This window comes from Orbicella faveolata, unplaced genomic scaffold (assembly GCF_042242905.1).
Source record: "Orbicella faveolata isolate gen_17 unplaced genomic scaffold, um_ofav_v1 contig_24, whole genome shotgun sequence".
Classification (NCBI taxonomy): Eukaryota; Metazoa; Cnidaria; class Anthozoa; order Scleractinia; family Merulinidae; genus Orbicella; species Orbicella faveolata.
In genome coordinates, this window is record NW_028301552.1 from 14924536 (window position 1) to 15042371 (window position 117836).

General features: G+C 39.2%; 4 protein-coding genes and 8 pseudogenes across 6 annotated transcripts; 8 read left to right on the plus strand and 4 right to left on the minus strand.

Moving 5' to 3' along the window:
• Positions 1-10326: 10326 nt before the first annotated feature.
• LOC149110556 (uncharacterized) lies at positions 10327-81764 on the plus strand (annotated as a pseudogene).
• Positions 27983-30116, plus strand: LOC110047330 (uncharacterized). Its single transcript, XM_089291455.1, has 2 exons — positions 27983-28815; positions 28902-30116. Exons 1-2 carry the CDS (start codon positions 28243-28245, stop codon positions 30114-30116), a joined length of 1788 nt encoding a protein of 595 aa, XP_089147581.1. The 5' UTR covers positions 27983-28242.
• On the minus strand, positions 35572-36955 carry LOC149110557 (uncharacterized; annotated as a pseudogene).
• Positions 41454-42171, plus strand: LOC149110558 (uncharacterized). Its single transcript, XM_089291090.1, has 2 exons — positions 41454-41698; positions 41916-42171. Exons 1-2 carry the CDS (start codon positions 41454-41456, stop codon positions 42169-42171), a joined length of 501 nt encoding a protein of 166 aa, XP_089147216.1.
• LOC149110559 (uncharacterized) lies at positions 46255-49234 on the plus strand. The gene is made up of 2 exons (XM_089291089.1): positions 46255-46284; positions 47985-49234. The coding sequence occupies exons 1-2, from the start codon at positions 46255-46257 to the stop codon at positions 49176-49178; spliced, it is 1224 nt and encodes a 407-aa protein (XP_089147215.1). The 3' UTR covers positions 49179-49234.
• LOC110047333 (uncharacterized) lies at positions 55521-56735 on the minus strand (annotated as a pseudogene).
• LOC149110560 (uncharacterized) lies at positions 76007-77595 on the plus strand (annotated as a pseudogene). The gene is made up of 3 exons (XR_016207730.1): positions 76007-76317; positions 76814-77165; positions 77428-77595. The product of XR_016207730.1 is annotated as an uncharacterized LOC149110560 (transcript).
• Positions 81765-82581: 817 nt separating the features above from the next.
• LOC110047337 (uncharacterized) lies at positions 82582-84503 on the minus strand (annotated as a pseudogene).
• Positions 84504-85727: 1224 nt separating this feature from the next.
• On the plus strand, positions 85728-86934 carry LOC149110561 (uncharacterized; annotated as a pseudogene).
• A 7207-nt stretch (positions 86935-94141) lies between these two features.
• LOC149110562 (uncharacterized) lies at positions 94142-96023 on the minus strand. Its single transcript, XM_089292626.1, has one exon. The coding sequence runs from the start codon at positions 94541-94543 to the stop codon at positions 94157-94159; it is 387 nt and encodes a 128-aa protein (XP_089148752.1). The 5' UTR covers positions 94544-96023; the 3' UTR covers positions 94142-94156.
• A 2566-nt stretch (positions 96024-98589) lies between these two features.
• LOC149110563 (uncharacterized) lies at positions 98590-101051 on the plus strand (annotated as a pseudogene).
• Positions 101052-104409: 3358 nt separating this feature from the next.
• On the plus strand, positions 104410-110408 carry LOC149110564 (uncharacterized; annotated as a pseudogene). Its single transcript, XR_016207957.1, has 4 exons — positions 104410-105140; positions 105412-106570; position 107658; positions 109378-110408. The product of XR_016207957.1 is annotated as an uncharacterized LOC149110564 (transcript).
• Positions 110409-117836: the final 7428 nt, after the last annotated feature.

Genomic DNA, 117836 nt, shown 5'->3' on the forward strand with positions numbered 1-117836 from the left:
TACTCATTGAGTACGAGATAGCAATTGAGTTAATGTTCAGCGTAATTCTCGATGTTCGGTAGCCTTGCTACTAGTTTTACTTAAAGAGTATAATTTGTACTCATTGAGTATGAGATAGCAATTGAGTTAATGTTCAGCATAATTCTCGATCTTCAGTAGCCTTGCTACTAGTTTTACTTAAAGAGTATAATTTGTACTCATTGAGTACGAGACAGCGATTGACTTAATGTTAAGCGTAATTCTCGATCTTCAGTCAAGCTGTCGATGTTTGGTAGTCTTCTTCTGGATTTACTTAAAAAGTATCATTTGCACTCACTGTACTGAGCATCACAACAGCGGCATAGACACACATAGCTGTGGTCCTGTATTGTGAACTATTATATTCTTGCAATAAAATACTAGCACTGCACTGCACTAGATGCTTTGAGCTGTTTCATGGACCTTTCGAAGAACATTGCCATCACTTGCTCTTTCACACCAAGATTACCAAGCAGAAAGTATCAGTGGTAACAAACAAAGAGTGCATCTTAGGAGTGTGTCGAGAAGTGTTGGGACGAATTGTTGTCTGTGAAATATGATAACTTGTTTACTATATTCTTGGTTCTTCCCCTCAAAACGATTATAGAAGCGACTTAACCATTACTTGCAACATCACTTTTAGTCCCAGAAGTATTTCATCAAGTGGAAATTTAGGCAATTCATACTAAGGTGAGAGTTTTCGGGCACTAAATTAAGTCATATGACACCTTCACATCCATTCCTGAAGAGTGATGTACTGTTGAGTGACGTACTCTATTGCGTGAACAGTCTCGAATTTCATCGCGTGTCATGTGTTCAATGTTGTGCAAAGGCTGAACAATCAAAAACTTACATGTACCTGTGCTCGACTACTTGTGTTTCTCCAGTGTATCAATATTATTGATAATCCAACGAAAGTGAGGGGAAATATATCATATACATCGAGGGAAAACTAATGCTTCGAGTCATGAGGATGGATGTTAAAACCTTGAATTCGATGCGCCAGTGGTGGCACAGTTTTCCGACTTTCCAAGGTAAGCGTGAATAATACAGAGCTCTGGTAAATTAGAATGAGAATTGATACCGTAATTTATTTACTAGTTGTAAATTCCGACTTAAATGCGAGGTTAAACTAAGCTAGAAATAACGGGTTTCCATTAATTGAGATATTTGTTTCTGCCGGATTGTAGGATGTCTTGGGAGGTTGTTGATAACCCAAGGTGATCGAGGCCGCATTTATCCTAATTTAAAAATACATCAACGGACAGCACAATTTTCGCCGAAAATGCTGCCATCGACACGACTTAAATGCTATATTATTTAATTTCTTGACATCTGCGACATTTTAGGATATAATATATAGGACAACTTTTCGCACTACAATTTATCAACGCGCTTTTATTAAGGAAAACGATGATTGACAACTAATACCTTTGCCATATTTTGGTGAGCAAAGCTGAACACGAACGTTTCATTCTGAATGTTAGCTTTTGATTGGCTGTTGACAGACTTTTTAAGTTCACAATAGTACTGACTGGGTTTATTTTGTACTAAAGAAGTCGTACTTCTACTCATTGAGTTCAAACTTGGTGACCTGTCTTCATCCTACTTCCTGATTGGTTGGTAAATACTTATTCAGTACAGTGAAGTCAACTTAATGAGTTAGCGATCTGTGATTGGTTTATCGCATACTTATGAGTTCATTCCAGAGTCTTTTTGTGTGTTCCGGAATAGTTTTAGCCTGTGTTGTTTATTTCTCATGGAAGGAATCGTACGGCGACAAATTCCGCGTCATTACGGCGTATCCGTTCTCCAGAGCTCATCACGTCTTCTTGAAGCAGAGAAAGCAAGTTATGGCGACCTTTTAAAATCCTACAGACTTTATGTAGGTAAGAACCAAACGGCTCTTTTAGGAGCCACCACATTAATAAAAGTCAATGGTCCAACATGCTTTCCCCAGTTCTTTTAATTTTGTGCTCGACCACGTGGAGACGCGCACTTATTATTCACAAAATCGATTATCGATTATCAAAACTGCAGCGTCATAAAATTCAGTTTGACAACGTCCTCAAAACCAGCAATGAATTTGATTGATGAACCACTCTTGGCGGCTGTCTGTTCTATTGAGAACGCAGACCAAGACAACGATTCTCAAGAGGTAATAAATATAACTTGAAATTAGAGTACATGTCGGGCGAATACAAATCCGTACCGTTATTTTGAAATGGGTCGTTGAAATTGAATGGAAAAGATAACTTCATACTTTGAAGAGAAATTATTTTGATTTTGACTTAGGTCACTGAAATTGAATGGAAAGGATAAGCCTTTGTGCTTTTCAATACCACTACATGATTTAATCACAACCTGGAATTTCAAGGAGGGTATAAGCATTTCAATAGAAATTCTTTTGATTTTGAATAGTCACTGATAATGAATGGAAACAATAATGAACCTTTGTGTTTTTTATATCAATACGTGATTCAATCAGACCTGGAGGTTGTAGGTGGTTACGGTTTTTGAAAAGAAGTTCTTTTGATTTTGAATAGCTCGCTGTAATCCTTTATATCAGGTCTGGAATTTGAAGGCGGTTACGGTTTTTGAAAAGAAGTTCTTTTGATTTTGAATAGCTCGCTGTAATCCTTTATATTGGGCCTGGAATTTGAAGGCGGCTATGGTTTTTGAAAAGAATTTCTTTTGATTTTGAATAGCTCGCTGTAATCCTTTATATCAGGTCTGGAATTTGAAGGCGGTTACGGTTTTGGAAAAGAAGTTCTTTTGATTTTGAATAGCTCGCTGTAATCCTTTATATCAGGTCTGGAATTTGAAGACGGTTACAGTTTTTGAAAAGAAGTTCTTTTGATTTTGAATAGCTCGCTGATGGACTTGGAAACGTTCTACCAGTATAACACAAGTAACAGTGGACGGATTTAGGATAAGCAAAGCTATAGCGTTCGTCCGATCGTATTTTATAAACCTTAAAGTTACAATTGAACTGTTACTCCTAAATTTAAGTTTAGCGCGCGATGCAAATAATTTGTCCCATTGGCCGCGGGGATAACGAAATTTGCATATGAGTTGAAGACTTAACGCAAGAATATGACAATGGACTATTATCTTAAACGTTGAATGATTAGACTCTGTTAGCTTAACTAAATAGGCTATTATCTTTTAAGGCAAATTGAACGGACGCTAAAAGACTAATGAAGGCATTTGTTTTCATGCAAGTTGTGTAACTGTTATTCATTTACAGGAAAATTAAATTAACAAACTAAGTAAACTTTTCGGGTGGCCTGCGTGTGTGAATGTAATTATGATAGATCAATAATGTCATGTTACTTGATTGGTGGTTGAAAATATGATGTCGTTTTTGTGTAATATGATAGGATGTTGGAAATGTGCTGACATTTCCTGTAATATGATTAGTTAACGACACCAATAAAGTTGGGACTCGCTAGATAGAAATCATTTGCAGATGGTGGACTGTTGACTAAACTTTTGCTTCTCCGGATAAGATTTTCGCCCCATGTCAAGCCACTTTGAGGATATAAGCGATGAAGAATTGTTGGAGGCCATTATTGCTATTGAGAATGGACCAGAAAACAGTTATTTCCAACAGGTAAATTAAATATGTTGTAACAAAAATACATTTTGTGTACTTAATGTGTGATGAACCGGGTTATTTATTTTATTTTATATTTTCTCTTAGATTCTTGACGACTCTTTCGATGATACGATTTTGTCAAATGTCGCCGAGGCTACAGAACGTCAACTCACTAATCAAGAACAAATGGGGGGAAGTCTTGCTATCACAGAACCTGGACGCTTCCAATTTGTACTCAACCTGTACGTAGATAGTCACAGCAAAAAAATGGACGTTAGAGAGCGTCACTACACCTCCAACATTCGTCAGGTGGGACAATTTATACCTCAACAAAACTTCGCAGCAGCAATTGCTGATGGATTACATAGAATCCAAAATTTGATTCTCCAAGACAGGATACCAGCCGCTGATCGTGTCTGCTTCAATTTAGCCAGCAATCGCTTAGTCAACAGCTATGCTTATCGAGGGTTACCAGCGGGGGAATGGTTAAATGGTAGCGATCATGTCGACAGTCTGCTGCAGCAAATGTCACAGGTGTTAAACTCAAACGAGAACTTTGAAATGAATGATTCGTTTCAATTATCTTTTACACACGTTTGTACATCTCCTCGCGGTAGCGGTCAGAAACGAAAATTGAAACCTGGACATTCTAATCCAGAAACTTTCAAACGTTTGAAAGGTTCAGTCATCAGCATCGATAACAAAGATGAACTATGCTGCGCCCGCGCCATTGTGACGGCTAAAGCTAGAGTGGATGATCACCCTAAATGGAACAGCTTCAGAAGAGGTGTCTCTATCCAGAGAGATGAAGCAATCAAGCTGCATATAGAAGCTAATGTAGAAATGGGAAAATGCAGTTATGAGGAACTCACTAGATTTGCATTGATGCCGTCCTTGAACAATTATCAGCTCTTACTTGTGGATGCTACCCGAGGTTATAGCGTGACTTCTTTTGGAAAGCCTCAGGAAAAACAATTGGTACTGTTGTATGATAATGAACACTACAATGTGATCACTACATTACCTGGGTTCTTTGGTAACAGTTATTTCTGCGCAAGGTGTCTCAAACCCTACAATAATGAAGGTCAACACGCCTGTGAAAGCAACCCTGATCATTGTTCTTCCTGCTTACAAATGGGATGTGAGGAGTTTACAGAGGCCAGGTGTTGTAATCAACCACCAGCTACACCCTGTGGATCCTGTAAGTAGATGTTTTATGGTGATGTTTGTTTTCAAAATCTGACGAAATCCTACAAGAGAAAAACCGCTGACTCCAAAAACATCAGTGTTTGCAGTCAACGCCACAAATGTCGTAGCTGTAAAGTTGTTGGTGGGTCTCAAGAAGCAACAAGAACATGAATGTGGTTACATAGACTGTCCCTCTTGCCACGAGTACATAGAGGCCACAAGCCACCGATGCTTTATTCAGATACCTAAAACACTGGAAGAGCTAACCGAAGAGAAAAAAGAAAAAACGCAAGCAATGAACTGAAGCCGAAGCCGAGGATAATGGTAATGATGATGATGATGATGATGATGAAAAGCCTCCCATTCTCGTTTTCTTCAATATTGAGGCGATGCAAGACACTGGCAAACACATCCCTAATCTTTTAATAGCGGAAACTGAGGATAATAATTGTCCACTCCACTTCAAAGGTGAAGATTGCATTCGCGATTTCCTGGAATGGCTGGATACGATAACTGAAGAAGACAAGTGCAATGTAACTGTTTGGGCCCATAACTTTTCCGGCTACGACTCCTATTTGGCCGTGGAGGAATATCATTGCCAACACAGGGTCCTCAATCAAATCAGAAATGGAGCTAAACTTCTCCAATTAACCTTTGACAATATTAACTTTATTGACTCTGTCATTTTTTCAAATGCTGCTTTCTGCATTTCCAAAGACATTCGGATTGACAGAGTTAAAGAGGGGCTATTTTCTTCACCTGTTTAACACGCCTGAAAATCAAGACTACGTGGGACCAATTCCCGAGAAAGAATTTTACACTCCTGAATCAATGTCTGTCAATGGCTGTAAAGACTTTGAGAAATGGCATGATAAAGAAAGAGCTGAGAATGTAGTGTTCGATTTCCAGAAAGAATTGCTCGAATATTGCGAGTCAGACGTGAAATTACTGAAGGAGGGATGCCTTACTTTCAAACAGCTTTTTGAAAAAGAGACAAAGTTTGACTCCTTCAGTCATATTACTATAGCTTAAACATGCAATCGAGACCTGCGACAAAACCGAATGGAAGCCAACACAATTGCTTCCAAGCCTCTCCATGGTTGGCGACTAAAAACAAATCAGTCGAAAGTTGCCATGGAATATCTACTGTGGCAACAAAGTCAGATCAGTGGGAGAATTCAACATGTTGGAAATGATGGGGAATACCATATCCCCAACAGTCGCTACACCGTGGACGGCTACGATGCAACTACGAACACCGTCTACGAATTTCAAGGTTGCTTTTGGCATGGCTGTTGTAAATGCCATCCCAACAGATCTGAAACACACCTTAGATTAGAGCACCGCTGCACTGCCGACGTGTATCTCTGCACCCAGAAAAAACTACAATTCTTGCGTGAGAAAGATTACGTCATCGAAATGTGGGAGTGTGATTGGTGGAAAATGAAAGAAGAAAGGCAGGATGTCAGGAACTTTGTAGCCAGCCTCGATTTGGTGAAGCCACTAAATCCCTGTGATGCCTTCTGCGGCGGACGAACAAATGCTGTCAAACTTTATCATCTGGCTGACATCGCCTCAGGCGAGAGGATTCAATACTATGATTTTACATCTCTATCCGTTCATCAATAAGAATGCTAAGTATCCTGTTGGCCACCCTGAAATTATATTTCAGCCGGAAGACACAGACATCCAAAATTACTTCGGGATTGCCAAGGTCACAATCTTACCTCCAGAAAAACTGTTTCATCCAGTATTTCCGCTGCGTGAAAATGGTAAACTGACATTCCCACTATGTAGAGCCTGTGTACAAGAAGAGATGGAAAAACCAATGCTACAACGGTCCTGGGTTTGCAGTCACAGTGACAGTGAAAGACAAATAACAGGTACACGGTGTACCCCCGAACTGAACAAAGCTGTTGAGAAGGGCTACAAAATAACTTACATTCACGAAGTGTAGCATTTTTCTGAAACGAGGAAAGGTCTATTTAAAGACTATGTGAATACATGGTTAAAGATTAAAGAGGAGGCAAGCGGCTGGCCAGCTCATGTAGGCAATGATCCCGTCAAACAGCAAGAACATCTGAGATCCTACAAAGCGAAAGAGGGCATTGAACTCAACCGCAACAACATTGAAAACAATCCCGGCAAACGTAGCCTTGCAAAAATGATGTTAAATTCCATGTGGGGGAAGTTTGGCCAGCGCACCAACAAAACTCAAATCAAAGAGTTCGGGGATCCTATGAGGTTCAGTGCATTCCATGAAAGTGATGCAAATGACATTTGCTACGTGAGTGTATTGTCTGAAGACATCGTTGAAGTTCACTATAAACTGAAATCGAATGACGAACCTGTCTCACCAAACCTCAACATTTTCATTGCTTGTTTCACGACATGTTGGGCTCGACTTCGTTTGTATGCAGCTCTGGACATGCTACAAGAACGAGTACAGTACACAAACACCGACAGCGTTATTTTTTCCAGTTTACCTCATGAAAACAATCCTCCCCTTGATGACTTTCGCGGTGATTTCAAGGACGAGTTGGGAGAAGACGACTTCATCACTGAATTTGCATCCACGGGACCGAAAAATTATGGCTACCTCACGAAGAAAGGAAAAGAAGAATGCAAAGTGAGGGGAATCTCTTTAAACAGTGAAGGTAGCAAGCAGTTAAATTATCAAGTGTTGCGGCAAAATCTTTTAGACGAAATTCAACACCCTCTCGAGAAAACGCAACAAACTGATATTTACAAGCCTTATCACATCGTCCGAAACTCCAAAGAGTACTCACTGACCAGTCTCTCAGACGAAAAGTACCAGCTTGTGTACGAAAAACGAGTGATAGATTCCTACACCTTCAAAACATATCCCTATGGCTATGAAAGAATAACAAATGAGGACGTGGACATGATTGAACTGTTGTGTCATTTGTAAACACTTTTGTAAATAGTTTCATTCATAAGGAGCGCAATCCACTAGGGAGTTGCACACGGCTCTGTCCTGTAATTTTAGGGAAACATTTGATATTAAAGTTAATGGTTAACTTTAAAATTGCATGATTTCTTTGTTTATGTTAGAAACCAGGCTTTTCACTCGGTCAACACAGAAACAAGATTAATGACGTCAAAGGGGCAGGGCTTCTGATTGCCATGGATACATCAAACTTGAGAAAACAATAGAACTCCTTTCCATAACAATACTTTTTCATTTGCATCACAATACCTGTCAAATCTGTACTGGACTAGCCCATACCACTACTCATGTGAAATATGTTTTTCTACGCTAGAAATATTTCACATGTGTTTCACATGTTTCATTATTTCACATCATCAATTTCACATGGTAAATTTCACATGTTTTGCATTTCACATCCAGTTCACATGGTATTTCACATGTTGCTGCACAGTAGTGATAGTTATATCGGGAGTCTCAATATAACGATACCTCGATATAACGATATAATTTCACTGCTCCCTTGGCATATCGCTATATCAGGGTTGCACTGTACATTGATGTCGCAGTCTTCTTAAACAGAAGTTATGATCCAGAATAGATAGTAGCATTAGTGGGAACTTCATGGTTGCATTGAGTAATTTAGTTCGTGTACATATTGGAATATTAAGCCAACATTTTTAAAACTGCACATGGTAGCATGATGCAAAAAGACTGCTAAAAATTTTATAACTTTTTTTAGCAAGGAGTGCAATTGAACATATAATAACAGCCTATGCAGTTGTTTTGGTCTACATGATGAGCAGTTGTCACCAGTAAATTGTGAACATCATTTAATATCAAACCCTTCCTTGCATGGAAGTAGTTACTATATTGTGATAGGAATGTTAACCCAATTACAGTCAGCTTAATTTAATGGTCATTTGTCAAATATTCTTGCTTGCTGTACCTACCAAGAGTTGTAAGTCAGCAAGTTTCCCTTATTTTTAAAATTATTTTGAAACAGGTGATGAAGAAATGCCTGTAATCCCAGCCGTGCCTTAGTCTGTAAAGGGCCCTTGTAGAGCCACCTGCAGGAACCCCTCCAATGGCACCCACTGTGCCACCTGCTGCCATGCCACTAGACCTGCTGCTATGCTACCAGCTGTGCCACCTGCTGTTGCTTGTTCTACCTACCAGATGCTATTATTTAGTGAGTGAGATAACATTATTCAAATTATTTTGAAATAGGCGATGAAGAAATGGTTATAGGAAGAGGAGAAGGGGCCCAGAAGAAGCCCCTCCAGGGGTAGCAGCTGATCCAAAAGCAGCAGCTGTGCCCCCTGCAAGAGCCCCTCCAGGGGCAGTGGCTGTGCTGCCACAGGAAGGAGCCCCACAAGGAGCAGGTGTAGTGGCCCCTAGGCCTGCTGCTAGACCTGAGCGGCCAAGGATGACACCACAAAGGAGTCAGTGATAACTGAAACAATAGAGTGTGTGCATTGTCATGCAATGAAAAATAAAATAAAAAACCATGCAGTGGATAAAGTCAAGAAATTGTGATATTGTAGATGATAAATAGAAAAGACAGTTCTCCAAGTTTCAGGTGTGTGCGTTGTCCCAAATTTGAGATATTCGTCAAAATGTTCCACCCAAAATGATAGAGCCTAGTATGGAGCCATGTTGGAGGACCTTCCTAGTCCTCCAATATGGCGGCCAGAAAATAGTGTGAACATCTGGAACTTACTTTGGCTATCTAGTTGACGGATTATCTGAACCAAACCAAAACATATTTACAAAAGCACTTTTCCTAATAGTTAAACTCCTAGAATAGCTAAAAATCACGAGATAAGTATATTTTTCAACAAAACTTGATCTTAGCTTTATGTAATGCACGGCCATAACTTTGAAATTCAAAATGTGCTGGTTTCCAAACGAAAGACACTATCGAGCTGGAAAGTTGTAAACAGATTCTAAGTTTAGTACATCTTATGCCTGAAGAAAGGAGGACGAATCACGTAGTCCATGATGCTTTGCGCGAAAATATTACCTAATTTAGTCACCTCCAAGAAGCTTTTCACATTGGGAAGCAGCATTTTCTAACATCGATTTCAAACAGATCAAAGTACTTTAACGTAAGTTTTTTTGAACTGTCTGAATATTTATTGTCTCTTTACATTGTTAAGCTTGCCAATTGATTCAGTACTAACCTTTTTTTAGATCAATGTTCTCGATTTCATTTCACTTGCAAACGACGTGATGGCCGAATGACCCCAAACAATCGCGGCAAGTGACAGTTGTTATGGCAATGTTCTATCCAATAAGCGATGGGATTAACAAAATAAGATATTACCGAAGTCGATTTGATTCTGGAACCTCGAAGAACCTCGCAGTTTCAGCAGTATTTTGTTGTAGAATTTCACGTTTTTCGCCTGTTTACTTCAACAAAATGTGTTCGCAAGGCGTCAGGTTACTCAAATTGCAGAAAAGTGAGTTTCGTGTTGGTTTCTTCCACTTTGTTGTTATTGAAGCTCAATAACTGATATTTCTCAAACTTTTTAACTTCCCGTGTCTTTTCTATTTTTTTATCTAGATGGATGGTTAGGAAAAACGTCCACATGTTGTGACCGGCAATACGCCTAACAAACCTAATGAAAAGAGACCTCGTGAACAAGAAGTCGATGGTGCATCGGAGGAAAGACCTGCCAGGCAAACGTTGGCTTTTCAAGAAAAGATAAGCCCTTTCGAAAAGGTGCTTGTTTATTTCCTTGGCCTCTGATTTGTTCATTTTCTGATTTTATTTTCCCTGAGCATACTACGTTACAGCAACAGCAATTCGAAAATCAACTGAGTGAACTTGTAAGTCGTATCTCTTTTTATCGTTGAAGGTCAGTCGCGGAATACTCAGAAAAGCCAAGTTGGTTTGATCTCCTAAAAGCCCAAAGCAGTTAATTTCGCCCCAGAAAAGGAAGATGGTGGCAATTTTGTGGGGAAGAGTGAAGAGATCGCCTTGGTACAATTTATAGCCCTATTCGGTGAACTAAAGAAAGGAGAATGGCCGTCATTCGGCACTCAACTTGAATACTGGGATAAAGCTGCAGAGTTTACCCAGGATATGGCGAAGACAACACACAGGAGAACCAGTAAGACATATTAAAAATTGCTGTTGTCTTATATTCACAATAATTTATACCTCTCTGTTGAAGCAGTATACTTTGTGAATGATCTCATAAGACCAGAAAATTGATGCTTGGAGAACTTTCTTGGACTTGTAAATACATATGGGTTATTGACCAAGTGTGACATCAAGATGGCTGGATATTGGCCAAGTTCTTTTTTTGCCAAAAGAGGATGAGGCCAATATCCAGCCATCTTGACCGAACAAGCTTGGTCAATAAAGGATTTATTATATAGCTTTCGGGGAAATTTTTCTTGCGGGACACGGCCAGTGGTCTCAAGCGGGCAAAATAGCTCCATCTTGCCTGCTCGGGTAGCCAATCACAGTGCAGGATTTGATTCATCTTGCCCGCTCATGGAGCTGGCCATATAATAGCAAGTATTTGTAGAACAATATACCTTGCTCTACAAATACTCTAATCTTTACTTATGTCCTCGTTGATAATTTGTGATATCATAATCAATGCTCAGCATTAAAATACATTGTTTTTATACTTAGTTGATATTGTTTTAGGAAAATTTTGTTTTACATTTTCTCTGCAGTATTTGAATAAACCACCTGTGTGTTTTGGTTATGTAAATTTGTCATAAAATGGCAAATATTTCAATCATTGCAAATTCTTTGTCTTCAGAACCAAGCGTGTGGCGTCATGTGCTTGTGGATTTGAAAAGAAAGTATGGAACTGTGGATGCAGCTGAAGCTGCTTTTGGCCTTACTGTGATGGTTCACCGTACCAGTCTTCAGCAAGTCCAAATACAGATAACCTGAATTTGTCACCATCTCTTGCTAGCAAATTAAGCTGCCTTACTCCTACTCAGCTTATGGATTTGATTACGGAAGGTCTACTACTGTTAGGACCAAATGTGAACTTGATGCAGCTGTTATTAAGTTTGTTCAATGAAGTAAAAGACCTGAACACTTTAAGCATAGTTGAACAGCTGTACTCATGACTTACAGCAAAGAACGCCCTAGCATCAAACGTACTTGGCTTTGTTCAGCTATCGTTAGCAGCGATGAAGAGGTTGGAGACAAGTAACAAAGTCAACTGGGTTATTAAATTTTGTCAGATGCTTGCTAATGATCGCCCAGACAAGTCAGGACCACTCATCCCACTTAACAGAATGCCATTTGGGCTACTGCAGTATTGCATTGAGTTCTTCACCTGCACTAATGTTATGCAAGTAAGTTACCTTTTCTGGGCAGTTTTTAACTGTTGTGGGAAAATATATGATTTGTCTGTGCTGTCTACAGTTTTAGTTTGTTAACATTGATGACTATGTCATGCCTTGTTGCTGATCGATGTGAATCAAATTTGGTGTTAATTGGGATTGCTGAAATGCCACACTGACTGCACAATTGAACATTGATGGCTGAGTTAAAAATGCTCTGATAATACACCTCATATTTAGTAAAAACAAGACATATTAATTGTCCGTTGTTAGGATTTAAACCCAATTTAATACTTTTTCCTTTCAAACTAGATTAAGGAACCTGAGGATTTTAAGTAAATGTGGCAGGAGACAATGCTTATGGAATTTCCAGAGAGATTCCAGAGACTTTTGGCAGGCCCTATGTGGAGTGGCATGGATCCAAAAGACATAAGAGATCCCATGAAGGTAAATAGGACAATTTTTAATTAATTATCAATTGACTTGTACAGTGTTTGAATGAGTTTGTTCAATTTTTTGAGCTATGATGTAATATCAAGTATCCAGTTTCCCTTATTGCCTAAACAGCATTTCAATTTGAACTTACTTTATGTTTTAGGCACAAGTAAATGTACCTTGCACCAGCAAATCCACCCAACAAAGAAGGAACCAAAAGTCACTGTTTACCTCAAGTACAGATGTGCAGGTAATGCATTATTCTGCCTAATAGATTGTTTCCATTCAAATAGACACCCCTTCTATTCTAGATGCAGTATATCAAATCAGCACCCCTAGTGAAAAATTAAGTTTGTATTTTTAATACCTTTCAATGATGTTTGTAGGGAGGTAATGTTTATTCAAGTTATTCAGTTATTGCAAGATTATGTTGTTTCCCCAGTTTAGTTTCACTATTTGTCCATTGTAAAATATTTCTAGTACAGAGGATTTAAATTAAATTAAATTAAATTATCTAAGTAGCCCTATTAGAGCTGTATTTATTTGTGTATTTTATACCTGGCGGCATTTGATGAACTCAAAGAGGCTAATCCCAGTGGGCGATTCTGGTTAAAATTAGATGCCACAGACATCAACAAAGCATTAACGGAATCAATGAAAGGTGTATGGAATGGAGATGTAGATCTCGGTGACGGAAAGTTACAGGAGCTGAGGGAGGAGTATGACAATAGAGTTCATCAGGTGGGCAGTTTGGCGGGCCTTGAGAGTTGTGTAGAGCTTGAAGCAGGGTTGAAACAGTGGATTGATGAGTTGGACGTTGATGGAGTTCCTAGATAGTGGTTTCAAGGAAGCTGTTGAGGAGTACAGGAAGAAGTTCACAAATGCATCTACTGCAGAGGAAACTCTTTTTTTTAAAAAAATTTTTTTAAACAATTTTTTTTAAACAATCTTTTTTAAACAATTTTTTTAAAATAATACTAGTGAGCAGCACTTCAGCAAAAGATCTTGTCAACTTGCTTTATTTTCTCCGACCGGTTTCGTCTGATCATACAGACTTCATCAGGGAGTTTGAACAAGATACATAAAGGAACTTATTTTATACCTATTCTTTAGAGTACAAATCACGTTCCGACTAGGGTGTGAACAGCAAAAAACACCTACAAAATTGCGTGCAGGATATGACTAAAATCCTGCGAATGTGCAATGTTTAATTTTGGGGCTCACGGATTTAACGTTAAATCCGTGAGCCCCAAAAACGTTTACTTACATAGATGTGCTAACGTATTGGTAGATTTATAACTAACAATAGAACTAAGGTTTGGTAAATGCTTAAGAGTAACTTTTTTGATTCCAACATGACTGCAGTTAAACGTGGATTTGAACACCACTGTCCTATGTCTAGATAACCGACCAGGCTTAGAGAACCATTTACTCCTTTCACTATAGTTTATCTCCCTGAAAACGGGTAGTAAAAACCTAGCTGGATAACCCCGAAGGCGTAAGCACTTCCAGAATAGTTGACGTGTCTCATCGAATGAGCGAAAAGTCGAGCTATTTCTGGCGTAACGCATGAGCTCGCCTTTGATAAAAGCTTTCTTGTTGCTAGTGGGGTGAAATGACTCATATGGTATATACAGATACTTGTTAAGCAGTTTCTGAAAAGTAGAGTATTGCAGTTTGTTTATGACAGAATCTTTGAAAAGTAGCAAGTCTAGAAAGGAAATCTTAGAATCGCTAATTTCGTAAGTTATCTTAATGCGTTCATCCTTAGTATTAATGGCACTGAGAAATTCAAGGAGGGTCTCCCGAGGGCCTTCCCAGATGACAAAAATATCATCGATAAAACGCTTGTAGAGGGTTAAATTTTGAGAATACAATTCAATAATATCCCTCTCATGATAATACATAAAAGCGTTTGCGGCTGTAACCGCGAAGGGAGTACCCATGGCGATACCAAATGTTTGATGGTATATATCGCTACTAAATTCAGATTTAAGGAAATTATTTTCAAAGATTACACGAGTTAACTGAACCAAGAGAGGTGTTTGCGCTACCTTGCCCTCTCTAAGCAAGAGGTCAAGAGCAATAATTGCTTTCTTTGTGTCAATGTTTGGATAGAGTGATGACACATCCACCGTAACAAGAAGGCAATTTGCGGGTAGCTCAACTTTCTCTAAACATTGGATCAGTTCACCCGAGTCACGCAAAACCGTAGGCATAGTAATGTTTGGTTTGACTAATTCGTCAACAAAAATACTAATGGGCCTAGTGATATAAGAGTGAGAAGCTGCGATAGGCCTCCCAGCTATAGGTGACTTATGAATCTTAGGAATAATATAAAATTTAGCAGGATCGATACTCCTAGGACTGTCGTCTAGGCTACGGAGGAACTTGACAGAGTTGGGTGGTAAAAATCTAGAGTAACTATTTACAAGTTTATCTCTGGTCTCAATTACCTTTTGACGTCTAAATGTCCAGTCATCTTTTGTGACTTTAGCATATGATTTAGTGTCATTGAGGTGTTTAAGAGTCGCTTTTTCTATCCAGTCTGTGGATATGAGAGCAGGTCCGAGGTTTTTGTCTGTGGCTAAGACGCGAACTGTGGGGTTTTCCTTGAGCTCACGTAATCCTCTCCGTTCGCCAAACGTCAGATTGTTTGTCCAACGCGGGTCTGGTTAAAGGTCTCCAGTAGCTCTAGACGGATTTTATACAGGTTTTCTTTGAGGTCAGGATCTTCCCGAGGCGGATTCCATCCTGTTTTAACGTACAGTTTAGGATTGAAGTCCGGGTCATCAGGTTGATCAGCAAATTTGTAATGCAGATGGACGCTACGACAGAAATCCTGTATTTGATTGTCAAAAACACAAATGGCAGGCAGTCTAAGCGTAGGTCTAAATTTAAGACCTAAGCCAAGAGTTTGTGACTGCTCTGGGGTGAGAGTGACATTTGAAAGATTGTGAAATTCCAAATTCCGTGGTAAAAGGTCCAAAATCGGTTTTTTTTTGCCATTTTGTCAAGCCATTTAGAGTAACTGTCTCTCACATCTATTTTACGACGCCGTTTCCGCAGCCTTTCCCGTTTTCTTATTTCTGGCGACGAGAAACAGAGGGAGAGCGGCTATCAGAAAACCTGACATTGGGTTTTTTGGGCTGTCTCCGCTGTTTAGATCGACTTCGTCTCCCTTGTGCACTTTTGGCTGCGGGCGAGGGGTTACACGGGTTTCGGGGCATCCTGGCTCGAATCTTGACGGCGTTGTTGTTTCCGATTTCTGGAGCTTGATCTATTTTTACCACGGCTTTTGGAATTTTTTTGGGGCGGTGGAGCTGTATTTCCAGGCGGAGAAGCTGGGTTGAGCTTAGAAACTTCCTGTCGCACGGCACGTTGCACCATGTCGCGGACAGACTGTTCGTTAATGGTAAATTGGGTATCCATTTGCTCTGTTCTTTTGGCCTCTTTAGAAGCTTTTTTAATGTTCTCCGCTACCCGTTTAGAAGCTCGTGTTGCGGCACACTCGAAATAGAAGCTGTCGGCAAAACATTTTGCCGACTTGACATATTCGTCCGCTTCGGTGTTAAGAGAAGAATCACTAGATTGAAAGGAATTCCTCCAGGTCTCAATGGCAGTGAAGACGCTCTTCTTCTCTTCAGCGCACCGTACTTTTGGTTGCTGTTCTTCAGTTTTTAGGGAGTTGATAGTGGCGTCTAGAAGCTTTAATTCAGCTTCTTTGGTGATGTTGTTGAATATTTCTTGAAGAAGCTGGGTATTACAGCCTTTAGCGGTTACAGAGCGAATCTTCAAACCACTGGGTACCTTCCTGTTGCTCTTGTTGGATTCAAGTCTCTGTATGCGTTCCTGTAGACCATAAAGCTGATTTTCAGCCTCGATGAAGCTACGGACAAGATTTTTTAGCACGCGTTGAAAGTGGTCATCGATCCATATTTCGGATTCAGGTGATTCTTCGGTTGTTGTCGCTCGATGATCTTCTACGACCTCCTCACGCGCCCGACTTTGTCTATCTGTAGATTCTTGCCGTTTTTTAAGTTTTAAAGCACTTTTGGTCATCTTGAATCCAGAGCGATCTGAAGTGTTGCGGAACATATTGTGGCTTCTGCTAGCTGTGACTTAGACAATTTTTTTAAAAATAATACTGGTGAGCAGCACTTCAGCAACAGATCCCTGGTTTCGTCTGATCATACAGACTTCATCAGGGAGTTTCATCAGGGATTTAACGTTAAATCCGTGAGCCCCAAAATTAAACATTGCACATTCGCAGGATTTTAGTCATATCCTGCATGCAATTTTGTAGGTGTTTTTTGCTGTTCACACCCTAGTCGGAACGTGATTTGTACTCTAAAGAATAGGTATAAAATAAGTTCCTTTATGTATCTTGTTCAAACTCCCTGATGAAGTCTGTATGATCAGACGAAACCGGTCAGAGAAAATAAAGCAAGTTGACAAGATCTGTTGCTGAAGTGCTGCTCACTAGTATTATTTTAAAAAAATTGTTTAAAAAAATTGAAAAATGCAAATTGGAATGTGGTCGAATTTCAGACACTTCGGCAACAAGCACAACTCTTAAAGCAAGTCTATGAAGCAGAATTGAGTCAACTTAATCCTGCTGTGGTTAGACCACAGGATTTAATGGTTGTGAAGACATTTCTCAGAGGCATGGCTAGTGATACAAAAAGCTACCCTCGGAACCTATTCAAGAAGAAGAGAACAGCAGCCACCCATGTCTTGGTCTTAATGCTCTCGGATGAAAGATGGTAAAAGAAGCCTTATGCCTTACCAGTGAGATTCATTCCATACAAAAACCTGCATGAGCGGTATGTTTGTGACTTCACAACAGAAGTGAAGAAACATATGACAGAGAGAGGACTGTCTGTTGTGGGTAAGCAGGGTTAAAACTTCGCAGTCGCACGGTCGCCAGTGGCGATTAAAAAGAGCCCAGGGCCACTAAGAATTGAGGTTTGATCGCCCAAAGGGCGACTACGATTTGAGAAGTATGCAAAGGATAACAATAAAGATGAAATGAAATGCTCTTTCCTTGGAGTACCTTTCTTTCCTTTCTGTTCTTTCCTGAACTCTAAGTTCATCAATCTGTAGTAAAAGTTAGTTCTAAAGTGCAAAATTTAAAGCCGTTGGTGATCGAGTTTTTAGATCGCTCCGATATGTAGATGCCATTTTGATTTTATTGACACCTGACTCCAGACTTACCCAGAGGTCTGTGCGGTACATTTGGAAACACGAATATCGGCAAACTGCTTGAGTTTGGAATACAAAATGTGGAAATACCTCTCTGGATGTGAACAGCCGCCGCCGAAAAAAGCCAAAAGCAAGGACGATGTTATGGAGAGTAACCAACTGTACGAGAAAATTTGAGGGCCACTTCATTTTGGCCTGGGCCACTAAGAGTTCAGGGATACTGGCCCGAGTGGCAACCAAGCACTGAAGTTAATTTTTAGCCCTGGGTGAGTGGCCCTAATGTATCACACACTCCCTCTCCCTCTGCCTCTCACTTTCTCTCTCTCTCTTTCTGTGTGACTCTTTGTGGGTTTATTCATGATTGGCAAACTGTACAATTTTTGTAAAAAGACTATAATGTTTCCAATTTCTCCTGCCTGGTTTGTCTGACTATGTGTCCCTGGAAATACCTTTTCAGGCACTACTACAGATGGCGAGTTTTGCTCCCTACGATCACATGGTGAAACAAGGGCTATCCACATTTAGCAGCTCATCCATGATGCTAAAGAGAGTGTCAAGAGAAAAAGCAAGGACACTTTGTTGAAAATGCTGCGTGTAATTGACAGTAAGTGCTGATCATGTGAATTGCTATTAGTCTCCATCTCAGTGTATGCAGGGCTCTCAGTGATGTTCCAATTAGGCAACTGCTTCAGCAAAGTACCTGATGGAGAAAACTATAGATTAAGTGCCATAATGTAACATCAGTGCACTGACTGCATGAATTATAGCTGGCTGTTTACATCAAAATACTCAACAGGTTGTGTAGTTCAACTGATTAATTGAGTAACCTTTTACAGCTTTGTCCTCACAATTTTTTAATTTAGCTGCTCCAGATGGTAGACCAATTGTCAAAAGTCCCAACAGCGATATTCCAGTTCCAGTCATCCTTGAACTGAATCAGATACTGGCCAGCGGTCTAAACCTGGAGGATGCCATTACTAACCTTAATAATAATAATAAAAGCTTTATTTAAAACTGAAAGACTGATCGGTGAAGTCCGGGAGGAAGACGCTGGTATAAACCGATGATTAGTATCTATAAATTACTTGGTAAAAAACGATAATCGATCAAACAATACTAAAAAAAAAATCTAAACGCTACATTTATGAGCAGTCTTGTCTAAATAACTAAAAAATTTAAAAAAGTTTAGTTTTAAAAATTTTCAGACTACTGCAGTTTAGATGGTCGTTTGGGAGGTCATTCCATTTCTTGGCAGCAGCATACATGAATGTGGACTGGCCCATAGTAGGTTAAGTTCTAGGGAGATGAAGTTCTCTGTTGTCTCTGAAGACCTTACCATGAAGTTCGGATCGTAATACAAAATAGCCTTGTAGTTGGCTGGGACAGTTATAATCGTTCACGATTCTATAAACTAACTGTAGACGCATATAACGCCGCGTATTGAATGAGGTTTTACAGACCAAGCTTCTCTCTCATAAACTGTGTGCACGTTCAGTGATTTGTTCTCAAAATTATTCTCGTCTTATTTTGCAGCCCTTGTAAAAAATCAGAGTTCTTCTTGCTGCAAAATCCCCATACGGTGCAACCATAGTCTAAAATAGGTAGAATTGTTACTTTATAAATCTTCAATAAAATAGCAGAGGGCTAGGAAAAGATGAAATTCTGTTTAAAAGTTTCAGTTTGGGATAAACCCTGAAGGCAACATAAGACACATGATTGTTCCATGATAACGACTCGTCTACCACTACGCCAAGATACTTAAAATGCTTCTGTTGTTTTAAGATTGAATTTCCATAGAATATGTTAATGTCCCTGGTGGTTTTAACTGCATTCTGTGATGCAATAACCATGGTTTCCGTCTTTTTTATGTTACAAAAAAGGCCATTTCTGCAGAACCAGTGTCGTACGTTCCTGAGGTCCTCATTGACATTGTGCTCAGCTAAATCAATGTCCTTAGAACTGGAATGCATCTTGGTGTCCTCTGCATATAACGAGACATTGGAAGTATGGCATGCCTTCAATATATTATTAATGTGGATGTTAAATAACATTGGTCCTAAAACCGACCCCTGCGGGACACCAAAAGAGAGAAGCAACAGAGCCGAAATAGCGTCCTTGAAGACGACACACTGTGATCTCTCAGAGAGGTAACTGTTGAACCATTGAAGTTCGGACTCTTTGACACCATGATATTGAAGCTTGGTGAGCAAAACGTCATGTCTGATATCCTCAAAGGCTTTTCTTAAGTCAAGGTCAATACCTCCATCTGTAAGGGACGCTAACGCTCTTTTAACTTTTAAATGATTACTAGGTAATTATTTTAGGTTTAAATAACTTATTTCTTATTATATTTGTACATAACTATTTTTAGGCATCTATTGTACATTACATATTTACATAGATTATATAATCCTATTTCTTCTTTTTCTTCTTTTACACAATTCTGAGTTCACGCACACATTTTAACGAGCACTTGCGCTCCTTGGTGTTGCGTGGTTAAATAAAGTATTGTATTGTATTGAAAAACACTGAGTTGAGACCTTTATCAATTGCCATCTTCCATGAATCTACCTTAAGTAGACCCACAGTAGTTGAAGAGAACTTGGAGTAGGCAAACTGATGCTGTTCTATGAGACCAGACTTGTAAACAAAGTTCTGTCAGTCCAAATTTGCAAAGGATTCCAGGATTTTTGAAACAAAGGGTAGCACTGAAATAGGTTGGTAATTATCACAGTCAGTTGCTGTGCCTCCTTTGAAAAGTGGTGTTACTCTTGCTTTTTTCCAGGCAGAAGGGAATTGACCAGCTTGAAGCGATTCATTGAAAAGATGAGTTAGGCTTTGAGAGACACTCGGTTCCACCATTTTTAGGACTTTCACGGAAATCCCATCTGATCCTGTTGCCTTTGTCTGGTTAAGATCCTTGATAGCTTTAGAAACCTCATTCACATTTTGCAGGGTAAATTTAAAGGATTTGATGTTTGATGGCGCCGTGTCTGGAACAAATTCAGATTTGACTTCATTTGAGTTGGCTAAGAGAGAGGATGCTATTGACGTAAAATATAAGTTCAACGCATCGGCAATGTCATTGTGAGCAGTCACCTCTTTGCCATCAATAATCAGAACCTGCTTGAAAGTTTTCCAGAAGTTATGCGGATTGGATCTACTTTCCGCTAATTTCTCAGTAAAATAATTCTTTCTGGCTTTTTTGAGTAATGAGGTGACTAGATTTCGCAGGTGCCTATATTACAACCAATCTGATGGCCGATTGAATTTCCTAGCTTTTTTGTGGAACTGATCACGCCTTCTCATTGTGGACAGTATCGATTTATCTAGCCAGGGATAAGTTGACTAGCGAATGCATTTGCGGCAGATATCAAAGTGCTCATTCATAGCATTAAGAAACAAGGATTGCCAGACGTAACATTTGTTGATGTGAGAAAAAATTTCCACAGTATTCCACGACACAAATTGTAAGTCTGTGATAAACTTTGCAATGCATTGTGAGGTAAACGAACGGGTTTCAATGTAGCGTTGTTTAATAGGTTTGATGGATGACCCATGCAGAACTCCAATTAAAGGAGACCTGTGGCCAAACTTGTGGATTAGGTAATCTAGAGAAGAAACATATTGGTGAACTTGCAATTACTGGTGTATTATTAAATGCTGTTAAAACAAGCCGGTTTGTACCATGCAAGGTCGCACTTAACTCACAAAGTGTAGGCTTTTTTCGTTGGCTTTCTTTTGCACACATATTACAAAGACATATGGCCAGAATAGCTAGGGTGGCAAAATTGCAGCAGAACATGGAATGGTAAAGGCTAAGGGTTCTTGGGTCACAGAGGGCACTCCTTCCCAACAAATCATAGAATACTCTCCCCCCTTCCCCCCCCCCCTTCCCTCACACCCAGATCTTGATGTTGATCTGCCTGCTGGAAAAATTTATATGCATTAAAGTCGTACGAGCTCAAACCTTTTTCATTGCATTTCATTCAAGATTATAGGTAAGGTTTCTTATGAAACAGCACTTCTTTTCCAATGTGGAACCACTTGTCTCTATATATTGTATGTAAAATACATAAAAATAAGCACTTTTTTGCAAGCATTTTCAGTGTTGATCTGACAAATCTGTTGACCATAAATATGTGTTCCAACAATAATAATAACAGCTTTACTGAATGTCAATGTATTTAGTATTAACTAATAATTGGGGACAAGCTCAAGGAAGTTTCTTTCCCTTTGTTTTCTTTTCAATCAGGAAGCAAAAGTGTAAACAAAAGACAGGGTAAAAATCATTTAAGCTTATCAAAATCAAGTATTTGGGAGTTTCTTTCCAAGTTTACGTGCATTTCACATGCCACTTAGAGTTCTGATCAATGTACTAAAATAAACAACACAAATATAAAGAACACAACTTTAATCTAAACTTAAAGTGCCACTAACCCCCCAAAATTTTTTCCTTTAATAAAATCTACTAGTTTCCCTGATTACTTCAGCGAAAAAATTATCTCGATTGATAAAATCCCTGCGTTTCTACAAGCGTTTCAACATGTAATTTCTATGTTCACGACCGCGCAAGTGGGATCTGGGTCGGGCTACTAGTCACGTCACTTCGGGAACCGGGCTAAAACACTGAAGAGACTTTTGACTGAGCTTTGAGGGCAGTCAGAAAATTTTTGGGGTATTTGTGATTCATGTTTTATCAAAACGGGACAAGAACTTAAAGTGAAAGAACTGTATCATCTAGCATTACAATTCGGAGTCTAGCTACGATTTGGACGGCTGCGAGGTACATAGTTTTTTTTCCTTTTCGAAGTGCGGGTTGCCAGTCGAGATCGCCGTGTTGTATAATTATATTAAGGCCGGGATCAACAATTTGCCGGTCCATTTGGGTTATAAAGGTACAAACAATGACTGAAGAGTTAGCTTACAGCTCTTAAAGGGTTATAAAGATGTCAATGAACACAAAGAGTTGGTAATTTGACTTTACAGAACGTGCAAATTTCTGAGTGACAAAACACTTTTATATTCAAATATTAATTTCCCCCGAAATACAAGTTAAAATGCGATGCAGTCGTAATCCACTCCTGCCTACTTCTCCAGATCATTGATTGAAACTAGTTTTTACATAAGAGATAAGCAGAGATGTCAGCAAACAATATTCGAAGGTGAGGTAACTTTTCGCTTCGTTATTGTCGCCCGACCGTAGAATATGCACATTCAATTACTGTGTACGAACATGAGCTACACAAATTTGCATATTCCGTACTAGTGAAATCATGGAAAATCCTTCGACAAGATCTTGAAAAGAGGTTCAGTGTACTTCCATTAAATAAATACATTTCTACTTCACTGTTATTTTGAATGAAATGTCCATTTTACGCACGGTAATAACCTGGGAGTCCTCAACTTCTCAGTTTGCGTTTCGGTTGACTGATAAGCGCATTCTTCTTTCAGCACAACAATCCCCGTCGGTAGCCATAGGGTCGAATCTTAATCGTTTGTTTCACTTTCCTCGTATATTTATAAATGCTTGATCCATTCTAAGTTTGTAATTTAGATGTATTTCGTTCCTCGAAGACAAAACTCCAAGAGAAAAACAATTTTGTATTCGGAATGGCCATTGAGAAACACGGCCAGATTACAGACGACCTCCAGCGTGCATGTGTTTTTATTAAAATCCACAAATACATAGCTAGTTCACCAGTTTGAAGCCTCAACAATCTTCTTCGCGTCGTTGTAGAATGTGGGTTTAGTTTACTATTCGTTTAGACAAGTCAAGTCTCTATTTCAAAATGCGATGCGTTTAATTTACCATGTAATTTTGTCACCTATAGTTTTGTCTGGGACTCGCGATGGAGGATTGTTTGCGCTCGAAATAGTCAGATGGCTCGCAGCTTATCCCAAATTCGTGTCTTATGCAGTACCTTGACAATTTCAAGTTTTCCACTAGAGATAGAGAAGAATATACAGGCCATGAAAATCTCTAGGTTTTTACAGTAGTGGCGAACCCGAGATCGAAGAAATCCTAAATGGCTACCCGGCATTAGCTTCACACAGACCAGCCCACTTCTTTGGTCTTTTTCTCATTTCTGGCCGAGTTTCATCGAGATAGAGGTATTGAATGAAGAGGAATACTCTATTCTACGCATCCTGTATTGCTACAGCCTCCAACAACATATCTTCCTTGCATTCTGCAACGATTTTGACACACTATCGCATGTTTGCATACATTCTTCTCAGAAACAAAATATTGTTATTCCCGAAGTGACGTCAAAAGCCAACTTGTCCCATTCTCCGCTATTCCTCGGTCGTGAACATGGAAAAGGGGAAATTTGCAAACTTTAAAATTTCATAGAAAATTAACGAAAATAGCTAAAACGATAATTTTTTCGCAGTGGTGATCAGGAGATAAAGGAAATTTATATTAGCAAAAAAAATTTTTCGGGTTAGTGGCACTTTAACTCGATGCCGGTTGAACATGGACAACTCAACATGAAAAACTTAAGTGTTTAAACTGCAGAGTGGTGAACGAAGGTCCTGCTTGATTGAACGTTGGATCTCACAGCAGATCTAATCAGCCAAACTTGAAAAGTAAAACAATACGTCACTACTGCAAGGCTGACACAATGTTGTAGGGCTAAAACAATATTTCACCTGGCCTCAGGTTTAGATGTTACTAAATTATAAAAATGAAATTACAATATTATACAACAGTGCCAATGTTTGTCTTGCATTCAATACCTGTTTCGTTCATTAAAAGCTGTTTGTTTCGCTCATAGAAGCTCATTAAGGTCGAGGAATAAGACACATTCTCATCAAAGCTTACCAGATTAGCTTTTCAGGTCACTTTCCAGCAAACAAATGCACATCTCGTGGTCATTTTGAACACCTGGATGACTCAAATGCTCCTAAAATTCAGCCTTCAAGTTGGCCATAGTACTAATTCGAACATTCGAAGTCAACTCCACTTCAATTTAGCGAAACACCTAATATTAATGGTCATGTAAAAGCTACAAAATCATCAATATTCGGGCTGGCATGATGCACACATTGGGTAGTAGGCCTGCACTGACTGCACGGTTACTATTCCAATATGGCATTGGACTCAGGCACTCTTGTTCGGGCCGACTAATTACAAGCAGTGTCTACACCTGAGTGAGTGAGTGAGTGAGTGAGTGACACATTTGCATATTGGAGTCCCCACAACAAACACATTTCTACGCTTCGCGTATCCACGAGTTTAAAAATCGGTAGGTGGTTACTAAAGGAGGCTGATAGAACACCAGTAGATTCAAATGAGTTAGGTGTCAATGTAATAAGTACATCAACAAGTGAAGATGTACTCGTTACTCTGGTGGATTCTGTTATCATTTGTCTAAGTTCATTTGCCATTAAGAACTCCTCTATTCTTTCTGTTTGATGTAGTGCACTCTTTAAACAATCGCAATTCAAGTCGCCTAGAATAATTACCCCCATATTGTGCCTAGTGGCTTTATGTAAAACATCTGCCAAGTAATTAAAAATCTCGAGGGACTCGTTTGGTGCTCGGTAAGCACAGCAAAGTAAATAATTTTTGTGATTTATCTCAAATTGCAGCCAGAGAGTTTTGTATCCATGCTCAAGATCACATCATCGAGAAAACTTAAGTCCATTCTGATTGAGCAAATAGATAGCAGTAGCACTGCCTTTACGGCCATGGGAGCGATCTAAGTGAAACATTTGATAGCCAGAGGTATGTACTTCTGAGTCTATAAGAGTGTCGTTCAGTCAGGTTTCAGCAATTGCGATCACCAAAGGATGGTTTCTAGTGAATATAAGGCATAACTCATTGATGTGGCGAAGAAGACTTCTGCAATTGAAATGGATTATCCAAGGTTTCTGTTGAGTATCTTTTCTAAGTAGACTTTGTTGGTTATGCATGTGCACTGGAGTCGACGCCGTTGGCCGTGAGCTGGAAGAAGTCTTCTTGTTGTTGCCTCTTGCTTGATAAGGTCTGGGATTAAGCTTGATGTCATGAATAAGGTTAATATAATAAGACGCAAAGTTGCCACTGAATTGCAGTAGTAGGACACTGATGCTTGAGTGCGATGCATTTGATAGTAGCTTCAAAGAGCGCCTCGAACCCAAGATGGCGTTTATACCACGAATGCAGCCCTTGCCTTTAAACCCCTAACCACTTTCACTTTTGCAAAAGTTATCGTTTGATTGACAGGTAACTCTAAGACAGTTATGTAACATTTTTATCCAGTTAGATAGTCCAAGCCTTTAGCTCTAAAAAACAAAAATTCAACTCAAAATCATAAAACCTAAATTTTTATTAATCTTTTAAAAAACATACTATTGCAGCTTACACAAGGTTGGTACCATTCTCCCCTCGGCCATTCTCCCTTCAAGCCTTCATTGGGTAAGTACATGCTTTTTTTGCTCCGTTTTTTGATGGATTTTGCACCCTTAGGAGACCAGATAGAAGCCATCCAACTATCAGGGAAGGTACATAAGGTGTTCTCGACACTACCTGATGCATTTTCCCTAAGATAGAAACAAAGGCTTGTGTGTGGTAACCATAACAAAGTCAAGGGTGCTCTGTTACGTATTTATGTTATTAAGGGACCTTGTAGATATGTTTGGAGGACCCTGATTGATGTTTTATGCTATCCATGTGTTAGTTAGCATTGTTTGGAACCGTTTGCTACCAGTTTTATGCAAATCGGTTCAATATTGCATGAATAATGAATGAGTTTGATGTGTTATTTGATTGGCTTATATCATGGCCATTACGTAAGTAGATCGTGAAACTTATATACTGTTATATAGGCCTAAGTGTCCTCTATCTACCCTGTAAATATCATGGAAAATGGTTAAAACCTCTAGGAGTTATAAGTGATTTAAGTTTTGTCCAATATGGCGGATGTGTAAACTAGTATCCAATACTCTCTCGAAATATCCACATAAAAACGAGACAAAAATTTAACTGCTAATATCTCAAAGGGGTTTTAACCATTTGCCTTCAGATTTGGAAGGTATATAGAAGCATTCAAGGCCTACCTGCACATTGTCTTAAATTACTTGTACCCATTCCCTAATGGAAACCCTTACCCTAAATACAAACATACCCTGCTCCCTTAATTTTGAAGGTGATTTTAAGAGTTTCACGGTCTACAAACGATTGATTTGATTGATTTATTGTGGACCTCTATGTGAGGACCCATGTTTGTGATATCTTATGATTACACTGATATCTAACTGATTCCCAGTGAATCGGTGGTGATGTCTAATGATGGAATTGTGTCAACAGCTACAACGGCTTTTCCCAAAGCAAAGATAGTTCTTCAAAATGTAGCGGAAGGGGATGAAGAGTTGGCCGATGCTGTACGCATGAGTGACCAGACCATTGAACCACTGGAAGTTAAAACACATAGATCTGAATTGCGAGCTGACGCCTACACTTTAAGCACCATAGCTGCCTCGTCCAATGTGCTTAGTCTCTATACTGTTGAAAGAGCACTAAGGACTGCACTGGGCTTCGTACAGCTGGTTAGCTGAATGACGCACAAGGAACACCTGGTGATGCCAACCATTGACGGTTCGGATGTGGCCGAGTGTGCCAGTACTCTTATTACAGAATTGGATCAAGGGATAGGTGCCCAAGAATGGAACATTGACCTAAAAGCTCTCTTGGGGGACATTGATGAGCAAAATTCCCAGCAGATGGGAGATGGAAAGGAAGAAATACTGGAGTATGGAGATGAAGTACTGGTGGAAGAAAAGATGGACGTGCAAGGTCTCGTCTCTTCGGAGGATGAAGCTGAAAAAGATGAAGAGGGAGAACATGACAATGATTCCATTGCTAACCCTAGAGATGGAGATGATGGTGGCACCGTGGAGAGCAAAGGAGACCCAAAAGAAAAGACAGAAGATGTTGTTTCCAGTGCTAATCCTAGAGATGAAGGTGAAGGTGGCACTGCAGAGAAGAAAGGAGACCAAGAAAAGGAGACGGAAGCAGCAAAGAAGGCTCCTAAGAGGAACCACAACAAGAAGAGGAAATGCCCTCTCTGCCCTCACACTAGCACTCTCCTGCTCACACACCTCCTGAAGAATCATCCTGTAGAATTGCCAGACACCAAAACTGCCAAAGTGTGGGTAGCAAAGGCTGATCTTCTGGCAAAGTGTCAATCCAAAGAGAAGAGTAATAAAAGGCCTACTTCATGGTATCAATGTGGCTACAGAGGATGTGAAAAAGAAGTTACGCGGATATCGCAACACTTGCATCGAGTCCACCAGCTTGGAGACCCTGACACCATTGTGACTGCCAAGAAGACTTTTGTTCGTATATCAGGCCCATCTCAGAAGAAGAAAAACACGCCATCATTGTCATCGGTCAAATCCAGTGTCAGTATCAAGAAACCCTCTGGCTCCAAACACCCACTTCCATCTCCCAGTATCAAGAACAAGTCTTCGTCAGTTGTACCTGCGCCAAAAAAGAAAACTGCAGCTGTTCCCATCAAAAAGGCCAAGTTACTTGATGAGAGCAAGGATGAAGAGACAGACATCAACCACCACTGAAGAGAGTGACTACTCCCTTCATGACGACTCCGCTGAAGACGACACTCCAACTGAGGAGGACAGGGAGGACGGGGATGGCTCAGATGTTCCCAGCCAACTATCGGAGACCGCCAGGTGCTGGAAGGAGTACTACCGCATGACTTCAGACCAAAACAAAACCCAGAGGGGACATTTTCTAAGCCAGTTCTATTTCTTTCTCATGCATGGTGTCGGAGGCAGCATTCGTGAAGAGCAAACACTGTTACACGTCCGGCAAGTGCACATGATCCTGAAGGCCATGGACCCAGATGGCAAAGACCTCTGCTGTCTAATTCGCAACGACAGCATGGACATTTGGACAGAGTTTCTTAAGCCAAACCTTGACGATGGAACTTTGAAGGGGAACACATTGAAAGCATACTTGAAATCTCTAGAACTCTTCAGGCAGTTCATCGAGAGAGGCGTCTTTTACAAAAACACGTACTTGACTGACAAGGGAAAAAAGTCTCATCACCTTGCCAAATGTTGTCAGACTATAGCAAATCCATTCGTCGTCTGACAGCCACCCAAACAACCACTAGGAAAGTCGAAGAATCATTTACGGCAGTGGAAACAGCTGATGTGTGCAAATTCGCCCAGACTGAATATGCGCGAACGGCAGTAAGGCTGATTGGGGAGGTGTCGGATGGATTCAGAAGTCTAAGCAAAAACGAGTTCGTGCAAGTGCGTGATTACCTAATGGTCACTACCTTATTTGAGAATACAGCTCGCCCTGGCCCATTAGAGTATTGCTTGCTAGACAGGTTTTGCCGTGCCACGTACGTGAAAGACAATGACCAGTACATAGTGATAGTTGACGAGCACAAGACCACCAAGCATCAGGGACCTGCCGAGCTGGTTGTTAATGCGCAACTCTACCATATGGTGAAAGTATACGCAGATGTTATACGGCCAGAGTTTGCTGTCAAAAGTGAAAAACATCTTTTCGTCAAAGAAAATGGCGAACAATTTCCACATGGCACCATCGGGCGTCGGGTAGCTGAAACGTTTCAGCACGCTGGAGTATGTACAGAGCATCGTGTAACAGCCACAAGTATACTCAAACTGTTCAGCTCAGCAGCAGACAAGCTTTCGGTGCATGCTAAGCGAGTTGTCGCATCTCACATGAAGCACAAAACAACTGCTGATAGAAATTACGTCCTCAGTCTTAATGCTAGAAAGGCCACTTCAGCACACATCATGAAAAGCATTATACAAGGAGCTACAGACTCTCCCAAAGGCAGTCCAACCAAAGCATCCACTTCTGCAACTAAGGCTGTACAGTCTGATGATGAAGACGATGATGTCCCCCTTAAGGACCTCAAACTTAAGAAGCAACAGTCTACTGTTCCTGACAAGTCAGGTGAGGCATCGACCTCCAAGTCCACTTCCAAACCTGCAAGCCTGACTGCAGAAGACCGTCTTGTGGCGAGGAGCATATTCAAGAAAGAGATCAAGCGAGGAGAGTTTCTGTCTGAGCAAGAAATGCTGGCACAAATGCAAAATGACAATCATCTCAAGAGTCTGGTGGTGCAGCCGCGTAAAGTGAAGAAAGTGTACGACTTTGTGCAGTATCGCACAAAGCTTGCCAGGACTCTCAAAGACGTAGTTGATCAACCAGATGATGACGGCGTTAAAACCCTACCTGACACTGGTTCAGTGTCCTCAAAGTCATGTAGGCAATGGGATGCTGATGCCGTGGAGGTCTTAGAAAACTTCTTTCACCCAATTAAGACTATGCCTCTGAGAAGAGAAATAATGCATCTATTTGAAACCGACAATGTTCTCAAACACATCTCTGCCACGAGAAAATAAAGACATTGTACAAGAAGTGTTCTCAGAAACAGTAAAATGTAATTGTAAAATTACTCTATCGTTCCTGTACTATCGTTAAGTTTTGAAAACAAAACACAACATTGTACAAGAAGCCTTCTCAGAAGTAGTGAAATGTAATTGTTAAATTACTCTATCATTACTTTGCTATTGTTTAGTTCTGAAAAGAAGACACAAGATTGTACAACTAGTGTTCTCAGAAGTAGTGAAACCTAATTGTGACATTACTCTATCGTTATTTTACTATCGTTTAGTTCTTAAAAGAAGACACATTGTGCAAGACGCATTCTAAGAAATAGTGAAACGTAATTTTGAAATTACCTTATTGTTGTTGTACTATCGTTTTGTTCTGAAAAGTAAACAAAAAAAATATTATAAAACAAATGTCATTGTTGTTAAAATAAGAATATTAAAAATAAAATAACTGTTGCGTTTTTAACTCCACAATTGCCTGGTCCCAAGTCCAGGATGACACAGGAGGAGGGTTGGGTGTTGGCTATATTGATGCCACCCCATAAAAAACAACAGCAAGAAAGGGAGCCATTCTTCGGGTGTCAAAGATCAACAAAAATATAGGCTGAGCTGCGCATAGGCGGCAGAGAAGTAGCGAGACATACCCAATGAAAGCCTGTCCAACATCTCCTTCACTTCCCTGCTCCTTACATTTGAGGTCCTTTTTCTTCCATAATACTGTTTAAGAATAAAATATTAATAACTCATCCTGAAGGCCTGTCGTTCTTGTGTCCTAACAAAAACAAAAATAGGCTTTGAAAGTGCATGCGTGCCCAAAAAATCAACTAGCAAAACAGAAGTGGACGCAAAAAGCGCACTTTTTAAGAATTCATAAAAAATTCAGATTACATAGGAATGGAATTAAATTAAAACCATAACAAGTCACACAACAAGCACTACATAAACCCTAAAAACCAAGCCATTCCACAAAGGATTATGGGTTGTTAGGCAAAGCGCACTTAGGCACGGTGCAGTAAATGATTAGGCAAATCGCACAACTTAGGCAAAGCGCACAACTCAGGCAAAGTGCACTTTGGAATATTAGGCAAAGTGCACAGATGTAGGCAAAGCGCACCTGACACTAAGGCAAAGCGCACCAGGAACATGGCCAATTTCCTGAGAATGGTAGAGTTCCAAGCAGCTTGTCCTAGTGTTTGATACCGAAAGTAGCCCAGAAGGACGCAAAATTATTAAAATTATCAAAATTAAAGCGAAGTATAAGTGAAGTTTGGTAGAGCACAATAATGGCTGTCTGCCCACCATGAGCACGTGGACACCTTAGGGGCAGTCTAGTACCTGCTGGATACACCCCCTATCCCTTCCGGAGTAACACAACCGAGTCGCTTCTTGACAAGCTCCGGTCAATTGTGTCTACATACACTTTCTGCATGAGGGTTGCAGAGCTCAAGCTACAGGGTGTAGATTTCACATCTCACCTTTATGTCACGGACGTTGATCCTGTCACGGGCCTGGTACACCATGATAGAGCTGACCACAACCACCTTCTCAAAAGGATTGCACAGCATTTAAGGAATGGGACTTACAGTGCACTCAACTATAAATCATTTTCAGATGTTCTGGCTGATCCCGAGTGGCCTGACGCATGCTGCTTTGGTTGGTAAGCGAAAGCAAAGTGTGAAGGATGCAGAGAGGCTCTTGTCATACCATGTGGTAAATTCTCTTGAGAGGCATGGTCATAACTCAGAAGCTTGTTATGTGCAGACCATTGCACAATGGCATGAGGCATCAGATGGCAGACACTCGAGCCAGCTGCAGAGGTCCCGATATAACTACCAGATGCTCAACTTCATTCTAGATGAGTGGATGCCTTGGCATAGTGAGAATTACCATTTCTCTACCATTGACATTAACAGGTATCTTGAGAGTTTGGAATTTAAAAAAAACACTGAACAATAACAATAACAGAAATCTAATGAGACAAACATTTTCGTCTTTGTTATTATACCCTTACATTTGCCTTAAGTTTTTAAAACCAACTGGGCAATGATGGTGAACAAGTGTCATTCAGCAATGCACACATTCAGTTTTTATTAATAAAGAAAGCGAAATACAAATGATTGCAATGACATTGCAGTTTTATTTTTTTCCATTTTATATATATGTATATACACTGTATGTGGAAGAACCCCTGACCCTGTACACCCCAGATAATCATATTTTAAATTCTATGGCCACTAAAATTCATCAGTTGTCATCGCAGTAATTTTGTTCCCGTAAATTTTTATTTTGTTTTCTTTCACATCTCAGTCAATTTCAATATATATTTTTCTTATCATTTTACCTTTAACCACATACTACTTCTTGTTTGGGTTTGGTGTTGGAGTTATATTGTCATCAGCTCTTGTATCTTAGTTTTTAGTCTGACAATAAACTCTTTGTTCCAAACTAGTGGTCTGTGGTTAAATGTAAACAATTGTGTCAATCGTCATCTTAGGAGGATGGTTCATTGTTAAATGTTATGACGTCATAAGCATTATATTATCTTTGTACAAGTAACGTGTAATCAGTCATAATCTCTTGTAATCGCGGTCAAGCTAATTTTGTTACCCTAATTCCCTCCCACCCTAAGGTGTTGGAGTTATATTGTCGTCAGCTCTTGTATCATAGTTTTTAGTCTGACAATAAACTCTTTGTTCCAAACTAGTGGTCTGCAGTTAAATGTAAACAATTCTGTTAAAAGCACAACAAGAAGTGATCACGAAATTGGAAGAAAAAGACCAGAAAATTATGGAAGCAATGCTTAAGTTTCAAGGGGAATCCGAACAACGCCATCAGCAACTCTTTGTTTCCGTTCTCGGGAAGATTGGAGACATTTTTGCCACTAAAAAATAAACCCATCCTTATGAGTGCTGTCTACAAATTTTAATTGTTTATTGTCCGTGCACTACATGGGATTTGTGAACTTGTTACTAATATCTTGATGATGTAACCATCCTTTATATTTACATGATGATATATACGACACGAGAACATTCATTTCAAACATAACCAGTTACAAGTTAATAGTAAAAAAACGACAGTTCGTTTCGATTTTAGAGACATATTTTTTGAAAATTAGTATCAAAGCATTGATATTTTTGGATGAAATATGTACTACTCAGTGCATTAAAAATATAAAACACTTTTAAAATGTTTCTATTTCTTGGGGTATTGTATTTTACCACTAAAGTGTGTTCCTTGTCTAAAGATTAGCTAAGTAGTCTACCAGTGCTCTTCTAATGCCTTGAGCTCCTCACGAGGGTACTCCATTATCATCATTGTCGTCATCATCATCGTCGTCATCATCGTTGTCGATTTCATAGCGATCCCCTCTTATAATGCAAATGTTATGAAGAATACAGCAAGCAATTATAGTGTCTGGAATTCAGTCACTGTCTTTGTTTAACCATTTTTGTAGGACTCTCTATCTCCCCTTTGTTAAGCCATATGCGTGCTTGGAAACAATTCTAGCTTTTGACAACTCCTCGTTAAATTTCTTTTGTTCTCTATTAAGTGCTCCGTTATCTTTAAAGGGACAAAGCAGCCATGGTTTTAACAGATATGCAGAGTCGCCAACAATGTGTGGATGTATAATAGTACCATTAACATCTACTGTTGGTTCAGTTAAAATCAAGTCATTTTCTGCAGTGTCAAACAGCTGACTTAGTCTGAGGACCCTTCCATCATGTTACCTCCCGGGATACCCGGTTGAAACAGATAAAAATAGTCCTGTAGAATCGACAACACCTTGCAAAACATAACTGTAGTAATATTTACGGTTAAAATAGTCCTCATGGTTTGTTTTGGGAGCTTTTATAGGAACATGAGTGCCACCATCTGCCCCCGTTATATTTGGAATCTTGCTCCGTTCAGAGAATCCATTTACTTTGGCTTGCACTTCAGCCCTAGTAGTTGGAAACTTAATGTAATTGCCCTTCAACAGACAAAGCTGCTGAACAAATTTATGACAGCAGTTAACAGCTGATTTGGAAAGTCCAATCATCAATCTACATGAGCGGTAACATTCACCAGTCGCCAATCTCCATAAACTTGCTCCCAATCTTTTCTCGACAGGGATGGCATTTCTCATATGGGTATCTTGTCGTTGAAGTGCTGGTCCAACAAGCTGGCATATGTACTCAAAAGTTCCCCTAGTAACTCTGAAATTTTCTTTCCACCAATGATCCAGTGCATGATAGTTCAGCAGCTGCTGAAACCACATGTGTGGATGTGGAAGAACCCAAACACTTCTGGGAGCGTGTGCACATGCTTGATTATTTCGCTGCGCTATTAGGTAGTTGATACTGGGCGCTATGGCATTAATAAAGCGCAAACAGAGTCTTCGCCTTCTAATTCTTCACTGTGTAAAAAGCTGATAAGGCAAGGCATTAGAGGACTGTCAAAACAGTATACGTAACAGTAGCGAGACAATGCTTGCAAGCTCCCTTGAATTATCCATTTTCGTATTTTGCGCCAAAACCAGTCAAGTGTGTAAGATTGACCTTGGTAAAGTATTTCGTGTGACCACAAACACCTCGGTAACATAATTCCTGCAGTAAGTTTACCTTGGTGTTATTTACCTTGGGAATGCTATTTACCTTGGTATGCGTAACCACAACTATTGTACATCCACTTGATGACAGGAGATTTGTTAATACCAGATTCCAAATGGCATTGGGTCTGGTCTGGGTTACCTGGGATGGCCTCTGTTAAGTAACAATTACCCTGGAAATTTGATTGCATTAGAGTATATCTATTTAAAGTGGACAAAGTCCAGGATTTTTTGGGTAAAAATACAGATACCTTTCAAAGAGAAGACAGAATTCATACTTTGGATAAATACACGTAGGAAATGTTCTTTTATTTAACTCATGTTCTTTTATTTAACTCATCAACCAGCTCATCAGCTAACATTCATCAACCCTAATTTTCGATCATCACTACACGAAAAATGAAGGCAGTATAAATTGAACAAATTACCACTGAAAATTTCACACATTCTTAATCTCTCAGATACAAGAAATATATGGCGGTTACTGCTAGGAGCCCACGTGACTGATGGTAAAAGTTTAGGGTTTCGGTTGTGGAATAGCAGTTCTTTATCTCTGCATATGTCATACATGTATTTATTCGCTCGCGCAACCAAGTGGGTCCCCTAAAAGAAGTGAAAGCCACTTTTACTTGCATTTTGTACTTCCAGAAAATATTCATACCTCCCCCACAGAAGGGATTTTTTCCAAGACCCCTCCACCCCTCTGGAAATTCAGATTAAACTTGATACATTTCTTTAAATTGTTGGTCTTAGAGAACCCCCTACCCCCCCAGGAAATTCCTATCCCTTCTGTGGGGGGAGTATGCATATTTTCTGGTGCTGCACATTGCAAGTTGGACCTACTATGCTGGTGAAAACCAGAACTAGAAAACTAGAACCAACATCACATGAATGATAGGAAGTCAAATATCCTCATTATATTTATAGTCATCCCTGTTTTTCATCCATTATCCTATCTTGGTTATTGTCACTGTAGCAAAGTACTTGAAACTAGCTATAGGAAAAATGTACTGATATTTGATGGAATTAATTGACATGTTTGTAATTTCCTTGTTCTTGATGGCCTGGGTGGCTTTGGCAACTTTTATGCCAGGAACATAACCAATTGGTTTTCACGAATCTTCAGTAGAAGCACGCACAAGTATGGCATTCTCCTCTCTTCTGTTCACTGGTTCAAAACTTAACTTGACTGGCACTGGCTCCTTGTTAATCATTTTTTGTTTGCAAATTTTAAGGGCATTTTGAAAATGTTCATGAAATGAGCTGCCTTTCAAAGTAAATGTTTCTGTGAATAATGTTTCTCCACAATCACAAACAGTGTTTTCAGGAGCCAATAATTCAGCGGCTTCACTGTCATTGACACGATCGGATACAAGGTCGAATTCTTCATCAACATACTGTAGTTCTAATTCTTCTGCTTCTTCTCCTTCTTCTTCTAAGCCGTCTTCTTCGTTTATATGAGATAAGTCAAATAACAACAGCCTTTGTAATCTGGAAGCAGCTGTTGTAGCTGAAGTAGCAGCACATGACGACAAAACTTTTCCCTGCTTTGAAGACTTGGCACAGTTGCAATTCACTCTGTTCAGGTCTAAATAAGGCATAGAATAGATCTTGTTATCAGAAGATGGAATCTTGACTTTAACTGAACACTGTGAGGCAAAGAAAGAAAGATTAATTTTATTAAAATCCCAAATCAGGATCACTTTGCCATCATCTTCAACTTCATCTGGGTGAATCTGCAAATCGGTCAAAAAATTGCACATGAACTCACCAACAATATTTTCCTAAACAGGCAGTAAATTTTTTATTATATTTTGAAATTCTTACTGGGTACCTGGAATTTAACACTGGATATAACCTTTATAATGCAATGTAAGACAACATCTTTTACTTTATCAAGCACTCGTTTGCACTCGGGGGAAACAACCATGCGCCGTTCCGACAGAGATTCAGGGAAACTCACATGCCCAAACAAACATTTTAGCTTCAGAAAAGGTAAGTTAGGTATTGTAAGTTCAGAAACATATCCGGGATCGACACAATACAAATACAATAACTTAGATTTCTGGAACATTACCACTTGCCACATATCCTCCTCGATTGCGTCCATCTTGAAATGACAGAATCACGTGACCTCGGACCGTTGATAATATGGTTAGAAGTGATGCATTCTGGGATATATGGTTTATCCTCCTTTTGCCTGAAGAGGATAAAACCTTTAGTGGCTCTTCAGTTTTGAATTTGAGAATTTGATGATGTCACGTGCACACACACTGACTTTATCAATATTTGCAAATGGTCATACAAGAGTTTTTTAAATGAAAAAAATTTTGCGTTAATAAACGTCATTGTCTTTTTTTCAGTAAAATGCTTCACATGCAGTGGACGGGGGCACTCCTACAGGGAGTGCCCCTCAGAGATGGCCAAATTTATCATGTCTTGGGGCCTCAAGTTCAACTCCCCTTTCCAGTTCTCAAAGACTTTTAGATTGAGGTTTGAGAAATGTACACATCACTGGTTTTCATTCTCCAAACCATACACCAGTCAACAGCATGTTTTCCTTGGCCATTCACTTCCTGTAAGGAAGCTCATGTATAATTATAAAGACTGGCCAAATGGATACTTGGGATGATTTAAATGCAGAGACACCATCAGTATTCATTATGAATGAAATACTGTCTTTACAATTCAAAATCCCCTTGTCGCAAAGTTCTTTATAGAGAACACCATCACAGACATCAGTTATCGTATCATCTGAACTTTTTCTCCTTGAAAAACAATGTTGAATTTCTTCATAAAAGATTTCCCTTGAGAAAAATGTACATAGCTGATGAATAATAGGGATTTCAATAAAATATGATAAAGCTCCTTTTGTGGTCAAGTCCTTGAGACAGCCGCCATTTGGACAAACAGTCTCAGTGTGCTTGTTTTTACTTACATAAGTTAAACAGAATGAACAATAATAATGAAAGTTATACTTAATAGTGAACAAAACCAATAAAACAATGGTGCTTCCAATTGTAATTTTTGCCAAAGGATAAAGGGGAGCTTTGTCGTCGTCACTGGACTCACGGGCTTCTTGGTGCGGAGGAAGAGAATTTGAACTCACTTCTCTTAAAGTTTCAGTTTCGTGCAGTTCAAAAGCTAGGTTTTCCTTCACATCAACATAGACATCTTCTCTGTTGTACTCTCCACTCAGGCCACATTCACTGCATGAATCACAGTGGCTTGCCTCCTCTTCATTGACATCATTTACGATGATGAGATAATAGATGGGGAACATTGCTCCCATGTTGAAACGTTTCTAAACAAAGTTTCCAAGACTTTGTCGGAGGTTTCCATAAATTGATCGTGACTTGTGGAGGTTTCCAGTTCACGCAATCTAAACTCGTCACGACAGCCTCCAGTGTCGTCAAGCTTTGGCATTTTGCGCAAAGGCTCTTGTATCTGTTGAAATATTTCTTTGTGGTGATATGAGGATGAAACCCCAGCAATATGACCACTATCTAATTGACTGTCACCGTCAAAGACACCTGCACTGCTGTTAATACTCTTTTCTCTGAAAATAGGAACAGAAACATCTTGAAACAAAGACGGTAAGGTGCCACCGTTACATGTGCCTTACGTAAGATCATTTCCCGCTCATGTAGAGTGTGTAGGCTCAGTATTACTTGCATCCTCAGTACTTTTCAGACCTGAAGCAACAGCCATAAGGGGTATTTTTGATCTCTTTAAATCCTGACGACATTTCAAACTGGAATAATTAAACTCTTCGCATCAGTTCAGCTCAGGACAGAAGTCTAGATAACTTGGTTAAGCAAGAATGAGCATGGTCTCAATCAACACCTTCTATGAAAGAATGTGTGCTTTGCAGGTGTCGACTTACCTTGCATTCCTTTTGTTGGTTGCATCAAATTGCTGCCATTACAAAAAACTTCTGGCGCTTATTTTATAGTTCACTTTATAGTGCACGCATACGGAGGATCACAGCTAGGCTTTAGTCTCACTTCAGGTCCTTCAGAAGGTCGCTCTGCAGCATAATGTACACTAGTCTCTATTTCGATTCGGACAAAAGCATTAGTGTCTTGCCAGAGCAAATGTTAAGTAAGAATTGACTCGACATTTGAGGCAAGAAATGAGGTGGATGTACATTGGTGTGATGGAAGGGAAAAAAGGAACAGCTCATAGCCACCATATTAAAAGTTGGGGACAAAGGTAACCATTTTGTTTGCAGTAAAATATAGAAGTCATCTAGCACTCAGGTAGCTTGCTTTGAGTCACTATATTTGTTAGATCAAATTTGAAGCAATCTAAAACCGGCTGCAATATATTTTCACTGATATCAACTGCCCCAGTTTCGCATTTATTTCATGTGCTCTCACTGTCAAGTGGACCCAAGTGACCTGTACACAAAATTACATCAGGTGTTCAACTTTTTCTATCTAGTCTTATTGAGAACATTTTACATTTGTTTTCAAATCAGCTTTACAATTTTTTCCCGTTTTGAAAAGTGTTCTTGCAGACGCGCGCTCTTCAGTATTCACACTTAATTCTGTAATTATGCTAATTAAGTTCAACAGCTTTGTTTGAGGTCACTTAGGGTCGCACTATCATGCTAATATGACAACCTTTTCACAAAAATAAACGAGACTAGAACACTGTAACAGTAAATTCCGCTTTACTTTATTTCTTGAGCCGAAGGCTGGCATGTACACAGCATCTACGTGGCAAATGAAATAGATTCTCAAATACACCAATTAAATTGCAATTAAAGGAATACATGGGTAGCTAAAGGTAATTGAAGTTTTCCTTTTTTACATTTTTCAGACCAAAAAAAAGCACTAGAAGAGTATGCAGACCTTGTCGACAAGAATATTTGGATATTGTTGAATGATATAAAAGCCCCCAATGATAATCTTGACCAACTTAGCAACATTTCAATTCCCTGACAAGTCTTGACAGCTCTAAGTGTAAAGGAACAATTACCCAACAGCGGCTCAAAATCAAAGCGGCCTCACAAGCAAACAGCTCTGATGACAGAAAGTCTACACCAAGAAGAGGAGCCCTCGCCAAAGAAAACACAAAAGAGAAAAGAGCTGACTTCAAAAGATGGTAAAAGACAATCGAAAAAAGGTTTAGCCAAGAAAGCTGAAGAAGGATCTGCTATCCTAGGTGGCATAGAGATACTAAACAGCTTACTAGTACTTCAGACGAATTTTCCTTCCAGGAGCCAGGAATCCACAGCTTTGCAAAATAGTCAGCTATCCTTAGTACGATCATCCCCAAATCTGAGTCAGCTACCATCAATACATACTACTCCACAACAGAGTCAGTTCCCCTTAGTGTTGCCCTCAGTGCAATGGCCTCAACAGAGTCAGTTGTCTGTGTACAATTTAGTGTTCTACAACAGAGAGAGCTGCCTGTAAAATCTGCTCAACCCTCAAACCAGCTGCCTGTACATTCTGTACCACAATACAAGCCAATTCAATCAGTTCTGCAAAACCAGCTTCCTGTTCAGTCTACTCCACATCCTAACCAGCTGTCCGTACCATATACTTCACCCTCAAACCAGCTGCCCGTATACTCTGTACCACCAAACCAGCCAATTTAATCAGTTCTCCAAAACCAGCTTCCTGTTCAGTCTCCTCGACATACTAACCAGATGTCCGTACCATCTACTTTACTCTCAAACCAGCTACCTGTGCATTCTGTACCACCAAACCAGCCTCCCGTTCACTCTACTCCAGTACATCCTAACCAGCTGTCAGCACAATTGACTCTGCCTCTTAACCAGCTGCCCTTGCAATTTCCTAATCCCCAAATCCAGTTGCTATCTCCTAACCCACCATCAAGACGGTCATCGACGCGATTACATAATGACTATCCGCACATTTCCAGTAGGCACGACACAATCCACAGAGACTGTGGCAGATCAAGTCAACGATGCTTCCCCTCAAGCTATAGTGGCATTGAAACAAGAGTACAACAAGTTGATAAAAGAAAATGAAGACTGCATGAAAAAGTGGCATCTACGTGTTATCCTGCTAAGTCGACACCTAATAGCGATTATTGTGATCTATAGCTGCAGTATAAATTAAGCCAGACATTATGGGACAAATATCTGAACAACAAACATCTATTTCCTGAAGACCTAAAACAATTATTTTCATAATAGTTTTCATAATTATTTGAAAGTTGCAACAGTGAAGGAGTTGTAACTCAGTTAGATAAATGATTTATCTGTCCAGCGACAACATATATAGTTTATAGTTAAGATTTTAAGGAAAACAACCAATTTTTTAAGTTTAAAAGACATGTTTCGACATTTTTAAACTTAAAAAATTGGTCGTTTTCCTTAAAATCTTTACATGTCTGCTGCTATCTAGACCTTATAGTTAGTTATGTTTACTTGTCTTCCAGGGTACATGGTCTTTGATTACCAAAATTTGATGTGCCCCTGAGATGAAAATCAATACTTCCCTTTTGCGCATGTTTCCTCATACAATATCTATTTATGTTAAGTAGTAACTATATTTGCCAAAAAACACGAACATCAAACCTTCTATCCTCAAAATTTTCGGCTCTAAAAGTCGCCTAAAGGGCGTCCGCCATCATGAAAACTTGTTCCAGATGAGCATGCAATTTTCCAGCGGACTCGTTGGTTGTGACGTCAAAGGTTTCACATTCATTTGCAATTGGTCGCTGTTTTAGCAGCTTTTGTATCGCTGTTGTCTGTTTTGTGGTGTTTTTGTGAAATGGCTTGTGTCTCCAGAGACAAAATTTTGGATCATTCCTTTGAAAGTGCTGAGGAACAGTCTTCTGAAGCCTCCAAGGATAGCTTCCATTCAACAACTGATGACTTTTTGCCGTACGATGAAAACTTGGAGCCGATGGCAAACGAACAAGAAGCAGCCGCTTATGTTGAGCAAGTTGCCTGGGAAGAAGAGGAAGAAGAGATTCTTTGGAGCAGGTTTTCCGGGGAAGAGGGGGTAGAAAGTTGGTCTGCATAACTATTTGTTATATTTTTGTCACTGATAGATGGAAATCTTACTTATGTACCGTTCATTTAATTTTATAGAAGAAAGTGCTTACTTGGTGATTTTATGCAGAAATTAATTTGCTCATAACGCTTGGCTGCACATGGCTGTATATATTCAAGCGGCATAAACGGATCTTTTTCAAACCATCACTCTAAATTTTTCCTGCCTCTGTTTTAGGTGCAAATGTTCAAATTGTTCGATAGAGTTTGTGGTGAAGCACGAAGAGTGTAGATGCTGCATGGAAGTGATCAGATGTGTTGAAAGGATGGAGGAGTTAGAGAGGCAAGGCGACTGCATCACTTCGCTTCGCGGCTTCTCTGATGTTTGTTTAAATTGCTGGGTGCTACACACTGCGGGCATAGGCATTAAAACCAAGAATAAGAAGTCCTACACAACCATGTTGGCTCAGGGCAACCCTGCTGAGCACGAGTAAGTTCTGTCTCAAACGAACTTTAAAAGTTTATTATCTGTAGCGTCAAATCTTCTTATTTAAAATTCACACTGAAGCTGTTAGTTAATCCAGTACTTCCTACACTATCATCGTAACAATTTATATAGTACAGTGGAATCCCGATTTCTCAATCCTTTGATTGAAACTCCCAATAACTTGAGCCAAAAATCATTTCACATCCCTCAGTCTTTAATCCCTGATTTCTCGCACTATGACTAATCATCCGCTTGCTACATGATTCAGATAGCGTTCAGTTTGTTTGTGTATGCCAAACTATTTGAGGTCATTCCGTGGTGTCATTTAACAAAAACGTTGACATTTTAACATGTTACCTTCGGGTAGTTTTAGAACCAATCCCATATGCCATCTGTTGGGGTCATAGAGGTTTTTAGAAGGTACGTTATAATTTCTTGGCTTTGGATGGCGTTCACTTAAACAGCAGGGGGCAATATAAACTTTATTGCAGCCTTGGGGGAACAATACTCAAGTCGTTGAGGTTTTTTGCTAGTAATGGGACACGGTAGTGTTTTCTTTTAAATCAGAGCTGTTTTGTTTTGCCAGTTCCTTTGATGTCATTGCCTTTTGCGCAAGACACTGGCTGCACTCTATTTTTATATTACACTGAGTATGTGTTAGCATCTACAATGTCTTCAGCTGTTGTAAAGCTTTAATTTACATGACATTGGCAGCAAATTCTTTCATATGACCGATGGGCTTCGGCATTATTTCACTTATTTTGCAGTCAGATGCCATTTGAGTGTACAACCCATATCCGGCTCCCCTTTTTTGGGCGTGCCCATTGCACTCGGCTTTCTGTACTTGCCCTATTATACTGAAACTTGGCTTAACCTACCTTTTGTTATAGACCTGAGAATCCTTGCTAGGTATATTTGAATAATGTTTATATTGATTTTGCTCAGTGTTTTATCTGCCATCGCATGATTCATAGTTCCCCAGCTAAGCTCCCAAGTTAATGAAATATTGTAAGATCATTCGAGACATGTCAACCAAACTGGGTAACTGGTATTTTTATGAACAGTTTTGTTACACAAGACCGTCCACCCCTTATCTGTATCCTTGGGATGTTATTCATTGGGAACTATGGCTAAAGGCAGTCTTGAATTTTCGACCCAAACCACAATTTCCCATGCTGCTGGTCAAATTGTTGGTCCCTCCAACGCTTTACCTTTAAACTTTTAACTTTATTGAATTTGTTGCATGTAAAAATAGAAGAAAAGAACATAGCATCAGCAACTGGAGCAGAAAACAGGACGATGTCCCAATTGATATTCAACCCCAATAAATATTAACAGAATATTTCGTTGTTCCCCTTTAGGCATAGTTCCCAAGAGGGGAACTATGCCTTATACATCATTTATCATACCCCCATGGCTCATTAGTAAATGATTGTATTCCCACCGATTGCTCCTCAGTCCATTACGCGTCGATTAACGATGCCATATCTCTCATCAAAAAGACAGGGGCTGGTTGTTTTATGGCAAAACAGATGTCAAATTAGCCTTCCGAATAAGACAATTCATCCCAGTAATGACTACTTATTGTTAGGCATGGAATGGCAAAATCTCTATTATTTTGATTACTGCTTATCGATGGGCTGTTCTTCTTCATGCGCTATTTTTGAAGCTTTTAGCACTGCTCTTTAATGACTTGCCATGAATCATTTCGGTGCTTCCGGCATGCTACATATTTTAGACGACTTTTTGTTCATCGCCAACAGCAAACAGAAATGTGAAATTGACTTAGCTAATTTTCTTAAAATGTACGAGTACCTTGACGTCCTGTAGCACAGGAAAAAACGGTCCGTCCTGAAACCGTTTTAAAATTCAAGGGTATCATCCTTGACTCACTGACACAGGAGGCCAGGCTGCTAGACAATAAACTTCAGAAATGCTGAATGTTGTTACACACCTTTTATAAATGGTGCAAAGTCTCTCTTACAGACGTGCAATCCTTATTGCCAACGAACCAGCTGAGCGAAGATGCGAGGCTGGCAGGGCGGCAGCATTATAGAGCTATGCAAAAGTACTGTGCAGGCAGAAAAAATCTCAAGTGATCAAGAGACATGCTTGTCAGGCAAGATTCCTGAGATTCCAATGACGTAATGGAAAAGAAGTTGATTGTCTTACAACAGACCAATGGCAGTGCGCAGAGATTGTGACGTCAAGCCTGTATGGTTGTGATTGTCAATGCTCAGCAGCTTTAACATTCATTGAGTGGAGTTGTGATCAAGTTTAAGGTAAGAAAAACATAATTTTGACCTGCTTTTGTAAGTTTTATTTGTTTTTATTTCAATTCTACCTGAGTGTACTTTAGTTAGGTGCCACTGTGGTATATTTATTGAGCTAGCAAGCTCAACAATCGGCGAGCAAGCCAAAAGAGTACTCGGCCACCGTGCCAAACTCGGCCAGTGTGCCAAATTCGGCCAGCGCGCCAAATCTAGACACTTGTTTGAACTAATATTCGAATTAATCTAGAAAGCATTCGCCAAAACACGCTTTAAGGTGCTACTGGAGGCTAAAGTGACCTTATTGGATTAAAGTAATTTTTTCTTATATGAAAGATCACTGAAAATGAAATCTACATGTGAAATTTCAGATCTCTGGAGCGATTCATTTGCGAGATATAAGCAAGAGAACTTTTGTTTCTATGAGCTGTTTAGCAGGAAAAAAGGACAACATGTTGGGATAATTATGGTTCTACCCTGTCATCAGTCTACGTCACTACGGAGTCACATGAGAAGCGCATGCGCGTTGCTGATCAGTGTGCTTTGCGTTTCGCTGGCAGTTTCACGCTGTGAGTATTTTTAATCCTTTAATCTTTGCAAATCTAAACCATCGCCGGGTTTTTCCACCTTTTACATACCTGGAGAGGAAGGTAAGGCTAAAATTGGATACTTATTGTACTTTTTCTTCTACAGCTCGAGCGATTCCTTTCCAAAATGTCTAATGAAAACACAGAAGCGTCGGGCACCTCCGACGGCTCTCCAAGCATGGTAGATTCACCTAATCTCAATAACCGAGATCTTGCGTTATCTCTAGATAACACAAACAGCAACATGGGGAAAATGGCTAGTCTTTTAGCTAAATTGTGTGAAAAGCCAGTCCCTGACGAACGCCCACAGGGCTTAAAGCGACAGTCAACATCCGCCGTATCGGATAATTCAGACTCTGAGTCTGAAGAAAACTCCCACAAACGACGGCGTCATACTAGTCTCTCGGATGATAATATTAGTCTTCACGCTAGTGATGATCTGGACGACGCAGATGACATTAAAATGCTCACCGAGTGTTCAAAGGCCACCGGCCAAAAAGAGCGGGAAATTCCCGCCAAGGAGACAAAGCTCCTTCAAGACTTTGCTAACAGCCTTGACGAGGATGACGCCACCGGCGACAAAATCCAGCAAGAGCTGGCTGATATTGCACTAAAACGATGGGGCAAGAAGCTGTCTTCTGACAAAATTAAAAGTTTCTCAGACAAATATAAACAGCCTCAGAACTGCTCTGACATAAAGGGTATAAAAGTCAACCCCGAAATATGGAGCCAATTAAATGCCAAGAAAAAGAAAACAGACCTGAAGATCTCAAATTTGCAGCAGGTTATCCGCAAAATCACTTTTGCGACGTTACAAATGACCAATGTGCTTATTCAAAATCCCTCTGGTTTAGAAAACAACAAAATAATGGCTAAACAAGTTGACACCATTGCAATGCTGGGACATGTAAATACGCAGTTGGCCCAGCTGCGAAGAGATGAAATCAAACCATCAATGAAAGCGGAGTACTCTGCTATTTGCTCGGCTGAAGTGCCCATCACTAGCCAATACCTTTTTGGGGACGACTTGGCGAAGCAATTGCGAGATGCCAAAGAAGCGAGCAAAATTAGCCATTCCTTTACATCCTCATCTAAGAATGGTCTCTTCAAAGGCAAACAGCAAAGTTCAAAACAACATGCCCATCATTCTAAAGGTCCTAGAAGAGATTTTTTATGGAAAGGCCAAAACCGGCACTACAACAAGAAAAAATCACCAACCACCGACAAGAAATAATGGAACAATTGCTTCAAATAAAGAACAGGGTAAGTGGCTTTGGAAATTTCTTGCCCAACCTGGTGAATTATTTACAAATGTTATGCAATACATTTCAGGCTGGGCAGGTGGCTGCTCATTTTGCAGCTTGGAGGACCCTTACTAATGACAAAATCCTATTATCGGATGTGTTGGGAGCAGCAATTGAGTGTACTGCCACCCCTGTTCAACACAAGTTACCTAAGCAAATCTTCTCAGAACATGAATATCCCATTGTTTGTCAAGAAGTGCATAAATTACTTGAGAAACGTGTCATCACAAAGGTGTCACCTGTATCTGGGCAAATTTTGTCCAATGTATTCCTTCGTCCGAAGAAGGATGAGACTTATCGACTCATACTAAATCTCAAAAGGTTTAATGAGTCAGTTAGTCATTATCATTTTAAAATGGATTCACTTTCTACCATAACAAAACTAGTTACCCAAAATTGTTATATGGCTTCTGTTGACATGAAAGATGCCTATTACTCTGTCCCCATTCGATCTTCAGATCGAAAGTTTTTACGCTTTATCTGGGAGGGGGAGTTATATGAATTTACCTGCCTTCCTAATGGATTGTCGTGTGCTCCCCGTATATTCACTAAAATTCTTAAGCCCCCTCTGTCTACTCTGCACAAACAAGGACACATAGCTGTGGCACATCTTGATGACCTTTACCTGCAAGGGCAAACCTATGAGAAATGTGTCCAAAATGTTATAGACACTACCGTCTTGCTGGACAAATTAGGCTTGGTTGTGCATCCAGAGAAGTCTACTTTCATACCCACACAAGTGCTTACTATCCTAGGGTTTGTAATAGACTCAGTAGAAATGACAATACAACTGACCAGTGAGAAAGCCACTAGTTTACAAAATGTCTGTACTGAGTTATTAGAAAACTCTTCCCCTTCTATTAGGGAAGTAGCAAGTGTTATTGGGAAAATAGTTGCTAGCTTCCCTGGGGTGATGTATGGAGCTCTTTACTACCGATACCTGGAAAAAGATAAATCCCAGGCCCTTATTAGAACAAAGGGTAACTTTGATGACTTGATGTCTTTGTCCCCTCATGCTAAATCTGAATTACAGTGGTGGATTCAACATGTGGGAGACATGTACAATGTAATCAACCACCCACAACCCCAGCATCAAATAACAACAGATGCTTCCCTTAGGGTTGGGGGGCAGAATCTGCAGGGGTGTCCTCGGGAGGAAATTGGTCCCATGCAGAGTCTAAACACCACATCAACTATCTGGAAATGTTGGCTATTTTGTTGGGGCTCCAAACCTTTGCTAAAGACAAGAGCAACACACATATCAGAATAATGTGTGACAACACTACAGCAGTTAATGTGATTAATCACATGGGAACAAGCCACTCAGATTCTTGCAATTCGGTCGCTAAGGAGATCTGGGAGTGGTGTATAGATCGCAAGATCTGGCTTAGTGCTGCACATATTCCTGGAAAACAAAATCTTATTGCAGATTTTGAATCCAGAAGAAACCAAAGAGAATCTGAATGGAGGCTTGACAAGGCATCACTAATTTGTGCTCTTGAGAGGTTAGACTTCAAACCTGATATAGATTTGTTTGCCTCTCGTATAAATCACCAGTTCCCAGATTGTGTCTTACAGACCAGACCCCGAGGCTATTGCCATCGATGCGTTTAGCCTGAGTTGGTCCAACCTTAATTTTTATGCTTTTCCTCCGTTTAGTGTTATTCCAACAGTGCTGAACAAGTTGATGACCGAGGGAGCACAGGGGATTTGTGTGTTGCCAGATTGGCCCACACAACCATGGTACCCAACAGCTCTCCAGCTACTCAAACAGAAACCAGTGTATCTAAAAGCCAGGAAAGACCTACTCCAGCTGCCAAGCCATCCCAAGGAAAATCATCCAATCTGGCACAAGCTGAATCTCCTCGTGTGTCACTTATCAGGGAGGGACTAAACAAGTATGCTTTATCACCTGCGGCAAAAGATGTGCTAATGGCTTCATGGAGGGAAGGCACCTCCAAGCAATACCACACTTACCTTAGCAAATGGAATCAATACTGTCAGGACAATAGCATCAATGTTTTTCAGCCTGGAGTAACAAATGGCATTGAATTTCTCGTTTTTCTTTACAAATCAGGCTTAGGATACAGTGCTGTAAACACCGCACGTTCTGCGCTCTCTTCAATATTTGTTTTGGAAGACAGAGTAAAATTCGGAGAGCACCCGTTAGTAGCTCGCTGCATGAAAGGGATTTTTGAGTTAAAACCAGCTTTGCCCAAATATACTGAAATTTGGGACGTTAATATTGTGTTAGATTATTTGAGAGCTGCTGCACCCTTGAGATCCTTATCTCTTAAGCAGCTTACTCTAAATTTGACTATGTTACTCTGTCTCACTACGGGACAGCGTGGACAGACTATACATAAGTTTGATGTTAATTACATCCAAGAAATGGATGACCGCTACAGAATAACTATTTGTGAGAAACTGAAACAGAGTAAGCCTGGGCGACATCTAGCACCCATTGATTTAATTTCTTTCCAAAGTGACAAGAAACTTTGTGTGGTTGAGCATCTTAAGGAATACTTACAGCGCACAAAACAGTTGCGAGAGGAGCACTCACAGTTACTGATAAGTTATGTTAAACCATTTAAACCGGTATCCAAAGATACCATCTCCAGATGGGTTAAGCAAGTGTTAGAGTCAGCCGGGATTGACATTAACAAATACTCTGCTCATAGCAGCAGAGCTGCATCAACGTCCAGTTGTAAGGCCAAAGGTTTAAGCCTAGCAGACATCATGAAGAGTGCAGGGTGGTCTAATTCTAGTACTTTTGCGAAGTTTTATGATAAGCCTGTCGTCACTGCCTCAGCTAATTTTGGCTCCGTGCTGCTGAATCCAGACACACTTTGATCTGTGAAACTGTATTTTCTTTTTCCTTGTTTGGGAATAAAGTTTGTTCACTGTTATGAGTTGCTCGTGATGCAGGACTTTGAAGTCTCATGTGACTCCGTAGTGACGTAGACTGATGACAGGGTAGAATTATCAGATTAAACGAGACTTACCTGTAAGTTGAAGTTTGATCAAGATTCTATCTTGTCATCAGTCCGGAACGAAGGAGTCACATGAGAAGCGCATGCGCGTTGCTGATCAGTATTCAACGTGAGTGGTGCAGGAGAAAATAGGAACGAAGGACATGGGAGGGGGGGTACATAAGGGCATGTGACCCCTTCGTTCCGGACTGATGACAAGATAGAATCTTGATCAAACTTCAACTTACAGGTAAGTCTCGTTTAATCTGATAATTTCATGCTCGCATGGAATTTCCCAGAGAGTATAATGTTGACAGATCTGTTAATAATTCTTGCTTTCATTTGAAAGCTGAGACCGCTCTTTTAGAATGGAAATAAAACTTTGGAGCTGAGTATTGACATCCTCTTTCATGCTCTACCGTCCATGTGAACATGGAAGCCCTAGAAGCTGCCTTTTGAGAACACAAGTAAATATGGAAATTTTTCACATGATTTTGACTGAACTAGTTGTGTTTGTGCTATTTTGAATGAAAAGAACCAAGATTTCTATATTTTCATTTTAGTTTTAATTGCACACTGATAGGCCTTCACCAAATTTTGAACAGAAGGCAAAATGTTGACAAAATGCCAGAGGCATGCTGCTGGCGAGTGTGCCGCCGCTTGTTTAGCATTCTTTGGGTAGGTGGAAGGAAACCTTTGTTACCTTACGTAAAAACACTCCCTTACTAATATTTCCTCATGCTGATTAATTTGCCTATAGTTGTTTCTTTTTTCTGCTTGAATTTCTGATGTGGTCCAAGGTCCAGCCACGAGGCATTTTTGTTTGAAAACTGAAGCGCAATTTAGTTTCCCCCATCCTGCATCGATAGATAACTAATTCTATGCCAAAAAGTTCGTCGCTGTAGCAAAATGCGTAATATTGTTGAGCTTTGTGCCAGATTCAAACCAATCACGATTTGCAAATGAAGGACAATTATTTCTTTTCTCGGCGTCACAATGCGTTTATGTTTTGCATTGATCTTGTTCACTCTTTGCTAATTTTCCTTTTTTGTCCCTTATGACGGAAATCACATCGGCGGGGGGAGTTTCGGGGACGCGCAAGCTCCACCTATGTTTTCCCCACATCCCTAAAGGAAGCAGTGAGGGAACTTATTGACGAAAACCTGAGGGACTACCAGGACCCTGAGGGAGCGGTGGTAAGGATCATTTGTATTTGCTTTGTCATGCAACCTTTCGACTCTAACAGAGTTCAGTAGTATAATTTGAAAAGGGAAATGGGAAGGGGGTTGAGTGTGATAGCTGGTCATGTTAGATTTTGTAGTAATGTGATTCTCAACATTTTCTTCCTTCGGTTTACCATGTCACCTTTGATGACTTGTTTCATGCAACCTGGTCTAAGCGATAAAATAAACAAATAAATAAATAAACAAAATAACAATTCTAGAAAACTAATATTTTTTATTATTATTTACAGATGTACTTGTATTTCCTAGTTTTTTTATTAACCTGTTTGCCAGTAAATAAAAAAATTGAATCATATCAGATGTGTTTGTCAACTTTTTAAGCAAAAACCCATTTAATAATGATTAGTATCTGTTGTTTGTGATATTTTGAAATTAGAAAATGATAACTGACATGAGCAAAGGTGGGAAAAAACATTTGAAATTGGCACCACAAAAAGAAATAAAATACAAGTTCAAATTCTGCACCCCTCCCAGCAAAATTAAAATTCGACAGAGGGAGTCAATTGTTGTAAGTTTCATTTTGGGAACACTGGTTATGAGCCCATCAAGCTGAGAAAAACATTTATTTGCCAGTAAGAGTTTCTCAAGATGGACAGCTTTCAAAAGAGGCAACTAGCATTTGTTCCTTGACACCTTTCTATGATGGATATGTAGTGCTTGTCACAATGATAGAGGTGTGGATTTCAGAGATAATTTTTTTTTCAGTGTACAGTGTGCACACTAGAATTCATGGTATTATTACTGTCTTTTTCTCAGAGGGAAAATCCAGCATTCAGTATTGATGAAAATACAACACGGTAACAGTGTTCTTTTGCTCTTGACCACTACACTCTTTTGTTGAATGGGCAGTCTTTATGGCTCTTTCTCAGATGGGTTCTGCTGCCACACCATTTGCATTTTTCCCCCCAACTTCCAGGTCAACTCCTTTGGGGGAGGAACTGGTGCCAACATAGGAGGAGGTCCTGCAGTTCCATCTGCAATAGCTGTTTCTGTTAGCAGCGGGACTTCTTCCTCATTACAAGTTTCCTCTCCATCTTCATCACCATTTGTGTGTCTGATTTGGCAGTTTTTTACGTGCTTCTTTCTAAAATAGCAAAGTCAATAAAAGTATATTTTGTTTCCATTTGTTCCAACTAAATGTGGTGAACATCTAGTCATCTTTACTTCACTTTTGGCAAATAACCCATATATATCACTGCACATTTTAACATAAGTTTTGCTTTCTTTCACAAGCTCACAGGATCAGTCAAAGTACAAACAACAAGTAGAAATATACAGTAATAATATAAATTGAAGCATCTAAAAAGAGAAAAATGGACATATGTTTCCTGCAAGAGTAGTTTTTGGCTGTTGGAATAAATACAAAATATTATTACTTCTGTAAAAATTACTATACAAATATTTTAGACATTAATTTTGTGTTTGTATTTTGCATGTTTTTTTGGTACAATAGTTTATGCAGTTTGATTTGTGATATGAAAGTTTTTCTTTACCTTAGTGCTTGTTCTTCTGTCCTGTTGATTTTCAATTGGACCCGCTTCTTTTTTCCCTCTGTAGTCCTTTTTCTTTCCAAACGTTTCATTCTATCTTGATTATCATTTGTACACTGCCAAGAAATAAAAGACAAATTTGTCACTGTTATGTAATAATTTAGTGTATGTGTAATAGAGCAGAACAAAATGTCTGAGATGATTCACTGATTTATTTATTTAGCATTATATCACACATTCATGAAATATATAAGGCACTAATATTTTGCCTGTACAAGTAAACGAATCAGAACACTTACCATTTCTTGGATGCCATCAAGCAATGGCAAGCCCAGTCTTGAATACAAATCCACTATCCACTATTTCAGCCCACAAATATGTTAAATTCAGCCCAAAACAAAGCTCACCAATACGTAAATTTAATGTAGAACCTTGACCTATCACGTCTCCCACACACATAAGTTCAGTTCAGATATTTCAGTGCTCATACAATGCTCACGGTGCTTATTTACTACCTCTCAGACTGTATTTCCCTTCCACACAGCGGCAAATCGTGCGCGACATAAGTGCAGCGCGACAAAAGCTCTATGCTGCCTATCCAAAAGAATGCAATGCATGCCAACATATAAGCTCTGACTACATCATCGCTTAAAACTAGTTGAACTTCTGTTGTGTTGCAATAACGCAATACATTTTCTTGCTCAGGAATTAAAACAGTTAACATATTGTGTTAAAATTGTGAAACCTCATTTTCTTGTAGCCAAGCCTGGCGATGCTTTGACAAACCATCCTCCTTCAGGTAAGGCAAATGTTTACACGGGAGCGGCAATTAGCGTGTTTCCGGCTGGACAATCAGATCGTTTCAAGAAAGGCGACGTCACATTACGAGCTGCGAATAACTCTTTCATTAACACTTACGGTTCTCAACAGTTAATCCTTGATTTCGGGCTCCCACGCCCCCTAACCTGGCGATTTCTGGTAGCTGATGTGACTCAACCTATTATTGGCGCTGATTTTCTGTTACAACACAAATTGTTAGTGGATCTGGACAGACGACACCTTATTGACACGAGAAATGGGACGAGTCGAAGCAGAACCTTCACCGTGCCCCACTCCTCACCTTAATTTTCTTTCTACTCAGCCATCCACTGGTGATCCTTTCACATGACTCCTGAATGACTTCCCGTCATTGACAAGCCCTTGCACCAGCGATACTCCTATTAAACATGGTGTTGCCCATCACATTGTCACCGAAGGCCGACCTGTCTTCGCACGACCACGGTGTCTTTCTCCTGAGAAATTGGTTGCTGCTAAGGCTGAGTTCAACAAGCTACTTGAGATGGGAATCGTGCGCCCATCCTCCAGCACATGGGCCTCTCCACTCCACATGGTCCCAAAAGGAAATGGCAAATGGCGCCCATGCGGGGACTACCGCAGGTTGAATGACATCACAACTCCTGATCGCTACCCCATTCCACATATCCAAGATTTTGCGTCCAATTTGGCTGGTAAAACCATCTTTTCCAAGATCGACTTGGTTCGTGCCTACCATCAGATTCCTGTTACCATGGACGACATCGCTAAGACGGCCATTATCACTCCATTTGGTCTGTTCGAGTTCTGCCATATGCCTTTTGGCTTAAGAAATGCTGCCCAGACCCTCCAGCGGTTCATTGACGATGTATGTCGTGACCTGGACTTTGTTTTTGTCTACCTGGATGACATCTTGGTTGCTAGCTCCTCCCTCGCTGAACACCTCCAACATCCTCAGACCCTCTTTCAGCGCTTATCGGACCACAAGCCTCTTACCTTTGCACTTCATTCCAGTGCTGAACGACATTCACCACGACAAGCGCGGCACCTGGCCTTTATTTCCGAGTTCATGTCAGACATCCGCCATATCGAAGGTCAAGCTAATCGTGTCGCTGATGCACTGTCACGCAACGTCCTTGCCCTGGAACAATCCCCAATCGACCTTGAAGCCCTTGCTTCTGCTCAAGAACTAGATGGGGAGCTCCTCAAGCTTTCAACCTCCTCCACTTCATTGCAGCTTGCACAGGTTCCTCTTTTGCACACCGGACGAACTCTCCTTTGTGATATCTCCCAAGGTCGTCCCCGTCCTCTGGTGCCCTTAACGATGCGTTGAGCCATCTTTGACAACCTGCACTCTTTGTCTCATCCGGGCATCAAAGCCTCTCGTCGCCTCATATCCGAATGGTACATCTGGCCAAATATGAAGCGGGACATCGCCTGCTGGACCCGTACCTGCCATGATTGTCAGCAATCCAAGGTGCAACGGCATGTCAAAGCCCCGCTGAAGGCCTTCACCCCACCCAACTGCCGTTTTGAAAGTATTCATGTGGACATTGTCGGTCCCTTACCTCTATCCAAGGGCTACACTTACCTGTTCACTTGCATTGATCGCTACACTCGCTGGCCTGAGGCAATTCCGATGGCTGATGCCACTGCTGAGTCCTGCGCTTCTGCTCTTCTGACGGGCTGGATCTCGCGCTTTGGTGTACCGACAACGATAACCTCTGATCGGGGACAGCAGTTTGAATCGGATCTTTGGCATTCCCTAATGAACCTTCCTGGTGCCACATGTCTCTGCATCACAGCGTACCACCCACAGGCGAATGGTCTTGTCGAGAGGTTCCACAGGCACTTTAAAACCGGCCTGAAAGCACGATTGGCAGGTAGTAATTGGGTTGACGACCTCCCTATGGTCCTTCTTGGAATTCGTGCCACCCTCAAAGAGGACCTGTCATGTACGTCCGCAGAATTGGTTTATGGCACAACACTCTGTCTGCCAGGCGACTTCTTCTCTGCCCCTACTATCGAGGACCCATCCTCATTCGTGTCAAGACTGCATTCTTCCATGCAGCACCTCCAGTTTGTTCCTATGAGATGGCATGGTCGTCGTGATGTTTATCTCCCTCCTGACCTCCATACAGCTACCCACATGTATGTGCAGCGTGACAGCCACAAACCTCCACTAACGCGCCCTTATGATGGTCCCTTTCGGGTTCTCCGCCGTTTTGACAAACACTTTACCCTGGACATTAATGGCAAGACCAAGGAAATCACAGTTGAGCATTTAAAGCCTGCTAAGCTGATGGATGATGCTGATCCTATTGAGCATCCAGTTGAAGTTTCTGCTCCACATTCTCCAACACTTCCAGATCCTCGAGAGAACACTAGCACTCCAACTCAAGTTCATTCTCACCCACCCACCTTGACCCAAGCAGGCCGCCCAAGTCGTCGACCAGTACATTTCTCGGATTATCTCTCAGACTGGTAAGGGGGTACTGTGGTGCTCCCAACATTCCTTGCGTGACAGTTCTAGAACATTCTTGCGTTACCATAAGACATTTAGGTCTTAGAGGGGGATTTAGCAATACCCTCAATTGTAAACACGTGCCCTTGTTGAGAAAGTCGTTGTTGTTCGAGTGCTGAGTTGTTAGCAGAATAAACGGAGTTTAGTTGTTATTAGTGTTCGTCTGTCTTGAACGCTAAAATGTCAACTGGTGCAAGGGGAATTTTGTCCTGATGTCCTTTGTAAACACAAGCTGGCAATGGTCTGGAGTTCTCCCATCCTAGAAACCCGCAAGTCCATCTTATATGCCATCTGTAGGCAACTGCTCTGAAGAATCTAAAGAATTAATAAACAAGAACTGCAAATCAATAAACGCTAAGAGCCAGACATGCTATTCATACCAGGAATTTTCAATTTTCAGAGTTGATACTCTCTAAAATGTTCAGAGAAATTAGAAAGATATGATATTGAGACTGAAATTGTAAACAAAGAGTGCCACTACATACAAATAGGCTTTTAAGTGCCTCTACTTGTGGGAAAAAAATCAGAATACAATAAAATTGAGCATATCTCTGTTGAGCCACTGAGCATGTTCCAGTCAGATGTTTTGCAATCCAGAGCCAATCTCTGAAAAAACTTCGAAAAACAGTACAGCAATATAATACTTTGTTTCGCTGCCAGAATTGCAACGATAGGCGAAAAAATGCTTCAAAGCAGGATAACGGAAATGATGTATGAATCACACTAAAAAAACTTTCAACTTACTCGTTCTCCAATTGCCTAGCCTAGCAGCAGCAAGTTTTCTTGTTCTTATCACGCAGAACAGGGCCGTCTTGCTTAAGAACTGCCATGTTGGTCATCGCCAGGTAATCTTTGCGCTGGGTAACACATTTAATTCTCTCCATGCTGCCATCAAAGACTAATTGTTGAGGAGCCTGAAGTACTTCCCAACAACATCTGTATTCCAGAGCACTCGACAAATGCTCTGTAGTGCATTGGCCACACTGGCACCTACAAAATGTCACAACTTTGTTGAGTATAAAGCTTGTACTAAGTTGCAAGGTGAGAAATTTGCATGCGAAAACTCTTTGATCAGTTCACAATGAAACTTGTAATCTGTAGTATATTTAAGAAAGTATCCTACCATTCATTGATGGGAATTTCTCCTTCGAATCTAGCCCGAGGGATTGCTGGAGAAAGTACATCTTTATCCTCTTCCTTGTCATCTTCCTCATCACTCGAATGAGCATGAGGTTCGTTCTGATATGGCTGTGCGATTTGATTGACCCATGCTTATTAGACGGCATTTTGTTTGGCATATGCTAATTAGGCGGCATCCCTTTGTGCCCCATACCGACCTCCTTAACTACTCACATTGTCAAACACATCAACCCCAGGGGCAGTGTAAGTGAATCCTATGAAATTAATTGCGTTGTAACATTCCTCTTACACTACTGATCTACTTGTGTCACAAAGCCTACTGGGAAGTGAGATGCCAAGAGCATGAGGAACCATGGTGTATCAAAGTGGGCATCAAATATACATTTTTCCTTAAGAAAGTAGTCATGACATTTTTGTGCGGTGTCTTTGCCATTCTCCTTCCGTAGCTGCCTAGTGGTTATCTCCTTTTGGGGTATGTCATGAATGGGTCACACGGATCAATGTCGCGCCTTTTTATGATGTCAGCCACACAGGAGGGGAGGAGGGGTATCCCCTTTTTCTGGTTATAAAAAGAGCCTCCGAATCTTTATAACCTAGGGTTTTCTCAAATCCAGCAATGCCCCTGGTACCCCTTGTTGAAACTAGTTGACATTTATGTGATTCAGGCATCCCCCACTTCGTAAACTAAAGATTTGCACAAAAAATTGTTGTAAGTCAGAGAATTGTTATGATTCCCATATTTTCTCTTTTCATTACGCTTAGTTTTTTCAAGTCCAGCATCGCCCTCGGCACCATTGTTGAAAATAGTTTAAAAATTTTTTAATCAATAGCTATGATTCCATTAATAAAAAACTAAGGATTTTATGAAAAAAACATTAAAACATTAAAACATTGGTTCATGACATCCAAAAAAAAAGGAGTATCTCTAGAACATCAACCCCCACGATGTTACCAATGTAGTCCATCTGACTACCATCCCATCCTGCTCTCTGTTCAGGAATCTGTCGGCTACCCGAGTTGGGCCCAAACCGATGAAGAAAAAGCTCAATACATTTTGGGACCCTCATGAGCTGACGTCATTGGCATGTGACCAGCAAAAAGAAGGGGATATCCCCATTGACTGATGTCCAAGTTGACATAGTGCCACGTATCAAACGGTACAGTCTTGTCTTTGACAAGCGTGTGGTCAACCCCAACACCTTCCAGTCCTATCCGTATGGCTATGAGAAAAAAATCACTATTTTAGATGAAGATCTAAGTCAAGCCCAGGCAGCCGAAGAAGATGGATTTCCCACTTTGTAAAACTAAAGATTTGCAAAAATAGTCTTTTCCCACTTTGTAAAAAAATTTTTGTTGAAAAAAGGCCTCTTGAATCGCAAATGATGACAACAATGAGGGGCCCTCTCATGACGTCACCATTCATTTCCATTTGGGCCGTGTGAAAGCAGGTACCCAAAAGAACGTGGTCAGGTCCCATGTCTGCCATTTTGAATATTAGATTTCCCACAAACCCTCTAATTTTTACCTCATTATCTCTTACTATTTTAAAAGCAATGTTTGGTAAAGTCTCCTATAAGTGATTGCCCCTCATGACATCACACTCATCTAGTAGTCCACTATGACGTCCTCCCCATCCCAGACAGTGTTTGGTCCAAATCCCTTGACTGAGAGGAACCTGGACAAATTTCTGAGCATCTGCCATTTCAAATATTAGATTCCCAACAAACTCTCTAATTTTTACCTCATTATCCTTGCACCTCTTTTCCATTGCCCCACCAGTGCACCACTTTATGCAACTCAATTCTGTGCACTTTGTGATTTTCTCAAACTTTTATTTGCAGCCTGTGTCCTTGCTCACCTGAGGCCATCATGCTGGAAGTCTAGTGAGTCTACTAACCAAAAACAAAATATTGCATCCGCTTTTTATATGCTCACTAGAGAGGGTATCCCTCCTTTCGTGATACCAGGGCCCAGTGAGGAGGGAGGAGGGGGTATGGGGTATGGGCGGCAGCCATCTTGAATGGGGATAGCATCACCTTCAGCAGTGGCAGCGTTGCTGCCAATGCCTGTGAGGGTTTTTTGGTTTGTTTGTTTCTTAGCCCCTGAACCCTTCCCCCATTTGGTGACACTTCTCTCAATTTTTTATTGGCGGCCATCTTGAATCCATTCATTCACCACCCACTGAGACTAACCTATGCGACCCACCCACCAGGTTGGCTGCCTGACCCACCTGGCTGACGTCACAGAAAAGTCACGTTTTATTGAACTCATGTTGGCGGCCATCTTGAATAAATTAAAAAGTAGGGCTTAACGGGTTAATTTGGCACCTATACTACTACTATAAATGAAACAATTTTTACTGAAGTAGATGTTAGCAATTCTATCTTGGAAGTGGTATGCTGGTGTCTTTTGTACATAGACAACAATCTTAGAAAAATCACACTATGATGAATTCTTGTCCCTGACACTGTGATCCTCAATTTTCAGCTCAACTTTCACTATGTAACATTACTAGGGAAAAGAGGTGTGGCCTAGCCTCTACATCCTCTGTCAAATGTGTGGCATGCGGTAAGGAGAATGAGGTGAAGACATCATCTGATCACAGGAGTGGCCAGTGCCACTGTGGAAGCAATCCTTAAAAGAGTTGAGGTAATGGACATCCCCTCCTCTGTACCTCATATGTCTCTCCTCTGTGGCACTAATAACTTATCTTCACATTCTCCTGCCACTATTTCTTCCACACTAACTAAACTTTTATTTTTACTGCAACAATAGTGTCTAACTGCACATATTTATTTCCAATTTTACTATGATTCAATCACCATACAGACGTGGCTTCTACTAACTCTTGTGTTTATTTTCATGTTCAAGAATTCTTTTCAGAATTTGTTTATTTCCATGAACTTCCATCTACCCTGTATAATCAAAACTTGCACAGGGCAGATAAACTTCATGTCACCACAAAAGGCAATGACATCCTTATCAGGTGGTTTCCCCACTGCCCGCCCACCTCTACCCCAACCAATCCAGAACCAATAAACCCTTCATGCACCACCCTCCAAGATGTTCCCTTTCCTCTCGTGATCACAGACACAGATTGGCCTCCCCTACCTGCACCTTCCCACTCCTCCAACCCAGCTATGCCATCTCGATGCAGATACAGCAATGTAGTACGACTTTCCCTGCATGTAACCCTATCAGTCCCAAGCCAGTTCCTAATCCCATTTCAGTACTAAGCCCTACCCAGCTGACTCCAAAATGCAGCCCTACTCAATCAGTCTCCAACCTTCTCCCAAAACCCAGCCCTGGACAATGCAGCTTGAGACCCACCTGTACCCAACTGAGCTCTAATCCAGCTCTGGCCAACCCAGATCCATGACCAGCCTAAAATCTAAACCTACCCCACCAAGAGGTAAACTCAACCCTACCCAGCAGAAGCCAAAAACCAACCCTACCCAACTCAATCAAAAACCTAGCCATACCCAACCCAATCAAAACCTTTAACCTAACCAAACCAGGTCAAATCCTTACCACACCTAAAAAGGTAAAAAGCCTTGCCCTACCAGGCCCAGCAAGAAACCAAACCCTAGCCAACCCAGGCAAAACCCCAGCCATACTCAGCCCAGTGAAAAACCTAACTGTACCTAACCTGAACAAATGCCCACTCAATTCCACTCTGAAAGTGAGCCTGATGCTTCTCTGCCAAAAGCAGATGAAGGGCCTGAAGTCAGATCATCAGATACCAGGTTGTCTTCCAAACGAACTATTCTGCAATTACCCGGTGGTGCAACACTGTTCTACTTATATTTGCAGCTGTGCTTTTCTTTTTTTCTTCTGGTTACTCTGGCACAGTGAGTGTGACATTGTCTTCCTTGAAATGATATTCTCTTTTCCAATCCTAATAACTAAAGGCCTTTTTCAGTTTGTTTTATAGACGTCATACTGCAAATGATGGTCAAAACAACAACTACTAATGTCAAACAAAATAAGGGCTGTAGTAACACCTCAGCACTTTACAACATGACAACCTAATTTTCTACTAGCTCATTTAAAGATGCAATCCATAACTGTTATGTCACTTTCTTTTTGCATTCTGATTTGCAACTGCCTTAAATCTTCTGCAAATGCTTGATTACTCTCTGAATGAAATCTGTCTCACTGTCACTGTCAAATCAAGCCGTTCTGTCATACCCACTAAACAACTTTGCTCTTATCTTTTCCACAGACACTACTTCTCATTCAACGAGGACCATGTATTGAGTCATTACTTTTTCTTAAACTCCTGTACATGTATCAAAAAATCTATATTTACAAGATGTTCTATTTGTATCATTATGGTTATATTTGCTAGTCATTTCTATGGCAGAGTGTCAGCTAGATTAACTATTGATCAATGCTAAATGCCAGTTAAGGTATCTACAAAGTTTAATTATGTTTGTAAAACCTTTACAAGACCACACAAGATTTGTACAGGAAGAAATCGAAGATAGAATGTCACAACACCCAGAAACCTTCTCCTTACCTAATGTTTGAAATCATTTTAATAGTTTTCATATCAGTTTCAATCTTATCTTGTCCCCACACTTAATGACAATCACAGCCATCAACTTCAACTATAGGCATACACTGCAAGTACTTGTTGTTTTCCCTTGACCATTTTTGCACAACTGTCTCTAATTAACAATTTATATGTCTACCCTTATGGCTATCTGTCAGTTTGTGTCCATAGCAAACTAGAAGACAAATGGTTCTTACTAAGAACACCTTTCAACTTATCCCCATTCCAGACAACCACTCCAATGAGAATCGGTCCCACATTCTCTTTAATAGTGATCAAGAACAAAGCAAGTATTTTGGCTTTTTATCATGAGTATTTTTGCTCTTACCTAGTCTGCAGGTACTACCACTTATCCAGTAGAAGTTTACCGTAAGTCTTAACTTAAATTCTTTGATTGAACTTATTATAAAAAGCAGGAAAATCAACATCTTTAGAATTCTCAAATTCAAGATGATGTCCGTGGAGAGAGGTTTGTACCTTTTACGATCATCAACATCAGTTTATTTTTTCAACTGGTGCCCGTTTTATAAAGCTTGATTTGGCGTAGAAATTTTCCTAGAGCAATCATTTGCTAAATGAGTAAAATGATTGTTCTAAACAATTTGTGCACTGTTAGTTTGATGTAAAAAATAAGAAAAGCTCAACTGTGCTCTGTTCTGTTGTATAGGAAGGATCGGTAGACCACGAAAGGGGGAAATAATAACACAAGACATAGTGTAGAGTTTCTTCCCGTCTTCTTGTGCTGTCCTGTTTCCTAAGTTCCTTACAACAGAAGGTTATCTATTGGGATGTTGATAGTAAATTAAAATAATCCAATATATCAATATATAAGGCAAAAATTTTGGGATATTTTGTAGTGAAAAGACCAAAATTGCATCATTTCCACCATGTTAGATTGCATTGTAAAATTGAGCTGAGCTGAATTGCATGAATTAAAATAAATCTGCATGTGAAAAAGACTTGAATGGCCAATTTTCAGTGGAATCAATGAGACTGTTTCTTCCCACTTCTCTCCCTACTCCACCGTATTTACGTGGATTGTTCTTTTTAGGCAGTGACGTAAATCAATTAGCTGGTGCAGGACAAGCATTCTCTTAAAAACTTCGTTCCGCTGTTATGCAGTGTCTCTCTCCAGGGGGCGGGAAGGTGGGAGACCTTGAATCCAGGGATTGTTTTTTGTATGGTCCTGTGCCTGCACTCACACAGCTCAGCAGACTCCCTCCACCGGAAAAAACCACTGAGAATGGGTGAGGACTGGGAACTAGACAACTGTCTACCATCCTGCTGTTGCAATTTCGTTGGCCTGTATTCAGGCTGTAGAACTTTTTGTTGAAAAATTTTGCATTTCCTTCTGTCTTCATTTTTGGGAAGTAGAAGTGCTGAGTACTTACCATGCCAAATTTATTTGAAATTTGCACGGGAAGTCAGATTATTTTGACCTTATTTCTTGGTTTCAGCTGTCTGCCATTACTTGATTCAGAAATGACCGAGTGTATCACAAACTAGTTGGCACCAGTCAAGCAGAGAGGAAGTGACATCATATACACAATGTAGCAAAACATCATGGCCAATTTTTCATGCAATCTAAGATAAGTGAGACACCTTTGAAGAGCTTTTCTGGTGTTTACAATCTCTAAAATAAGAATAATATAATAATTTAATAACTTCTATGACAATATTTACATTTACTGATCAACAGCGCTTTACAACTTAAAATACTACAATGAAATTCAAATTTGCAAAACTAATTACGGTGTATGTACATTAATAAACTAGAATATTTATAATTGTGATAATAAACTTAATAAGTAATACTAAAATGAGTGCATATCAAGCAAGATGCACTTTAAAAGCTATAAAAAAAAATGAGTGCCTCCAAGACTTTGTGTAGTATAAGATTGCAGCCGAGTCTCCGATAAAGAATTGGGCATTTCAGTGCATACTTCTCCATCAACAATAACATCTGTACAAAGTGGGAAAGATTTGTTTGTCAACAGCGAAAAAACTTCAACCTTGGCCTATGTTCACTGCATTTCAAAACTGATTGTTTTACCCATGCAGTCCATGTAAAGGGAACTGAGAGATGAACAAGGCCAGGATCAGTTCCAACCATTTGGAAGATAACCTCAGATTCTACAAGGGAATGAAGTAAGTTCTCTATAGTGGTAAATAAGGTGAATTTTAACCAGTGTTTTCAAGTGACACACACAGTCACTTTCAAGTCTTTCTCACAGCTTATCTTAGCATATTTTTGTTAGTTACTGTCGGTTTTACATTACTCTAGAGACAATTGAATTTCTGTAGCAGGGCTTTGAGTGGCCTACTGGAAAAATAAAGGGTTAAATATAGGGTCTTTTTTTAATTATAGGGTTAATACAGGGAGTCAAAAATAATTATAGGGACAATATAAGGATATTTTGAAGCACTTACAAGAGACAATTCACAAAACTACAAATATTTATTCTGCTATTTGCCAAGAAAGTTTCTAACATCAATTTCATCCTGTTATTTGTGCAAGTTTACATGAACTTTTAAATATCAACATGCTACTCATCAATGCATTTGACTGTTCTTCCTTCAGCGTTCTAACAGTCTAATTGAGTAACAACATGAGTTTACTCTGATATTTTCACTTCTGGGTTCATACTCACCTTGAAAACCCTTTAAATTCAGCAGTTCAATTTCAAGGGCCTTGAAAGTACTTGAAATTGGTTTTTCGTCCTTGAAAGTACTTGAGTTTTATTGAACGAGATCAAAAGATCGAAACGCTTAATAGTTTTAAAGTAAATGAAAGCCAGTGAAAACAAATGGTATACACTTCTCAAAATGCTTACAAAATGTGGAAAAACACTCGTTTTGTGTTCCTAGTGCTCTCTCCTTACTCTCACGCATATCCATTGAGCCACAAAATACACAGCAAATGTCTGGTTTGCAGGTGCTTTCAAGCTCTTGTTGTCTGGCATTTCTGCATGTGCATGTGTTTATGCCCAAAACATAGCTTTCAACACTAAAGAAAAGCCCTTGAAATTTCAAAGTAGGGTCCTGGAAAGTCCTTAAATTTTTGGCCTGAAAAAGTGTGCAAAACCTGTCATTTACTCTCAGGCAAACAAAGTGCTGCTAACCATTTGTACAATTGCTACTAAAGGCAATATATATGAGAATTTTGATTCTGTTTGTTTTTTTATTAATCATCATATTGAAAAGTGTTCATCTCTGGAGATATATTGTAACTCCATACTTGCCCTCTGAGCAATATCCAGACAGTTACTTCTTCTAATGTCCAGAATTAAGTTTTCAATGCAAGTTACGTAACTTTAATCCAAACAGACTTATTATCACCTACTTTCAGCTCATATGTTCCCCTTCAGTTTAACTTCCACAACATGTTACAAGTGGACTCGTAAGTCACACATGTACACACCGCAGACCTATTATGCTTCCCACAAAAATTCTTATGCCAATCAACATTTGCCACATTCATTTCCATAGAAGGTCAAACACATGTATAATGGCTGGTGACCAAGTTCTAGTGAACCAATCAGAAAGCTAGAATTACACTATCCAAGGTTTTTCTCTTTAATAATTATTATTCATTTTTATTTCTACTAGTATTTATTATGAGTATGTGTGTACATGAGTCTAAGAGGGGTGTGGAAATGAGGTGGTGGTGGTGTTTATATTTAAAATCAGTGCAATTCTCTTACTCTTTCAGATTTTCCCCCATCTCTTTGGAGAACATGTGAGGGATGTGGTTGATAAATCCATCTTTGAACTCCCTGAATGGCTGCAGATTCTTGGAGACAATCCTAGATACCAACATTGAGCAATCTACCTTAAAAGTCTGTACTGCCTTTGCTGGAAGTAGCAGAGGGATGGGCAAATCAGTGAGGTATGCCTGAGGAAAATGGTCATTCAGTAAAGGATCACCAGTCACCCTGCCCTTAGTGGCATACTGATCTGTCCCATGCACGGATTGGTTTGAACTTGTCTTTGTTTGAATTCTTGATTTGATCATGGCTGGAGTGTTAGGCTTGATTCTCTCAAATAGCAAAGGGCGTTTTGCAGGCAGTAAACGCGCAGGGTTTTCCTGCGAAAGGGATGACTGTGTTAAAGTAGATGGTGAGCTATAGGCATGAGGTTTTTTATGTTTCTCTGCGGCGAAAAGATGTTCATTCATCTCAAACAATGCTCTCTGTGGCTTTCCTCCTCAGAAATTAGCACGATGACCAGTGTTGCTCTAGTTGGATTTACAATGAACATGGCCACCACCTTGCCGACTTAAACCTCTTCCGTACCTCTCTGTGAACATATGCAGATGCAATCCATCAAAAGTGTGCAGCATTGAATAACTGCTGGGGTGTTGTTGATGGGACTGTCCGCCTTATTTGCTGCGCACTCCAAAATCAGCAAATCATCTGCAATGAAACAAACGGATAAATGCCTTGAAGTTCCAATCTATTGTAACTCCAAATGGTCTTACTGCCAACTTATATGGCCAGTTAGGTCAGTGGAAAATTCCATTTAAATGGTAAAAACCAAAGGTAGTTTTATTTCCTGGGTTATCACAGTTCTAACCTAAAGGAAACACTGTTATTTTTGTACCATACTCTGTATTTGTAGGTAAATTATGTGCTTGTTATCTGTTAAACGATAATTGAAATTATAATTTTTCTTAATAAGAGTACTGCGTAGGGTAAGTAAAGTGTGAGTGAGGTGGTGGTTTTGGAAGGGGCTATTTTGATACATTTTAGGAGATCTTTGAGAGGGAAAGGGCGGATCTTGAGAGAAAAAGACAGGAGCTTAACATAATTGCAATGTTGTTGTTTTATAATATCCTTTATTTTTTGTCTTTCAACAGGGCAGGAAGCATGACAGCGTGATGCTTGCCAATTCTGGGGTGTACATCATGTTGGCTAGGAACTCTTTTGACCTGGCAGGGCACCCTTTGTCCCTGTACAGAGACCCTGCATGCCCACTGACAGCCCATCCATTGAATTTGCTGATCGTTTTCTTTTTCAGTAGAAATAAAATTTTATTATTACTATTATTATCTCCAAGCTCCCTTCAGAAGTACCATTCTTACCCAGCAGATGGGAGATTTTAATAATTCAATGAGTGCTGTTCATTCTTCACTAGAGCGGCTTTTCAGTGCCATTGTCAACAATTTTAAGTTTCTTGATTAACAAAAACTTAAAGATAGGTTTGAGCTCGGCAAGAAAAAGTTTGTAATTTCTGCTTTGCTCAGGAATGCTAACATGCTTGCATGGAAACACCACATCCTTTTTCTTTAATCTCAACCCGCCAAATATCTATGATTATTTCTCTTAAAATATATGTTACTAACAAGCTGTGTCAGTTTGGGACACCCTTAATGTTATCTTGTGAAATAAACAGTTGACAAACGTTTTACATTGACATAATTGAAAAATATAAAATATCTAGTCACAGAAAATGCCAAACCAAAGCTACCACACCCAAATCATTTTATCCCTGTAGAACTGGTCAGGTCAATCTCCAAACTCCCCTTTGGGGATTCTGTTATTTTCGTACTAGCTGGGTCATTCAAAGGCTCCCTGTTGGGAAATTATTACTTATTGTTTAGTGGCCCTTCTTGGGTATTTTGTTACAATACTGATGTGTAGTGATTCAGAGGCCCCTGTTGGAGAACCTGTTGTGCTGTGGCAATTACATAAGTTTTGTCACTAGTTTAATTGTTTCCAGTCTAACTTGCTGTAGCTGATTTACAGTTTTGTACACCTATTGTTTTCTTTCCATCTGTTACGTAACCTGTTTACCATTCATTGTTGTGAAAATCGTATTAAGTTGAGAGTTGTTTATGCACTTTTTGTAACTGACGAAGGTTGAGAGCCCGAAACGTTTCATAAAGTTTTACATATTTTTCATCTTTTTAAATCAAAAGTTGTCCATTTCTGGTCTCTTTTTAACCAGTTTTTACATACATATATACATGTACATATTCCTTTTGATAAGACAGGTCTCCATGTGGCAATCCAAGAGCATAAACTTAACAAACATAATCAAACTGTGTTAATTAATTCATTTTTAAACTGTACATTTCTCGTAAAGATGGTTGAAAAGGATTTGTTGAAAAAACTTGATTGTATTCTCCAAAGTTCGGTGGTCCTCTCATGTAAGCATCTTGAATTCATGAAATCACCCCTTTTCTGATGCATTGATAATAATTGGGTAAAATAACTGAACAATAAATGTAAATTATTCCCTTCACAGCACAGTCACAGGCAAAGAGTGCTCAATCATTTGCAAAAGAAATTTAAAACTGTTCATGAGGCAGAGGATGCTCATGGCATTAACAGCGATTCGTGCCTGGCAGACCCAGAAATGCAAAAAGAAAACCAAGTCCCTCTTGCTGGTATTCCAGAAAAAGTCATAGATATGGTTAAAAAGTTAACAGGTTGTCACCTGCCAATGCTTGCTACCCACATCTTGAAAATCTGGCAGTGCCAATTCTTCAGTCCACTTTACTGAAACTGTTGCCAAATGTTCTTCCCAGCCTGTGTGTGTCTGATGTGACTGAGTTGCTGTCCTCATTGTCCCATAAATCATCTCGTGATGCTCTGCTCAGTGTCGCTGACAGTCTTGTGAGCAGTGTTGCATCCAAGAGTGGCCTTTCTTGGAATGTGAAGGGGTTCCTTGACACTGCTTGCAGGGCTATGTGTGAACAGGAGCCTCATGAGAAACCAAATGTGGTGTATTTTTTGTGCGGATGCATTGCTGACAAGAAAGAGGATAGAAAAACAATCAATTTTGCCTCTGGATCTTATGCCCTTTGGACTGATTCAATATCAGCTGGATTTCTTTAACGGAACACAAATTTGTCAGGTCATTTTTTACTCTGAGGTTTTTTGTTTACACTTTTTTTATGTGAACATGTTTAATATTGACACAATGGTAATATGATATCATAAAATCCCACATTAAAGCCCCCCCCCCAGATATAAGACCTTCTATTTGCCAACAAAGACATTATTCCGGGTATAAGCCCCTCTAATGCATGAGTGCATTCCTTTTGCGTTTCTTCATACTGCAAACATCAAAATTTTTAATTGAAAGTTACAGGGTAATAGAGCAATAGAGTAATAGCTCTAAATGTAATACCACGTTATCTTTAATTTGCTTCTCAAATACATTTGACCTCGCCACTCTGAAATTTTTCTTTTATTCCGCTAATATGCCCTGCTTGATATAAGAACCCACCCAAAACTCCGTGTGAAGTTATATAAGCCCAGCCCTTTAACATGGGATTTTACGCTATTGCTTTGCTCCCAGTTAAACTACGGGTCAACACATTTCAGATAAACACCTGACCTCAATTCATTGTTATGCTCTCATCTTTTTACTTTTTATTTCATATCAGATTTCGGAGCCTGAAGATTTTAGGATGTGGAGAGAAACCATGGAGTCGGAGTTTGGAGGCAAGTTTAAGTGCCTTTTTAGGGGGCAATGTGGAGTTCATGTGAAGTGACTGATATTGGTGTTCCTCAAAAAGTATAGAAAAGAAATAAAATGAAAATGATTTCATGTTCCTTTTCTGTCTGGCTGTTACAACAAGTATTGCAATTATTATAATAGTACCAGATGCAACAACTGCAATTATAATTACTGTGTTATCAGTGTTATTTAATGGAGACTGTCACAAAAAAATTGTTTAGTTTTTATACCATTAATTTACTTTGTGATTTAGTGGGAAAATTACACCGATTGATGTTCATAACAAGGGACTCTGGATTCTAGCATATTTGTAGTCCTATTTGGGGATCATTTCCGGTCTTGGGATGATTTGCGGTTGGGAATCATTTGCAGTGCTGTACATATCAAATGCTATCGATTGGCAAAATTTGATGACAATTCAAAATAGAAAATAGAAAATAGACCTGAATAGGCGAAAGAGGAAGGGTCTGGGTTGTCGAAAGGTCTGTCTCCTTCAAACTCTTTGATCCCTCTCTTTCTATGCTACTGCGGAAAGATAACATAAACAAATTTAGTCAAATTTTGCTCTTTGTTCTCACGAAATTTGTCGTAAACTTCTACCAATACAAAGTAGACTGGAAGGGAGGTTTCCGGTCTTTTGGTCTTCAGTTTTGTTAGTCCTAGTGAAACTGAGTAAGTATAAAACAAGTGGAGGGTAAACACCTTTTCTGTGTACTAACATGTATCATACACATTGGTTTTACCTTTAGAGTAAGCAAGAAAATGCAGCTGAATTGAAGGCGACTAAACATCCTGCTTCCAAAAACCAAAACCGGAAACAGAAGTTTAAAAAAAAGGTATAGTCAGACACTTTTCAGTCGTTATACACAGAACAACCTCTGGCTACAAAAAGTTACAAAAACTTGTCACTCTGAAAATGCCCTGTTTTTTTTGTGTGTTTTTTAATTTTTTTTTTTAAAAAATCAAAATGCTTGTCTTCTCTCTCTCACTCTGACTGTGTACTTTAAAACAGGACCCAACTTGTGGCACCGCCCAAGGCTTAGCAAATCATAATTTGACTGGCATACAAAGTTTTCCCAAATTCACTTTGCAGATGACAGAATATTACATGACACGCATTTGATTTGTTGATAAGAGGAATCACGTTTCCTATCTGGTGCTAATTAACTGGCAGTCATTGATTGAACAGTATGAGACTGTCAGGCAGGCAGTTTTGATTTCTATTTCCTAGATGCCCTGAATCACGCAAAATGGGATAAACTGTCACACTATGTATGGAACTTTCACAACAACAAAAAGTTTATAGCAGAAGTGCACTTGTTTCAATACTTGAAGATTTTGCATTAATTTATGAACTACTGATTTTGTTTTAGGTTTCAAGTTCCACTAAAGATCTGACTGGTACATTTTCCAAATAGCCAGTCACAACTGACTTGACGACTTCATCACCTGAAAAAAAAAAAGGTATGTACTGGAACATAATCTCACAATAGTGGAAAATATGGCCTCAGCAATGCCATAAGATTTGCTGTTGGTAAATCATTTTACTTCTTAGAAGGAAGCATACTAACAGAAGATATAATAAGCACGCTTCCGGATATTATCGAACGTGAAAGACCATGTTTGAACATATTTCCAAACACCAAGAAGAGAGTTCAAAAAAAAGAATTTACACAATGGTAGTTGCGTCATCCAGAACGGAAATATTGTCTTAATGATAAGAGCAATTTTGGTGATGACTGGTGACCAGGGTATAGATTTTGACTATTTTGGCATGGAATAGGGTAAGGTTTTCAAGATGTGGGATGCATAAACTGGCCCAAATTTTTGGAGCATACCCCCTCCAATCAAAGGGATTCTGTGGTCAACGTCACTCTGAATTTTCCCCAGAAAGCAGATTCTCTGTAATTTGTTTTATTTATAAATTAGTTCTATTCCGTTTTTGTCCAACCAGGGACAACTCCAGCAGAAGCAAAAGCAACGAAGAAATGCAAAACACCAAGAAAAAATAACGGAAGTATGATCCAGGTATGTGGGAAAGCGCCCCGGTACACATCATCACCCAGTTGCCAAAGGGCATTGATGGTTGAGTTGTTTACAACATAACCAATATCAGTTATGGTTGTTACAATATGGACACAATAGATTGTTTATTGACATTGATATGATTCACATGACATTTGATCATAGTATGATTGGCATCACTTATATATTTAATACTTTCGATAGCTCACGGAACGTGTAAGATCACGAAAGTTAGAGACTTGATTAGAAGCACTTTCGATTGACTACTGAAGAGCCGTTTGTACGTCTCCTGATAGTAGACCAAACCGAGCATGTTACAATGGTCAAAGTAAAAGGGCAGCACTTGCTACAAATGGAAGGAAATGAAAGAAAAGCAGCCTCACTGAATGGAAAAAATATGGTCCTATGCGAACACTCTATAAGATATATGGGTCCAAACTTGTGGTCAAGACTTTCAAGAGATGAAAAGAACAGTGATACCTTAAATTCCTTCATATCAACTATAAGAAGAAGAGACATAGCATCTTTAGTTGGGGATAATTGTGAAAACTGTCCCTTATGTTTATCCTGACCTGACTTTCCTATTTACTTATTAATGTTTTAATAATTACTAATTAACTTTTTAATATATACTTATTTATTTTTACATTCATAACTTCTTTTTTTGTGTCCCCAATTAGCAGCAATGCTAAATACCCCTGACACGTTAATAAAGGTTTTTGTTGTTATTGTTGTTGTTGTTGTTGATATTCTATCTGTAATGGATCATATAAATGCACAAACGAGACATGCCCATTTAGAATGGAATATGGAGTTGTAAACAGAACTCAGTTCAAGCATAATCCAAATGGCGAGGAAAGCGTGGGTGAATATGTACCCTGCAGTGCAAGGCAATCCATAAAGGAAGGCAAAAAGAGCATCAGGGTATTCCACCTGGGTGCCCACACTTGTCCACTGTTGTCAAAGCCAGAAAAACCAAAACAAAAAGTGAATGAAATGTTCAAGAAAAATCCCAATTTAACACCAAGTGAAATGCAGTCTTCTTTAGTGTCGGCATTACGAAAAGGGGAAGACTGGAAAACAGTGGAGAGCACAGCGGCAAACATAGTGGACAGAAAGTGATCTCAAACCAAAAACAAAATGCCAAGAAAGAGATTCATCCCAGCAGCAAAAACTTTGAGGCTGTTGTAACTTTTAAATCATATTGTGATGAGAAATATAATCTTCTAGTGTGCAGGTCAATGACAGTCGTGGTAACCTGGATATGCCTTCCTTTGTTTTTAAGACAAACCGCAAAAGAATGGATATTGCCATCAAAATGAACAAGGATGGAGACCACTTTCTACAGGAAGAGTATTGTTACTTTGATGGAAAAGTAAAGTGATGCAAAAATTATGTCACCTTAGCAGCAAGCACATATCATCCACTTCTAAAGAAGCAAAGTCCCTTAGCTACAGTACTGTGCAAAAAGAATCCAAACGAAATTCGCTACTTTTCGCGACTTTTCAGTGCTTTTCGATGAAATTTAAAGAAATTTCAAGTGAAACGATTTTTCGTATGAAGTTCGACGAATTTTTGAAAGGTCTATTGTTTTAATCAAAACGATAATTCGGGCTCTTCTTCGCAAGACCGCGCGAATATTCATGCGAAATATCGTTGAGAGTAACGAACTTTCGAGAGTAAGAGTTCGCAGTGCAGCGAAAAGTCGCACAAAAATTCGCTCTATGAACAATGTTCAAAAACAGATGTAAACATCCCTCTGTATTTAAAAATTCAAACTTACCCAGTTCATTAACTCTCCTGAGACTTCATCTCCATGCTCACAGTGTGATGCAAATGGTCGCGTAAACATGGCAACCATTGTTTATATCCATACATTCAAAGATCGATCGTCAGTTACTCCTGAGCAATCATGCCCACCGTATCAAACTACACGCATACTCGAATTGAGTCTCTTTATCGACAAAGTCTTCATCCAGTGGAGATGTTTAAGGTGTTAAAAGGAGATTTGAAAGTCAGTTTCGCAACGGTCACGCGTATAATCAAGAAACTGAAACTCACGGGATCCACGAAGAGAGGAACGAGTACTGGAAGACCCAGAAAGTTAAATGCTGAAGCCAGAGCATTTATAGAAGATCAGATGCGGAAGGATGATGAAACAACCAGCCGCACGATCCAAAAGAAGTTAGCCAGACGTGGAGTCGTGGTCCATCCATCAACAGTGCGGAGATCCCAAAAACAGCAGGGCTGGACTCTTCAACGATCGAGATACTGTCAGCTGATTAGAGATGCGAACAAAGTCAAACGCTTAGAGTTCGCCCAGAAAGTTTTAGAGACCGGCGATACTTTTGACAACGTCATTTTTACTGATGAATGCTCAGTCTCCCTTGAACAATTTCGCCGTCCATGTTACAGGAAAGTCGGCGAACCTGCAAGAAGAAAGCCTAAACCAAAGCACCCGCTGAAATTACACGTTTGGGCTGGAATAAGCAGACAAGGTGGGACGAAAATTTGCATCTTCGAAGGAATCATGGCCGCTGACCTTTACTGCGATATCCTTAAAAGCCATCTGGTGCCTTTCATCAACGCACAGCTCCCGGATCACCGCTTCATGCAGGACAATGATCCTAGGCACACTTCACGAGCAGCCAAAACATTCTTTGAAGAGAATGGGATCAACTGGTGGCCAACCCCCCCAGAGAGCCCAGACCTAAACCCAATTGAGAACCTCTGGCACGAGCTGAAATACTACCTGGAAACAAAGGTCAAGCCCCGCTCAAAACAGGAACTGATCGACGGCATTAAGAAGTTTTGGAGGAAGAAGGTGGATGCAACGAAATGTGCGAGATATATTGACCATGTCTTGTACAAAGCCATTCCAGCTGTGGTTGAATTACATGGAGCAGCAACCAAGTACTAAAAGTTCTTGATGAACTTTAAAAAAACTGCTCCTTTAGGAGCCACCAATCTGAGGAAAGTCAATGACCAATAAAACAGAAACAGTTATCTTTTATCCTCTTTTACCTACCTTTGTAGCATAAGAGTTCTTTCTGGGACTAGCTCTGAGTATTTTGGCTTCCTTTAATTTTTTTTTATAAGCGAGTACTGATGGTGCTTGCTGTTACGTGGTAAATTGCTAAATTATTCGCTAAGAGTTCGGATCAAATTTGGCTTCATCCCGCTTCACATTAGTATTTGAAAGCAATGTTTCCTTGCAATATAAATGTGCAAAACAGATCTAGAGTTGGCAAATGGATCATCGTGATGTCAACAAGCAAGTTTAACATCCCGAGCACCCAAATATTACCAAAGCAAAACAGCGCATTATAAACGATAACGAAATCGACGAAAGAAAAAAAAACACAAAACAAAACAACGCATTGACATATTAAAATTATCTTTAAATCTGTTTCACTAAACTAAAGATACTGTTTACTTCAATGGAATAGACTAAAGATAATTTATTTTATAAAGACACTGAGTCCGCAGGATGCTTTCAATAAGAGTTTAATTCACTGAAGCTAAGCAAAACAGCACTGGTTGACACTGATTAACGTGCCGCAGTGCCTTTCCTTCAACGAAACCGACTCAGTAAACAATGAACTATTAAAATGTGGACCGATTGAAAACACACCTCCCCGCATCTACTCCAGATTAAAATAAAAAACAACGCAACAAAAAAAAAATTAAAGCAACTTGTTTGCACATTTAATAAGAGCTTCTCTCTCATTCAATAGAACTGACTCAACAATAAAGTGTGACTTTATTTTTAAGAAGTCGCAAAACATTATGAAAAACAACCCATTGGCGCGCTTTTCAAAGGACATCTTAATTCAATTCAAATTCAATAGAACCGATTCAACAATAGGGTGTGACTTTTTCGGCAAGCTTTCTCTCCTCGCCTCTCAGAGATGTACTTCAATTTTTTTTTAGCAGTTAGTGCTACATCTGTTAAACAGATTCGCTTTACTTTATGTTCCTCGCAAACATCTGAAACCACTTTTTCAGAAGCTGTGCGTATACACTATAATCTTGTTGACACGCGAAGGGAAGGTCAAACGTATTGTTTCTGATTGTCTTCGTAATTAGTAAATCTGTTTGTAAACTCCATTGTTGCTTATAAATCTAAATGACAACAAGACGGTAAACATGATAATAACTACAGAAGCCAATCACAATACAGGGTTTGTGATCCAAATAGCCTTTCAAAACGCTATAAAAAGGTCAACCTAAAAAAATTCAGTTATCACTTGCTACGCTATCAGAACGAACTCAACTGTAACTTCAAAAACCATGAACAAGCAAATCGCTCGAGTAACCTGGAGTCGAGGTTGTTATTCTGACATTTTTCGGACTGCAATAGTAGAACCGTCGCCGATTAAGGAGGGTCAGCGGGTCCGTGTTATCTGGGGGAAGTCGAAAAAGGGATATTCAGCAGTCTTGACTTGCTACCCATTAGTTGAGGAGCCAGCCCCTACTCCTGTCCAGCAAGCTCTTCCCCAGCGTCGAGCTAAAGCCAAAAGAAAACTGGTAAGTTGTATTTTTCTCATTTTCACTGTTCCTTTTTTCCTTTCATTGTTAATAATTTTATTTACTCTTACTACAAACTGATGACTGATGATGCCTGTGACTATTTAACGCTGCTTATTTGCCCTTTTCTCAGCTGTCTGACACAACAGAATCCCCCGAGAAAGCAAAAAGAGTTAAAAAGGGAAAGGAGCCAGGAAAGGAGAAACCAAAGGAGAAACCAAAAGGAAAAGTATGTGTTTAACAACTGCCATGTTTTTTTCGCTAAATTTCTTTAATTCCATTCATGCTGAGCGAGTTTTCTTCATTCGTGAAATTGTCTAAGGTAAGATCCACTGCTAGCTGTGTCGTTGCATAGCGTTAACTATACCGTATGGCACGAAACTTTGGCAGGAGTTTAAATTTACGGATCGGTGATTTTTGTATTTTGTGGGATCTAATTTTTGGCCTTTGTAAAAGACTGGTTTTCCCTGGAGGGTTTTAGTTTATCACAATTACTGTAACTGATATACCTTCAGACGATCATTTTCTGTACGCTTTTTGGCAGCTACATCGCTGTGTACCAAAGGCAATTTCATCGTTTTATTTCTGAACGTTTTGTTTCTAATTTCATCATTTTGTCATTGAATGGAAGAGACGTTTTTTGTATGCATAATTCCGCCAGCGAAGTAAATTTTTCGGGGACTTTTTAATGCGGGAACTTTTTTGCCGGTGGAGGAAAAAACCGCTAAAATCACGAACATTAAAACCCCATAAAATTTTGTGCCACATGCTATTTATTGATAGCATATCAAGTCATTGCAAGCTACTTTGTTTATTGTGTTAAATATATGACCGATCGCTTTCTGCACTATAACTAACGAATTATTCTGAGATCTGCATGTGAACCGTTGCCGTTTGGGAAGCTATAATAAGTTACTACTGAAATAGAGTTGCGACTATCATGAGTCATACACTGATTGTTTTACTTGATGTTTCAGATCCTTGCTGCTGAGTCACCCAAGAGGGTTTCCCTCATTGAAGATTCCATGGGTGAGAGTTCTGACTCCGACGACGATCTTCCACTGTCATCAGCTTTAGTTACAGTTCACCCGCCTGAGCCGACACGACAGCCAAACAGTTACCCGCGAATTCCAGAAGACAGTAATTCTGAGACCAAGGCAAAACAATCTGGTGTCAGAGAAATGACAACAAAGGCCATCGACACATTAAACAGCGCGATCAGCAGTGTAAGTAATCATTGTTTATACTTCTTGTGTGCAGACACTGTTTTACTGGGAGACCTGTGCTTTGTTCTGATGAAGGGCTAATGCGTGTAACATCAGTTTCACAAACTCGATGCCGCAGTTAATTTACCTAGATCAACTCTAATTTTTGAAACAACTGTTTCTGCATAACTAAGTGTTTCGCCCGCCAATGAGACACAACAGTTTCTTCAGAAACTAAAAACTTGCAATTGAATTGCTGTATATGTGATTGTAATCTGGATTTAAGACATTTTTGTATCAAAAAGCAGTTTTTCTTTCGGCTAAACGACAGGTTTGAGTCAGTTTAACTTTTGTGTACGAATATCTTCACCTAATTAATAACTGACTGAATTGAAAAAACAAATGAATCTAGACTAAATTATTTTCCAATATCAATGTCAGTAACTGCAAACAATATCATAATTAGGGGAAATGTTCACATGTGTGGTCACTAACATAAGTTTTATTATTGTTTTAGGAATGCCAACGAAATCTTGAGTCAGCATCAGAAATGCGGCTGATTAGAACCATTCTGGAACGGCTGGAGTGTTCTTTCGCCAGGCAAGAGGCAAAGTTGGACCAACTGCTACAGTCCTTGAGTTCACAGAGCCTTCCGCAGCAGCCACAGCAGCCCTTCAAGCCACAGCAGGTGTCCACCCCAGATGTTAGTAACAGGCAGTCTTCAGTGGAATACCCTTTTATGGCATCAGCTTATTCCAGACCTCCTCTATCAGACCATGGCGTTGCATCAGTCCTTCCAGTGATTCCATTATTTCCGGAAGTGGACAGATTTCTGGAAGATGTTTACCCGATGGACAGAGAAATGCCAGGTATGACAAAACACACGCTTTTAGATTAGCATGCACAGTTTTCGATCTGATTTTTTTTCTAAAAGAGACAGACGTCATTTTTACTTATCGTCTGCGGCATGAATTCTTCGTATTTTTTTCAACAATGGAATCATTGCAGAATATGTAGGAGTATAGCTTTTCCACTGAAAAATTAAACAAATCGAATGTGGCTTAGCGCTGTCTGTATTCGACAACGTGTACGTGTCATTACAGTGGTCACTGTCAGTGTCTTTCCTTTTAGAAATGGGCACAGTTCCTGTCGGTGGGTGTCGTGATGTCCGACTAGAAAGAGCGGAATATGATTTTGCCAAAGCTGCAGTAAAGCTGTCACAACTGGTTTTACGCTTGGTGGATAAGCTGTTTTCAAAGGACGTCTTAATGCGCTCTACCGTCCACGGCACAAAAGACTTTGATGCTTTGACCAGAAGATTATAGCTGCGATAAAGGGTAAGCTTAGTTGACATATTGAAAACGCCGGTCTCTGACAACAAAACAAAGTATGTTTAGGCTGCTAAAACATACTGTTATGAACTTGAATATACCGTATTTTAAAAGAAAAAAAACATAGCATTACGTTTGTCTTATCATGACCTAAATATACTTAAAGGAGCTCAGTCGTGGTGTTTTGAGTTATTTTGGCCGGGTACAAAATTTCCGTTTCACTGAAAGAGACCTGAAAATTAAGTAAATTGAAGATAAAAAGACACCAAAGAGATAATAATAAACCATAAAGGAACAAGGATGGTTAAGGATGGAGAATTTTCACAAAACTTATTCATAGTTTCTCTTTTTTTCCAGCGGAAGTTGTGCAGACATTCGGATACCAGTGCCGAAATTCTGAGGAGCTGAACAGGATCTGGGAAACTTGCAAAGTTAGCATCGGCAAGAGATGCCAAAACACCAGAAATAAAAATAGACAAGCTTAGGCATTTTTTTTTACCTCTCAACAATAGGCACAATGTTTCTATAGATCTAGGTTTGGGAATCTTTTTTTTTCACTTTTGCTGTTCTATTCTTGTATTTGTATTTGGCAATAAATAGACAAGATTAAAATCCATGTTTCGTCATTATAATGTAATTACCGCATTACATTGACGGCTAGTTGGTAGAAAATATATTCTGGGCCCCGCCAGGATATATTTTCTCCCAACTAGCCGTCAATACAATGCGGTAATGCCGTCTCAACCCTGTGTTTAGTTTGTATCACAATTTAACCATTTTTTGATAAAACTTTACTCGGCAAAGAAAAAGCCGAAGAATGTAGACAATTTATCTTCATGCAAACAGAAACTTCAAAAAGCGGTTTCTTTTGTGCACTTTCACTCGCGCAGTGACTCACAAAGCGACTACTTTGAATGATTATAACCAATAACTTGCCTTTCATCACCTACATAAAACCCCCTTTTAAATTAAATAGCTCGTAGACATGAACTAGTGTACACTTAAAGACGTCTGAACTGGAAAAGTTAAGTTTTTGTTTCATACCAATACATGTACGTCTCGTTCGCCTGTTACAAACACACACACAACTCACTGAAGACTGGGACCTACCTTCCTTATATGGAGGGCAAACAATGGAATGAAATCCAAAATGGCGTCAGTCCATGAGGGAATTCGAGAGCGCATTTCCTGACGTTACCGGCGCACGCTAAGCATTCATTTTACGGCAGTGGAGGTTAACACCACGCCTTGACAGGAGACTCGACATGTTGAGTTGTTTGTGAATGATAAACGGCAAAGGAAAGTCGAAGGACTTCACGACAGAGGAGAATGTAAGCTTAGATAGAACGTTATTGACAGTCGAACTGGTAAGGGCATCACACTGTTGTATCTCTTCATACACAAACTATTGATCGAATAAAAGTTAAGTTTGTAGGTTTTTGAAATATCTTGTGAATTCTTTTGAATAGTTTCATTCGGGTTGTGTTGACACTCAGCTTCATTGCTTAAGCTTAATTGTTTTGAAGGTCATCGAAGGGCTGTGTGTACAGTTGTCAGTTCCATTCATTCATAAATACCATACGCTTACTGACACTCAACGAAATATCGTTTCGGGATTGTGATTTTTCGTTTAGCTATGCGAATTTTCGTTTCATTTCTGGTGAAATCTCATCAAAATACCGTTCTTAGATTAGCGAATTTTCGTGTCGCTCAACGAATTTTCTTTGAAATATCGCCCGATAAATCACGATTCTTCGCTTGAAATTTCTACGATATTTCGCGGGAACAATAGCCGAATTTCGAGGAAATTCATTTGCATTCTTTTTGCACAGTACTGTATCATGGAGGCCGAAAGAAAAAATTCTGAAAATATAGAACTGTTCTGGATTCTCTCCAACGAAGCTTACAAAGTTGTTGCTGGTGATGACACTGCATTTCAACCCAAAAGGCTGGTGTAAAGACATGGCTGGTGCCAACATGAACGGTTTGCAAAAGGTGTTTGGAGACAACGTCCATACACGCATCAAAACTTGCAAATTTAATTTTAAGGAAAGCAGGAACAAAATGGAAAGGAAACGCAATGATGATGATGGAAAGGTTTTCAACGAGCTTTGCAACCAAATGCTGGCTTCTAGCTTAGACGATCTATGTAAATACTAAAAAAAACCTGGAAGAATTTATTGAAGCAAAGTCTGAGCGTCAATTTTTAAATTCCTGGATTAAGTGGTGGGACAATCGAAGAGTATTTATTTTTGGTGCCTTCACACCAAAGAATGCACCCAAACTGAACTTGGCCGAGTTTATCCATGCTGGATGGAGCAATCGTGACTCTCCCAAAGTTTCTCTATTAGACGCAGCTCAGATGGATGCAAAAGCAGTACTTTGCTCGCTGCTGAGTCAAAGGCCATTGAAAAGGGAAGCTCCATAGCATTTAGGCAAGGCCCCTCTTTACAGCAAAAGAAAGCCAGAAGTCATCATCAGGAACTAGCCCGGGTGGTGCAACTTGGAAAAGATATTGTCTCCTTAAGTAATTTCCAAATCGACCCCAACTCTGGGCATCGCCCACCACTTGCAAAGAAAATGAAACAGTACAACAAAAGGCATACGAAGAAAAAAAATGAACAAAACTCCTCACAACAACCATTCACATGCTCCCAAGATGCCCACACATTCATGCAACAACCATCCGTACCAACACCAACACATGTCATTCAGCTGCAAAATGCAACTGATGTGACAGATGATCAGTCTCAACTCAATCAGATCTCTTCAGCAAGTTACTCGCCACAACCTGTTTGTGTACAGGCTAGTAGCCCTCGTCATTCTCACCTGTGCAGGTCGACCCAGTAGCAATGAGAGACCCCTCACACCATTTGTCTGATCCAGGCCCCTTAAATCAGTTTCTATACGGTGCAAGTCATTTTCACTCTCAACAGCAACACTTCTCGTCTACTTTGAATAATGTTCGACCCCCTGCAGCTGCTACACCTAGTCCAAATGTCTGTCATCAGCCTCTTTCACAACAAAAACCAGCAGGAACCAATCCACATTATGGATTTGGCACCCTGTATGTGTCTCAGAGAACTATGCAGGGAAGTTAGCATTCTCATCATTCTCCTTATAGATACAAACTGATCGAATTGCCTTCTTAACTCAAAAAGTGTTACAGCTGTGGCTTGAAATTTTCTGAAAAGTTTTGACAACCTCCGCATAATATTGTGGTCAAACATGTAGACCGTAGACTCTTAAGGAGGGATGAGCAAACAAAGTTTGCGTGCCATGGACTGTGATGTTTTTTGCTCGTATCAATGTTTCTTTTTGTCCCGTCATACAATGCATTTTTTTCCATCATCATTAAAATGCAAATTGCAAATGCGGATATAGGCAACTGGTTATTTTGTATTTTTTTTTTAAATTTTGGGGAATTTTTTTGATACCCACAACTTTTACCCACACCCACATCCATGACCCACGACTTCCACACACAACGGTTAGTCATACTCATGCTTTTTCGGTGTGGCACATAGCTGTTTGGAAAACATTTTCACACAGAAAGAGTTCAAAGATGGTTGGCCCAAACTTGTGAGGTACAGTATTAAATCAACTTTGTTAATAACATTATGTATGTGAACTTTGAAAAGAAATAATGAGACAAGCTCAAAAATAAAATTGTGGCACTGATGGACCTGCAGTGCACCATGGAGGATGTATGCCACATGACAAGTTTACTTGAAAGTCTTGTACAGAAAAAAAACAAGAGTACGGATATTTACTTCTAAGCTTTTTAAAATTGCCAATTGTAAATCCAATATACTATTATTTCATTAAGGGAGAATTCCAAGCGCCCGAGTTGCAAAACCCTGCCATTCTATTACTGGACAGAGAATGACAGATTCAAAAAAGGAAATCTTCATTCATTTGATGTCATCCCTGGTCAGGTGGACAATGAACAAGGTGATGAAGGCAGTGAAGAAGATGGGCCCCACACAAAGGGAAAGTGTGGCACACTTTGTCTCCGGTAGAGCATTCCTACCAGCAAGGAATGATCATACAGTTAGGCAACAGCATCACCACCCTAGGTCAGGAGTTTCTCCCCCCTCTGGTTTTCTGTTTTCCATCAAGGAAGAAAATGAATGATTATAATATTTACAATGCATTTGTGATGACAATGCAATCTTTTATCCCAAACCTCTAAAAATCAAAATACCATTGAAGCCAAAAACTAATTCAGTACTTGACAAAATAATGAAGCTTTATTTTATTGTAGGATGCAAAAATTTAGTTACCTGTCCTATAAATGCTACTTGACCACCATGTACTCTTCAGTGTGTCAAGCAAAATCACATGAAGAGGAAATAAAACAAAGGATAATTTATTGTTATCTAATGAAAGCCTACTTATTAAAAATTACCACAGGTGCCAAGTTAACACATATGAAGGTTTAACACCCATTTATATATCAATATTAACAGCTACATCTTCAGTGATTAGCTGTCCTATTTTCAGACCCACTCTCTTGGAAATGTACAAAGTAATCATTTATGTGGATAAGTTTGTAACAACAACAGCAGAAGTGTCAAGCTACTTGATTACTTGACTAAACTACTACATCTAAATACCACTGAAGCCAAAAACTAATTCAGTACTTGACAATATTACCCATAATCAGTACTAATGCGGTACTTGACATTATTACCCATAATCTGTCATAACTGCAAATTTCTTTATACTCCTGCTGAAATTAAAATTCATGGAATAAGACAGGCCTTTCCAACAATCAAGGTGTGCAAAATTTACCCAAACACTCATGAATGCAAACCTGTTTTCAACAGCACTGATTTCAACAGCTGCTTTGGAAATCCATTTGTGGAATAACATTACAAGTTTGCATGTCCATAGTCAGGGTTTGGGTTGTGAGAGGGGGAATTTAATGAGGTTTTAACTTTCTTTTAAACCTGGATAACAACAGCCCCCAAATAAAGAATGTAATACAAAACTCAGTAATCAAAGTTCATGGATTTGAGTTGATTGAATCCTGACTTTCCATAAAATTTGAACAAGGAAAGGTGAACTACCACTACTCATGAAACCTTTCAGAATAATTTGCATATAGTTGAATTATACTCCAAAACTGGTTATACAAGGATGAAGCTGAGCAGATCATTACTGTACATGGTTAAAGTGGAAAATCTAATCGATATGGTCATTGTATTTGTAATTGGAATCTGTAGAAAGTCAATGACCAATTTTTGAAATTAGCATTTAAGGGTGGTATAGCCAGTCATTCAAATCTGGAATAAACACAAATCCAATGAACTTGAATTCCACCTTCTGAATTTCATTGTTCTTAATTGCAACAACTTTCCTCGACTTCTCTTTGGGGATGTAACCAATACGGTACCAGTCATTGTCTATGTATGCCTCCACTATAACTGCATTCTTATCCCTGATGTTGGTAAGCTCCACGGTCACCTGTAAATTTATGTCGTCATTTTGCAATTGAAGTTGCTTACACTTGCACAGAGTTTTCTGGCAGTCCTTGTGGTAGCTGCTTCCTTTCAATGCAAAGTACTCAGCAAATTGTGCTGTTTCCTCATCAATCTGAGTTTCACCACCAAGTTGATCATGTAGAGTGTCACTGCCTTCCTCTTCCTCAGACAGATCAGTTGTATCAGTGCTTGACTGACTGGATTCTTGTGTTGCTGAATCCATTCCATTAACTATCACATTTCCAGAGGATGGGTATCTCTACCAAGTACAGTTACACACCACCACTTCCAGCCCAGGTGTGTGGCAGTGGATCCTCCTCCTTGTGACCCAACTTGGGTGGAACTTTCACCACATAGGAATTGGGGACCACTTGACATTCCACAACCACAGATGTTCTGTTGTTTGCCTGTACATCAAAGAGGAAAGATAAACAATACCTATCAAAATTAACTTTTTTTAGGTAATATCTACTTGAATCAACAAAGACAACAACATTAAAATGCAAATGAGATGTTTCTCATAACAAAGACAAATCAAGACAAAGCCTCATTTTTTATGATTGGATAAATGGAGCACATGGCAGTCAGAAACTGTGAAATTTTAACTTCAAATTACTCCAAAAAAAATTTGGTAAAGTTCGCAATAATCAAGAGAAAGAAATTATAGTGCTATTAGAAAACAAAATGGACTGGCAATGTTGGCCATTGACTATTTGATCAATCGAATACAAGGCTAGGGTTATGGAAATTTCAAGATCATGAATTGTTCAAACACAAACTAAACAGAGCAATGAATGTTGAGAGGCTCAGCCTAATAATACAACTGTTAAGCAAGTCTGACAATTTTTCCTCGGACAGTTCAGTCCAATCGATATCTACAAGAGAAGTAACAAATTATTTCGATCACGAACTGTTTGAAAACAAACAATGGAAATGGGCCTCGCTAACTTCAATAATGTTGAATAAACTATAAAGCTACAATTAAATGCCAAAGCAAAAACCAAGAAATGAATTGCTGAGAAGCTTACCTTGATATTACAACTGTTTATCACTTCCAAAAGGACTGGAGATGGGCAATTCTTTAGACGATTTATCACTTCCTCCTGAAATAGAAAGCCGCACATCCTTCACTTGGCAATTTTCTCGGGGAAACTGACGTGGCCAAGAACTAATTTCACTTGAACACAGGGAATTGTTCAAACTGAACACCTTCCTGTGCTCCAAGATCAAAGCAATGGAGATAAATAAGCTTTCTTTTGCAAAATTTTGGAGCAGTTTGTGACACGGCTTTGATGAAATCCATAGCAAATGATTATTTTGGTTGGCATAAATCTTACCCATGTGAAATATTTTCATTAAAAAATTGATCCAAAGTTTCAAGAATGACCCACTATCTTGATTATGGAATGTGGTAGGTGAAACGGTCAGCGGAACGTCGACTGACGTCATAGCGTGAAACACAATTGTGCAAGGTTCGCGGGCTTTTCAGTCGCAAAACTTCAGTTGCTCAGCTCATGAAATATTATGTAGTTTTGTTTCTATATAATCTCGCTGTGGAATAGTGATAATGGTCCACTGCTGCATGCCTGGTTGTATTAACCATTCGTCGAAGATGTCTAACATAAGTTACCTTTGCATTCCCAAGGATAAAGGATTACAAAAAGCCTGGTTAGCGAGGATCAGAAGGGGTAATCTTCCTCCATTACAAAACTGTCATGTCTGCAGTAAACATTTTACAGATGACTGCTTTGAAATGGACTTGAAAGCACAGTTAATGTCTGAGCTTGAGGTCAAAAGACATCTTACACGTGATGTGATACCCTTGGTGTTTTCTTTCGGGCCTAAACCGAAGAAACCTATAATAAGTAGCAAGAATCATGAGAGCTGGCAGCAAGCAGAAGAATTACGACAAGAGGTGAGTGTCGAATATCGAACTCAGACTTATATTTTTTCTCAAAATTAATACAATTTCCTGAACTTAAATTCTTGTCTAGTAGTCTTTTGTCTCCTTTATTTCCTCAAATGGCACTATCCTAATCAGTCGATCAATTAACGGTGAAGTGTTATGTAGTGTATTTACACTAGTTGTATTAATTCGATTGCTAGGTGGCATTTTCTTCTTCTTAGAATTTTTCGAGCTGTGATACAAAGCACTGGTTGTATTAATTTGATAGCTCCGACTAAATAAATTCTAAGTCAGTGAGTACGTTGGTATGCATTTTACAAGTCAAATTCTTGTTCTTAAAATTTTTCAAGCTGTGCCAAAAAGCACTCCAACAGAAGGAGCTTGCATCATTATTGAAGAACCAACTGAGTCAGCCAGTTGAATGGCAACCAGCCCAGGGAATTTAAGTGTTTCTTTGCAAGATGCGAGTATTCAGAGTTAGGTGGGAGCAAGGTTTGTGATCACTCGTTCTGAGTACACACAAACTGATCCAGTAGTTTTAACACCAGTGCCACAGCCAGTCAAGACTATTACTGATGCTGGGACAGAGGTTGAGATAATCAGGGAATCTCCTGATCGCACTAACCCTGGCCCTTCTGGTCACAGAAGCCACGTAAAAGATGAAAAGGAAAAAATATCTGTGGGAATTTACCTTCGCTTTTGACCTGACGATTTTGATAAATTTGACAAAAAGACACAACAATCTGAAAATATTAACACTGACAGTAAACCAAAGAAACTTACCCTGTTTGAACAAGTCTATACATCAGATGAGGAGTCCCCAATTGATCCACCATCATCTCCCTTGGTTCTGGATGATGATGATGATGAAGAATACAAGTGTGAAATGACTGATAATGTAGCTTCATCTTCAGATGACAGATTACAAGTTAGATTCAGAGGAACACCTTGAGTGAAAATTCCTTGTTTTTGAGTCATGCCTAAGATTACTTCTGAAATTCTGTTCAAAATGTGGTGGAACCATTTTTGAATCCACCAAAACAACTAGTGGCAATATGTTTTCAGTGAAAATGCTGTGTGTCAATAACCATCTGACTTGCTGGAATTCACAGCCACTGATAAAAAATATTGCAGCAGGTAATTTACTCTCCTCAGCTGCCATTCTGTTTAGTGGCAATACATTTTCTCATATTGCCCAGTTTTCCATCCTTTCCGAATTTGAAGTTCTTCAACCATACCACATTTTACAATATAAAAAACAAGTATTTGTTTCCTATGGTAAACAAAGCCTGGAAAGAGGAAAGAAGTTCAGTATTAGCTGAAGTTAAAAGCGATGAGCCAGTCAATTTGATGGGGAATAGATGGTGTGACAGTCCAGGTCACAATGACAAATATTGCACATACACTATGATGACAGATAAGGAAAGGTGGCAGCACTCAATGTTGTACAGGTAACAGAGGTAACTTTGTCTAATGTGATGGAAAAGGAAGGGTTCGAGAGGTGCATTCGAGACCTTGCCAGAGAAGAAGTCACCATCAAGAGAATTGCCAGACTGCCATACTTCCATCCCAAGTTCCATGAAAAAGGACCATGGTGAAATCGACCACCAATATGATGTTTGGCATTTGTCAAAGAGGGTGATAAAAAACTTTCTAAGAAGGCTAAAGTGACAGGCTGTGAAGATCTCCTACCATGGATCCGTACAGTCTCGAACCACATGTGGTGGTGTTTGCAACATGTGATAGCAATGCTGAAGTGCTGAAAGAAAAGTGGAAGTGAGTCCTGTTTCATGTGACAAACAAACACAAGTGGAATGGCTACACCCACTTTCATGAGTGTTGCCATCCAACACTGACCAGTGCTCAGATCAGGAAAAAGAAGTGGCCACAGAGTATAATTTGTACTCATTGAGTACAAGATAGCGACTGATTTAATGTTAAGTGTGATTCTCTATCTACGTGTTTTACTTAAAGAGTGTAATTTATACTCATTGAGTATGAGGTAGCGATTGAGCTAATGTTAAGCATAATTCTTGATCTTCAGTCAAGCTGTTGATGTTTGGTGATCTTCTTCTGGATTTACTTAAAAAGTATCATTTGCACTCATTGAGTACTGAGCATCACAATGGCGGCATAGACGCACATATCTGTGGTCCTCTATTGTGAACTATTATATTCTCGCAATAAAATATAAGCACTGCACTAGATTAGCATTAGCACTGCACGGACCTTTCAAACAACATGGCCATCACTTGCTCTTTCACACCAAGATTATCAAGTAGGAAGTATCAGTGATAACAAACAAAGAAATAGAGTGAGTCTTGGGAGTGTGTCCAGAGGCATTGGGATGAATTGTTGTCTGTGAAATATGATAACTTGTTTACTGTATTCTTGGCTCTTCCCCTCAAAACGATTATCTTAGCGACTTAACCATTACTTGCAATGTCACTTTTAGTCCCAGAAGTATTTTATCAAGTGGAAATTTAGGAAATTAATCCTACAAAAGCCAAGGAGGGACTTCAGACTTTACATACCGGTCTTCCAATTTGTCATGCTCTAAAATGTTACACAAAGCGTGTTGTTACGTGGTGTGAGCGGTGAAGATGGATGAACATGTAAGTAGTCATCTGCATTTTATGCACTTGCAGAGCTGCACAGAATTCACTGAGTTGAAGAGATTCAACAACTGATGTTTCAAACACGAGCTTTTCGTTGAAATGAGAGTATGACATTACTTTAAAAGTCTGCACTCTAGATTTTACCCTAGTCTGCATTTTACACTGATCGCTGTATTACTGATATATTCGGCTATATATGGAATGAGTGAAAACACAGGTTTTTCATTAATTCATTGATCGTTCTCAAACATTTGAAGGGATGTAGTATTTCCAAATCTCTTTATTCATTTACATTTGTCCTTATTGGCCTTGGATCTGCTCCACAAATGTTTATAGTTTTGAATGCTATGAGAACGTCTTACAATTTAACTCGTGAAATATTTTTTTGCATGCGTTACAATACTATATATGGTAAAGGATACTTGTGAATGTTAGCATTGTGATTTCTAAATTTAAGCAGTTCCCATGTGTCTAAATCGCTATGAAAGCCAAATTTTTCAGCACTTTATTTTCTACGCTTACTAGTGTTGGATGACAAAAGATGTGTAATGACAGCCCCCATTTTGTCTTACAGCTTGCTCTTTTTTTGGAGGAAAACTCCAACTTGAAGGAATTGAAGGCAATATTTGAGCTGCATAAGGTAACTGAAAAACTGCTACTTGCAGGAGACCCAAATGCCACGAAAATATCAAAATGCCAGTAGGCTTTTCTACAACTAGGTGAAATTGTTTTATGTTTTTAAGATCAAAAATTTCAGAAAAGGTTAAAATAAGCCTCTCCATCAATGGCATACTTCAATCACAGGGGCAGAGGGAAAAACAGGGGCATTAAAAAAGAGAACTGCAAGAACCATTATCACAAGATACTCAGCTGTATGATGGAGTATTGCTGTGTAGAAAATATGGTAAACAGTCTATTTTCGGCTATGTTCCATGATTAACCTATGTCTGAATTATTTTTGACAGGTTTACAGTATGCAGACTGTAAAAATGATTTCAGATTCAAAAATTGAAAGTATGGGACTAGCCATTGGCCAGATAGCAAAGATAAAAGCCTTAATGTTATCTGAAAACAAAGGAGCAGAGATATCCAAAGGTTTGTCAATGTATGTCAATGTGTGGAGGCGCAGCGGCCTCATGGTTAGTGCACTCGTCCATGGATCAAGCGGTCTGGGTTCGAGCCCTGACTGGGGACACTGTGTTGTTTTCTTGGGCAAGACACTTAACTCTCAGAGTGCCTTTCTCCACCCAGGAGTAAAAATGGGTACCCTCTATTGTTTTAACCATGCGGTTGCTTACGAGAGCTCATTCTTGTAGGCGACCAGCTCTAATCATGATTACGATCACTTTTTCCAATTTCTGAGGTGGTCACTTAGTACAGCTTTGACTAGTTATTAACTTCTTCTAGTTTGTCACATTTTCTTTCAATGGAAAAAACCAACACCAACTGTATCCAATATAACGTTGATACATATTTTCTATTCAGTTCAAAGAGAGAAAAGGATTAGGAATCTGGTGGACAAGATCAGAAAAAGTGGAAGCAAGGATGGGAAACAGAAATCTCACGTGGCCTGTGTCCAAGTGGCAAAGAAAACAGTGAAGCAACGTAAGACGTTTATCGAATGGCTTCACCGATCCTCCGACAACTTTCAGTATAAACAAGTAAGACTGAAAGATGGTGGAGGTGTTCGTGAGTTCACCAACAGTGATGACAATGAGATCTCAGTGGATTTTCTCACAGCAAAAGGCATGAAGTTAATCTCCCTGAAGAAGTGTCAAAGTTTGGTGCCGTAGATGATGTATTTCAATTTAGGTAACTACGCACAGGAAAGGATAAGAGCATTTACTGACACCGATAGAAAAACATGTACTTTTCAAGAGTATCTAAAATCCCAGGGCCTTTATGCAAGCAGGTTTCATGTTTACTTGATGTCAGCACCCACAGGAAACAGAGCAGAAAGGCCACAGATCGGCGATTCCCAAGATGAAGCAGTGGCAGTGTCTTCATATTCTGATGTGATAGTGAAACCTGTCATTTTCAAGAGCAGATTGCTACGACCTTTATTCTTGTAATGATTTTTCAATTCAAGTGGCATTGACAGATTTTGACCCATTGGAATGTGGCTTCACCGTGGTGAAAAATGCTTTTTCGAAAGGAGTGACAAACCAACTTTGGAAGAGGGAAACGAGTCCAAGATAGTCTTTTCACAGGCTGATGCCCAACCTAGTAGCCTTATCCTACACCCTCCATACGAGGTCTGAGGCTATGATGGAAACCAGCTGACACTGGGAGTTGTATCATTGTGCTACATGTCACCAAATGCATGGTACGCCTGGTACTGTTATGGAATCAAGATAAAAGAGGGAAACAAAAATTGCTGTTTGCCGGTTTCTTCACCTGGTAGCTATAAAGTGGAGGTGCACAGTGGGGAACACAAGAAGACATCAGAGCCAGTTTTGGTTTCCAATTTGAGTGATTTGGGATCTCCAAGCTTCTCTGCTGCCGACACAACTGCTAACGAGAACATCACTCAGTTGCCTGTAGTGGAAAAGGAAAAGATAAACTGTGCAGTCCCTCAGTCAGACCACTAGCACAGGAATCCCAGGAACTCCCTCCTATAAGGCTCCTGAATGTCTGCTTGAGAGAAAGAAAGCCACTGTCCATTCAGATGTCTGGTCATTAGCATGCATGTTAGCTGAACTTTTCACAGAGAAGGACTGCTGGGAACATCTGTTGGAAGATAAGAAAGCAGTTGCTGGAACAGAAAGTGATGGTTCAGATAGCGATATTAAGGCAATAATTGCTGTCATGAAAAAGAATGTCCTCACTCAGAGTCCCTACCAACCACAATGGCTGCTTCCCTTCAGAACATCCTCAAGGACTGTTTTAAGTATGAAACAGCAATGAGGGCGTGTGCTATTGACATTGTCAATGCATTCTCGTAAAAACTAGCCATTAGACGTCTAAAAGATATTTTACAGTGCAACTACTTGAATAGGGCCATCTGGATCAAAATTAACCAAACGTAATCAAAACGTTAATTGGTCTTAAGGTATTCCTGGAGGCTAAAGTGACATTTTTGTTTTGCCAAAATTTTTTGTCCACTGGAAAATAATTTTAAAACACAAACGTACGCTAAGTTTTAGGTCGGAAAAACCAAACCCGTCTGAGATATTGGCATGCGAAGTTTCGTTTCTATGTAGGTTTTCGTGGTAAAAATACGAAAAAATGTCCTGCTGTGGATCTCCCAAAGGATGGTCTTGTTGACAGCTCAACGCAATAAACCCTGGTAATCTGAAATGTGACACCCTCTTTGATCGTGATGGCAGCCGAGGAAGCAGTAAATGCGCTCGACTGTACTCTCAGAGAGAACGGGTAGATAAATCGTTTCATGTACTGAATTTTCTTGCTTTTCTGAACTTGTTAAGAGATTTACAACGGCTTTTCTGTCGTCCAGATTTCAGGGAACTCCTCCTGGCCTGGTGAGGTTTCTTCGCGGTTTTCACCAGAGACTGGACAAGACTGCGGAGCAGGCAAGAAGGCGTTTTTTCGCCAAGTATTCGGCATATTGTGGGTAAGTAACTCAGTGACTTTTGCCCTATGATATTCACGAGGACCTTTGATGCCATGTTTACCTCTTTAATGCCATTTCTGCCTTTGTTTGGTGCGTATTTGAAGGTAATGTATGATTTCAATCTTCCACGTGGCAGTTTTGTATGTGGTTTATGGTCTTGATGGAGCCAAGTTTTCACTAGCAACGGACAAATATAATTGCTTAACACTGAGAAACATTAAAATGTATAGATTTTTCTTTGTTGTTTGCGCTTGCCCCGTTTCTTAGTGTTTGTATGCGGTTTTATATCGACTTTTATGTTGACTTGTGTCATTCTATTTTGCTGACCGGGTATCTGAGTAGCCTATAGTTTACTTGAAAACCGTTTCATTTTTCCCATCATTTTGGTGCTTTGCCTCGTGTGACGAGGTTCACAAAACATGTTTGTGAAAAGGTTTTTTTTCCTCAACAGTTTGGAAACAAAATTGGCCTAAGCCGGTTTCGGGGGAAAGCCCTCCCGACTTACGTGTATCCGGATTGCCTCTTTTAGGCAATCTGGACCATCATAAATGCATCACTGCGGGATTACCCAAATCCCCAGACGTCAGCGGTGAGTTTTTTTTTTTGTCTTGTTATATCCACACCAATTTTTCTTAAATTAATGGTTCCCTTTGAGCAAAATGTAATTTCTTTGCTTTTATCTTGCCTTTAGGTTTACAGGGTGACTTTGATAGACTTGCGGGATGCAAGATGGCCCGGAGATGCCTAGGTGCATAGGTCTAGCCCAGGAGAAGAATTTTTTTTATGATTGTAATTTCAAAGAATTCTTTTATTTGTAATAAAATGATGTGAAACAAAATGACTATGTTTAAAATCATGCACAAATAGTTCCATTCACCCATATAGACAGCATCAATTCCTTAGGAGCAAATTGGACCTCTGGTGTTTCTTTCAATTTAATGCCATGTTTACTAGTCACATGCTCCAGTACCATAGTGAACACTTTCGATGGATGTATTGCACTCCCATGAGCCACAAAAATTCTCAACCATGGAGTGGGGATATAATACATGGAGAATGTAGGTAATGAGCACTCAAAAGCTTGATTTTTCAAAGTTTCCAGGGACCCAGGGGACCATACCCCCAAGCCCCTAAGAATAATCACACCCACCCATGCAAAATCTTCCCTAGGTACCTATGCTTCATTTTGATACCCTAAACCTCACCCCCAAGAAAAAGGTGGAAAATGAAGATGAAAATTTTGAGGACTTACATGACAAGCTATATATTCAAAGTATCACTAGGTAAAAACTTGCACATCCAATTTTCTGGCCTACTCTTTGAAAAATTTACTTCTCTGTAAAACTTAACCTGTCATCCAACCTATAAAAATATAATCATCCTCACAAAAAGGAAGTTAATACAAGTAATCAACACTGAGTAATAAATGGAACCCATGATTGGACTTTATTTTTAATTTGATCAGTTGATTAATGCAAGGCTTTCTAGCCATTCAAAGAGGCCTAAACATTTTCAAGTTCAAAGAAATTGCAAAAATACTTTCCGCAGTCACATGAAAACTGCTCTACAAAATTTTCCAATGAATAGGAAAATTCAAAATTAAGATAATAGAATCTACTACTTTTCAATTTCTTTTTAGTGGTAGTGATTATTATGTACTAGGATCCACTAGCAACTTAAATTTTGTACTAAAATATAACACAACGCTGTATTTGGATGAGAAAATGCTTAACTGTTCTGGTAAGTACTTTGCATATGGCAAATTATTATTCATATGACATAAAGTTTCACTGAGGTTTGTCATACATGACACCTTACATGAAGCTTTCCTTACTAGGTACCAGGAGGGTAATATCATTGATAATCACACAATTTCTTTGTGACCCCAAGTAAACAACCTAAGTTTCTTAAAATTTAGTTTTTATTTTTATTTGTTGGACAGTCTTTGTGGCTTCTCCTCGAGTGGGTTCTACTTCCACACCACTTGCATGATTTCCCACCCACTTCCACTTCAGCTCCTTCGGGTGCAGCAACTTCCTCCGGGACTGGTGGTGGTTGAGCTGTCCCATCAGCAATGGCAGTCTGGGTAATTTTATTTCTTCTTTCCAGCAACCATTGCAACGGAACAAAAATTTCATCGATCCTCCCAGACCTTTCTTCTCAGAGGCCACAAGTACAAGTTTGCCTAAGGGAAAGTTTCGCCATAGTTCTGTTATAGATTAACAACATATAAGTTGAGAGCATGAAGACTACATAACTGTTACTGTATTTGTTTTTTATGTCACACAAATATATCTGTTTTGGTTTTGCAGCAGATTGTTTTAAATTTGGAAACAAAAATAATTGAATTCATCCACTACATGAAGTGATAGGACTGTAACGCCAAAATTTTTTTCTTTTTTATTAAAAATTGCCAAATTAAATACAACTATCATTTCCCCTTTTGCAAAAAAATATAACCATTGCAGAGACAACTTTACAGATATAATTGTTTGATGGAGAGTGAAATAATTTTTCAATCATTGAAATGGAGCACAATGCTTATCAGCAACCCAAAAAAAATATTTACAGGGCTATATATTTCCAAAACCATTATTGCACCTGACTGCATGCATAACCCCATGCACACACACAAGTAAAATTTACCTCTACATCTTCCTTCCTTTGAAGGGCATTTAAAATAGGCATTGAACTCACGGACAAAAGAAATAATCCTTGGTGTCGTGGCCACAAACAGTCCTTCTGGGATACGGATGCTAAAAGATAACAGCAATTGTAAGTAACAGCGGTTTGGCAGAGTCATTGTAATTACAGATCACAGAAACGTGAGAAAATCTCAAAGCTAGACAAGACAACTAATCGAACCATCAATCTTCAATGAAAAAAGTTATGAAATTCAGACGGTTTGTTGTAAGCTACAAATCAAGATACAAGCAGAAGTCTCACCACTCACTATTGCTTTCCTCGCGAAGTTCCTTTAGCAATGGTTCGTAGTCAGAGTCATCGTGGGAAGAATCGGTCATTGATTTCTGCTCTTGTTTGGCGTTGACAATGGTTTTAGTTGTTTGAAAGGTCTCCAAGACCCCTTCATCTCTCAGTTGCCGTTCTACATCTTTCGCACTTTTTAGTGTCTTTCCACCAGGGTTTGTGTAGCGTAGGTAGACCTTAACTCCTGAGGACGACTCCCTCTCCTCCTGTTTTATCATCCAGCCAGCTTCCCTCAACTTATCCAAATCTAGCGCAATTCTTGATTGTGTTCCAGAACCACGAATCGCATTACCCTTTGCCGCTTTCTCGCTAGTTTCTTTCTGTTGCTTTCTTGGCGGCATCACGCCGACTACTTCTTTTTTTCTTTCATTTTTTTTTTTCGTTATATTCTCTCGCGCGTCCTATCTTTCGCTTGCTTCGAATGTCAATTCTCGCATTCACGCTGTCAACACTAACAGTTGGATGCCGTTGCAGGTGCCGTTGCTATGCAAAGGTGTTATTGTTTGTAATCGCTTTTTCTGATTGGTTTTGTGGGGAAAATAGCACCCCGTACAAGGAAAAAAGGGCCCAAAACAGGGCCGTTTTAGAAGATATTCCACTGGAAACTATTATTGTAGGCATTTAGAAGATGGCTGCTGAGGAAAACAATGAAAGGAGAGCTTTCCGACTGGTAATTTTCAAATTAAAGTTTGATTTTGTGTCTAAATAAATGGTACAAATAAATGTGGGAGATTGTTCATTTCATTTTCTTTTTGTAGGTTAATCGCTACGACTTAAAACTTGGCAGACAAAGACTACGTATGTAAATGGACTTTTTTTGTGCGAGTACATCAAATGCCTTTGAATACAAGACCTGCAGAAGCATTGCCATTTTTATAAGGGTGTGAAAACATATTTCTAGACATAATTTTTCCCGTTTTCCTTTTCTTTGACGTACTCACACAGAATTTTAGTTTTCAACTTCGTGCATAAATTGGCCAAACCTTTCTAACATTAAAGGAATATTCTTTGAGTTATTTTGCAATGATCAAAACAAGAGGGTTTCGACCACACCCATTTAAATATCAAATTTCAGGGACTACTTTCATTCTGGCTGAATAAAATTATTTTTTAAAGTAAATACATAGAACAACGTTTTAGATGTAAAAATTTGATCATTTTTGAGCCAATATTTTTACTGATTTGATGCATGCAAATATGGTAGAAAAATATGCAAATTGGCCTCCAGGAATTTGAAATATTTAGCTTGTCAACACATTTTGGGACAGCCAAATTGAAATTGTTGAAAACCGCTCAAAATTGAAGATCAAAGGTAATTTGTCATAAAAAAGTTTCCTGAGAGGTCTGAAGCATGAGCCTCTGTTGGCTTTCAAAGTTTTTGAATGTAGAACTCTTGTTTGTATTCTTGAATGTTATCGGCTCGTTTACAAAAAAGGTGACATTTCTTTGTTCTCAATTGACATTTCGTTTTTGTTAACTTTGTTCCAAGTGGCGCAGTTTAAGTACTGCACTATAGCATTTCTAGGTACCATGGTACATGTATTTTCTAAGAAGCCAATCTTATGCGTGTTGGCTTTAAGAAACACAACTTGGGTTTTTCTTCTAGTCCATTTGAAAAATGTATTGTTCTAGTTTCACTATGTTGCTATAGAAAAAATGTTTTGCTCATGTTTAAACATTCTATTGTTACTATACTGTTGAGTTTTACTTAAAGTTTTTTGACCTAATTGGAAATGACTTGGCAGAGTCTTAATGCTATGTATGAAAATGGACAGTTATCAATCTTACAGCATAGAGGTATAATAACCCTAATACCAAAAGAAGAACCATCGCTATTACAACTGAAGAATTGGAGACCAATAACTCTCTTAAATGTTGACTGTAAAATTGCATCCAAAGCAATAGCTAAACGGATTGAACCAATATTACCATCATTGATCCATCTGGATCAGACAGGTTTTGTGAAAGGCAGATATGTTGGTGAAAACATTAGGCTTAGTGCTGATGTTATGGAGCAGACGAGGAAACTAAACTGCTCTGGTATATTGCTATCCTTAGACTTTCAGAAAGCTTTTGACACTTTAGAATGGTCATGCGTACATCATGTTCTAAAACTTTAAAACTTTGGTGACAGCTTAGGAAACTGGGTGGTCAGGCAATAAAAACAAACCGTTACATTTAAAATGGGTCAGTAGTCTAACCAGAATTCTAGGTATTTATTTCTCCTATGATGAGACAGGAAATAATAAAATGAATTTCAACCTTAAAATAGATCAAATGCAAACAAACTTGGATATATGGAAGTCAAGAGATCTCACATTATTTGGGAAAGTGATGATAATCAAGGTGCTTGGAGTATCATCTCATATATTCAGCTTCAAAAATCAATGTTCCAAAGGATATTATAAGTAACGTTAAAGGTAGGCTCTTTAGATTCATCTGGAAAAATAAAAGGGACAAAATAAGAAGGGAAGGACTATATCAGGATTACGAGAAGGGCGGGCTGCGTATGACGGATATAGAAACAATGATCAAAGCGCTGAGATTAGCATGGATACCAAGACTCACACGAGAGGGCCATCGCAATTGGAAATTGATAATTAAGCAAGTCAAGATGTCAATGCTTGGATGGTTTCGTATTGCTCCACTAAGATCCACAATGAAATGTATATATTGTATCTTCTATTGAGATTACAAACATTTTGTGGCAGCACTTACATGTGGTATAAAATTTGAAATGTTCAGTTTTAGAGAAGCTTCCCGCTCCTTTTTTTCTTATAGTTCTATTGTATTGATTTTGATAGGATGAATGTCAGGTACTTCTGACAGAAGAACCCGCTAATGTAGAACAGTCGGAAAGGCTTACAAACACTTCTGAAAAGACAAACGAGAATGTGAGTGGGAAAAAGGATGCTGAACGTAATGTGAGCGCATTGATTTTTTAAATGAGCCCAAAAAAACTTTATTATTATTATTATTATTATTATTATTATTATTATTATTATTATTATTATTAAAAAGGTAACTAGTCATAGTAAACATTGATAATTAAGCAAGTTGAGACGTCAGATGTTAAATCCAACAATCTTAAGTGGTTACTTATCTTGATCACTTATTTTTTCTAACCTTTTAAATAAAAACATTGACCCTGTGATTAATAGCCAGACAGGTTTCTTTTTCCCTGTACTTGTTATTTCCTTTTTTATTTGTCTTTTATAGGATGAACCTCAAGAGTCTGCACCTCCCGCCTCACCAGAAATGCTTGCATCTTCAACGCCAAAGCTGCCTCCAAAGCCAAGACGTTTATATCAGGACCAGTTGAGCTTCCTCGATGACCTTCTCAAAAAGAGAGATGTTTCTATACATGAAAAACTAGACAATTATTGAAAACCAGAAAGCATTTTTTAAGTTTATGGCTGATCTAATGAAGGGAGGGTTTGCAGGTACACATGTACGTAATGACATTAATCAGGGCATGTGCCAAATATGGAGGGAGAGTCAAATGTTTCGGAAGGGAGGGACAGGGCATCAAGTGTTTCAGTAGGGGGGACGGGGGGTCAAATGTTTCAGCAGGGAGGGATAGGGCAACAAGTGTTTCAGAAGAGAGGGAAAGGGCATCGAGTATTTCAGTAGGGAGGGACAGGGGGTCAAATGTTTCAATAGGGAGGGATAGGGTATCAAGTGTTTCAGAAGAGAAGGACAGGGCATCAGGTGTTTCAGTAGGGAGGGATAGGACATCAAGTGTCTCGGAAGAAAGGGATTGGGAAACTTCAAATTTTGTTGCTGAGGACATATTGAGAGGAATAAGCGACATTTCCATTGTTATGGGAGAATCATGTAGCTTGGGGAAGGGATACAGGGAAAATAATATTGTTTCACAGGGAAGTTTGCAGGATATCTCAAATGTTATGGGAAGGTCAGGTCAGGGATCCATGGAAAGTATTATTTCATGAGGAAGTGGAGAAAATCGAATTTTAGGGGATATTTTAAATGTTATGGAACGGCCAAGCGCTTTGGAAGAGGGTTATAAGGAAATTGATGTTTCACGGGAACAGTCATTGGGAGAGGAGGATAAAATATTTATGGGGAAGGCATTACTTTTGAAGTGTTCAAGTTGTAGCATGGGAAATTTTACCTCTAAGTTTTTACGGTCAGCGGTCAGCGAGAACGGGGGACGGTCAGTGGTCCGTGAGAAAGATGGCGGTGATTTTTGGGCTTTGTTAAATCTAAAGTGAATTTAGCTTATCAAAGCTGCATTTTCCTTTTTTTTCTTCTTTTTTTCGTGTTACATGTTTTCTTAATCCATCTACCATTATGGGAGGTCTAACGACAGAAGAATTCAAGAAACTGTTGAAGGCTTTAGAGTCTATGCAGATCGATTGACGAAATGAAGAAGTCTATGGCCACTGCGAACTCTAATTATGACCCACTATTAACAGAAATCTCAACCTACGAAAAAGGAATGTCAGATCTGGTTAATGAGAACAAGAGCCAAAAAGCTGAGCTCCTGGATACTACAAACCAGTTAAAAGCTTTGAAGGAATCACTTAACGACCTTGAACAATACTCGAGATGAGACTGCTTGGAAATTTGGGGTATTCCAAAGAGTTCTAGTGACACGCGGGAAGATACCAACGAAATAGTTGCTGAGCTTGGTCGAAAGGTTGGAGTTGACCTGAAAAAAGAGGATATATCAACCAGCCATCGTCTTCCAAGTAAAGTGAAAGCAAATGGGGAAAGAGCTTTGTTCCCACCTTCCATTATTGTGAAGTTTACAAGCCAGGATGTTCGTGAGAAACTTTATCGAGTCAGGGAGGTCCTCAAGGACATAACATCGCAAGACTTAGGCTATTCCAAGGAGAATAGAATCTTTATTAATGAAAGTCTCACTCAAAGCAACAAGGAACTCTTTAAAGTGCCACTAACCCCAATTTTTTTTTCCTTTAATAAAATCTACTAGTTTCCCTGATTACTTCTGCGAAAAAATTATCTCGGTTGATAAAATCCCCGTGTTTCCACAGGTGTTTAAACACAAAATTTCTATGTTCACGACCACGCAAAGTGGGATCTGGGTCGGGCTACTAGTGACGTCACTTCGGGAACCGGGCTTTTGACTGAGCTTTTCGGGCAATCAAAACATTTTCGGGTTATTTGTGATTCATATTTTATCAAGACTGGACAAGAACTTTAAGTGAAAGAACTGTATCATCTAGCATTACAATTTGGAGTCTAGCTACGATTCGGACGGCTTCGAAGTACATTTCCCCCGAAATGCAAGTTAAAATGCGATGCAGTCGTACTCCACTCTTGCCTGCTTCTCCAGATCAATGATTGAAATTAGTTTTAACATAAGAGATAAGCAGAGATGTCGGCAAACAATATTTGAGGGTGAGGTAACTTTTCGCTTCATTATTGTTGACCGACCATAGTATATGCATAGTCAATTGCTGTGTCGAACACAAGCTACGCAAATTTGCATATTCCGCACTAGTGAAATCATGGAAAATCCTTCGACAAGATCTTGAAAAAAGGTTCAGTATACTTTCAGTTGAATGAATACATTTCTACTTCACATTTAGTTTGAATGAAATGTCCATTTTACGCACGCTGATAACCTGGGAGTCCTCGACTTGTTAGTTTGCGTTTCGGTTGACTGACAAACGCATTCTTCTTTCAGCACAACAAACTCCGTCGGTAGCTATAGAGTCGAATCTTAATCGTTTGTTTCGCTTTCCTCATATATTTATAAATGCCTGATCCATTCTAAGTTTGTAATTTAGATGTATTTCGTTCCTCAAAGACGAAGCTCAAAGAGCAAAACAATTCTGTATTCGGAATGGCCATTGAGAAACACGGCCAGATTACAGGCGACCTCTGGCATGCGTGTGTTTTTATTAAAATCCACAAATACATAGCTAGTTCACCAGTTTGAAGCCTCAACAATCTTCATGTTGTTGTAGAACGTAGGTTTCGTTCATTATTCGTTTAGACAAGTCTCTATTTCAAAACGTGATGCGTTTAATTTACCGTGTAATTTCGTCACCTACAGTTTCGTCTGGAACTCGGAGGATCGTTTGCGCTCAAAATAGTCAGATGGCTTTCAGCTTATCCCAAATTCCTGTCTCATGCAGTACCTTGACAATTTCAAGTTTTCCACTAGAGATAGAGAAGAATGTACAGGCCATGAAAATCTCTAAGTTTTTACAGTAGCGGCGAACCCGAGATCAAAGAAATCCTCAATGGCTCCCTGGCTTAAGCTTTGCACAGATCAGCCCACTTCTTTGGTCTTTTTCTCGTTTCTGATAGATTTTCATCGAGATAGAGGTATTGAATGAAGAGGAATACTCTATTCTACGCATCCTGTATTGCTACAGCCTCTAAGAACATCTTCCTTGCATTCTGCAATGATTTTGACACAAACTACCGCATGTTCACATACATTCTTCTCAGAAAGTAAATTTTGTTATTCCCGAAGTGATGTCAAAAGCCAACTCGTCCCATTCTCCGCTGTTCCTCGGTCATGAGCATGGAAAAGGGCAAATTTACAAACTTTAAAAATTCATAGAAAATTAAAGAAAATAGCTACAATGATAATTTTTTTCACAGTGGTGATCAGGAGAAAAAGGAAATTTATATTAGCAAAAAAAATTTTGGGGTTAGTGGCACTTTAAGGATTGTCTTAAAGTCAAGAAAGAAAAAGGCTTCAAATTCTTGTGGACCATTGGCGGAAAGATCTTCATGAGGACGGATCAACATGAAGGTAGCAACGTAACCCAGATCACAAAAGCTAAAGCCTTACACAAAATAGGCGAAGAAATGTCCTACGCTCAAGTAATGTTACCACCTTAGTCATGAATTGCCTTAGGTGTACAAACAATAATGTTGTTGACATTAAACAGGACATTGACTTTGCCTCTTTGCCATTATTTGAGATTACCTCTCCCCCTACTAGTATAGACCATCTTGCTAGCTCTGATGTTGATCTCCACTTACCCTATGATATGAGTTTTCAGTACTATAATTCTCATGAATTTCATAATAATCATTATATTAATATTTTTCTGACAGATGCTTTTCTGCTTTGCACTGCAATACTAGGACCTTGTCAGATAACCTTGATAATCTGCAACATATGCTGTCTGAATTATATTTGCCTTCCTCAATAGTGGGTCTCACCGAGATTAAGCTTAAAGTTGACCAAAGTTTTTTTACCAAATATCAAAATGCCAGGTTATTCATTCACTTTTCAACCCAGTCTTTCAAATGCTGGAGTTGGTTTTTATATTAAGGAGGATCAATTATTTTCAACCAAGACCTGATCTTACATCGTCAACAAATGACTTTGAGGCTCTGTGGGTAGAAATGCAAAATGGATCTCAACGTAACATGATATGTGGTGTTAGTTACCGGCATCCTCATGGTAACATCCAAAACTTAATGGATTTTATTGACTCTACTATTGAAAAGATTGATAGGGAGAATAAATTCTGCATCATCTCAGGATATTTTAACCTTGACCTTCTTAAGCTGGATTCTCAACCAGATACAGATAATTTTTGGAATACTTTGGGGTCCTTCAACTTTCACCCTCATATTTTACAACCTACTCGAATTACTGACCACTCACAAACTTTAATTGACAACACTTTCTTCAATTCTTTGGAACACCTCACCTGAAGTGGGAATATTATTTATGATCTTACTGATCATTTACCTGATTTCCTTATCAAAAAATTCACTTCTTTACCAAACAATGTTAAGATCTACAAAAGAGATTATTCTAATTTTGATGAATGTGCTCTAATTCAAGATATCCAGTCAGTTGATTGGGAAGGTGTCTTGCATGCCGATCCTGATCCTAATGTAACGTTTGATTCTTTTTATACCAGAATCTCTGACATAATTGATGTTCATATCCCTCTCGTACAACTCTCTAAACGTGAATTAAGAAAGAAATCTAAGCCATGGATACCCACTGCTTTAAGGGTCTCAATCAACACGAAAAACAAACTTTTCAAGAAATATGTTTCAACTAATGCTTTTACTGTCTTACAAAAGTCACTTACAATACATAAAAAAAACACCTATTTACAATACTTGGCATTACGTTACTTACTTACAATATGCATTAATTACTTATTATGACTTACACATTACATTACTTAAGGAGTTACAATACAATGTAATTACTTAATTATAGAAAAAAACAACAACAAACAAACAAAAAAAAGAGAAACAAAGACCTTGCAACTAATTACTAAGGGAAATGCCTTAAATGGTGAGAAGGAATTTCCACTTCTGTTGAAATTCCCTTTCGCCATTCAACGTGGCAGCAATATATTTTTGTCTCGATTTTATCCTGCACTAATGAGATGAAGTCGCTGAAAACGAACATAGTATTATTTAGAGCGTTGATATAAAGAAAGTATTGGCCAGTACTATGAGGTGGTTGAGGGTCAAACCATGAGTACAAGGACGAGTAATTCCAAATAATACCTCTGGCTCGGAGAGAAGTAAACTCGCGTTACTTACGGTAGAATACCAACTTTGGAACTTATACCAAAAGCAAGATGCTTGCGGACAGCTAATAAACAAATGACGTATGTTTTGACTATCAGAGGGACAGAAAGGGCAGGATGGGGAGGCAACCTTGTTCATTTTGTATAATATACTGTTCGTGGCTAAAATGTTGTGTATAATTTTGTGCTGAAACATTGCCAATTTAACTTCTTTTGTGGCTGTGAATGGCAGAAGATAAATTTTATTTAGATTCTCTTTTGCGATGCCGTATGATAAGAGTTTTTTTTCTGAAGTGGTTAAGGTTAACAGTTTGTTGTATAACATCTCACACGTTATAGTACAGATTGGCAGCAGGGGTGTAGTAGAGACGCCAGAATTAACGTGAAGGAGCTTCTTCCAACTTTGAGGTATCGCAGATAAAAGACTATAATATTGTAAAAAGTTGCAATTTAGCATGTATTCATTGCACAAGGAAAGGAAAGGCAGGAAGCAATTTTCACGCTCGTCAAAAAGGTCTGAAATTTGCTTTATACCTGCTCAGTGCCAATGAGGTAGATATACCATTTTTTTGTCAATCGTAATGAATTTGTTGTTCCAGATTGTCTGAGACAGTATCTCGGTCTTGCTGTGAGGTGTCGTAGACACGATTTCTTGCCAATGATGAATAATTTGTTTGTAAAATTCAGGAAGATGGCCATTAAGATCAAGAAAGTTGTAGTCATAATGACATTGAAAGATCTCAGTACCGCCGACAGTAGAGAGAAACGATTTTTCTATTCATTTCTAGTTTTTACCGTGATGTACAAGCGGCTCAGCCAGCTCTTCAATAAATCTTGTTGAATCGTTATGCCCCACTTTGGTTAAGCTGGCGAACTCCAATGTATGGTACCTCCAATTTGCCACATCGGGAACGCGACATACAGGGCCTTACAGTATATCAGTTGTTATTTTAAAAGCTACCAAACATGTTATATCTGCACCTCTACAAATTATATTCAATGCCTCCTTTTCCACTGGAATTGTCCCAAATATATTTAAAATAGCTAAAGTTACCCCTGTTTTTAAAAAGGGTGAGCAAATGAGTCTAAATAATTATCGTCCCATTTCTATTCTCTCAATATTCAATAAACTATAAGAAAAGTTAATGCATAAGAGAATATTAGAATTTTTGGAGAAGAATAAAGTAATTTATTGCAAGCAGTTTGGCTTCTGTGCAAAACACTCCACGGATCATGCTATCCTAAGCATCATTGACTTGATTCAACATGCAATTGACTGCCAGGAATTTTCTTCTGGTATATTTTTGGATTTTAGTAAAGCCTCTGATACTGTAAATCATAATATCTCGATTGAAAAACTAGATTATTATGGCATTCGTGGTGTAACCAAAGATTGGTTCACCTCTTATCTTACCAAGAGATATCAATATGTTTCCTTGGAGCAAACTGAGTCTTAACTTCAACCTGTCTCTTGTGGTGTTCCTCAAGGCTCACTTCTTGGCCCACTATTATTTCTTATATACATCAATCATTTTGGTTACTTCTCTGAAATTCTAGATTTTCGTCTATTTGCAGATGATGCCAACCTGTTTTATAAACACAAAAATCTTGAAGTCCTTGAATCCAAAGTAAACAATGAACTAGTAAATATTCATACTTGGTTGAGTGCCAACAAACTTTCACTTAAGGCAGGGGTAAACATGAAATTTGGTCAGAAAATGCGATTTTTTTTTTCTTTGAGCCATCTAAACCTTTATCATTGAGGATCATTTTGCAGCTGTTTCAAGCTCTAGTTTTGTAACCGTTTTGCCTCTGTGAGCTTTTTATTGACGTGCAGTAAAAATAAACAAAGCCGTTGCCATGGAAACGCATCTGTGTGTTTAGTGGTTTTGGGCTCTTTTTATGCTTTTGTGTCGCCCCTGCGTTCCAAAACACACAAGGCTTGGTTGAGAGGAACTCTGTGCCTGTCTACATGAAATAGAACTCAGATTTTGCATTATGGGATAGGATTTGGCCCACGCAAAATTTTGTTGATCGAATTCAATCTTAGGAAACTCGTTGTTACAGCTAATATCGTTCAAAATGGCTGGATACAAGGAAAAAAATGTATATAGAAAGAAAAGGAAAAGAAAGCCATTCTCGGGAGTACCGAAACAGGCCAAAAGGCAGAAGAAAACCACCGAAATCGTCGATCCAACTCCGAGCACTTCTCATGATAATTGCTCTGACACTGACATTGAATTCGAAATGGAAGAGCCCATCAGTGCTTCCAGAAAGAAAATGAAGCTGCAATCATCGCTCAACAATTCCTCTGAGCCCATTGAGAGTGAAAATGATATGTTTCAGGGACAAGGATACCGGCTAATAGACCTGGAGAGACTTTCCTCGACACTCTCTGAAGCACATGTCTGCGAGGAAGGTAAGACATTTTTATTTTTAACTATTTTTCTTACACTCGTGTAGTTTCATGTAAGCTACTACATATGTTATTTGGAAGTGTTTACGTTTAGTTCGAAGTACAGTAACTTATGTTGGCGTAGGAGGTAAAGCATGGGTTTTTCTACATAATTAGTTTGAACAATCTCCAGTTCAATATTGCAAGAATTAGGGCTGTGTTTATACACTTGTTTTAATTGCAGTCTACCTTAGATAAGAAAGCCCTAACATTCCTTTCTGTATTTATAATTTAGGTACTTTAACTCTTCAAGAGAATGAATCTGGAAGAAGAGGCCTAAAGAGTGAGCTGTCTGCTCAGTGTAGCTCTTGCCTAGAGGAGTCACCTTTAGAGACATCCTTTATCATAACCAATAGAGGAAAATCTGTGGATGTCAACAGACGCATAGTTTACCACTCCATAGAAACCGGTGGTGGATATGAAGGACTAGCGTCGTTCTGTAGCATAATGAACATGCCGTGCCTTTCCAAGCCAGCATATTACCAGCATGTGGAGACAATTCTGGATGCTCTGGAGTTTGAAGCCCTGGAGGACATGAGAGCAGCTGGACAAAGGCTTCGTGAGCACATTTTGAAGGAGAGTAGAGAAGAAAATACTGATACAGTTGTGGATGCAGCAGTAAGTTTCGATGGTACATGGGCAAAAAGGGGCTTTACCTCTCTCACTGGAGTTGTCTTTGTGCTGTCAGTAGACACTGGAGAAGTTTTTGACTACCATGTCCTATCCAAATCCTGCCAGAAGTGTTCACTTAAGAAGGGACACTGTAATTCAGATGATGAATTTGAAGAGTGGCACATGGAGCACATTGCCTCAGGTGATTGTGACATAAACTTTCATGGCAGTTCCCCAACCATGGAGACAGAGGGAGCTAAAGTCTTATGGAACCGATCACTAGAGAGACACAAAATCAGATATAAATGGATGGTCAGCGACGGTGACAGTAAAGCCTTCAGTGCAGTGGAAGATACATATGGTGACCACTGCAAAGTTGTCAAATTAGACTGTGTTGGTCACGTCCAGAAGCGCATGGGGAAGCATCTTCTCAACTTAAAGGCATGGACAAAAGGAAAGCTGGCTGATGGTAAGCCTATTGGAGGTCGTGGTCGTCTTTCGGAGGAAAAAATCAAGCAAATTCAAAGATATTATGGTCTAGCTATTAGACAGAACACTCTGACCACAGCCAATCCTTCTGACAGAGATGTTAATATGGCAGTATATTCTATGAAAAAGAATGTAATTGCCATATTAAACCACTCCGTTAAAGCTCAAGACTTAGCAAAGCAGCATAGATTTTGTCCTCCAAGCGAGAGCTCTTGGTGCAAATGGCAACAAGATCAAGCCTCTGGAACTGCTACTTATAAAAAGGATGAGTGCCTGCCAGAAATTTTTCTTGAGTTTTTTTTTTTTTTTACTTACAACACTAACTCTATTTACATTATATTGCTCTAATTATTTACACTATTTAAATTACATTAACTAAACGACTTACATTACTAACAAATACAGTTACACGACTTACACAATTAAGAAATACAGTGACGACAAGGGGCAAAGAAAAAAAAAACTAAGAAGAAAAATAGCTAGTTATCATTACAGCTTGAGGTTGTAGTACAGAAACATAAAAAAACAGACCAAAGGCATGTGGTACATTAAAAGTAAAATGAGTTATGCATCTGACAGGAGATTAGAAATAGATTAATGGGTAGGAGATAGATAACCCTACAGAAAATATAATCTAAAATATTAATTAAATCCTCATGTATCCTGTAAGAGGTTTCCATTTCTTCGTGTCTCCACTTTTTGTTTCTATCTCATATTGTAATTTTAGTGTGCATATGAAAAGCGTAAGATTTGGATGATCATTTTTTGTTTTAGCGAGCCATATGTGATATCGTGCTAAGAGAAAGCAGTAATTTATAAGAAGCGCAAATTGAGAGATATCTGGCCTCAGACCCAAAGCAGTAATATTTGTCAAAGCATAATCTCTAGGAAGTAAATTTAACTTTTTCAGCCATTCAGTAAGTTTATTCCAAAAGTGAGATGTTTGATGGCATGACCAAAAAAGATGAATTATTGACTCAGAGGAGGTGTGACAAAAACTGCACTTTTCATCGCCCTGTAGACCTATTCTAAATAAAAAGTTATTGGTTGGTACACGTCTATGTAAGAATTTAAACTGAAACTCTATCAGCTTAGTGCTCTTTGTGCATTTTTTAGTTAAAAGATAGGCAGCATTCCAATTTATGTTGTCATTTATTGGTAGGCCACAATCCTCTAGCCACTTCTTTTGACTTGACTCTGGGGTTAAACTCTTGTTACTAATCAGTTTTTTATATATTATTGTAGTTGCTTTTTTGACCTGTAAAATTCTTGTTGTAAGTGGCTCATATTCGTGGTCGGTGTTCTGTAAATCTTCAAAATTAGAATCAGTCCGAAGAGACTTTACAGCCGATATTAATCCATAGAAGCTGAGAGGGCGAGGGTCTATTTCATACTTACAGCGGAAATCATTTAACGAGAGAAAGTTGTTGTCCGGTCCTAAAAGATGTTTCACCCGAGTTATTCCCTTGGTGAACCAATTTTTTAAAAAAACTGTTTTGTTGGCTATCTTTATTAGGGAGTTATGCCAAAGTTGTTGATCCAGAAAGTGATCTTTCGATGTTATTTCAGGTTCAAAGTTAACTTCCGCCCAGATTCCTAATAGTACTTTTAAAAAGGCATCCGAAGTTGTTATTGTCGATAAGGTGTCTCTAACGTTGAGGTTGTAGGAAAAAAGTTTTGACCGCCATATTTTTTTAGGGTTATATCAAAAAAGATTTTCCATTTTCCCTTATTGTTATCTAAATATTTTTTAATCCATGTGGTTTTGAGGGATTTATTGAAGGAAGTAATATCAATCATTTTTAGGCCACCACCACCAAAATCATTGATCATTACCTTCCGTTTTATCTTGTCGCCTTTACCATTCCATAGAAAAGTGTAGAGTAAATCATTTATTTCTTTTAAAACCCTGTAGTTTGAGCGAAGAGGCGAGAGTAGATAAACCAATTGGGAGACCACTAGTGATTTGATAACAGTGATTTTCCCTAACAATGTGAGTCGGCGGTATTTCCAGCATCTCAGGATTTCTTTCACTTTTTCAAGTTTCTCATTGTAGTTTAAAGAGGCAGATAGTTCAGGGTCTGTTGAAATCCATAGACCTAGGGATTTTACTTTGTCTTTTGGCCATTTAAGCTCCTTTCCTGATAACAGAATTTTATCACTTCCAATACTTGCGCCAATCCATAGAGCTTCCGTTTTCTTATCATTGAGTCTGAGGCCAGAGACTTTGCTGAAATCGTCAAGCATTGCAAGGGATGAAAGGAGAGATTCACGTGACCCGTCTAATATAAGTGTTCTGTCATCGGCATACTGACTTAACTTAATTTCCACATTATTTACAGAGATTCCCTTTATATTAGTATTTTTCCTAATTGCCGTGGCCAGCACCTCTGCCGATAGGATAAATAAATAAGGTGAGAGCGGGCAGCCTTGCCTAACACCTCTTTGAATTTCAAAAAAAATTACTTGCCCATCCATTATTCAGAATACAGCTTTCAGTATGACTATACAGGGTTTTCACCCAGTTAATTAGCGAAGCACCAAAACCGTAGGACCTTAATGTTCCATGTATGAAGGACCATTTGAGAGAATCAAATGCCTTTTCAAAGTCAATAAAAAGCAACAGGCCCGGGATATTCTTTTCTGTGGCATATTGGATAATAGAGTCAATGAGTCTGATATTTTCGCCTATAAATCTGCCCTTCAAAAATCCTGTTTGATCGTGATTGATAAGGTTTGGAAGTACTAATTTAATACGGTTTGCAATAGATTTTGCTGCGATTTTGTAATCAGTGTTCAAAAGGGTAATAGGCCTCCAATTTTTGATGAAGTATAGTTCCGCATCTTTTTTTGGAATTAGTTTTATAACCCCTCGTCTTTGTGTTACTGAGAGGCAGCCAGAGTCAAAAGCATAGTTGAGGGCCGAGATTAAAAAAAAAAAGAAATGTCTTTCCAAAAAACTTTGTAGAATTCGGCGGGAAGTCCATCCGTGCCTGGCGTTTTGTCAGACCCCATCTTCTTCAGGGCTTCGAAACATTCCTTTTGAGTTAAGGGGCCTTCACATAAAGTTTGTTCTTCATTGGTCAAAATTTTTCTTGAGTTGCTGCGCCCAACATTTATGACACTAAGCGAGACAAAGCTTCTTGAAAGATGTGTTGTGGTACAACACAGAACCGAAACGAATGCATCAATTCACTGGTTTGGGTTCGGTGTCCCAAACACAAGCACCATGGGGTGAAGGTCATCCGCTGTGCAGCCGCGTCTGCTGTTCTGCATTTTCATGGTGGAGCTGCCAGCAGGGAGAAAGTTATGGAGAGGCTTTCAATACCAGCTGGTAAATTTACCAGCAGAGCTTTGCTTGCAAGAGACAGGAAGCGACTGCAGAAGTCAGACCTTCAGGCCAGCAGAAAACAGAAGAAACGTCGTCAATCAGAACAGCTGAGGCAAACTCGAAGAGAGGAGGCTCTGCAAGAGGCAGAGGGTGTCACCTATGAAGCTGGTGCCTTCTAGGCTCTCCCTGTTGAACTTACAATTGTATTTGGTCATATCATGAACTTTAAGCCCCTTGATTCTGTGTAACTGACAAAAGAAACTCTTCTGGAACTTTATGTGTGAATTTCCGAAAACATGCATTTTATACCTTTGAGAAAGGATATCTCAGGATGTATTAGTTCAATTTGTCTGAAATTTTCAGGGCTCTATATTCTCACTGAGTTGAGTAGGATGAGCAGACAGTTTCTAAATAAGTCAAACTTTAGGCAAGTTATTGAGAAATCTCATCCTTAAAAAATTTTGCTGAACTTTGAACTGGCGCTGTGCCCATAATTTTAGTGGATTTCAAAATTCCTCTGCTTATCCAAGAGAGTGAACCCTGTACTTTGTGTTGACACTAGAACCACTTCATTCCATAAAATATATGAGGAGTTATCTTTTCTCAACACTAGGTTTTTCACAGCATGTGGCTAACATATTGATCTGGTATCAAATTACAAATTTGTGTAGGGCAAAATCATTGGTATTTTCAGAAAGTGTGATTCCTAAGCTTTCTTCTGATATATAGTTTTATATGGTTCTGAAATATAGTTGTGGTATTACACTTGTTTGAAAAAAGTGCCTATTTTCATGTTTACCCCCGCCAGTCCAGAATAAATGCTTATAGCAGTTGACATACATTTATTTTACCCTAAATAGGTGACCATTGTTGAAGCCCCATAGTGGGAGGGGGGAAAGGGGGGGTGTCGGTGTATCCCTCATCCTATCAATTTTTGTCCTAAATATCTTGTATCCTGTTAAATCCAGCTCAACGATTTCCTACTCAATTAATGTCCTGTTTTATCTGATCTAAACATGCTCTACCCCATTACCCCTAAATTTATTCCATCCTATTAACTTTTTACCCAAATATCCAGTATCCTGAAAACCCCTAATAGGGCCTCACTGATGAACTGATAAAGCTGATCAAGATACACAGATCATAATCGTTTGACCTGATACTGTCTATCGTTTTCTTTTTTTCTTTTTTTTTTTTTAATACATGACCCCCCTCCCCCCCCCCTACCCTGCAAAAATAAACTAGAAAATACCTGCAAGCAGAAGCTCATGTTCAAATCATTCTGGGAAAGCCAGTTACTACAATAGTTTAGCCACAGAAATGCGTAAAATGGCTTTAATGTCTGTTACATTTTCACTTCCTACCCACCCTACCCCTACCCGTTGGAATGTGCATTTGTCAAATGTAACGCAATCTGTGGAATAATGGCGGGTGCACAACAGATCAAAACAGAACTGAGCTTAAACGAGTTCTTGATGAGAATCCTCGATTAAGAGGAGGATTTTGAAGGCTGCTAACAGAGTGCTGGGTCAGTTAGGATCTCAGCAAATTGTTAAACTTTTTGTAAACGGCGGTTTATGAGGCGAAAGACAAATAATATTGATAGATGTTATGAAGCGGGCTTCGGAGAGTTGAAATCTGCTTAACCGTGGCGATGTCTGAGAGTGATTTCGTACACTAATCACCGAAAATGTGGCTGAAACATACTGGAAATATAACATGAGGCGTCGTGGAACATCCAGTTGTCGACATGTCGCGAGGTAAGTGGAATATATCATTATTTTCTCTGTGCATCGTTATTTTCACGTTATTATGCTAATTAGGATGGCGGTCTTTGTTGACAAAAGCACAGCTTAAACTTCTTCTTCTAACATTTTACAGTTTTAACTGCCCCAAAGTTTTATTGCATGTTTTTACAGGTGAGACATTGCTCTTTAAGTGGAGGGTAGTTGTGGGATCTCAAGTGATGTACTTTTGGCGATATTTTCCTTTAAATTTCGCCTTTTTTATGGCGCTTCATGAGAAGTCTGAAAGGGAAGAAATTTAAAATTCTGTAGAAAAATCAGGTGATGATCAAATTGCCAAAACAGCCTCTCAATGTAACAAGAAACATTTGCTTGTCTCGAATAAAGGGTTTTTATCCGGATTTAGATCGTTTTCTTTGTATGGCAAGTTGTTAAAAATGTGCCCTAAAATGGCCGCTGAAAGCCCTCTCAGAGGGGCAAAACCAAGATGGTGGCCCCAGCGTTAAAATACGAATTGAATTGAACTGAAAGTTATATTTTTGTGAATCACTTATCTAGACCATTCATCTGAGAAAGTTTGAGGAATTTGATTTTTTCTGGTCCAAATGGCCATAGTTGAAAATTACAGAGGGCACCTCTTAATATTGATACATCAAACTTTGTCATTTTTGACCCTCCACAAAGAAAATTGCCCTTTATGTCACACTCACGCAGCTCTTAGAAGCTTTTTATGATATTGGTGGCGTGCTGGATTGTGGGATTGAAACTGATATCATCTATCTTGACTTTGCCAAGGCTTTTGACTCTGTATGTCCCGCTAAGCTGGTTTCCAAGCTATCAACCTTAGGAATTAAAGACCCTTTACTATCTTGGTTTCACTTGTATCTACCTGGGAGGAGTCAGAGAGTGGTGGTAAATGGAACGTTCTCTAGATGGACCGATGTAGGATCAGGTGTCCCGCAAGGGTCACAGTTGGGACCGATACTGTTCTTATTATTTGTTAATGACATGCCTAATGTAGTTACCAGTGCGACGCTGACTATGTTTGCAGATGACTCAAAATGTTACAAGGTTTCTAATCATCATTCTGATTACTTGCAACTGCAGCAGGATTTAGATGCGCTTTCAAATTGGTCGTTGTGAAATGAGTTGTTTTTTCAGCCTACTAAGTGCAGTAACCTGCGCATTTCTAGGAAACGCCTTAGTCCACCTTGTAGCTATAGTTTAAATGGTATTAATGTGGAGGTTGTCATATCTGAAAAAGACTTAGGTATTGTGATTGCAAATGACACCTCTTGGAAGGATCACATAGTTATGATTGTAGCTAAAGCTAATAGGATGCCTGGTTTTCTCAAAAGAAACTGTGCAGGTATTGTTGGTAGTACAGCGCTTTTGCGTCTTTACTGCTCATTAGTGTGCGCTCATTTTTGTTTTTGCTCTCAGTTATGGGCCCCTCAGTCAATTATCAACAATTTATTACTTGTAGAGAACATACAAAGGAGAGCTACTCGTTTTATATTAAGGAATAGTAACCTATGTTATAAGGTTCGACTAATCAAGCTTAAGTTATTACCGCTTAATTAGTGGTTAGAATATCTTGACTTAGTTTTCTTTTTTAAGTGCCTTCATGGGCATATAGATTTCACTCCTAAATTTAGTTATTATTTTTCTTTTCTAAAGGGCAACAGGCGCCGTGCTTCATCAGGGCTGCATTTAAAGACTAACGCTTGTCGTACGTCTTCCTTCTGAGACTTTTACTTCAACAGAATAACTTTGATATGGAACAGTTTACTTGAAAATATCAAGGATTCAGACTCTATAAACTCTTTTAAAAGTAAACTTGTCATTTTATTTTACTAGACTTTTAAATGTTTTTGATGTTGACAATTTTTGTTCTTTTAAATTAATTTGTCCTAATTGTTGCTGTGTTAATATTTTCTTCGTCTGTACTTGTTAAGTTGATTAGTATATTTTAGATTGTATTTGTGTTATTTAGATTATTTGATTTGTAGTTTAGTCGGGTCAGGGAAGGGTTTTTTCGGGATATTTTTTAGGGGGTTGAGTGTGGGTGTATTAACCAAGTAGGGGACTTGTGTCCTATTGTTAAGCACCTGTACTTGTATGAATCCATAAATAAATAAATAAATAAATAGGTATTATAATAGATTCTAATTTATCATGGAAAAGTCAAGTAAGCTATATTGCTATAAAGATTAAGCGAAATATTGGGATTCTTTCTAAACTTCGTTATTATGTGAATTCAGATATACTGGTTAAACTATATTATGCCTTAATATATCCCTTCTTAACCTATGGTTTAATTTCTTGGGGTAACACTTATTTTTCAAATATCCAGCCTTTGTTTATTTTACAAAAGAGAGCAATGAGAGTGATGACTTTCTCTAAATTTCATGAGCATTCTAGTCCAATTTTCAAACACTTAGTATTTTTAAACTGCCTGACCTTGTCTTTCTTAATATTGCAGTCTTTATGTATAAATTTCACAATAGACATCTACCATCTGTGTGATACTTTCTTCACTCAAGTCAATAAAAGACATAACTATAATACAAGATGCGCTTTGAATATGTTCTGTACTTTACCTAAAGCAAGAACAAATTATGGAATATTGAACATAAGATTTAAGGGCCCCAAAGTATGGAACTCAATTAGAGAAAATTTGAGAACCTTGTCTATTTCAAACTTCAAGAAATCAGTAAAAAACAATCTAGTCAAAGATTATTAGTTACTTAGGTTCTTATTAGCAGTTGTATTGTTTTCCAATTTACCTGTAAATTAGTATTTTGATCATTTCTGTCACCTTTCCGAGTCTTTCTTTTGTAGTTTAACATATAGCTGTTATTAATTGCCATAGCTATTGTGTGCTCTTCTTATATTAATGTTTAGTATTCATCTATAATTTAAACTATTTTAGACTTCCTTCATAGCATAGAAATAGCGTTTTTCCTCTTCTTTTTTTTCTTCTTGTGTGTGCATTTGTGCTCAAGTTTTCTTGCTGACCTCTATTTTATTTCTATTTAATGCTGATGTTAACTGGCTGCCTGGCTCCGCTAGCCCCTATGGTTATTCCAGGCAGCTAGTACTCAAATTTTTACTTTTGATATTTTCATTGAAATTGTAATTATTTTTTTTCTTTAGCAAGAATGAGTACAAATAAAGATTGATTTGATTTGATTTAAGCGTTATCTTTAAGCTGGAGGAGTTAATTAACAGTAATTGTACTGGGACTCGGGGAAAGGGGCAGCTGAATGCTGGGAAAATAATATTGGAAAAAAAGTATGCACTAAAACTGTGTCCATGTACCCCAGCACAAGAGGACTTAGTGTGGAGGAAATGTGTTATTGCCATTGACGAATTTTTGCGAAGGAAAAAGTGTGATGGCCGGGAACGACAAGATTAAATAAGCTCTCTTTTTAGTGTTACAGAGAGGGAATGCACAAAGCTTGTCAAACAAAATGGCCAGTTTTACGTTCAACCTCATTGAAAGACCTAAATGCCTTCCAGTGACCAACATTTCTTTTATTTCAATGTTTGATGACAGTGTGTCCCTCCTGATATGTTGCTCTGCAGTCTTTGAAATCTATGTAGCTTCCAGGTGGAAGCTATGAGAAGCTTACATTTCATATTCCTTACTATTTGATTAATTTTATTCATTTGGTAAAATCCTTGTAATATACACTTAACCCAATCACGGGCCCAGTGAAAATGAAATTTATGACATTTACACTTTCCACTAGGTCACAAGAGACAAGTTAAACGAAATTAAAAGTCATTACTCAATGCTGTAACAGACTCTTAACTCTTCCATAAACCTGCCATTCCTTATTGCTTGCTTTTATAGCCATGTAATCAAAAATAAACATCAAAACCTATCACCAAATAAAGTCAAGAATCTGGGATATGTTATAGGGTTGGTATTTATGAAACAACCTCTCCAAGATTTGGTTAGGTGTGATTTTTTTTACACACGCATTATTCGGAAAAATGTTTAACCCAAATTTACAGAATGAATGGAGATGCCATCTTGGTGTCCCTTGTAGGGGCACCAATATGGTGGTCATAAAGTAACAAAAACCTCTGTCATTGAGATTTGCTTTTAAATTGCACAGTTGTTAATCTAGAGCTCCAACACATTGAAATTAATACTTTGTCTGGTGTAAAAACAGTTCAGTTAGCAAAGGCTTGAAAGAAAATTCGTCTGTTGACCTATGCCTTCTCAGGCTGCCATTTTGATGTCACACAAAACAAGAGGGTGGAAATTGAAACTTCTCATATTAGAAAACAAACAATACTGTCAAGTTACAACTTTGTAAAAAGTCAATTTGTTATAGGGTTTTATATCTGATGAGATTAAAACCTAAGAAGGACAGGTAATGTTTACTTTGGAATGACAATGACAATGACAATGTCTCTGGCAATACAATCAAAACTCTCTCGAAAGACTTGTTCCTGCAGTGCAATTATTTAACCCAGTTCAACCAGACTATTAAGCTTTCTCCAGATCTTTGCTATCATGCAGGTATAATCTGCTGTAAGTATGTACTGAATACTACTGAATATTCACAGTACATGTCAGAATCGCTAAGGGAATTTACTTTAGTTTTGTTGCATCACAGTCATATCAAGTCTTACTCTAGATTTAGAGATTTTTCAGTATCAAATTTTCTCCTTTAACGGTGTACTTTTCTGTAGCAAGGAATTCATTATTCGAAATAGGTTTCAGTACGGACAGTGCCGACAGATCGCATTTAAATTTTTGCACGTTCTTAGCGGCAAATATAGAAATTGTTTCCATCTTGATTTCATTATAATGCTTTACAGCATAAAACTAAATGCTGATCACGAACCTATAGTTACATTTGCTGCCAAGGGGCACAACCTTCTGATCACCACCCAAGCTGGAGTTGGGAAAAGTGAAGTGGTTAAATGAATCATATCAGATGCAAAAGCACTGGAAGAAAGGTGCGATATGTTCGAGCGGAATCGCCTCCCAAGTTTACGACCATGGAGTTGCGTCGACGGTCCATTCACTTTATGGGTTAATGACAGCCAAATTGCCATGGTGGTAGGTTATCGACCAATATTTGTGCAACTCTCTGGTTTGCAACCGTGTGAAGGCTGTTGATGTGATCATATGGGATGAAGCTAGCGTGTCCAGTAGGAAAATATTGGAGTTAGTTAACACATTGCACCATGACCTTGCCAATCATTTAGGTCACATGTATCCATTTGTGGGAAAGTAACTGATTATTTGGGTGAATTCCTCCAGTTGCAGCCTGTTCCAAACATGTTCGACTAAGGTTGTTACATGTTTGAGTCACCTCTGTTTAACCATGTCATTAGTCACAGATTTGCGCTTACCCAAGTCACGAGTCAATCTGAAGAGGACCAAGAATTTCTGAAAGCGCTGTTACAAAACAGAGACTTACCTTTGCTCCTTGAGCAGAGAGCTGACACGTTCATTAAAGAAATGTGCACTGCACATTTTCTTCTGTAACATAACGGTCATGTTAATGAACAGGGAAGAGGTTGACAAACTTCCAGGAACAATGTTAACTTTTGATGCACCTTACGAGAACAAAAACTCAAGTAGTATAAGCTGGCTGGGCAAGCGCATTTTTCAACTCAAAACAGGATGCAAAGTAATGCTTGTGTGGAACAAGTCGGATGACTTTAAGAATGGAAGTACTGGTATCTTTAAAGGTGATGGGTGACATTAACTTCGAACTGAACAAGTTTGACATGGTGGTGGTCAACAAGGCTTCTTTGGTTTCCCCAGAGACCTTCCACCTTATGGCCAGTACTTTCAACTGGCTGACTGTCCGTCCAGTGGTGGTCATCGCCAGCAACAAATGTCAACAGCGACCCCTCCAGATGGTAGACAGCAGGGTCAGCGCCAGTCTCCATCTTAAATAACGACACTTTTACAAGCCCAACACTGTCAAGCACGAAATGTACCAACAGTTTTGGATTGTGGACGCAGATTATGCCTGTTTCATGGATGTACTGCGATACAATCAGCCCACCGAGTCCCAGCTGGATGAGTTCAAAAAAGATGTCTTATGCCAGCCTGACTTTCTCCAAGACCAAGAAATATGTCAGGCCTTCAACAACAGAAAGGACACTTCCATTATGACAGTCTTTTGAGCAGCTGCCCAGAGAGTCAACAGCATGATAGTACGAAAACTCTTCACTGCACAAGAGTTCCTCAGCCCTATGTCCTGCACGGCCATTTCAGACAGCGACCCCATCTTGCCATAACATGGATTGCAGATAATCATCACTGAAAACACGGACAAGGCCGGCCGAATTGTGAACGGACAGGATGCTGTTGTGCTCTCCCACCAGACTAATACCATAGTCATCCAGTTTCCCGACAACCAACGCGCCTTCATTTGCCCATTCACGTACCACTTGAAGGGACAGGGGGACATCACGAGCTATCCATTGACTCCCGCTTAC

Excerpts from the sequence above, each read along its gene's own strand:
- LOC110047330 (XM_089291455.1), top strand. The coding sequence starts at position 28,243 with ATGAGAGCAAGGATGAAGAGACAGACATCAACCACCACTGAAGAGAGT. Across the intron at positions 28,816-28,901 it reads CTATAGCAAATCCATTCGTC|ACTGAATATGCGCGAACGGC; the intron begins GTCTGACAGCCA and ends AAATTCGCCCAG.
- LOC149110558 (XM_089291090.1), top strand. The coding sequence starts at position 41,454 with ATGGCTTGTGTCTCCAGAGACAAAATTTTGGATCATTCCTTTGAAAGT. Across the intron at positions 41,699-41,915 it reads GAAGAGGGGGTAGAAAGTTG|GTGCAAATGTTCAAATTGTT; the intron begins GTCTGCATAACT and ends CCTCTGTTTTAG.
- LOC149110559 (XM_089291089.1), top strand. The coding sequence starts at position 46,255 with ATGGAACAATTGCTTCAAATAAAGAACAGG. Across the intron at positions 46,285-47,984 it reads TGCTTCAAATAAAGAACAGG|TGTTATTCCAACAGTGCTGA; the intron begins GTAAGTGGCTTT and ends TCCTCCGTTTAG.
- LOC149110562 (XM_089292626.1), bottom strand. The coding sequence starts at position 94,543 with ATGCCGCCAAGAAAGCAACAGAAAGAAACTAGCGAGAAAGCGGCAAAG.